Source organism: Nelumbo nucifera, chromosome 1, assembly GCF_055504915.1.
Source record: "Nelumbo nucifera cultivar China Antique chromosome 1, China Antique-T2T, whole genome shotgun sequence".
Classification (NCBI taxonomy): domain Eukaryota; kingdom Viridiplantae; phylum Streptophyta; class Magnoliopsida; order Proteales; family Nelumbonaceae; genus Nelumbo; species Nelumbo nucifera.
The window spans coordinates 120,600,517-120,744,695 of record NC_142649.1 but is presented as its reverse complement, the minus strand read 5'-3'; the positions used below and the strand labels follow the sequence as shown (position 1 = coordinate 120,744,695).

At 41.5% G+C, this 144,179-nt stretch overlaps 1 protein-coding gene and 4 pseudogenes across 2 annotated transcripts; 2 read left to right on the top strand and 3 right to left on the bottom strand.

Annotated features, from left to right (window-relative positions):
- Positions 1-115: 115 nt before the first annotated feature.
- Positions 116-3,299, bottom strand: LOC109114215 (adenylate isopentenyltransferase 5, chloroplastic pseudogene; annotated as a pseudogene).
- Positions 3,300-25,316: 22,017 nt separating this feature from the next.
- LOC104590534 (cinnamyl alcohol dehydrogenase 1) lies at positions 25,317-27,381 on the top strand. The gene is made up of 5 exons (XM_010249244.3): positions 25,317-25,549; positions 25,714-25,827; positions 25,949-26,176; positions 26,306-26,745; positions 26,843-27,381. Exons 1-5 carry the CDS (start codon positions 25,461-25,463, stop codon positions 27,043-27,045), a joined length of 1,074 nt encoding a protein of 357 aa, XP_010247546.1. The 5' UTR covers positions 25,317-25,460; the 3' UTR covers positions 27,046-27,381.
- A 28,236-nt stretch (positions 27,382-55,617) lies between these two features.
- Positions 55,618-57,987, bottom strand: LOC104590538 (putative aspartyl protease At4g16563; annotated as a pseudogene).
- A 62-nt stretch (positions 57,988-58,049) lies between these two features.
- LOC104588148 (CBS domain-containing protein CBSX5-like) lies at positions 58,050-128,626 on the top strand (annotated as a pseudogene). The gene is made up of 5 exons (XR_016080051.1): positions 58,050-58,384; positions 65,123-65,129; positions 116,822-117,445; positions 121,082-121,256; positions 128,302-128,626. The product of XR_016080051.1 is annotated as a CBS domain-containing protein CBSX5-like (transcript).
- LOC148803753 (protein FAR1-RELATED SEQUENCE 5-like) lies at positions 104,185-106,349 on the bottom strand (annotated as a pseudogene).
- Positions 128,627-144,179: the final 15,553 nt, after the last annotated feature.

Sequence of the window (144,179 nt, the reverse complement as noted above, 5' to 3'; positions counted from 1 at the left end):
AACTACAGAGGGCCTAAATAATAGAGCTGAACCTTAGGATAGCAAGGTTTTATATTGTCAATGTTGGGCTTCCTTTTTTTTTCTAAATTCAAATTAATGCACCGGATGTGTTAAACGTCAAATGCCCTAGGTTGCAGATTGCAGCCCAATTATGCTGCGTTTGGTAGAGGTGTAAAATCGAATCGGGGTAAACTTTGCACCTCGGTTCGATTTTACAGGCATTTGGTGAACATGTAATTTTACATTGAAAATCACTTCGATAATCGATGTAATAAATACATCGAATATTTATTACATCGCTCGCTCGCTCGCTCTCTCTCTCTCTTCTCCTCTCTTCTTCTTCTCCTCTCTCTCTCGCTCGCTCTCTCTCTCTCTCTCATCTCCTTCTCTCTTCCTCCGACGAGAACAAAGAAGCGGCAACATCAATGGTTGCTGGAGCAAGAAACGATTTGGCGGGGCAAGGTTCACCGTCGATGAGAACAGAGAACAGAGAATATAGAGGCGGTGACAACAATGGTTGCTGGGGCAAGAACCGATCTACCGGGGCAAGGTTCACCGCCAATGAAAACAGAGAGGTAGCGACAGCAATAGTTATCTATTCATCATCTTCCTCCGACAAAAACAAAGAGGCGGCGACGAGAACAACAGTGGTTGCCTTCCTCATGACTGCCGCTTTGATGGTTGTCGCAGCGGCGGAGGCAGTGGGAGCGTGGTCTTCGGCTTTGTAGAAGAAATGCCTGACGATGTTGGTGCCTGGCCCTACCACCAGCTTCTCTCAGGCCTCCTCTACTTCCTTGTCGTGCTTCAAGAACACTTTGGTGGCGTCAAGGCAGTGCATTTTCCCCCGTAGCAGCTCCTTCAACCGATAAATTTTCTGCAACTGGCAACGGGCTAACGTGCAGGTGTTCTTGATCTCCTCGATCGCCTCCTTGAGGAGTATCGCCAGGGTTTCTTCATCCGCCGGTGCTGCAGCTTCTGTTCGGAGGAACCTATCCATTTCCGGCACCCTGATGGCCCACCTGATTCCCCGAGAATAGTCAACTTCCGGTTCAAAGAACCTCCTCACATCGCCCACCAACCTAGCCTCAACCATGCGGTCCACTCGCTTGGACACAAACAAGTGGAGCACAGGCAAGCACACGTCCACCCAGAGGAAGCAACAGTTGTACCTCGACCGGAACTCAAGATTGTCCACTGGTGCGATTGCAAGCTCCCATTATATTCTTGGATGGAGCTTCAACAGATGCGAACAAGAGCATCTCCTATTGCAACACCCGGTCACCAGTTTCTAGGTCTGATACGCCGCTCACCGCCGTACGCAGTGCTCTGTTTCTTGGCCGACTGGCAAGGACTACAATCTCTCAGTTGCAGTGGACTTTTACCTCAATGATTTACTAAACGAGAAGAGCGTTAAATGGGACAAACATCCGATTCCCATTTTACACTCTCATGAACCCATCGGTGTAATAATCCTCGGTGTAAATATAGGTTTACACCTCTAGCCTTAAGGAATTTCTCTTCAATCCAAATGTAAATGAAAGATTTTCGATTCCCCTTCAATTCCTCAAGGAAGATTATTTGTAAAGATGTTTTGAAACCTAAGTGAAACAAGAATTTGAGTTAGAAAGCACATCGGTAAGTTTATTCACCCAATTTCAGGTTTACTAACTTACAGTGAAAGGTGTATTTGAATTGATGGATCCCTCTGTGGAGTGGGAAACGAACGCATGTGAAAAACCCAAAGACTAGTCATTTTAGGTTGGCCAAAGGATGCACAGTTGTGCAAGATTTTTATTGGGATTATAAGAGATAAGGGCAAGTGGGTCTATGACAGATTTTTTAAAGAAAAAATAAATATTTTTTTTTTTAGTTCAAGTTTTGGGAGAGCCAAAGACCTACTTTATTATGTTTTTGACCCAATCTACCACTTAATAACGATATAAATAATGGTTCTAACAAAAAATTTGAGGGCCAAGGTCCCCCACTAATATATTTGGTTCCGCCCCTGTGCCTGAATCTCCCTCAATTTGGTACATGCATATTGCCACCACATAGGGATGCAAACGGATTGGATCACATCGATTCGAATTGGGATATATCTGAATCCATTAAGGATGTGGAATATATATACTATGATTAGATTGGATAGGTGTGATTTGATTTTCAATTGGATCCTATTATTCAATCTGAAAATCTCATAGGGATATCCAAATCCAACAAAATAGGATCGGAGAGGATCCGATCCATTTGCAGCCCTACCACCACTGCCTTGCAACTCTCCCATGAAATACGAACAATAGAAATAAATTCAAAACATCATGTGCAACTATTTTCGTATTTCTAACACTGATCTTGAGCAGGCTCTGATTCAGCAGTTGCTAAAATTTGAAATGGATCGGACTCCTAATGCTGTGTAAATTCTTCAAGTTGGGTTCCCAACTTTCACCCCTACTATGACCCCTCGTAGTCAAGTTGGTTGCAGCCTTACGACAAATACAAACATTATAAAACTATGATTTCAATTGACACCAACAGATGAAAAAACAGAATGCTAGCCTGCAATCGAGTTGGTAGCAAGATGGCTGGCAAGGAAGCTTCTGCCAAACTAATCCTTGTGTGTCTCAGTTTGATCATAGACTTGTCTATAGTCTTCAAAATCAAAATACCATCATCGCAACGTTGAATTTTGAAAGTGAGAACAGAGAAACGGCAAATGACAAATTGGTTTTGCATGGTCTTTGCTTTAGGTCGAGTCCTTTCACGAGAAGATATACCTCTGTTTGGAATAAGAGGTCCCTGGTTTAATGGTTTTTCTCTCAAGGCATTCTGATCAATTTCTCCTTTTCGTCTTTGGTATAATTCTGTTTAATGAGTTTTCTCTTTGAGCAATGCGCAAATATGAAGCTCCTCGATGGTTCCTGGATCCTTGCATGAATCAGAGATGACGATACGCACTGAACCATAACGACACAACTCCTACATGTGTTTGAACCGCCAATTAACTTTGGTCCGTAGTCAAATAACTCCATATTTATTTGACTATAAATACGAAACCATACAACCCACTTCCAATATCATAAGCCAGAGTGTATAAGCCTACGCACTTTAAAGTCTAAGCTATAAATCACTACACGGCATGGCCAGAGTGCTCCCATTGATCATGTGTTCCAACAATTGTTTCTTCTTCTCCTCTTGGCCACCTCTACATTCTTCTTTGCAACAGATGCTCGACCATTCAATACTTTGAAGTCGGGTGGCTTTGCCAGTCCATCCTGTGAGAGCTTCACAGACGGATCCATCAAGAATTCAGGCCCTAGCCCTGGTGAAGGCCACAAATTTGAAACTACGCACGTTCTTGGGGGGATTAAGAACTCCAGCCCTAGCTCCTATCACAGTCTTGGCAGTTTTAAGAACTCAGGCCCCAGTGGCCACGACTTCATCCTTGAAAATATTAAGGACGTACTCTGGCCCACAGGGGTGGAGCCAGGGGGTGGGGGAAGGGAGTCATGGCCCCCCTTATGTCTTCAAAATTCCCTTTAAATTTATTTTTCACTTGTAATTTAGCTCCTTTACTCATGTTTCCTAACTTTTAACCCGCCCCCTTATCCATATTTTCTAACTTTTGACTCCCTCAATAAAAAATCCTAGCTCTGCCACTGCTGGCCCAAGCCCTGGTGAAGGTCACAGCTTCACCAATATACAAACACTAGGAACGATTAAGATCTCTGGTCCTAGCCCTGGCGGAGGTGGTCACAAATTCATGGGTTCTCAAACCCTAGGAAACATCAAGGATTCCGGTCCAAGTCCTGGTGCAGGCCACAGTTTCACCAATTCTCAAACCCTCGGTGGCATCAAGAACTCCGGTCCAAGCCCTGGTGCAGGTCATGGTTTTAGCAATGATCAAACTCTTGCTGGAATTAAGGATTCTGGTCCCAGACGTGGTAAAGATCGTAGCTTCAGACAGACGTGGGAAAGAACGGAAGCGGGAAGCCGCGCCGAGCGAATTCTTAATTATCTCTCGCTCGGTTTGAATGTTTGAAGACAGACTCATCCTTAAAAATTAATATTAAAATACTACAGACGACACAAATATCGAAGCGGAAACAGAGGCCTGGTCAAAGAGAATAACAAGTTGGGAAATTTCGAATTGGTATTTTGCATGGTTGGCTCTTCTGTTGTGTTGAATGCCTGCCCCCACTCAGTAGGAATATTCTTTCATTACGTCTCTCTCTCTCCATCTGGGCTCTCCTCTTTTCTGCCAAAAACCTTCCAATTTGGACTCTATTCTCGCATTTCCCGAAGTTCAAGTATTTGATTCTTCTTTGATCAAATTAAAAAAGCAAGAAGCCCCTACGATGGTTCCTTAAATGAAGCAGAGGTGGCTATGACTCTACTCTCACCTCACGTTTTTTGAACAGAGGACTGCGCTCGGTGCTCTAGTCAAATTAATAACATACCTATATAAATGGGTACATGCATGCTCACACATCGAATTGAATATCCAACAAGCTTTCAAGTTACAGCCAAATATACTTGAAGAGCTAAGAGATCCTTAGTTAAAGTTTAAACACATCATGGCTAGAGCGCTCCAATTCTTTCCTCTCCTTCTGCTGCTGAGCTCTACCCTATTCTTTACAACAGAGGGTCGACCTTTTAATATGTTGATTAAATCAGTTAGTTTCACCACCGGTACTGATCAGTCCATCGAGGGATTCACAGACACATTGTCTCTGGGAGCCATCAAGAATTCTGGCCCTAGCCCTGGTACAGGTAACAAGTTCACCAACTCTCAAACTCTCGGTGGTATGAAGATCTCCAGTAGTAGTCCTAGCCCTGGTGTAGGTCATCGCAAATTCATCAACGTTCAAACCCTTGGAGGCATAAAGAACTCTGGTCCTAGCCCTGATGGTGGAGGTGGTCACAGCTTCACAAATGCCCAAACTCTGGGAGGAATTAAGAACTCTGGCCCTAGCCCTGGCACAGGTAACAGCTTCATTAATGCAAGGAGGAATTAATCCTAGCTCCGGTGAATCAAGGGAACAAGCATAGAAACCGAGACAGACGGTATATGTTACTGATCGTTCTATTTCTTATCAAATTTTATTATTTATTTATTTAGGGTTCGTTTGGTTCATGGGATAGAAGTCTAGAATTGGAATGGTTTGATATCTTATGAATCAAAAAGATGGAGGGAATAAGCAATAATAATTCCAATTCCGATTCTGACCACAAATCAAACTGACCCTTGAAATTTGATTAAGTTGTTTTATGATGAGTGGCTGTGTAATCAATTCAATAACGATACAAGTTATTTTTTTAATTGACATTTGTAATGTAGATCTCCACTATGATCCAGTTTGTTTAATTTGTCTTTAAATGTAGGCAATGAAGGTTCCATTCGACCATTTCTCACAGTTTACGACTTATTCCACCTCACATGCATACGTGTCTTGTGTGGGGAGGAAACGTGCATTTTCTTCCGAACCTAGGTGTAGTAAAACTGTGAAAGGTTCTGCATAAGAATCCAAACAAGTTTGTCAAAGGAGTATCAACAAAACGGGGTACTCCCCAACTAAACCTTGGCTGCTTTCAGCCTGTTTTATGACAGTCAAACTAGAAATAAAAAAAGAAACAATTAATCATACATGAAAGCAAGGAACCACCATTTTCTACTCCCACAATTCAGCTTTTCTTTTCTGCTTATCAAAAGAAAAAATCAAAAATATAAAATAAAATAAAATCATCTTTTAGAGAAATCGGAAAGATGGTGTTTGTGATTTTGATCTCTTCCTTTTTTCTGTTCTGTTTCTTTCCTTCCTTTTTTTTCGATGGTAATGCTTATGAACGAAGTTCAAGTTAACAAAGGACGACATAACCATATTGTATATGACTTCTGAGATTGTTGCCCAGCATTAGACTCATGTACGTAATGTAAATACGGCACCAAACATGCAGAACTGCAGGCTCTCTGTCCCTAACATACAGAGAAAATTTTGGCAGTCCACAGCAGGCTTTCTCCATGGAGCACGTTAGTTCATAGTGTTATAGCCTCAACGTTATTAATGAAACTGGGAGTTTATGTGGACTAATAATGTATCACCTAGGAAGTACGAAGAGTCTTCGAATGTAATAGACAATTAAATTTTTTCCTACTAAGGATGACCATGTAAAAGCCCATAACCAATCAACTGTAGCATTTCATCGAGAAAAAATGTTCTTTATGAGCTTTTTTATTATTATTATTTTTTTTTGAAGGTATGAGCATTTTTGAATTATAAAATTCAATCCTTAAACCATTAATACGTATCGTTTTGATGAGGACCCAATACATGAAAAGTGTATTAATGGCCAGTTTCATATCGTTCCATTTGTATCGGCCCGATACAATGTATGCATCGGCTACTACAATCGAATTTTATACTCTTCAAATTCAAATTTTAATTCCCTCCCTCTCTCTAAATTAAATCACTCTTAATTAATTAAGTCTTCTATACCACTTTTAATTAAGACTTAAACGCCATTAAAGGCAACATTCAATTTTGAATTTGAATTAAATGCAACATTTTTCAAATTCAAATTTTAGTTCGCTCCCTCTCTCAATTAAATCACTCTTAATTAAGTCTTAAACGCCATTAAAGGCAACATTCAATTTTGAACTTGTATTAAATGTAACATTTAAGGCTAGAATTGTATTTAAGGCAATATTTAAATTCGAATTTGACTTTAACATGCTATTAAAATAGCTCATTTTTTGAGGCAAAAGTAAAGTATATTTTATTCAATCAAGAAACCTGTATTTTTTTTTTTGAAGGTTTCAATCATGTTTCACTCATTCAAGAGATTGGTACAAATAGATACCAACCAGGCCAAAAAACTGTAAGCACACCGAAGAACTGTTAACTGCAAGTTGTCTTCCAAAGAAAGCCGGACGTCCATCCACAACGCCAGAGAACAGAACATCCATTCACGACGCCGGAAAATGCCAGAAAACTTAACTGCCATCCAGAAAGCCGAAGAACTGAAACTATCACACAGGACGTCGGAGCACTATTACAGCCATCTAGGATGCCAGAGAAACACAGAAACAGAGAGAGAACTATTGTCGGAGCACTATCTCGGCCATCTAGCATTATCTCGGTCAACTATAATGTCAGAATGCCTGCAGAAAGAAAACAAACAAAGAAAAACATAGAAGATTAGAGAAACAGAGAAAGAAAGGAGTGATCCTCGAGAGATCTAGAGAGAGAGAGAGGGAGGAAATATAAGAGAGGGGAAACAAAGAGCTCGAGAGAGATGGGTGAAGAACTGAAACAATGGGAGAAGGGTGAAGAACTAAAACAATGGAACGAAAGAATCAAGAGAGAGAGGTCTAGAGAGAGAGAGAGAGAGGAGTGAGAAGAAAATCAAGAGAATGACTAGAGAGATAGTATTATGATTCGAACCCAAGTTATTAACTTATATTACCATAAATTAACCACTACACTTCTCTCATCTTAATGGATGTTTGTCATAAATGCTAAAATTGATTATTAAAATTTATAAATTAATAAATATTAACACAAATTATACTTATTTTCTATAATTTAAGGTATATATAATTATATATACATATTTACTTTTTCCATTATTTTTTCAATGTTTAGCAATTATGTCTGAATAATTCACACTTCATATAACTATTAGTATAGTTTTCTATGTTTAAATAACTTATTTATAGTCATATAAAACTTATATTTATTCTCACTAATATATTTGTTTAGGATTGAATTGAGTTTTCTATTTTATCCATGTTTATCTTAATTTTTCGTTGTATCCATACATATCCAAAGCTTATTTTGATATGTCCTTAAAATTACATTTCTATACACCTTGTGTTGCCCATACTTTAGACCTTGGTTATAAGACTCTCATATAAAGTGGGATATAAGGCTGATATGACCAGAGAATGAATGGATGTAGAGTGTCAATTCAAAGCTTTCCCTATCTAATGGATGGTTAAGGTTAGTCACACAATGGAAAGGGTGAAAGGAATGTCTAGCAAGCTTCCTTATTTGCCTACTTGAGATCGATGATGGATCTAGGATCTTTGATCAGTGGGGGAAGGTGCTATCATAACATCAACTTAGTTAGAATATTTGAGTAATTAAAATAAAAACTTGAGATTAAAATATTTTAAGAAAAATAGATACATCATACATCTCACAAACAGGTCGTCTTTTCTCTTAGATTTTTCTAATGGTCTCAAGCATATAGGGATCTAAAAACTAAAAGGAAAGGAAAGAAAACATCATTCCTAACACAACAATAATTAAGTATGATTTTGCATAAAAACTAGGGATTGTAATTTGTAAAACACCAAAAGAGAGATCTCCTCAAGTGTGTTTCATCCTTCTGGAATGCTAGAGTGAACAATGATATTAGGGAAGGACTCCACCTCGTTCATCTCCTTGATTCTCCTCCACTGTCCAACAACCTGTTCCAAGTGTCTAATCCTCCAACCTTAAACTTGAAAAGACAATAAACGGTTTGAAATACCCATTTAGTTTTTTTATTAGGGATAATGCTTGTCAATTGTCACATTGGAAAAATAATGAGGGTGTAAGAGTCACTTTTCTTCTCATTATTTCAATTTTAGATTTTAAATAGGTCATGGGACATGGATGTCATTATTTAATCCCTCTTTCATTATCAAATAGAAATAAATAAATAAATAAGTTGATTCCCTATTATTTATTTGAGTGGGGGCAATTGTGAAAAAATAAATTTTTATTATTATATAAATTTTTGGGTAAAAGACTTAAACATACCCTGGATTTTTATTAATTGACTTAAAGGTACTTTGAATTTTCCAAATAGACTTAAATATATCTTATGGGCTAACCCCACTAGACTTAAAATACCCTTTTATCTCTGAAGCCTCACATTCACATGTGAACTTATTTAAAATTCTGGAAATCCTAATTTGCCCTTCTATGCCTTTTAACACATGAGATGCAAATTTGGCATTGACATCTCTTCTTTTCTAATGGCTAGAGTGATGTTGGGTTATGCTTCTAGTCTTAGGCTATATTTGGCATTTCTTATTTTAAGGACTTATTTCTTTTATGTAGCTAAAAACTCAATGTTGATAGGGGCATTTTAACATAAAAAAGGAGATAAGTTCTTAAAATAAAGAATGTCAACTGAGAGGGCAATACAATACGTTTCTGTTAGTATTTTCTTCCTCTTCAACTTAGAACAAAGAATCTGTATCAATAAGTATTGCTTCCATTAATTCTTTGATTATCAAAATCAAATTCTTTTCTGGAAAGTAATAGTAACAATTTCCTTTTTAATTAATTTAATGCTCCAAACTAAAGTAGGGAAGAAAGTAGGGAACGGGGAGTTATGGCAGGGATAGACCGTAGAAGCATTTAACTTCACTTCTGTTTAGGTTTAATTAGCATTTATTCTTGAAGCGAAAAAGAAAAATTAGTATTAATGTATTCATGTACTTTTTGAAATTTTGAAATACCAGGTATGTTTAAATCTATTTAACAAATTCAGAGTACTTTTAAGTCAATTTAAAAACTCAGAAACGTTTAAGTCTTTTACCCAAAATTTTCAAATCTCAGTGGCAACAATCAACAACATATATATAGATTTCACCTATGCTTGAGATTATTAGCGCTAATTAAAAATTTTAAATCTCATGTCATACCATCGGAGATTTCAACGAGTACTGATACAACCATTATCCAATGTCCCAACTATGTGGGTTCTTGGGTGAAGTGAACTAAATATGTTTTTTTTTTTTTGTTTAAAACTAAATAAAAAAAAAAAGGTTTTGGGCCAACCCAAAATTTTGTCATCCCATCAAGCAAGGGCCTCTATTTTCAATGTTTTAAAAACTGGCCTGGAATTGAAACTACTTCCGGCTTCCGGATCAGCAGTTCGACCATCTAGTTTGAATAATTGGATCATTGTAATTTAAAATATAATTAAAATAAAAAGCAACCAAAATCACTGTTTGAGTTGAAAATTCAACTACTCGGATCAATGGGCCATCACCCAGTCAACAGTTTTTGTTAAAAGATTGGTTCAGAGGTGAAATGGATCCGGTTGCCTAGATGGTTTCCAGGCCAAATGGTCCAACCGGTTGCCTATTTCAATTAGTATTGTGCATGAAATATTTTATGTGAGCCAAGTATGCGAACTTGGACACGTAACCCATCACCAATGAACATGTTCCTATACATGGGATGGGACGTGTAAAACTACAAGCTTGTGAGTTTAGCAGTTACGTAATTGGGCCAAGCCCATATCCAAGCCGATGCCTCTTGGGCTTGGGCCATTTAAGTCGTCCGGTTGTAAAATTTTAAATGACCAGCATAGACCCAAACACCTTCCCTCTACCTCCTATCATCGATCGGCGCTACATTAATCCCCGACGAAGCAAGCCGCCGTGAAGCTCTGCATTAACCTCTTCTTATAGCTGAACACTTCACATAACAATGCGGCCGCTTCCTAGAAAGGAAAGAATGACAGAGAGCAGGAAATGGATCACTTTATCTCCCTTTTCTCCCACCAACACCACAACTTCTCAAATGGATTCTCCATTGCTTCCTTCACCTCCCAAGAAGCCTTGTGCAAAAGCTCTTCCTCCTAAGAGGCTAGATAGGTTCCTCTCTCCTCCCACCGTCACCGCTTTTTTCTTTCCATTCCCCTCGTAAGAATGTTTCTTCTGTAATGTTCGGTTTAACAACTGTGGTTTTGATTTTGGGATTACTCTGATAAATACCCGATTAAACTGCGGGACTTTTATGTTAGTGTGTTATTTAAATTCGACTTTATACTTTTAATTTCTGTTTTTTTAAGTACTTTCAGATGTGTGACGATTAGGGGTTTTCATGTCTTGACTTAGGCAGGTTCAACTCGTCAAACAGAGAACTGTTGCTACATGAGTTCCCATGATTCCATGAATTATGAAATCCGACTCTGCACCCTCCTAAACTAGGACCTTTAGTCTGTTGCCTGGGTGACGTTAGCTTCACTGATAAAATGTCGAGGTGAATTACACATGCATGTATAGAAATAGAGGTGGGTGGTTGTGATATGATATGCATCACCTCTATCACGCCAAGAGGCTTTCATGTGAAATAGTGGCAAATACATGAACACAAGTAGGTTTGAACGATCCTTGAAGGAGAGGTGTGGTTCAGATTTGAATACGCTGTTTAAGTCTTGGTGACAATAAGTATGCTTTGTTTACCATATCTTGACTATTGTTTGGAGAGTTGGAGGAAACATTACCTTGGAACCTAAGGCTATATATGTTTGAAATTTTGAATAGATTGAAAAATGTATTAGCCAATCTATGCCTTATTCATGCATTGAACAAGGACAAATTTGGTGGCTCTAGTTGTAGGCATTAAAATTTTCATGGGCTTCTAAATGGGCCCTACCCCCATAAACTCAAATTTATTTATGGGCTTTACTACGGGTCCTTCTATTTAGACCATACCCCATACTCTCAAGTATATGCATGGGCCTTAACATTTGGGCTTTGCTGTTGCAAATCGATTAGCATAATGGAATGGTCCATGTGGGACCCACTATAAAGTCAAGTTAAAATTCAAATTCAAATGTGAATTACAAATCTTATTGGTTTATGAAAATAATCCAACTACAACCCATCTCAAGTCTTAAATATGGAAATCTAGTCAATAATTAAAGAGAGAATAATTGATTAAAAATCATTCTTTCTATGGTAAATTACTAACCCCCTTCATAAAAAGTAACTATAGTCAATCAAATCTCTAGCTAATGATTGAAGAAAAAATAATGGAGGATAAATGATTCTCTCCATGAATGACAATAATTACAACCTTCCACTCTCTAAAATGGGTAAGAAGAACTAATAAAATCCTTAAACAAGGAGACTATGGTGGCATTTGATAGCGCTTTTAAGGGGTCTGAATCTGAAAATATTACTTTTCAAACTCCAAAAGCGTTTTGTTATACATCTTAAAATTGATCTGATCGCAGGCCATCACTGAACGCACTCAAACGCGTTTCAGATGTGTTTGAAAGTCTTAAATGTCCGTCATAATATTGAAATGAACATCCCTTTTTAAATCCATTTTTTTTTTCATTCGACTCCTAACCATCAATGACGCAGGGACAAGACTTGAAGGGCGTTCTCTCTCCCTCCCTCCCTCTTTCTCGCGTTCTCTCTCTCCTGTCTTCCCGTTGGCTGCCACTGTCGTTGTTTTTAGTCGGCCGGCGGCAGTCCTCTTCGATTTCTCAGCAGCAGCGTTCTTAGTCAGAAGTCCTGTTCGATTTCTCTCTCCCTCTCTCCTTTCTCACGTTCTCTCTCCCCTGTCTTCCAATCGGCCACCACTATCGCTGTTCTCAGTCGGTCGATGGCGGTCTTATTCGATTTCTCAGCAGCGGCGTTCTCAGTCAGCAGTCCTATTCAATTTCCCTCTCCCTCCTTCCCTCCCTCTCTCTCTCTCCCCCGTCTTCCTGTCAGCCGTCGTTGTTGTTGTTCTCAGTCGGCAACGCTTGTTTGAAGGAAACCCTCGATCCAAGCAGTAATGAAAATTTGAAACCCAGCTCCAACAACGGTTCTCAGTTGACAACGTCTATTTGAAGGAAACCCTCGAGCCAAGCAATAATGAAGATCTGAAACCCAGCTCCAACAACGGTTCTCAGTCGACAACGTCTATTTGAAGGAAACCCTCAAGCCAAGCAGTAATGAAGATTTGAAACCCAACTCCAACAATAGCAACTCGCTCTTTTCTAGCGGGGAATCATATAACACCGAGGAGTTGACGGAGATTTGAACAGCTCGGGTTCTGAGTCTAGCTCAGTGGTTGTGTTTGTGGAGTTCATGAGAGGGAGAAGGAAACAGTAAGGAAGGTTTCGAGAGAAGTTGAATTATAACTTATAAATTTATTTATAATAATTATCAAATTATAAATTTATTTTTAATTTATAAATTTATTAAATATTAATGTTTTTATTTTTTATAATTTTTCTTTGTATTAATTATTAATTATTTTATTTTTTTATAAAATTTTAAATATTTTAATAGTTTTAATTTAATAATTTAATATTTATTAATTATTTTGTTCATTATTTCATGGCCTTTATTACCATTTTCATTATTATGTTAACTCTTAACAATTTATTTTCAATATAAATTTACATGTATTTTTTAATTTTATTCTTATTTTAATAAATTATTTTTTATTTTTTATAATTTACTCATATTTTTAATATTATTTTGAATTTAATAAATTATTTAAATGAAATAATGAAAATTGAACTCAAAATTACCACATAGTCTATTTTAGGGGTAAAATAGTAATATAGGGAATTTTAGATGTTGAAAGGTTGATCCAACACAAACAACTTTATCTATTTAGAGCCTTTAAAAAGTAAAAAAGCATATGTGGCTCTTTTCATATTTCAGACATTTTTATTATCTTTTTAGCTTTTCAAATTTTGGGTGGCATTTGATTGCACTTTTCAGACGTCTAAGGTTTGAAAAACGTTGCTTTCCAGACCTCAAACCCGTTTGGTATCTCTTCTTAAGACTGAATTCAATTTTGTTTTCAGATCTAAAAACCATAGCGCGGGCTGGCTCTTAACGCGCTCAAACACGTTTTAGAGCTGGTGCATAGTTGAAATTACCCTTCAAATCTTTTCAAAATAACACGCTTTACCCCTGTGTAACCCCAACCCAAAAAACCTAGGTCATTCGTGTTTTCGCTTTTAGGGACGAGAAGGAATAATGTCACTCGTATTTTCGCTCTCTTGTGAATCCATTCGACCTCTCTCTCTCTCTCTCCCATCTTCATACCACTACCACTACAACTCTCAGCAGCGGCGATTCTCTCTCTCTCTCTCTCCCATCTTCATACCACTACCATTGCAACTCTCAGCAGCGGTGATTCTCTCTCTCTCTCTCTGTCTCTCTCTCTCTCCCTCCTGTCTTCTCGCCACCACCACTACAACTTGCAACGGCGGTGGTTAAGTATTAATAATTATTATTAATTATAAACTATTTTTACTAATTATTAATTATTAAGTATCTTAATATTTGTTATTAAACATTAATTATTTTTTATTAGTGATTAATTATTTTTAGCAATTATTAATTATTTTATTATTTTTGTTCATGTTATTTCAATATTATTAATAATTAAATAATTAATTATTAATTATTAATTATTATTGATGATTTTAGTTTTTATTACATTTTAATATTTTTTATTAGTGGTTAATTATTTTTATTAATTTTTACTGTATTATTTATAATTATTAATTATTTTTAGTAATTATTATCAATTACTATTTATTTTATTATTTTTATTCGTGTTATTTCAATATTAGTGATTTTTAACAATGCGCATATTTTTGTATCTTATGTAATCTCCTCAGTTCAAGCCCATAGTTCATAAATTTTACTTCATCTAGAGAGACATCATACTCAATAGAATGTAGCACCTCTGTCTCTTTGTCAGGTTGAGATAAACCTCCTTTTGGGTTGATTAAGATTAATACGGATGGTGGGTGGCATCAATCTGAGATGTAATCTTGTTGGAAGTTGAATGCATATGCCTTTAGGCCTAAAAGAAAGTCTTTCAGTTCTTTATTTTGAGTTAGTTACAACTAATAATCCTATAATATGCAAGTGTATCCCACAAGTACAAGTCATGAGTGCACACATGGACTTCAGCCAAGGTAGATTCATCGGCTTTTGCCTCTTCCATTTGAATTTGCCTTTCTATTTTCATTGCAACTGCGTTATTCTTATTTAGTTAAATTAATAAGAATTATTAGTATTTCATTGGTACAAATCCTTCCATTTTCCATTATTTGCTGGTCATCAACTTGAAAGCAACAGTATAGACGTATCTTTCAGAACAAGAGGATTTCAGATGAAGTAGTTATAGAAAAAGTTTTTAATTTTATCCATCTTAGGGATTGGGTGGGCATATATAATAACTGTTATTTTCGGTGAGAGCGAAGCGAACTAACCTGCTCTAAATGTGCGTTAATTAAGCTCCCCAGATCATTGTAGGAATTAGCTTCGTTTGACTAATCTAATTGAAATATCAATAAGTAACTATGTGATGTATACACTATACGTTGGATCTGCATTGCATTGTCAGACTCGAATTGGGCCGAACGGTCGGACCATCAGAGTGGGAGTTCACTGCCCGCTTTTTGAAAATGTTGTCTTTGGCAAACATAACTTCAATTTGAATACATACATATAGCTTTTTTTTTAACATAAAAAATGCTTTAAAAGATCATCTGAACCGGTTCTTTGTTGAATTTTTAATTGATCGAGTTAAAATGCTCAGACGACAAATCCAGTCCAGGCGATCAGGCCGACCATACCGATTTGGTTGTGGATGCTTAACACTTAAAGTAGTCTTTTCAAGCATTCAGTGGTCGTGACCAATGTATATGGTAGCTGGTACAGTGGTAGGTGGCAGATTCTGGGACATATAATAATAATAATAATAATAATAATAATAATAAATTTGGTGAGGGTGGAGTAGGTAGTTTAATTTAAGGGTTCGACTATGATTTTCCCTTAATTTAATCAGGTTTAGTGACTACGGCGGCGTTCGGTAACATCGTACACATGGTTTTGAAACCGGACAGTATTAGACGGTCGGATCAATTGACCCGAGAACTGGTTAACTAACAGGATTCGTTTCACCCAAAAATTACTTTTGGGCCAAAAACCGTTGATTTGATCAGCCATTCGCTGACTCAGACAGTTGAACTGTCTCTGGACAATGGTTTTGGCTGTTTTTTATCTTTAAATTAGAACGGGCTTTGACCCAAAACCGGTTGGCCAGAATAGTCCTATGTTCACTCCAGTTTTTAAAACCTTGGTAGTAGATACTCATTCCAGCCCGTTCTGGAATGGAACACATAAGATAGCGTTCTTCTAATTTTATGGCACATTTCAAAAGGAGTCATGACTGATTTTAAAACACAAAACAATGTTTTAAAAAACAATCTGGAACCGGAACCGTTCTGACTATCGATTTCTGAGTTGATGGTTCAACTGTCCAGTTGGAATGAATAGTCCATTCTGACAAAAAATAAAAAGCAATAATTAAAATAAAAAAATGGCTAAAAACCATTGAATAGATCAAACAATCAGCAGTTCAATCGCCCAAATCAATGGGTCATTGACCAATTCAACGGTTTTTGGCCAATGGCCGAGGTTGTAGTGAAATGAAACTGATTGCCTTAACGATTCTCGAGTCAAACAGCCCAACCGTCTGGATTAATAGTGGCTCGAAAACATTATGCCATTCCAACCACACCATTGTTCGTTGTTATTAATATTATTATTATTATTATTATTATTATTACTTTTGTGTGTGTGTTTTGGAACGAGCCACACCCATGCTCATATTATGGTTTGAGGTATCACATGTTACTTCTCTAAAAAATTCCTTGTTCTGGCCTAGAGGACAGAAAGATCTGGGCCGGTATTAGCAATATAGCATGATCCAATAACTGAAGCCTGAATTGATATTAGTATTCGCATTATTAAAATAAAGATTAATTATTTTAAATATAGCATTTCTTGCTTATAATAGTTATCAGTTTCCATTATTTTAATTTTCGTTGATAAATTTCGTGCATTGCAAGGGTCCTTGCTAGTAAAACATAAACTAATAAATAGATAAATGGTAGTAAAAAAGAAAACCCATGCTACACTATATGTTTTATTATATATAAGGCATATCCGGGTCCAATTTGACCCAAAGATCTAGTCAGATGTCACATATGGTGATTCAAATTTGAATCCATTAAGTTTGACTTTAAGTTAAACAATAAAACATAAAACAACAAATTTCTTAATCAGTATTTATTAAGTTTGACTTTAAGTGAAATTGAAATATTTTTAATTAACATTTGAAGGAAACCAAATTTCTTAACTTTTATTAACTATTATAAGATAAATCTATCTTTAATTTTTACTAAGCTTTATTAATAATTATTATAATATTTTAAAAATAGTATTGGAATCGAAAACGGAATTGGAATCAGAATTGTGATTAGAATTACCTATTCCTAACGCCTGTTTGATTCAGTTGAGAACTGGAATTGGATTTTGATTGTTGTTGTTTGGTTCATTTGGAGTTGCTATTTTATTATCACTTCAATACTTTATTATTTTATTACGTTTTATTTTCTTATTGGTTTATTAATATTTTGTTAATTTATACTATCATTACTTTAATTATATTATATCAATATTAACTTTATTACTTAACTATTATTATTATATTATTAATAATATTATTACTTTACATTGTATAAATAAAATATTTATACATTATTATATTTAAAAATTCAAATATTAGTTTCTTGTTATTAATTTATTAATATTTTATTATAATACTATTATTTTATTACTATTTTACTAATATTTTGTTAATATTTTATTAATATTTTTGTCATGAGTCTCTTTAAAGCTCTTGAATGGGATTTCCATTCTCTAGGAGGGCCTAAAATATCCAAACCCCCCCCCCCCCCCCTCTTGTTAATAACATATTGCATTATTAACTCATTCTTAAATTACATTCCCTAGGGGGCCTAATAAACTATCCAACATCTCTCTCTCTCTTTAATAATATAAAATTTTCTCTCTTTAATAATATAATATTTCTTTCTCTTTAACTCATTCTTAAATAATATAATATTTCTCTTTCTCTTTTTCTCCCATTAACACAACATTAATTCTTTCTCTTTAATAATACAATATTTCTCTCTCTCTCTCTCTCATTAACACACTTAATTCTCTCTCTCTTTAATAATATAATATTTCTTTTTCTCTCTCTCTTTCTTTGATAATATAATATATTGATAATAGTGTAAAGTTTTATTGGTGACATGATAATAACGTCTAGTTTATCGATGACAATAATTACTTTTTATATTTTTAAAACAAAAAAAGGAAAAATATAAAAAATATAAAAATAGACAAATAGCTTCTCTCAAAAGAGAGATATGTTGACATGGACCATCCAATTTTATTATATATATAAATAAATAGATAGATTAATTAATTAATTAATTAATGAAAATGAATATAATTTCTTTTTGAGTTATCTTTTTTGAGATCAATCAAATGGTGTACATTATGAGCTTATGGCTAAAAGCCAATTGATATGGGCGCAGTTGGCAAAAGCAAGGATTCATATTCTCTGTGTATAATATGCCAAGTATTATGATTGAATTTGAATTTGTACGGTTCTATTCTCAAATCATGACACACACCTTCAGCTTTATAGTTAATTTCTACCTCCCTTAGTCCAGGATTTGGGCATGCAGTTATGAGGGAGGTAATGATGTAAGGACCTCAAGCGTTCCGCTATTAAGAAGAAACGTGAAATATAACCCAAAGATGAAAAAAATAATAATAAAAAAGATAAGAGTATTTTTATCTGTATACAGTTGGCTGCGTTGTTTTGGCTCCCTGGCATCAATGATCAATGAGCACGCGTTTTCACCGAATAAGCCACAAGAACCTTACTATTTTCATCAAGTTTTGGCTGGGAAATTGAGACAATCAAAATTTCGTGAGGAAAAATGGAAGAGGACCTGCATAGAACAAAGAAGAGCTTTGTTTTCGGGCTTCGGCAATTGGACGTAAAAAGGTGTCGGCGATAGCTCTTTTAGGGCATTAAGCCCTTGGACTGGAGGTGCATTCCAACAGAGAAATCATTTGAATTCGATTGTATTAACATTTGAAATTTAGATTAACATTGAAAAATCAAGTGAAATAGTTTGATACCGACACCATATAAGGGTATTTTAGAAATTTTTAAAAATATATAAGCTACGTGATGTCACATGTGAATGGAGGTAGCATTTGATTGTACTTTTCATGTCTTAATCTGAAAACGTTGCTTTTTAAATGTCACCAAGCGTTTGGTATGCCCTCTTATTAGAGATCTGAAATTTCTAAGAGATAGAGCGGCTGCTTAATGGGTCAGACGTAATTTAGAGGTATGTAAAAGACATAAATGCCCTTAAAAAAATTTTAATATTATGTATTTTGTCCTTCGTGTAAGTCAAATCGAACCTCACTGCAAGTCTGCAACCTAACGAAGCTCCACCGCCGAATTGAACCTCGCAAGTCTGCAACTTGCTCCACCACCACCACCGCTGCAAAGCGGTAGTTCCTTCTCTCTTGCTCTCACGCTCTCTCTCTCTCCCCTACCTTCTCATCACCGCTACTACAAGTTGCAACGGCGACAATTCCTTCTCTCTCTCTCTCTCCCCTACCTTCCCATCACCGCCGCTACAACTTGCAGCAGCGATGATTCCTTCTCTCTCTCTCCTCCTTGTCTTCCCGTCTCCGCCACCATTTTAACAGTTCCTTATCTCTCTTACTTGCTCTCACTCTCTCTCACTCTCTCTCTCTCTCTCTGCCCTGCCTTCCCATCACCGTCACTGCAACAGTAGCAGTGGTTCCTTTTTTTTTTTCTCTCTCTCTCTCTCCCCTGTCTTCCTGTCATTGTCGTTGCAATTGCAGTGGGCAGTTCCTTGTCTCTCTCTTGCTCTCTCTCTCTCTCTCTCTCTCTCTCTCTCTCTCTCCCTCCTATCTTCTCACCACAGCCATTGCAATTTGCAACATCGGTTCGGTGAGTAGTAATAATAATATTATAAATTATAAATTATTTTTATTAATAATTAATTATTAATTATTTTTTATTAATAATTAATTATTAATTATTAATAATTATTTTTTATTAAACATTAATAATAAATAATTATTTTTATTAACTATAAATTTTTAATTATTTCATTAATTTTTAAAAATTATTTTAATTTTTATTTGTGTAAATTATTAATTATTTCAATATTTTTATAGTCATTAATTATTTTTTTTATTTTAATCATTTTGTTTAATAATTAGTAATTTTTAATTATTAATTTATTATTTTTTATTTGTATTGTTTCAATATTATTTTGAGGTTGAAAATTATTTTATGAGATAATGCAAATTAAATCCAACATTTCCAAATAGTATGTTGTAGGGTAAAATAGTAAAATCAGTGAATTTCATATGGTAAAGTGTTGATTGAACACAAACAAATTTATGGATTCAGAGCCTCTAAAAAGTAGAAAAGCATCTATGTCTCTTTTCAGATTTCAAACACTTTTAATATCTTTTTAACTTTTCAGATTTCAGATTTATAGCAAGGAAGGTTTTAGACAATTGTTAAAAAATTAAGGATACTTTAAGATAATACGTAAATAATAAGGGTAGAGTTAGTCAATTTCCTAAACCATAGGGGTACTTTAAGAAATTTGTCCTATACTTTTTGAACAAATTTGGATGTGATTGGTGTCCCCACATTTCACTGTAGTGGGTCTCAATCTCATCATGTACAGATAGGGGTGTCAATTGGCCGGTTTTGGGTTGGATCCAATCTGATCTAAACCTTATCAAATCGGATTTGGATGGTCCATATAATTATTGGATTGGGCCAATCTAAAATAAATTGATCCATATTCTTATTGGTCTGAACTGGACCTAAACCAAAATTTCAATAATCCAATCATGAGGCCAAGCTTTGTCCAATTTGAAACCGGTCAAAACTGAAGCCGACATAAAATCACTTTAATGAAATTACTTTTATGAAAACACTTTTATAAAAGTAATTTTATGAAAAGTACTTTTACAAAAGCACTTTTACAAAAATACTTTTACGAAAGCACTTTCACGAAAGTGCTTTTATGAAAGCACTTTTACAGAATCAGTTTTATAAAAGCACTTTTACGAAACACTTTAATAAAAGTACTTTTACACGAAAGCACTTTTATGGAAGTACTTTTATAAAAGCATTTTTACGAAAGCACTTTTATGAAAGTACTTTTATAAAAACACTTACAAAAGCACTTTTATGAAAGTACTTTTATAAAAACACTTTTACAAAATCACTTTTATGAAAGAACTTTTATCAAAGTACTATTATAAAAGCACTTATACAAGTACTTTTACACGAAAGCACTTTTATGGAAGTACTTTTATAAAAGCATTTTTACGAAATCACTTTTATGAAAGTACTTTTATAAAAACACTTTTACAAAAGCACTTTTATGAAAGTACTTTTATAAAAACACTTTTACAAAATCACTTTTATGAAAGAACTTTTATCAAAGTACTATTATAAAAGCACTTACACAAGTACTTTTACACGAAAGCACTTTTATGGAAGTACTTTTATAAAAGCATTTTTACGAAAGCACTTTTATGAAAGTACTTTTATAAAAACACTTTTATGAAAGTACTTTTATAAAAACACTTTTACAAAAGCACTTTTATGAAAGTACTTTTATAAAAACACTTTTATGAAAGAACTTTTATCAAAGTACTATTATAAAAGTACTTATACAAAAGTACTTCTATAAAAGTATTTTTACGAAAGCATTTTTACAAAAGCACTTCTACGAAAGTACTCAAGTACTTTTGTAAAAGCACATACAAAAGTACTTTTACAAAAGCACTTATACAAATGTACTTTCATAAAAGTACTTTTACGAAAGCATTTTTACAAAAGCACTTCTACGAAAGTACTTTCATTAAAGTACTTTTACAAAAACACTTTTATGAAAGCACTTTTAATTTTCAGATTTCTTCATTTTAATATATATTTATAATTTTTATATGTTCTGTATTTTTATATATAATTTTTGATATTTCGTTCGATTTGGTGTGGATCCAATCCACTCCATTTACATTTTAATGGATTGGATTGGATTGGACTTAGTTTGTATTAGATTTGGACTAGATTGGGTCTAGTCCATTTGTAAGTGGACTCACATTGGACTGGATCGGGTTGGACCAAACCCAGTCCGATTGACACCTCTAAGTACATACATAAATAATTAAGGGATTATCAGAAAAAAAGAATAAAAATAATTAGAAAATATTTTAACGTTTGGGTCATCTCTCTTTACCTGGAATTAGTAAAAATCTGAGTTGGCACGAACCACCACTTGGGTAAGGTGTTTTTTTTTTTTTTTTGATACAATACTTGTTTAGGGTGTTTTTTTTTTTTTTTATACATTACTTGTGTAAGGTCTTTTTTATGAAAAGCGTTTTATCTCTCTCTATTTGACAAGGTGTATACCAAATATGCTTTATAGTAAAAAATGTTAAGATACATAGGGAAAAGTCAATAAATCTTAAAATTAATAAAAAAAATTAAATCCAAGTCTCAAATGATTATAATTTAGATATATACTCAAAAAATACAATTTTTATTGGTTTATGTGGGGTGTAAACCATCAAATAAATACTCAAGGAAACATTTAGAGAAATAGTTAAAGTAATTAAGAATATCTTGAACTGGACTGTAGATGTGGACGCTCTTTTGGTCAATGCCTTTATTAGGTAGGCAATTAGCAGTTCAGCACATCGTCTTGTACGAATTTAATATCAAAATTGTAACAACTAATATAATTCGTGGTGGTTGAATACAAATTTGTAGTAGGTAACGATTATAGTAATCAAGTATAGAACGTGACACTTTTTTTATAGAAAAAGCAAGTACACATTGATGCAAAACACAATTCGTGGTGTATATATAAGGTGGATCAATGGCGGGCCATATAGATACTGTAATTCATGACAGCCCACAACCTATCACGGCCCACGGACCTCTAATTTAAAGGACAAACCGTTCAATAAGCCTATATATTTGCAAAGATTTTTATTTTTTTTTCTTCTTTTGCCCTAAAACATTTTTTATTGGTGATAGTATGCGGCGTTGGGCCCCTACGTTCATTGATACACAAAATGTAATGCCTTCCTTTTTCACAACTTAATCTATAACTCCTGGATATAAGGAGTTTTATTTCTAAAGCTCAGTTTGAAAAGATTATAAATATAAATATGTACAATAAAAAAGTGGCATGACCTTGACATCCATCATAAAAAAGGCAGAAGTATGTACTTTAAGATGGTGCAAAATTATTTTTTAGTATGAAGGATGCCTTACAACCAATTCGATCAACCGACGGATTGGCCTAAATATATAATGAATTTTATATATGTTGCTAATTAAATACAAATTTGCCAACTTGGATACATTAGTGAATACATCATTGTTCCATATACATGAGGCCCAACTAACGTATTTATTTTTTATTTGATATAGCAGCAACTACAAGTCTACAAGGCGTTCATATAAAGTTTATTATTAACAACTGGTAGTATGGGATGCTTATGTGAGGTATCCCACATAGGTGAATGGGATGTTGTTGTGGGGTATATATGTGCTTGGGTTCTCTTCCTCTAACAACTAGTTTTTAGGGGTGAATTCTCCTAAAGCACGTAACATAATCATAACAAAATGATAGAGTTTTACATTTTCTCTTTTTGTCAACGATAGGAATTTCTATTTTCAAGTATGCCGCCTTGAATTCATTATATTCCTATTTTGGATTTTTTCCCATATTATGTGTTTGATTTTCTATTCATACGTGGTAATATGGTTTGCCACTAAGTGTTCCTTTTAACATATCTATGTTTAAAACACCAACTCTGAAATTAAGATTTTTGGGTCCATTTGGTTTGCAGTTAAAATTAGAATGGTCTATTCTCATAGTTTGTTTGATTCAGACAGGAATATGAATAGAAATTAAAATCAGTAGAAATGAGATTTCATTCACAAAAACGGAGCAGGGAATGGTCATTCCCTTAAATGGGGGAATGGTCACTCCCTTAAATGGGGGAATGTCATTCTAACAGGAATGAGAATGAGGTTCTGATTCCATTCAATCAAACAATTGGAATCGGAATAGCCCATTCCAATTCCAATTCCAGACCTATTCCCACGAACCAAACAAGGCCTAAAAATATGTCAACAATATTGTTGTTAAGCACTTTACAACTTGTAAGATAGAAGTTGGTTGAATGCAAAACAAGAATTTAGTCCAATGTGACAAAACACCACCCTGAAAGATAAATGACGAGATAGGTCCTTAAATTCAGGATAAACAAGTTGATTAGGCAACAAAATTGATGAAAAACTAAGCATACATGCATATATAATATATATATATATATATATATATATATATCTTTTAACATTAGTAACACAAAAAAAGTCAATACCTACCTTACATCACTACTCTCCAAAACCATCATAAAGTGACTGCTCCAAACAGGTTCCAACATGATTTGTATCCACACATGTCATGCATGAGGCTATGTTTTGTTGTAATGTAAATAAATTTGCATTGATGCAAAACCATGGTAGTGCAAATGATTTGAGTGTAAATTTTGACCTATTTTTGTTTCAAATTTTAGATTATTTTGTTTGATTGGAGTACAAATGAAGTAAATTAAGACATGAAGCAAAATAAAGTAAAGTCCAAAATAAAATTAAACAAAAATTTGCATTTTTTTTGCATTTGTACTAGTACAAATAAATTTGCACTACAACCAAACATAGCCTAATGGATTCCAATTTTTTTTTTTGTTGGAACATATTGAGACGTGTTTTTTGTTTGGAGGAGATTCAGGTTCACATCATCCCTGGTCCAGCTAGAAAGACTAGATTTATAAGTGAATACACATTACCCTAGTATTCATAGGGATGGCAATTTTTCCTATTTCCCCGATCCCTATGGGGCCTCAAATAGAGCGGGGATGGGATGAATTTCTTCTGTGGAGATGGGATTGGCAAAATTTTCATCCCCATTGGCGAAAACAGATCGGGGACAAGGAAAGCATTCCCCGCCCTACGGGGATCCAATCCCCACCCCATGGGATCCCACTAATATACATGTATATATATATGCATATGTTTATATATATATATACTTATATATTAATATTTTTAAAAATATGTTTAAATCTTTCTTAATAAGATTATAAAATTTAATTATTTTATTAAATTACAGGAATGGGATCCCCGGGATGGGGAACCTTGTTACCGTCAGCGGGGACGGGGAAGGCTTATAACTTTTGGTTTTCCTGTCTTTCCCTACCTTTTTTTCTTTCAAACCAAACACTGACTGATTGTCCCAAATGTCAGCGGTTTGGTGGTTCTGATCATTCAATTTTAGCTGACTTTTGGGGAGTAGGTGGTAACCGACTGATGTGGGTCAAGTGCTGCAATCACCGTTACTGGTAGCGGGACCACTCGACCATACTTGGCACTTTAGCAGTACACAAGTTGGAGCCTGGAGGACGCAGAGTTCGCATGACGCATCACATTTACCTACCGTTGCGTATAAATCCGCTTTACGTACGTTCAGTCTCTACTCTTCATTCGACATCCTTATAAATTAGGGGATTCCTCCGGCTCGTCTCCCCGTCCTGCATCCTTCCGAGTTCCGAATCTCCAATAAACAGGAGCGGTAGAACTCGAAACCTTTTCCCTCCCTCTCTCTCTCTCATCACAAAAATGGGTAGTCTGGAAAAGGAGAGAACTACGGTGGGTTGGGCAGCAAGAGACCCAACAGGGTTCCTATCGCCTTACACTTACGGTCTAAGGTAGAGCTTTCTTAATTTTGACAAAACCCTCCAAACCCTGCTTTGAAGTTCCATTGATAAATATATTCTATTTTAATTTTCCTTCACAACCCAGTCTGCTCTTTTGTCTGCTAAAGCTTCTTCTTCTTTATCTATGTTTATTCTGTGGTGGTGAAAACAAACAGAAACACAGGTCCGGAGGATGTGTTCATCAAGGTGCTATGTTGTGGCATATGTCATACCGATCTCCACCAACTCAAGAATGACCTCGGAATGTCCAACTACCCCATGGTTCCTGGGTATGTATGTAATTATATATTACTCCGACCGTCCCATTGCTTGTCTTTTGTTTCTCTAAATTGTGTTTTGTTTGTATGTTTCGATTATTCTGTTCTGTAAATAACTGAATTAACTTTGAAGGCATGAAGTCGTGGGTGAAGTGGTGGAGGTTGGGTCTGGTGTGACCAAGCTCAAAGCCGGTGATCGCGTCGGAGTTGGCGTCATAGTTGGGTGTTGCAGAGAGTGCTCTCCTTGTAAATCGAACATCGAGCAGTACTGTAACAAGAGGATTTGGTCCTATAATGATGTCCACCCCGATGGTAAACCCACCCAAGGAGGGTTCGCTGGCGCCATGGTCGTTGATCAAAAGTAAAAGAAACAGAATCTAGAATCGCTTTACTGTTCTCTTTCTTTCCTCCTTTTCAGTTTTTAGTTCCACCCCATAATGGAAGGTTGATAATTTCTTTTAACCCTGCTGCTTTGGGGTGTTCATGCTAGATTCGTGGTGAAAATACCAGATGGATTGGCACCAGAACAAGCGGCCCCGCTACTATGCGCTGGGTTGACAGTGTATAGCCCGTTGAGCCATTTTGGATTCAAGAAGAGTGGGCTGAGAGGAGGAATTCTGGGTCTCGGGGGGGTTGGACACATGGGTGTGAAGATTGCCAAGGCGATGGGTCACCATGTCACTGTGATTAGCTCCTCCGACAAGAAGAGAGAGGAAGCGTTGGAGCATCTGGGTGCCGATGCCTACCTCGTAAGCTCTGATGCTGAAGCGATGCAAAAGGCCGCTGATAGCCTTGACTACATCATCAACACTGTCCCTGTTTTTCATCCTCTCGAACCTTACCTCTCTCTCTTGAAGGTTGATGGAAAGTTGATCTTGCTCGGCGTCATTGCAAATCCTCTGCAATTCGTTACTCCCGTGGTGATACTAGGTGGGCCTACCTATCTTCTATACTCTCTACTTCATCAGCTTTCTTAATTTTACTGAAAATGTTAAAATGAAATTCGTGTATTGTATGTACCTTGAAGGGAGGAAGACGATCGCGGGGAGCTTCATAGGCAGCATGCAAGAAACAGAAGAGATGCTCGAATTCTGCAAGGAGAAGGGGCTGACTTCGCAGATCGAAGTGGTGAAGATGGATTATGTAAATACAGCCTTGGAAAGGTTGGAAAAAAACGATGTGAGATACAGGTTCGTGGTGGATGTGGCCGGGAGCAAGCTTGATCAGTAACGATACTACAGTCAACAATTGCCAGTGTTATTGCTTCTTTTACATCACTTCGTCCTCACGCATTCTTCTTCTTCTTCTTAATGCTGATTTTTATTGTGAAGTTGTGGTTCTCTCTCTCTCTCGCTAGTGTTTGAGATTTTTTCTGGAGATTCTGAATAATATCATGTAATAAGAATGTGTTATGTAGTGACAGTTAGCCAGGGGATTTGTACTTTTTCTTTTTTCTTAACGATGGAATTATGGAATCAGGAAATAAAGGTTTTCCAGGGGATTTGTACTCACAAATAATGTGAAATGTTAGTTCTGTGAATCCCCATCGCCGTGGGCCCCATAGCATAACCTGGGTGTTGATCGGCCACATGTTGGGTCTCCTTATAATATCCTCGGAAACATGGCAATCAATCCCATTAAATCCATACATGGACGTTGGAAAATCAGAATTCTCATACATACATATTCCTATGTAGATTTTATATAGAACAAGTTAAGCGGTTCACTATCCCCAGGTTCATTTCATTTATGATTGTTGATGTGGATGAAGGGTGGCCTCCATTAACTTGGGCAGCCAAAGTTTTTCTCACCACCCTGCATACTCGGCAAAATGATTTAAATTGAGTTGAACGTGATCAACAATCTAGTCATGACTAGAATGTGGATAAGATTATTGTGGGTGGCAGATATTTGACGTAGGCGTACATGGCAGGCATGGGATTTTGACATGTGGCATTGTTGGGATGGCATCTTGGGTCATCCGCTGCTAACAAATTCTAGGCAAGCTCAAGTATAAATAAGTGGCGTTAGGGAAAGTTATCTTGTCTTTTATATAGGGGTGAGCATAATTTGGTTAAGAAAATTTCGATTTTGGTTTTTTTAGTTCGGTTTTTTGGTTTTTGGTTAAATTGGTTCGGCTATTTCAGTTTTCGGTTTCGGTTTTTTGAATTAGAATTTCGGTTAACCAAATTAACTAAACTTTTTATTATTATATATAATATATAATATATAAAATGTAATATGTAATATATAATATATAATATACTGAAATTCGATTTCATAATATATAATATATATAATAAAATATATATTATTAAAATTCAGTTTTAATCAAAATAACCAAAAACTAGACCTGGCAAAAAGTTGACCCAACCCGCGAACCCGACCCGAAAAATAGGGGTAGGTCTCATATTTAGCAACCCGAATGTGAAAATGACCCGACCCGACCCGAAAAACTGGGTTGGGTTGGGTTGGGTCATGGGTCAACCCATTGACCCGACTGTCAAGTCTAATTGGGATTATTTATGCATGCTAGAAGTTTCCACTCTTTAATTTTTTCTATTTAGTATGTACTTTTTATTGTTTACTCTTTAAATTGTTAAATGTTCAAGTTTTTATTTTATATTTGGAATTTTAAGGTTAATTCTTTTAATTTTGACATTTTTCATGTAATTTTTCTTTATTTTTTTAAATTTCAATTATTTTTTAGGATGACCCGAATTGACCCATGGGTCAACCCTAACTCGAACATTTAGGGTTAGGATCTAGCATTTGACAACCCAACCCAAAATCGACCCGAAATACCTTAACCCAACCCGAACCCGACCCACCCAACCCGATTGCCAGGTCTACCAAAAACCGAACCCAAAATTTTGGTTTCGGATATTTGGATTTTTCTAAATTTCGGTTTTGGTTTTTATATTTTTAATTCGGTTTTTAAAATTTCAGTTTATTTGGTTCAGTTTTTAATCCAATAAACTGAATGCTCACCCCTAGTCTTTTCTACTCTCAAGCTCTCTAGCATCCTGGTGACCTTGTCTGAGCTATCTCTCTCAAGCTTTGTCCGACCCCTTGCTACACACTTACTAACATGACCGTCGGAGTCTCTGCCTCTAAGATAAAACCCAGGGCCTCTGACGTGCTTCTTCCTTCACAGATTGGACTTACAGGCCCTTGACTTATCAACCCTCGAACTCAATTAGCCCTTGTCTACGGAAGCATAATTACATTGTTGCCCTCGGCCCAACCTTGGCAGCAACAATTGGCACCGTTTGTGAGAACAACTACTAAGGCTTCCCCTAAGTAAAGACTTGCTTCAAAAAACTACCAAGCTTCCAACACAATGGCTGATAACCAAGATTACACTCAAAATGCTCAGAACCTAGTCACCATAGACCAATTCAAGATGGTCCTCGACCGACTCGACAATATTACTCAAAGACTAGACGAGGTGGGGCGCTCATCAGGAGGCCACCCATAGGGTAGCCACCCCACTGGGAGCTAGCAGCTAGGGGCATCACAGTGGACGCTCTTCCCAAGCTCCACTGATCCAATGCCCCATTGGACCTAAAAGAGTCGACCCCTCAATGTCCAATAGCAGTAGCCGACATGCTAGCGAGCCGTTGAAGACCTCTTGCCTCCCCAGCCGATAGGGGGTGATCTAGTCAGATCCCGTGACAATTTTCGGGACTACGACCGCTACTATCAAGTGGAGAGCCCTCAGAACGAAGGCAGGCGCTTTGACAACTACAGTCTTCCTCTAAGGGCTGGAGGCCAACACCATGCCTCTCCCTCTCATGTGTCAGATCTCCGTGAACTCCTCAATGATCAACGGGCCCAAAGGAACCAGGACATGCCCGCGTCAAAGTACTCTGGGAACCGGTCTGACCCGTTCCGCATTCGAGAGGACAAAGATGAGTTCCAAGCCCCCATTGACAAGAATTGGCGACCTACAAGTGCAAATCGGCATCATGCAAGATGAACTTCGACAAGTCAAGGAGGGCCGAGGTGATGCCTCCACCAGTTAGAACCCCTCGTCCAATAGAATGGATGCCTTCACCAACAACATCACCTCGGAGCCTCTCCCACCTCACTTCAAAAACCCCACATTGGAAATGTATGATGGAACCACTGACCTAGACGACCACCTGGATAGCTTCCGAGCGCTCATGCTCCTATATAGATATTCTAACACCGTGACGTGCCAAGCTTTCCAGGTGACCTTCAAGGGGGCAGCCCGCCAATGGTTCTTGGGACTCACTCCTCGCTCCATCATCTCGTGGGAACAGTTCACCAATCTTTTCCTCTCCCACTTCATCAATAGCCGGCGGTGCTAGAAGACCGTCATCTCCCTCATGTCCATCCAATAGAAGCATGGTGAGAGTCTATGGTAGCTCGAGGTCCGATACCTCGACCCCTTGGCTTCAATGCATGCAGCAATCAACGACCTCCAGCTTGAACCCCTCAAGTGATCCATCGCCAAGACACTGTCCAAAAACAAGGCAGAATTTTTGAAGAAGGCACAAAAGTACATCACCACCAAGGAGGCCTCGACCGGCAAGCGTCTGGAGAGCAAGGCCGATCCCAACCGTGGGAGTTTAGAGAAGAAGAGGAAGTAGAGACATCCACGACAACAATAACAACAACAAAGATGGCAACAAGAAGCCACCAGCCTTAATCTACAGCAAATATACGCCACTTAACTCTACTCGAACGCAAATCCTCATGCAAGTAGGGAAAGAGGAGTACATGAAGTGGCCGAAAAAAATGAAGAGGAATCCCAAGAGGGGTAATCCAAAGAAGTATTGCAAGTGCCACCGCAGCACTGGCCATGACACTAAGGATTGCTACGACTTGAAAAAATGAAACCAAGTCTCTCATCATCCGTGGTCACTTGAAAGAATATGTGGGGGGCCACACCGGTGCCTTGTCCTCACATCAGCAACAACAACATAATAGCAACATGGCCGGGGTCATTGATGTCATAATGGGGGGCATAAGCTCAGGTGGAGCCACAACCTCAGCCCGAAAGGCCTACACCAAGCAACTCAACATCCAGGGGCCGGCCCCAAGAAGCCAAAGAAATACGAGGGCATCACCTTTTTGGATGACGATCTGAAGGGGGTCTCGGTGCCCTATGATGACGCATTGGTGGTGTCGATGACCATTACCAACTTCATGGTGAAGAGGATCCACATCGATAGTGGGTCATTAGCCAACATCCTCTTTCATGATACTTTGGGAAAGATGAAACTGACCCCAGAGCGGTTGCAGCCGACCGACGTGCCACTCGTCGACTTCTCCTAAAATTTCATCAAACTGGAGGGAAGAATCACCCTACCAATAACGGTAGGAGTAAAGCCTCGGCAATTAGCGAGGATGGCCGAGATCTTGGTCGTGAAGATAAGCTCCCCCTACAATGCCATCATCCGTAGGCTGACCCTTCATGCACTCAAGGTGGCCATTTCTTCCTACCACCTCACCCTAAAGTTTCCCATTGAGCACGGCGTCAAAGTTGTTCAAGGGGATTGACAAACAGCCAGACAATGCTATGTGGCAGCGCTAATAGGCAAAAATAAAGAAGCTTTGTCGTTGGAGGGGCTCGACCTTAGGAACGAACCAGCAAGCTGAGGACCTTGTTTCATTACCCCTAGACAAGGACGAGCCTGAGAATACAGTGCGCGTCAGGTCTAACCTTCCTCCAAACACCATTTCTGAACTGGTAAGCTTCCTTAAAGCTAATGCTGACGTCTCTGCTTGGTCTTCCACTGACATGCCCGGAATTGACCCTTTGGTCATTACTCAAGGCAGAGTGTGGACCCAAGTTGTAGGCCAGTTCAGCAGAAAAAGAGGAACTTTGCACTGGAGCATTGGAAAGCCATCGAAGAGGAGGTTGATAAGCTACTTGACGTTGGCTTCATTCGAGAGGTACATTACCCTAACTGGTTGTCCAATGTGGTCATGGTTAAGAAGGCTAATGGGAAATGGCAGATCTATATTGATTTCACAGACCTCAATTGAGCCTGCCTCAAAGTTAGCTTTCCTTTGCCGAGGATTGACCACCTCGTCAACACCACCACAGAGTACGAGCTATTAAGCTTCACAGATGCCTTATCTAGATACAACCAGATTAAGATGCATGCCAAGGACAAGGAGAAGAACTCATTCATCACTAAGCATGGAACCTACTGCTATAAAGTCATGTCCTTCAACTTGAATAATGCCGAAGCCACCTATCAACGGCTTGTGAACAAAGTTTTCTAGCACTAGATGGGAAGAAACGTCGAAGCCTATGTGGATGACATGGTTGTGAAGAGTGTAAAGGCACTAGATGGGAAGAAATGTCGAAGCCTTTGTTACGCTGAGGAAGTACGACATGAGGCTTAACCCCAGCAAGTGTGCTTTTGGCGTCACCTCGATAAAATTCTTGGGCTTTATCATCACACAGTGGGGTATTGAGGCCAACCCGGACTATACTTGACATGGCACCACCTCGGTCGATCAAAGAAACTTAGAGGCTTACCGGCTGAGTGGCTGCCCTCAACCGATTCATGTCGAAGTTGGCCAACCGTTGCCTACCCTTCTTCTGAGCCACCAAGAAACTGAAGGCATTCAAGTGGACCAAAGAATGCCAACAAGCCTTCGACAAACTAAACTCTTACCTCACCTCACCCCCTCTGCTCACTCGGCCGCTTCTATAAACACTTTGTTCCTATACCTCTCGGTTGGGGACGATACCGTCAACTCTATTCCAGTGAGAGAAAAAGGAGTGCAAAGGCCTATCTACTATGTTAGCAAGGTCCTCTGCGACACCGAGACCAGGTACCCTGAAGTGGAGAAGTTGGCTTTCACCTTGGTGGTCTCGGTTAGAAAACTCAAACCCTATTTTCAAGACTACAACACCACAGTCTTGACCAGCCAACCCCTCAAGTCGGTACTTTCCAAGCTCAAGACCTCAGGTCGGCTAACCAAATGGGTTATTGAGCTATATGAGTTTAACTTAAAGTACTAGATGAGGCCTATAATCAAAGTGCAAGTCCTGGCGGATTTCTTGGTGGAGTGCACCTTCAGTAGATCCCTCAACTAGGCTCCCATAAAAGATGAGGGACCTCAGCCGATCTGGAAACTATTCATGGATGGGTCTTTCAATGCAAAGGGAAGTGGAGCAGGCCTCATACTCGTTACCTTGGAAGACAATGAGGTGGAGTATGCATTGTGATTTGACTTCTCGGCCTCGAACAATGAAGCTGGAGTATGAGGCCCTACTTATCAGATTGCAACTTGCTAAAGACCTCGGCGCCCAACACATTGAAGTCTTTAGTGACTCTCAACTGGTGGTGAACCAAGTAAATGGCGAGTACGAGACCAGAGAACCCAACATATCTACGTACTTGGCCAAGGTACGAGAGCTAGCCCACCACTTTCAATGCTTTGCCATGCTGCAAGTCCCACGAGCTGAGAACATGAGGGCCAACACCTTATCCAAGTTGGCAAGTACTTCAGGTCTAGCCCTCAGCCACACTGTCCGTTATGAGAAGCTAGCATGACCCAGCATAGAAGAAGCTCATGTACTCCCTATGCAAGCCGAGCCCTATTGGATGGATCCCATCGTCAACTACCTACAACATGAACAACTCCCCTCTGATAGAAATGAAGCAAGGCGAGTCTGACAACAAGCAGCCCAATACCTTGCCCTACCCCAATGCCTTTGTTAGGAGGAGGGTGAGTACGTGCTCTAGGAGATACATGAAGGCATTTGTAGCAACCACCTCGGAGGTAGAGCCTTGGCCCAAAAAGTAGTAAGGCAAGGGTATTTTTGGCCGCCATATAAAAGGATGCAATTGAGCTAGTGCAAAAGTATGACCGATGCTAGAGACACTCCAACATCTCCCAATGGCCATCCACAACTCTATCAGCTCTCAATAGTCTATGGCCCTTCGCCAAAGGAGAATGGATCTCCTCGGCCATTTCCCTCAATTCACTGGGAATAGGAAATACCTTGTTTTCGCAATTGATTACTTCACTAAGTGGATTGAAGCCGATCCCTTGGCCATCATCACAGCCAAGATGATTCAAGATTTCTTTTGGAAGAACATCATTTGCCACTTCGGCATCCCCCACATGCTCGTCGCTGACAACGACAAGCAATTCGATGATGCCAGGTTTAGAGAATGGTGTGCCAGCCTCGGCATCAAGCAGAGCAGTACACCTTGGTGGGCTTCCCCTAAACCAACGGGCTATTGAGGTCACCAACAGGACTATCTTGGACAGGATGAAGACAAGACTAAATAGAGCCAGAGGCCTCTGGGCTGATGAACTATACAGTGTCCTATGGGCCTATCGGACAACACCTCGGACCGCCATGGGTGAGACCCCGTTTAACTTGACTTATGGCACCAAGATTGTCATTCCAGCAAAGATTGTCTAGGCGACACTTCAGACTGAGGCATACAATGAAGCTGAGAATGATGAAGAACTTAGAAATAATTTGGACCTATTGGAAGGCGTCTGAGAGCAGGCTCAACTCAGGGTTGTGGCCTATTAGTAGAGGGTATCCCACTACTACAACTCTCGAGTGAAACAACGACATTACAAGGAAGGCGACCTTGTCCTAAAAAAGGTCATGGTGCCTAAGCCTGGTGTTGGAAAGCTCGGCCCCAACTGGGAAGGTCCCTACAGAATCAAGAAGGTCATTGTCCCTGACACCTTTTGGCTAGAAAACTTGAATGGAAGATTGGTTCCTCATACTTGAAACTCTAAGAACCTCCTAATGTACTACCAATGAGATGTAATTTCTTAAAGGCTTATCAATGAAAAGTGCAAAGTTCCTCCCCCCCTTAACTTCAGCTTTAGTGTTAATGTTTTGACTTCACTCAGCGCCCAGGACCCCTCAACCGTGTGACTAGCTAAAGCACACAACCTTTACAAAGTATATGCATTTGAACTAGACGACAGCCAAGGCACACGACTCTCAGTGAGTCATACGCCTACCTACCCTTTTAGCTAAGGTAGAGAATCTCGCGCTCTTGCCAAGGTGAGTCCACCTCGCATGGGTTGGAGTCCGCACCCCGCACTGAGGTATCCACCTCGGCAGGGTGAGACTCTACGGCCTACCTTGAGGTGCCCACCTCGGCCCCAATAGACTCTCCGCTCTCATAAAAAAGGCTACCCAAACTAATACTAGATATATTGAACTAAGTCGAAGAAGACAACAGGAAACGAAAACAAGGAGAGATAAACTCACCAAGAAGACCGGAGGAAGCGAAAAGACATCGGGTGCAAAGGCAACTAACACCAAATCGGATGAACTGGAGCACGACCTCAACAAACTCGAGCACACAATATGTGGCAAAAAAATGGGTCCCTCTGGCTCATATTTATAGCCATCGTGATTGGAGCTCAACGGTCGAGATCTATGCAATCCGACGGCTCCCATGAAAACCAGTTGCACGCTACCCGAGGTCGAAATCGGTTAAGTGCGTGTTTTGATGTCCGCGGAGAGGTCTGACCGAAGAGTCATCTCCCGAACCGCCTGGAAGTCGTGCCAAACCCACCTGGGCTTACCATGAACTCCCCGCACCAGGTCGGGACCCCTAGCATGGGGAGTGGGGGGCAAAGGCCCATTAAGGTTATGTACTCAAAAAACCTTCCAAATTGCTACCCAGTTGGGCTTCCTTGTATGGCGTGGGACCCAAGCATTGATCTACACAACAGCCACATGGGTTCAGCCCAGCCTTTGTTACAAGGCTTAGCCGAATGCACTGCTGAAGACAGTGTACCCCCTGAAACCCATCAAATGAGCTCTATGGGCCCAACACTTACACTAAGTGGTCCCTGGGCCAAGCCACCTTGTAACACCCAGGGACTGTGGGCAGATGCAAGATTAGCCCATCAGGCATTATCCTCAATGGTCTTACACTTAACCTCTCAGCCCATAATGATCATACACTGCCCGACAAGAGAGGACCTCTCCCTCGGCTGCAAGGAATAGTGTTGCACTCTCCACTTATATGGATCCCGGGAATTAAAACCTTCTTGCAAACAATTTAGAAACCATACATATATACTTTTATATCTTATATAAAATATATTTTGCAAAACAAATCTCAACGGTTGAAATCGGCTGCCGGCAGTCTTGGTTTCCATTAGTGAGAGTGCATCCCCGATCATTACCTTTGTCCGACAAAGGGGCTGATCCTGTCACTATGATCACCCACTCAGATGAATTCTCGGACTGTCCCAACATACCCAGGTTTTGACCCCCACTAAGGATCTCACTGATTGGTACATCAAAGATAGCCCAATCCGACACCTAGTGCGATATCATAATCGAGTCTAGGGGTCGGGTGTAACTTTCTAGTTTTGCCCATCAATCTCCAAGGTCTAGGGCAATACTGGAAATCTAGTCCAGTTCAAAGATTCAATTAATCCTACACTGTATGTGCCTAGGGTCTCACCCTGGCAGCTGAGACAGGCCACCCCAACTGACTTGGTGGCACCACAGTGTCAGCCTTGTCAGGATAGGTCTCCCCAGACCGACCCACTAGCTGTGAACATTGTAAACTAACACGAGTCTCATTAAGTGTCCAGTTTAAGGGGTATTACACAGAAACATACCAAGGGAACATGAATCAAATATGTATCTTTATTCATTTACAATAAACTCACAAAGTACATCATTCTGATTGAAGCTAAGGGCATACAAAACTGTCTAACAGCTCCCACTTGCACTTAGGTCCAATCAGGTACTAGCCGGAGTCCCATGCTTTCCACCGGTTTCTCAAACACTTTTTGTGATAGTGGCTTTGTCAATGGGTCTGCTACATTTTCCGTTGACGCTACCTTCTGAATCAGGACGTCCCCTCTACCAACAATCTCCCGCAGTACGTGGTACTTCCTCTCGATGTGTTTCGACTTCGAGTGGGCTCGTGGCTCCTTAGCCTGAGCAATGGCTCCATTGTTGTCACACAACAATGGGATCGGTGATGTGCTGGATGGAACAACTCCCAACTCGTGAACGAACTTCTTCATCCACACAGCTTCTTTGGCAGCCTCACTTACGGCAATGTATTCGGCCTCGGTCGTGGAGTCTACAGTGGACCCCTGTTTGCTACTTTTCCAGCAAACAACATACGATCCTATCGTGAAAACATATCCAGATGTAGACTTTTTATCATCTGAGTCTGACTGGAAATTGGCATCTGTAAACCCCTGGATCTGTAGTGAGCTACCGTTGAGCACCAAACAAAACTCTTTTGTCCTTCGAAGGTACTTAAGTATGTTTTTCACAGCAGTCCAATGCTCCTGCCCTGGGTTGGCCTGAAATCTGCTTACTACACTCACTGCCTAAACAATGTCAGGACGAGTGCACAGCATGGCATACATGATGCTCCCTACGGCAGAGGCATAGGGAATGTCTTTCTTGCCATCAATCTCCTCAGAAGTCTTGGGAGACATCTTCTTGGAGAGAGTGACTCCGTGCCTGAAAGGAACATTTCCTTTCTTGGAGTTTTCCATGCTGTATCTTTTGACTATTTTGTCAATATAAGAAGATTGGGATAATCCAATTATCCGCTTCGATCTATCTCTATAGAGTCAAAGACCCAGTATATAGGAGGCTTCTCCAAGATCTTTCATGGAGAATTGCTGCGAAAGCCATACTTTCACCGTAGTTAACATTCCTACATCATTCCCAATGAGTAGAATGTCATCTACATATAGAACCAAGAAGGTAACCTTATCTCCACTGAACTTCCTGTAGACACAGGGTTCATCCACATTCTGCTCGAAGTCAAACGATTTGACAGCAGAGTCAAAACGGATGTTCCAACTTCTAGAAACTTGCTTAAGTCCATAAATGGATCTATTAAGTTTACATACCATGTTTTCCTGATCTGCAGCAATGAAGCCTTGCGGCTGCTGCATATAGATATCTTCAGTAAGATCTCCATTCAGGAATGCAGTTTTGACATCCATCTGCCAAATCTCATAATCATGGTATGCTGCTACAGCTAGTAGGATCCTAATGGATTTAAGCATGGCCACAGGCGAAAAGGTTTCCTCATAATCGATGCCTTCTTTCTGAGTGTACCCTTTTGCCACAAGACGAGCCTTGAAGGTCTCAATCCTACAATCGGGGCCCTTCTTCCTCTTGTAAATCCATTTGCAACCGATTGCTTTTACCCCGGAGGGTGGATCTACTAGAGTCCAAACTCCATTGGCCTCCATTGAGTCCATCTCTGCTCTCATGGCCTCCACCCACTTCTGGGAATCTATGTCCAACATAGCTTCCGCGTAAGTCACGGGATCCTCTTCACTAGTCAAGGTTTCCACCAGGTAATTATCCTAATCATAACCATAACGGACTGGTGGCCTGGATGCCCGAGTGGATTTTCTAAGTTGGTCACTACCTGGAACTTGTGGGACATCTCCCACTGCTCCTGAGTTCTCCTCATTAAGAACAACTTCCTAACGATGGGTGTCCAGGATATAGTCGTTTTCCAAGAATTGCGCATTTCGACTGTAGAACACTTTCTGTTCACTTGGGTCATAGAAAAGGTAACCTACAGAGCCTTTTGGGTAGCCTACAAATAGGCAACGGCTGGCCTTAGATTCCAACTTGTCTGCACTCATTCTTTTAACGTGTGCAGGACAACCCCAAATCTTCAAATGTCTGACACTTGGTTTCTTTCCGGTCCAAAGTTCATATGGAGTATTCGGAACCGATTTGGTTGGAACCCGATTCAGCACGTAAATCGCAGTCTCTAATGCGTAACCCCAAAAGGATGTGGGTAACTCTGAGTGTATGAGAAGCGACCAGACCATATCTAATAAGGTCCTATTCCTCCTCTCTGAAACACCGTTAAGTTGTGGTGTAGCAGGAGGAGCTAATTGTGATACTATCCCATTTTGCCTCAAGTAGTCCCTGAATTCGTCAGAGAGATACTCGCCACCTCGATCTGATCGAAGGGCTTTAATTTCTCTCCTAACTGTTTCTCGATCTCTTGTCTAAACTCTTTGAACTTTTCAAAGGATTCAGACTTGTGTCTCATTAGGTACACGTAACCATATCGTGAAAAATCATCTGTGAAGGTGATGAAATACACGTGTTGATTTCGTGTCCTAACACTCAGGGGACCACATACATCAGTATGTATTAGGTCAAGTGTGCCTGTACATCTTTTAGGCTTACCGTAAAATGGCCGTTTCGTCATTTTGCCTTGTAGGCAAGGCTCATAGGTGGGAAGATCTTCTACAGCTAGAAAATCCAAAGGACCATCCTTTACCAACATTGTGATTCGGTCAACATCGATGTGGCCAAGTCGGTAATGCCACAGACACGTGGGATTAACTGTATCACAGCCTCTCTTCTTGGGGATTTCAGCTGACGTAGTTTCGGTTATGTTAGTTTCTTGAGAAGGATGTAGAACATAGAGACCGTTCTCCAGTTCCCCGTCTGCGATGAATCTGTTGTTTCTTTTAATAGTAATCGTATTACTAAAGAAGACAGAATAACCATCTACACACAGTTTTGAGACAGAAATCAAATTTCTTCTTAAATTTTGTACATAAAGACAATCTTTCAGTACAATTATTCCATCTCTAAAATATAATTCCACGGTTCCTATGGCCGCGGCTGCAACAATTGCAGTAGTCCCCAAGTAGAGTGTGACTTCTCCTTCACTCAGCCTTATCCATCCTATGGACGCCCAAAGATTGCGGAATAAGGGGCGAATTTCAAAAATTTATCTCTCCCTTCAACTGGGAATCGTATTCCCTATTTAGAAAATCACATTTTCAAGGATCAATCTTGAACCATAAACTGAACCAGATCTGAACCAAAAGGAGTGGGAGAGGATTATACCTGATACGGAGAAATACTATCTCCCAATGGAGGTGTTCACACCCAAGGAAGGATCCAAAATCTGCTCCCACAGAAGATGGCGCAGTGAAGGATGGAGCAGAATCAACAACGTTCTTCAAAAGAACTTGACCCTTCGCAAGAATCAACTGGACGGCTTGTGAGTACAACTCCAACCAATCTTTCCCCAAAAGATTGAGATCAAAATCAAATCTTGATTGCTCCCAAGAACTGGAGATCGAACTGAAGGAATGGCAATGGCAGGAAGGTGGCGGCAGGAGAGAATTCGCAGTATGCACGAAATCTCTCAATCTCTCTTTCTTTAAGAGAAGAAATGCTGTTGATTATTTTTTTTTTAAAAGGCTACCGCCCCCTTCCCCTTTTATAATCTCAAAGGGATCAGCTCCTAATCAGATTAGGAGTTGCTAATCCAAATCATATTTGGGTTAGAAGTCCCTTAGTGATAAGGGATAATCCTTATCTTATCTGCAGATCAGATTAGCTATCTCCTAATGTAATTAGGAGGTTTCCATATCTAAATGTCATTTAGATCTTGGACTCTCTGAGTGGATAGGGTCTAAGCCCAATCCTTTTAGCTGACCCACTTCAGAATTCGCCCCCTTTAAATGACTGATCAAATCAGCCCAGTTCAAAATGGGCCTAAGGCCCATTTAAGGTTATGTACTCAAAAAGCCTTCCAAACTGCTGCCCAGTTGGGCTTCCTTGTATGGCGTGGGACCCAAGCATTGATCTACACATCAGCCACATGGGTTCAGCCCAGCCTTTGTTACAAGGCTTGGCCGAATGCACTGTTGAAGACAGTGTACCCCCTGAAACCCATCAAATGGGCTCTATGGGCCCAATACTTACACTAAGTGGTCCCTGGGCCAAGCCACCTTGTAACACCCAGGGACTGTGGGCAGATGCAAGATTTGCCCATCAGGTGTTATCCTCAATGGTCTTACACTTAACCTCTTAGCCCGTAATGATCATACACTGCCCGACAAGAGAGGACCTCTCCCTCGGCTGCAAGGAATAGTGTTGCACTCTCCACTCATATGGATCCCGGGAATTAAAACCTTCTTGTAAACATTTTAGAAACCATAATATATATACTTTTATATCTTATATAAAATTTATTTTGCAAAACAAATCTCAACGGTTGAAATCGGCTGCCGGCAGTCTTGGTTTCCATCAGTGAGAGTGCATCCCCGATCATTACCTTTGTCCGACAAAGGGGCTGATCCTGTCACTATGATCACCCACTCAGATGAATTCTCAGACTGTCCCAACATACCCAGGTTTTGACCCCCGCTAAGGATCTCACTGATTGGTACATCAAAGATAGCCCAATCCGACACCTAGTGCGGTATCATAATTGAGTCTAGGGGTCGGGTGTAACTTTCCAGTTTTGCCCATTAATCTCCAAGGTCCAGGGCAATACTGGAAATCTGGTCCAGTTCAAAGATTCAATTAATCCTACACTATATGTGCCTAGGGTCTCACCCTGGCAGCTGAGACAGGCCACCCCAACTGACTTGGTGGCACCACAGTGTCAGCCTTGTCAGGATAGGTCTCCCCAAACCGACCCACTGGCTGTGAACATTCTAAACTAACACGAGTCTCATTAAGTGTCCAGTTTAAGGGGTATTACACAGAAACATACCAAGGGAACATGAATCAAATATGTATCTTTATTCATTTACAATAAACTCATAAAGTACATCATTCTGATTGAAGCTAAGGGCATACAAAACTGTCTAACAAGAGCACCTCAACACCAGAGCACCTCGGTACCCACACACGCCGAGGTGTCACATAACCGAACCTAGAAGGGCACCAGTTATCTCCGAGCCTCCTAGGATCACATTGCGTAACCGTAGGCCTTATATTCTCCCCGTCCAAATTGGAGGGAAACAATAAACCTCATTAATTGACACATTACTCTCCTGCCAAAGCGAAACGGATCCTAACGTCACGGGCCGAAGGTTCTGGGAACGTTTCGAGAGACCTACAACATCTTAGCTATATAAGGGCATCACCCCCCAAGACTCAGGTACGCGCGGTTATTTGCTCACTAGCACTCAAGTATTCAGCTCGCATCCATAATACAGTACGAACTTAAGAATTGGATCGACCTTGCCGGGTTATCCACCCCGGGTTCTCTGATCCTTTATCTTGCAACTTGGTCCAACTCGCCATGCGACTAGGGTCCAGGAAATCTTCTAGCTAGGAGCTTCCAGATCGCGCACTATCATAATTATTCCTCTTTTTTGGGATAGAAATATGAATTCTTCTTTTACTTATTTGTTAGATAAGTTTCAATCCAAATTAAATGGGTGGAAAGCTGTCAATTTATCTCAGGTAGGTAAGCTAGTTATTTTGAAATCAGCTCTTCAATCCATTCCTAATCATGTCATGTTTGTTGTGGCTCTTCCAAACGGTCTGAATGAAAAACTTGTTAGAGTTCTAAGGAAATTTTGGTGGTCTTTTGGGAAGAATACTAAGGGTTTTAGTTGGACAAATTGGAATCAAATTTGCTCTCCTAGATCCTATGGTGGTTAAATATGTTCAATTTCACTGTATTTTTCCTCATAAATTGAAATCTAATTGTTCAAGAATTTGGAAAAATATTTATAGATCCATCTTTCTTCTTAAACCTAATCTGGTGTTTAAGGTTTCGTTGAATTCTGCTGAGAATATTTAGAATGTGCTTTGAATTCAAGTAGATAATCATTTTATCTTGGTTTTCAAAACTGGACCAGACTGGATGGTCGGACCAGAAAACCGGGAACTGGTTCCATTTTCCCCCAAACCTGCATTTTTCCACCAAAACCGTTGATTTTGGTCAGCAAACCGCTGAACCAGCTGGTTAATTGTTCGAACCGTTTGAATGATTTGGACTGTTTTTCAATTTTTTAATTTTTTTTCAAAACGGGCTGACCATTCGGGTCGAACGGTCAGACCGTTCAAACCAATAACCAGTTCGATCACCGGTTCGGTTTTAAAAACCATGCATTTTATAGCTAGCTCCTTTGGCCCTGTGGCTCGGCAAACTAGGAATATCTCATTTAATGAGTTTTTGGATTCCATAGGAAATTGGAATTTGGAAGCAGTATGTCAGTCTCTTAGGGATAATTGGGTGTCTTATGTTTTGAATGTGCATATATTTAGGGATATCCAGGTTGATAGGTTTAGTTGGAGGTTAGCAAAGAATGGTTCTCTGACCGTTAAGAATGCTTATATATCAATCTGGAGGAGGAGGGAATTTCAATGATCCTCGGAGAAAGAAAGGTTAATTAGAGAGGTTTGGAAACTGAAGGTTGGTCCTAGGTATAAGTTGTGTTTATGGAGGGTGATTAGAAATTTTGTTCCGGTTGCCGCTTTCACTCTTGAACGAGGATTTAATGTTTCCAGTTGTTGTGTATTTTGTGGAAATATGGAAGAGAGAGCTATGCATTTGTTGGCAAGAGCTCGGTAGTTTAATTGTTCTTGGAATGTGAAAACTGATTTTTTTGCTAATACGTACTGAACCTACTGCTGATATTATTATTGAAAATTTAGTGAAGGTTTTATCTCGGGTTTGTCCTACACTTAATTCGCTACGATAGTATCGTAGCAAAAGTGGTTTATCTACGCTTTTATTTTGGAATTTGGACCCATGAATAACGATACGATCCTTGTGTCAACCAATGTTATTCAATAGCATTTCTGCGTTTGGCTACTACTACAATATGTATGCAGCAGAAAATTTCACGCTATACATATATGCTTGTGGTTGCAAAAGAATGTAGTTTTCAATTTAATGCAATCTTAATCTCGTTGGATGGGTTTGAACTTGCATGGTATGTACAGGAAGCTTAAGAACAGCCAAAACTGCCAAAATATATTTCCTCTGATCCTCTCATCGTCGACTACATTTTTTCAGGGTAAAAAGCTCTCATGGAAATGGATCTATCAAGTCCAGATCATGGTATTCTTAAGCCCAAGCCCAGGCCCATTAGTCCGCAGCTTCAGAGAACCTAAACAAAGCAAATTGGCAATGTGCAGGAGGAGAGGAAGCCTTATTAGAAAGTAGAGCTCTGGCCTAGTACCCTAGTACGTGCCTGCAGGCGCCATGCTATGTGCCAAAGCTTCATCATATATACTGACAAGACAACGAGAAAAATAGTTGAAGTAAATTTTAAAATAAACAGCAAAATCTTTTTACTCTGTTATAAATTGGCAAATATAGAGGAGACATTTCAAGAACATCTCATAGTTGTAGCAATCATATTTCTTTTAAGATTTTCTCCATGCCTTCAATATCTTCAATGGCGAGAAAGGATCAGGTTTCTTTTCTCTTAGTAGTTCGTTTATATACTCTTTCTTATCTTATCAGTTTTATATAATCTTGTGTGAAATGGGTTTTTAGTTAATTTCCTGTGCTGGAATTTAACTACTTTTGGTTAAATTTCTAGCAAATTCTATGAAGTATGAAATCGGCCGGGTTTTGTATTATCAAAATCATAGTTCTTTTGGTACATGAAATGGATTTCAATATGCTTTCTAGACTGGGCACTTGCTTACTGCATGTTTCACGATTCAGGAATTCAAGAAATGTTGAACAGTTTTGTTAATGAGACATCAATTTTCTGATGATGATTTTGATCTGCTTCGTTACACAAGGAATTTGGAAGTTGACATTCGTGTAATGGTTTTTTGGTTTCTATTTACTGGGTACTTAATTCAAGTACAAGGCAGCTAGACTGGCACTTTAAATGGTCTACCATGATACATAATTTCTCGTCTTTTGTTTATGAAGCCCTTGAAAAGGAAAAAAAAAAGTCAATTAGTAATTAGAGTGAAAATCCTTCGAAATTGGCTGTTATAGGAGATCTCTAAATTCTCCTTTTATTCTATGCATTAGTCTCAGTTTTGGAGAAGGGAAAAATTTTTAGTAGACACTTACTCATTTAGCTTTTCAAGGAATGAAAAGGCCTAATGGGGAGGTGGGACATATTTGTCTTCTTAGAAAGAAATAGTTGCAATTCAGAAATCTAATCATTAAATAAAGGTGATGTTTGACATCGATGTCATTTTCTAAGAAAACAATACCACGTAGGCGCCACATCAGAGAAAGAGGTGCTTCAAACAATGCCATCTTGTTTGGTACCGTTTGTACAAAAAAAAAAAAAAACGTTTCTCCAAACTATGCCTTGGAAATCAGGAAAGTGTGGTCTAGAGCAATGCCAAATTCAATGTTTATTGAGAAAATGGCACATTGCTTCCAGTGCAATGATATAGCATCATCTTGGACATTGGATAATATAGATCAATGTTGAAAACATTGCTACCAGCACTGGTACCAAACAAAATCAGTGTTGTTTTCTCAGAAAACACCTGTGTTCCAAACAAAAAAATAAGTACCATTTTCTCAACAACGATGCTAGCACCGTTTTTATTAGAAAATGATGCAATGTTCCCAGCACCAATGCCAAGCACCTACTAAACCATCAAAAGGTCCAACTACCGTGTGGAAAAGTAAAGTTTTCACACGAGAAGGGAGAAACCTCTCACTACATGGGAGGTTAGGTGATAAAGTGGGACACCTACAAATATGGGGTTGTGTAGTTCACAGTTAGTTTAGTATTATAACACTAAATTATTTTTATATTAATAAGTTAAACATTTTAACTAATATTATCTAATTTATTTTCTATCAAATTCACTATTTCATACATAAAAAATGATAAAAATTATATATTTCATAAAATAATCATTTATGGATCTGAATCCGTTCTAGACAGGTAAGAACAAAAACCAACCCAATTATTAATCAAGACAAAATCATGGAACTAGAACTGTTATAATTATGTTCAATCAATTTATCTCCATCGGGTAGACCCAACCCATTGATTCAACACTAGTTTTTTTATAATAAATTTTTATTTATATGATAATATATTAAATTGAATAAAATAAATAAATGAATAAATGAAAGTTTATTGGGATGGGACTGGTATAGGCTATCTTGAACTAGACCCAACACATTGATAGCCCATATTGGGCTCAAGGGGAGAGAATAATTTGTTAGTATATTATTTCTAAATAAATAAATAATTTAGTAAAATAAATAAGTGTTTATTAAAATCTCTCTCTCAATGTGAAATCTCCTTTATTTTATTGATTTATTTTTTTTTTAAGTAAATAATCTATTTACTTTGATTAAGTAAATATATGTTCAAATAATAATAATAATAATAATAATAATAATAATAATAATAATAATAATAATAATAATAATAATAATAATAATAATAATAATAATAATAATAATGATGATGATGATGATAAATTAATAAATAAAAGTTGAGATAGAGAATAGGAGGAGAGAGAGAGTTAGGGGAGAGAGAAGAGAGATGACATTTTATTTTATAGGATGGCATAATCATAAATAATTATATGTGCCATTCCTATAATTTTCAAATGTAATAGAGTCAATTACATATGGAGGTTTGTCCTATATGTCATTATGTGGCACTCATGTAATTTTCGAATATTATAGAGGCAATTACATAGTGAGGTAAAGAAGATACATTTGTCTTATATTTGTCACTTATATAATTTTTGAATATCATATAGTTAATTATATAGGGAGGTTTCTCTTATATGTGGCATTCTTGTAATTTTTGAATACCATAAAGGCAATTATAGAGGTAAAGAGAAAGAACCGTGAGAGAATAGAAAATATATATATATATATATATATATATATATATATAGAGAGAGAGAGAGAGAGAGAGAGAGAGAGAGAGAGAGAAAGAGAGAGAGAGAGAAAGGTAAAGGAGAGAAGGGAAGGAGAAACACGCATCAAAATTTTAGATAATACCTGTTAAGCTATTAGCATACCATGTGTCAACTTCTAAATGCTATTCGTACACCTTTCCCAATGCTTTAAGTATATACTTATAGATATGAAATGAAATGAATTGTTGCAAACCAGCTTCAGTCAAGGCAAAGCCGGTTCGAGCACCCTCTATTGCCTTGCATTAAGAATATCTCCATACTTTTGTTCTTTATTTCATGGGGAGATATTCCCAATGCAAGGGTGAAAAAGGCTGTTAGAATGGTGTGGAACAGCTTTGCCCTGATAGAAGCCGATCTCAATTAATTGTCTTTTCAATTTTCACACACTAGCATTGACAACTATAAACTACATTTTAAAAGTTAAGCTTTTCATTTGAATACTTTAGCATATAGAAAGTACAAGTTACAACAAAGGTGGATGGAAATAAAGACACATTAGGAAACTCATGGATCCATTTTTTCATAAGCTTGTCTGATCGAGTGATATTTTAAATTTTTGGCAAATTAGTCCATTTGTTTGAAGGCACATATAGCTTGAAAATACATGAACAATAAGCATAATAATAATAATAATAATAATAATAATAATAATAATAATAATAATAATAATAATAATAATAACAATAACAATAATAATAAAAATAATAATAATAATAATAATAATAATAATAATAATAATAACAACAACAACAACAACAACAACAACAACAACAACAACAACAACAACAATAATAAATACTTCTAGAAAAATGCAATCACAAATCAAGAAAAATATAAACATTTAACTAATTATTCATACAAAAATCAAGAAAAAGTCTATAACCCACATATTTCAGCATATTTTTTGCATGATTTTCAATAAAAAGCAATAAAAAAATCCTACTTATGCATTGGAACCATCACATGGACAATGCAAAAAAAAAAAAACCAAGCACAAATTATTCAGATTTCACATATGAAAATTTGAAAAAATCGAATCAAACAAATATTCATCCAAAAAAACCCAAAAATAACATCAAACATGGAGGGGAGGAGTTTGGGCGAACTAACATTTGTTCGCTGGCAGTTGGACGAGGGGTTGTCACTGTTAAACTTGCCCCAAAACAGATCCATGAACACAAAGAAGAGAGGAGTTTCAAGCATTAAAAAAACTCACAAAAGTGGTTAAAATCAAAGAAAAACTACCCAAAAATACAAAATAGCATCGCACCGTCAATTGTCACTGGTGGACTTGCAAGTGAGTGTGTTGCCCCTACGTTTGTTATGTTCAAATGGGAGGAGAGGGAAGAAAACCCTCGCACAGGAGTAAAACTAGGATTAAAAAATAACTAGGGACTATATTGTCCATTATACTCGAAAAAACACTTTTCCAAGAAGTGTTAAAAAAGAAGCAACTCTCATGTCACTTTTTTTATAAGTACTTTTTTACCAAACAGATGTATTACTTATTTTACCACTTAATATATGATCTCAACACTTATTTATTCTAAATAAAATCAAGGGAAAATTCTCGATAGATACCCTGTACTTTAGGCCGAGTGCCAATTTAGTACCTGAACATATTGCAATAATCTAGTACCCGAACTTTCATTTTGCGACGATTTAGTACCCGACTTTAACTCACCGCCAATTAGAAGACAAAAAGACCTAATTACCCATCAACTATTTCGAGTTATGAAAACGACCCCAACTATTATTTCTCTACAAGTGGGAACCGTTGTTCACACTTGCAATTACTTGAGATTCCGAAAGCTAGCTCCTCATGCCGGTGATGTCAAGCGAATGCACCACCGGAAAAGTTCAAATCGACGCTCGAACGCGATGCCAGAAAAGTTGAAATCGGAGAATCCAGGGTCGTTGCTAGAGAAGACAACTCTTGTTGCCGTATTGTCGCGTCCCCTTTTTTACTCAACCGTTGCCGGAGAAGACGACTTGTTGCCGACGCTGGAAGAGATAACCAGGGTATGTTATTTTGCTATTGTTTTCTATCATTTTCTATGCTTCTCGGCCATCTCTTCTTTCTTTTCCTTACCATTTGTAGAAGATGAACTGCTCTTTTTTCGCTTTGCTCTTCTACTTCCCCCCATCTCTACTTGTTCACGTCCTACTTTTGCTTCTGATATACAACAGTTCCAACATTTTCTGCAAGTGAGTGTGTTGCCCCTACGTTTGTTGTGTTCAAATGGGAGGAGAGGGAAGAAAACCCTCGTACAGGAGTAAAACTAGGATTAAAAAAAAACTAGGGACTATATTGTCCATTATACTCGAAAAAACACTTTTCCAAGAAGTGTTGAAAAAGAAGCAACTCTCATGTCACTTTTTTTATAAGTACTTTTTTACCAAATAGATGTATTACTTATTTTACCACTTAATATATGATCTCAACACTTAAATATTCTAAATAAAATCAAGGGTAAATTCTCGATAGATACCTTGTACTTTAGGCCGAGTGCCAATTTAGTACCTGAACTTAATGCAATAATCTAGTACCCGAACTTTCGTTTTGCGACGATTTAGTACCCGACTTTAACTCACCGCCAATTAGAAGACAAAAAGACCTAATTACCCATCAACTATTTCGAGCAATGCATGGATTCCTAGTCGAAATTATGAAAATGACCCCAACTATAATTTCTCTACAAGTGGGAACCGTTGTTCACACTTGCAATTACTTGAGATTCCGAAAACTAGCTCCTCATGCCGGTGATGTCAAGCGAATGCACCACCGGAAAAGTTCAAATCGACGCTCGAATGCGACGCCGAAAAAGTTGAAATCGGAGAATGCAGTGCCGTTGCCAGAGAAGACAACTCTCGTTGCCGTATTGTTGCGTCCCCTTTTTTACTCAACCGTTGCTGGAGAACACGACTTGTTGCCGACGCTGGAAGAGATAACCAGGGTATGTTATTTTGCTATTGTTTTCTATCATTTTCTTTGCTTCTCGACCATCTCTTCTTTCTTTTCCTTACCATTTGCAGAAGATGAACTGCTCTCTTTTCGCTTTGCTCTTCTACTTCCCCCCATCTCTACTCGTTCACGTCCTACTTTTGCTTCTGACAAACAACAGTTCCAACATTTATTGCAAGTGAGTGTGTTGCCCCTACATTTGTTGTGTTCGAATGGGAGAGGGAAGAAAACCCTCGCACAGGAGTAAAACTAGGATTAAAAAATAACTAGGGACTATATTATCCATTATACCCGAAAAAACACTTTTCCAAGAAGTGTTGAAAAAGAAGCAACTCTCATGTCACTTTTTTTATAAGTACTTTTTTACCAAACAGATGTATTACTTATTTTACCACTTAATATATGATCTCAACACCTATTTATTCTAAATAAAATCAAGGGAAAATTCTCGATAGATACCCTGTACTTTAGGCCGAGTGCCAATTTAGTACTTGAACTTAATGCAATAATCTAGTACCCGAATTTTCGTTTTGCGACGATTTAGTACCCGACTTTAACTCACCGCCAATTAGAAGACAAAAATACCTAATTACCCATCAACTATATCGAGCAATGCATGGATTCCTAGTCGAAATTATGAAAATGACCCCAACTATAATTTCTCTACAAGTGGGAACCGTTGTTCACACTTGCAATTACTTGAGATTCCGAAAGCTAGCTCCTCATGCCGGTGATGTCAAGCGAATGCACCACCGGAAATGTTCAAATCGACGCTCGAACGCGACGCCAGAAAAGTTGAAATCGGAGAATCTAGTGCCGTTGCCAGAGAAGACAACTCTTGTTGCCGTATTGTTGCGTCCCCTTTTTTACGCAACCGTTGCCGGAGAAGATGACTTGTTGCCGACATTGGAAGAGATAACCAGGGTATGTTATTTTGCTATTGTTTTCTATCATTTTCTTTGCTTCTCGGCCATCTCTTCTTTCTTTTCCTTACCATTTGCAGAAGATGAACTGCTCTCTTTTCGCTTTGCTCTTCTACTTCCCCCCATTTCTACTCGTTCACGTCCTACTTTTTCTTCTGACATACAACAATTCCAACATTTTTTGCAAGTGAGTGTGTTGCCCCTACGCTTGTTGTGTTCGAATGGGAGGAGAGGGAAGAAAACCCTCGCACAGGAGTAAAACTAGTATTAAAAAATAACTAGGGACTATATTATCCATTATACCCGAAAAAACACTTTTCCAAGAAGTGTTGAAAAAGAAGCAACTCTCATGTCACTTTTTTTATAAGTACTTTTTTACCAAACAGATGTATTACTTATTTTACCACTTAATATATGATCTCAACACCTATTTATTCTAAATAAAATCAAGGGAAAATTCTCGATAGATACCCTGTACTTTAGGCCGAGTGCCAATTTAGTACTTGAACTTAATGCAATAATCTAGTACCCAAATTTTCGTTTTGCGACGATTTAGTACCCGACTTTAACTCACCGCCAATTAGAAGACAAAAAGACCTAATTACCCATCAACTATTTCAAGCAATGCATGGATTCCTAGTCGAAATTATGAAAATGACCCCAACTATAATTTCTCTACAAGTGGGAACCGTTGTTCACACTTGCAATTACTTGAGATTCCGAAAGCTAGCTCCTCATGCCGGTGATGTCAAGCAAATGCACCACTGGAAATGTTCAAATCGACGCTCGAACGCGACGCCGGAAAAGTTGAAATCGGAGAATCCAGTGCCGTTGCCAGAGAAGACAACTCTTGTTGTCGTATTGTTGCGTCCCCTTTTTTACTCAACCGTTGCCGGAGAAGTTGACTTGTAGCCGACATTGGAAGAGATAACCAGGGTATGTTATTTTGCTATTGTTTTCTATCATTTTCTTTGCTTCTCGGCCATCTCTTCTTTCTTTTCCTTACCATTTGCAGAAGATGAACTGCTCTCTTTTCGCTTTGCTCTTCTACTTCCCCCCATCTCTACTCGTTCACGTCCTACTTTTTCTTCTGACATACAACAATTCCAACATTTTTTGCAAGTGAGTGTGTTGCCCCTACGTTTGTTGTGTTCGAATGGGAGGAGAGGGAAGAAAACCCTCGCATAGGAGTAAAACTAGTATTAAAAAATAACTAGGGACTATATTATCCATTATACCCGAAAAAACACTTTTCCAAGAAGTGTTGAAAAAGAAGCAACTCTCATGTCACTTTTTTTATAAGTACTTTTTTACCAAACAGATGTATTACTTATTTTACCACTTAATATATGATCTCAACACTTATTTATTCTAAATAAAATCAAGAGAAAATTCTCGATAGATACCCTGTACTTTAGGCCGTGTGCCAATTTAGTACTTGAACTTAATGCAATAATCTAGTACCCGAACTTTCATTTTGCGACAATTTAGTACCCGACTTTAACTCACCGCCAATTAGAAGACAAAAAGACCTAATTACCCATCAACTATTTCGAGCAATGCATGGATTCCTAGTCGAAATTATGAAAATGACCCCAACTATAATTTCTCTACAAGTGGGAACCGTTGTTCACACTTGCAATTACTTGAGATTCCGAAAGCTAGCTCCTCATGCCGGTGATGTCAAGCGAATGCACCACCGGAAAAGTTCAAATCGACGCTCGAACACGACGCCGGAAAAGTTGAAATCGGAGAATCCAGTGCCGTTGCCAGAGAAGACAACTCTTGTTGCCGTATTGTTGCGTCCCCTTTTTTACTCAACCGTTGCCGGAGAAGATGACTTGTTGCTGACATTGGAAGAGATAACCAGGGTATGTTCTTTTGCTATTGTTTTTATCATTTTCTTTGCTTCTCGGCCATCTCTTCTTTCTTTTCCTTACCATTTGTAGAAGATGAACTGCTCTTTTTTCGCTTTGCTCTTCTACTTCCCCCCATCTCTACTCGTTCACGTCCTACTTTTGCTTCTGACATACAACAGTTCCAACATTTTTTGCAAGTGAGTGTGTTGCCCCTACGTTTGTTGTGTTCGAATGGGAGGAGAGGGAAGAAAACCCTCGCATAGGAGTAAAACTAGGATTAAAAAATAACTAGGGACTATATTATCCATTATACCCGAAAAAACACTTTTCCAAGAAGTGTTGAAAAAGAAGCAACTCTCATGTCACTTTTTTTATAAGTACTTTTTTACCAAACAGATGTATTACTTATTTTACCACTTAATATATGATCTCAACACCTATTTACTCTAAATAAAATCAAGGGAAAATTCTCGATAGATACCCTGTACTTTAGGCCGAGTGCCAATTTAGTACTTGAACTTAATGCAATAATCTAGTACCCGAATTTTCGTTTTGCGACGATTTAGTACCCGACTTTAACTCACCGCCAATTAGAAGACAAAAAGACCTAATTACCCATCAACTATTTCGAGCAATGCATGGATTCCTAGTCGAAATTATGAAAATGACCCCAACTATAATTTCTCTACAAGTGGGAACCGTTGTTCACACTTGCAATTACTTGAGATTCCGAAAGCTAGCTCCTCATGCCGGTGATGTCAAGCGAATGCACCACCGGAAAAGTTCAAATCGACGCTCGAACGCGACACCGGAAAAGTTGAAATCGGAGAATCCAGTGCCGTTGCCAGAGAAGACAACTCTTGTTGTCGTATTGTTGCGTCCCCTTTTTTACTCAGCCGTTGCCGGAGAAGATGACTTGTTGCCGACATTGGAAGAGATAACCAGGGTATGTTATTTTGCTATTGTTTTCTATCATTTTCTTTGCTTCTCGGCCATCTCTTCTTTCTTTTCCTTACCATTTGCAGAAGATGAACTGCTCTCTTTTCGCTTTGCTCTTCTACTTCCCCCCATCTCTACTCGTTCACGTCCTACTTTTTCTTCTGACATACAACAATTCCAACATTTTTTGCAAGTGAGTGTGTTGCCCCTACGTTTGTTGTGTTCGAATGGGAGGAGAGGGAAGAAAACCCTCGCACAGGAGTAAAACTAGGATTAAAAAATAACTAGGGACTATATTATCCATTATACCCGAAAAAACACTTTTCCAAGAAGTGTTGAAAAAGAAGCAACTCTCATGTCACTTTTTTTATAAGTACTTTTTTACCAAACAGATGTATTACTTATTTTACCACTTAATATATGATCTCAACACTTATTTATTCTAAATAAAATCAAGGGAAAATTCTCGATAGATACCCTGTACTTTAGGCCGAGTGCCAATTTAGTACCTGAACATATTGCAATAATCTAGTACCCGAACTTTCATTTTGCGACGATTTAGTACCCGACTTTAACTCACCGCCAATTAGAAGACAAAAAGACCTAATTACCCATCAACTATTTCGAGTTATGAAAACGACCCCTACTATTATTTATCTACAAGTGGGAACCGTTGTTCACACTTGCAATTACTTGAGATTCCGAAAGCTAGCTCCTCATGCCGGTGATGTCAAGCGAATGCACCACCGGAAAAGTTCAAATCGACGCTCGAACGCGACGCTGAAAAAGTTGAAATCGGATAATCCAGTGCCGTTGCCAGAGAAGACAACTCTTGTTGCCGTATTGTTGCATCCCCTTTTTTACTCAACCGTTGCCGGAGAAGACGACTTGTTGCCGACGCTGGAAGAGATAACCAGGGTATGTTATTTTGCTATTGTTTTCTATCATTTTCTTTGCTTCTCGGCCATGTCTTCTTTCTTTTCCTTATCATTTGCAGAAGATGAACTGCTCTCTTTTCGCTTTACTCTTCTACTTCCCCCCATCTCTACTCGTTCACGTCCTACTTTTGCTTCTGACATACAACAGTTCCAACATTTTCTGTGTTCAAGTCCATTTTCAAGCAGAAATCACCCCCCCCCCCGAATCCCATAGTTTTTGCCTAGAAAATGCAGTTGGAGTTACAACACGAAAATGGTCTTCCTCTTCGTCTTCGTTATCGTCCTCCATCATGGAAGAAATCCCACCTTCTATAATCAAGACCCATTTGCTGCTACTGCAAGAACCTAAGTCTTCTTCGGTCCTTTCATTTAACTCTTTTCCAATGGATGCATCACTTGTCGTGGTTTTTAAGTCATAAAAAGGACGAATTGATGGACGGTGGTTCTAGCCCACAGAGGCCGAAGTTGGAATGCCGGAACGCCATGAAGAACATTGACTACGATGCCTTCTCCCCTTTGTCTTTGTCACCACCTAGTGATCTCTCCCCTTCTCTCCGCGCTACTCGCTCCCTCGATATCTTTTCTATCACCAACAAGACTAGCTTCCGAATTGAAGGCACCGATGAGGTCAACCAAATTTGCCAGAGTTTGGGACTTTCCGACCTGGAGGACTTCACAATTCCGACCATCTCATGGAAGGCCAGGAAGGCCCGATCTTCGTCTGATATCTTCCCGAGGCCGCGATTGACTCATCTAGTCGATGATGGAGATGATAAACATGAGGAATCGGTTGAAGCAAAAGAAGAGGGGGAAGATGGCTCACGCATTGGCTTGTCACATAGAGAGAGAATTACAGATGAAGATATAAACCAGTTATTGGAAGATCAAGGGTTTCCTTTGGTTTCTCCTCGTGGAGTAGAGGAAGAAGATGGGAAGGCAGTTTGTCGACTAGGTTTTCAGATAAGTTTAGAGTTAGTGATGGAGCTACGGAGCGACCGATAGGGGATCATTCTGCTTCCCCTCCTCTATTCAATGACGGAAATTCACTTGCTCTGGGATCTTTTGGTGCTGGCATCAAAGGCGTTGACGGAGGTGGAGGAATTAAGGGGGTTCGACCGCTAGTGCTCGCTCCATCGCCGGCAGTGTTGCTGAAGGTTGAGGATCGTTGTCAGTCATTCCTTTAACCCAGATTGAAGAGAAAGGGAAATAGGGTAAAAAGAAAGGGGAAGGGTAAAATGGTCCAAATATTATCATTAAGGTTATTTTTGGTATTGTAAAATTATTTAAACCACACCTGATCTCACATGATGGTCTTTATTGATGGTGAATTAACGCCACTATTTAAAAGTTCGGGTACTAAATTGGCACTCTACCTAAATTAGAAGATAACTATTAGGTATTTTCCCTTAAATCAAACTGGGCGTAAATAACCAATTCTAGAAATTAGTTAAAAGGTAAATTCTGATTTTATTTTAGGGTAAATTACAAAAACCCCCAGTACTATGGGGTTTATGACAAACCTCCCCTATACTTTGTTTTGGGACAAATACACCCTGTAGTATGACCTTGACCCCTAGCCTTCCATCCAAAAAGGCTATTGCAATATTTTTATTCCCATAATACCCTTGTAATAACTATTCCAAGGAGAAAATTACTGTTAATCTTCCCCAACCTCACAATTCACGAACAGCAACAGCGTCCGTAATCCCCTCTACCTCATATTAGAATCCAATGTCACAATTCTTAATAGTTACAATGCCTGTATCAGATTCGTTCAGATAAAATAAAATGACGTAACGTAACGTAACGTAACTTATCGGGATCCAACCATAGCCGACACCATCTGAAACTCAGCAAATCTGTTCTCGAAACCCTAATCTATCGTTCTCCAAATCGTACTCAAATGTAGAAATTCTGATGTTGCTAGTTCCCTAATATGATCGATGGTCCACCCGATACATCCGTATCGGGGATAACGCCGTTCGTCACGATGGTCAAGCAAACCACACCGTCGGCACTGAAGATGGAGTAGTAATTCGGCAACGGTAGAGCCATCTTCGCACCTCCCTTGAAGTGGAAGACCAGCTCCGGCAACGACAATGTCTTCTCGTCCGATACGTTGAAACAGGGGCGCAACCCGGTAATGGTTTCCACATCTAAAGCTCTACTGTAATGCGATACTTGGTTCTCGAATTCATGTGCAACCAGGTCAAACACCCGCTTCTCCATGAACGTGAACGTCGAGCCGGAATCTATTATTGCTCCTTCATTGCCATCTAAACCCATGGCAAGGTAGTGGTACGGGATTTTGACGGGTTTGCTGCCGACGGTGATTTTTCTAAGGCAAATGTAGTAGTAGACAGAGAATGCGTGTCTCCCGGTGGCTGGGTTTTTCAGAAATGGGGTGTAGCTGAGGCCCTTGATGTTATGGTCGTCGTAATATGATCCACCGTACAGATTAAGCGAGGTGCTTTCGGTGGTGTCGACGAAACGGTGAGAGACGAGACAGTAAGAGAATCTCTTTAGACCAAGCTGGGAAGGTAACGAGGGTGACCCACGGCCGAAGCCGGCGATTCCGGAGAGTTGTGGGAGGAGAAAAGTGAACATCCGACGACAAAATTGGTACCTTTATCTCAGGAAAATCGAGTGCTTCAAACAGGAGAAGCCCGACCGTTGAACCGGCATCGTAGGCAATAGGGTAAGGCGAACAGATCTGTGTGCAGTTACTCGAATTGGGGTCACAGTCCATGCATCCAGATCGAGTGTCTGGGTCGTGAATCCAACCACATTTCGGGTTTCTACAGCCTACAATCTTCGCCGAAGAGGATGCTTTAGGGATGAAAATTGGGTCAGTTGTGAGGTTCTGGTTACCGGTGGAAGGAGAACCTCTTGTGCCTCTCACTCCCCTCTATGCGACTAATGTTCCAATCTATTGTCTCTCTTTGGAGTTTATTTGATGGAAGCTAGAGTGAATCTTCTCCAAGTTGTTCCAAAAAACTGAGTAAAAATCCCAACTTTTTTCATTGTTTCATGACAGACCAAACAAACAAACAAACAGGTCGCGATTCGATGAATTCAAATGAGTTGCACCACCGAAAATGCAAAAAGAAAGTCTAGAAGATGGGTGTTACCTCTTAGTAATCCTGCACAGATGGGGCTGAAGTTACCGTAGATTAAAGTCTTCAGGGGAGTTCCCGACACTGTTAAGGGGAAGAAGAGAGAAATGTGAAGGAATTTGAGGTAGAGGGGATTACCGCCAAAGTTGTTGTTCGTGTCGTGAGGTCGGAGAAGATGAATAGTATTTTGGACAGAAGACTAACGGAAGGGAGTTTTTGTCTCACAGCCATATACAGGGAGGGTCTTTGTCACAGACCCCATAGTATAGGGGGGTCTTTGTAATTTACCCTTTATTTTATTTTAAATAAAATCAAGGGAAATTTCCCAATAGGTACCTATACTTTAGGCCGAGTGACAATTTAGTACTCAAACTTTCATTTTGCGACAAATTAGTGCCCAAAACTTTCATTTTGTGACCTCATATGCAATTTAAAACTCTTAAAATGTCAAAATTATTTCATCATCTTCTTTCTCAAGAAAATGAAGATCAAGTTCCGGTAACCCAAATCTCTTGATGAAGGTGAAGCCTCCATCCACCACCAACCAGACATTCTTCGCCGCACTAAAGAATGCTTGCAGCAATGGCTAAGTGCGCAGGTGGCTCCCTGTTGAACCGAATGGTAAGGCGGGTCCCGCAGCTCTCTAAACCGCATTATCTTGCGAACAGGGTCTCCCCGCTAATCCAGTTCCCGGTAATACCCCACACCTTAGGTAATACGATGCCACCCTCTAGGTTCCCACCACCATCGCCGAGTCTTGTCGTTTCGAGGGTCTGTGTCATTCTACATCCATCTTAGGGTTTGTTTCTGTAGGGCTTCTGTCCAGAGTTTCTTCTTCTCTTGCATGGCAGTTAGCTTGTTGGCTCACGAGGTATCCGACCTCTGTCTTGGAAAGCCGGCACTGAGGTTGCTCTCCATTTCCGCCACCATCAGCGATGCGTTGTTGATGCTCAAGGGATCGGGTGACAACTTTCTCAGTGTTTGGAGCTGTGATCACTCCTCAAATGCGAAAGTCGACGAGGATTGTTGATGTATCGAGAAGCTTTGCATGGTTGATGTGATTTGCTATTTCTATAAAGAGGAGAACCTCGCTTCCCTTTCCTTTGCGCTTAAATCTCCGATCTTTGTTCTTCTCACGAAGCCAACAGGAATAGTGAGGCATATAGAGTGTCATTCAAGGTTCGCATTTGGAAGCAAATCCAAGCTTCATTCTGTTTTCTTAATAATTTAATTTTACAATTTTTCCTTTGTTTACTTTGATTGTTTTCACCCTTTGAATTCTACATTGATTAATGAAAATTTTTCTTTTTTTTTTCCGTTTTAGGTTAAGTTATTTCATACTCTTAACAGATTTTCCCTTTTAATTTAGGTGGTGTTCGGAACTGTTTATATCTCGTGGACGGGACCGTTCACGCCCACACCCCAAAATACTGTAAACAGTAAAATATTGTGGTTTGGTCCCTTCCACGATAGACTTTTGATCCTATGCTTCACAAATATTTCTGAAACCCTCGTCTATTTCACATTACCATTGAGCTTCTTCACCGCCCGCCCACCCTGCCCGCTGAAGCTTCTCCGCCGCTGCAACTCTCCACCGGTAAGTATTTCTCCGCTCACCATTTATTTGTTTCTCTATTTCTATTGATAAACAATAACAGATCGAAAACAAAATACTGATGATAATAATAATAAGAAGAAGAACAATGGGTTTGGTGTTTAGAGTACTATTTACATAAAAAAAGAAAGTGGGTTTGGTGTTTAGAGTACTATTTACAGAAAAGGAAGAACACTGTACTATTTTCGAACAGTGGTTGAACTATTGGGGAGAAGACGAAGTGGTTGAACTAATGGTTTCTCTTTGGTGTTTAAAGTACTATTTACAGAGGACTGTGCTCAAAGTACTATTTTACTATTTACAGAGTACTATTGACTGTACTCACTTTTATTCCTTCCCTTATTGTTTTGCTTGTCGTTAGTATCAAGTAAACTTGGTTCGGATGGTTCGGATGTAGTAAGCACTTTAGGTGAGCACAGTAAGTAAGCACCTAATAGCGTGTTGACATCTGGCCCAGATAAAGCGCCTTGCATCCAAACTCCAAATGTTTTATTCTTTCGTTAGTTATTATTTATTATTTTAATATTTGTGTCAGAAATAAAAAATCAAAAACCAAAAAGGAAAGCCTGTCCCATTAATGCGTCCGTCTCTCCGTCTCCAACCTTTTATTTATTATTTAATATTTGTGTCAAAAATAAAAAACAAAAAACCGAAAAGGAAAGCCTGTCCTATTAATGCGCCGGTCTCTCCATTTCCAACCTTCTGCCATTTAGGGTTCTTCCACACCTCTGGACCTTCAGCACCATTGCAACTGGTTGGTTGGGGCAACAGTTCTTTAAGCCCTCACCAGTGATTTCATCTCAAGAAATCCATTCATCCAACCTATGCACCTTTAACAGTTGCAACTAGTTGGTTGGGGCAGCAGTTCTTGAAGCCCTCACCTGCGATTTCGTCTCAAGAAACCCATCCATCAAATCTCAGGTGACTATAGTCTATCATCGCTATATATGCTTTACGGTTTCAATTTATCTCCCACTTTCATTTCTTTAGGGATTTGCATAAACAACATGGATTTCAAACAAAATGCAAATTCCTGATTTTCTGCAATGGTTTTGTTGGATTTTTGTGGGATTTTATCTCTGTAACCATAAGTTCAAACCATGATATATTGATTGGAAATGCGGATTATGTTACTAATCATTCGCGGTATGGATCGACCATCCCCATCTTGTTGCAAAGGTACTGGTGGGAGATCATCTATGACGTATGTTCTTTACCACTTTTTTTTTCTTTTAGTTGAAACTTAGAGATTTAATCCCTTTTAATTTGGTTGGAAGAGTCCTATAAAGATGGTTTGCTCTGTTTGATCACTGTTAATGCATTTGGACTTGTTTAGACATTAGACTACAAGGGTAAGTTTCAAAAAGAATAAACATTCATTTACCTATCAAAAAAGAAACTTTCATTTTGGTCCATTTGCATTTTTGTTGTTTAAGTTGAAATATTTATTCAATTTGGAAAGCGGCATTGTTGCAATTGTATTTGGAGCTATTGGGTTTCTTGGGCGTTATGTTGCTCAACAACTTGCTAAGATTGGATTTAGCATATTTATTAACTAGTTTGGTCTGGGATCATCTACAATGGTCTTCATCACAATGATGGAGGGTGATTTGGCCCGACCTCGCAGTACGGGTACACATGGGGTTGACCATGCTCAAACAGTGACTCAGCATGACAGTGCAACGGACGTGACCACAACTCGGAGGGAAGGTCCCACCGAGTTCAGCTCAGCAACTGGGTGGATGAACCACTCGTCGGAAGCTGCCTCACTCACACCTCCTCTCCGGGGTTAAGGCACTTCGGGGTTCCAGAGTTCGGGGCACCCTGACCTCTCCTGAGGCCCGAGCTCCTCCCAATGGACCTCGGGCCACTCCCAGATAGGAACACGACGATCCATCCCTAGAAACCCCGAGGCATGGACACCTCGGGTCATCCAGCTCGGCATAACTTGCTACGGGCAACACGTCACTCAAGAGACAGCCCGGCTCAAGGTAATTCACGAAAGGGTAGCTTGGCGTACCGCAGGAAGGCTTCTTGCTCGACCGTCGTGCCCGAAAAATCTGGGGACAGTAGACATGTCCCTCGTCAGAAATCATTGCGGCTGTCACCTTCAGAAAGGTGTCTCGTACCTGACAGGCACGTACCCTACAATGATGGCCCCGTGCGTGCCACCTCAGCCTTGCCAGTAACGGCTGCGGCAGACTGACAGTGGCGATTATACTTGCCCTATCAAAAGCAGAGGGCCTGAAGCAACGGAATTTAGTTATAAGGGGCTTATTCTCAAGGAACAAGGTATCTTCTAATTACTTGTGCAATCTTCACTCTTAGCCTTCGTTTTCCCTTCGCTTCTTGCACAAAGTACTGACTTAATCATCGGAGTGTTCCCGTTGGGCAAACCCTCGAGAGAACTTCTTCCTCCCTCTCGTCCCAGGTACCTCTCAGGAGCCACACGAGTGCCAACTAGGAGTGATCGGATCGCGCTACATCATTTGGTGCTGTCTGTGGGAAATGCTTCAAAAGGCCTTTCTCTCTAAACTTTCACAGCTCTCTTCTTCCTTGGAAAAAATCTAGCACTCATGGCTTCCTCTTGCAACGTTGGACGAAGCGCGGAAATGGATAACTCCAGGGAACAACCCCAGCTTCCTACGGTCTGCATCGGACAGTTCACCGTCCCCCTCTCGGCAGACGGAATCCCCAGCTTGAATGTGCCTCTCACAGTGGTACCTATCATCGCCCCACTCCCTGCTATAGTCGGAACGACGTTCACCAAACCTTCGGTCGTGCCCCCAGCGGCCAGCCCGAACCAACTGGAGGACTTGATGCAATGCATGCGGGCCACGGAGGCCCAAATGCAATAGTTCCAACAACTTCAGCTCTATCAACAACACGTACTGCACCAGGTCTCCCAGTATTAGTATCAGCAACAGTTTCCCCAGCTGCCTCAACCTCAGCTTCAGCAGCCATAGTTCCCGCCCTGGCACCCAGCCTCGCAGCAAGCTAAGTCTCGCCGCCAAGACGAGTGCCCCTCTGGCCAAGGAGAGGCCCCTCAAAACCTCCCAAAAAACCAAGCCTCCCCCCGTGGCAGACGAGAGAGACCGGCTACCCCGGTCTCGCCACGGGCAGACAGGTCGGGAGGACCCCAGCTTGCCAGGTCTATATCACGTCGGCAGTCGAAGCTTGAAACCTCATTCTTTGAGAACCGGTTTGAGATCCTGGCAATAGACTCCAAACAGGACCCCTCTATCCGCAGCCATCACCAGCAGACCAGGCTACTTCATGCACAAACCATTCCAGACAGCGCAGAGGTGAGCAACACAAACGCCGAGCCCACCAAGAAGCAGAGACGCCACCGCCGAGCTCGTCGATCTATTACCTGCGATTTGCTCGTGCTCGGGGGCAAAGAAGAGGTAAGCTCGGTTGAAGTCAAAGCTCCCCTCCTCTCAGTTCCATCCCCCCTGTCTTCCGAACTCCTGGCAATCCCAATGCCCAAAGACTCCAAGCTCCCCCCTCTTGACAAGTATGACGGGTCGTTTCACACAAATGACCACGTAGATGCCTTTCAGCCACAAATGCACCTGGCGAGAGCCAGTGAGTCGTGCATGTGTGTGGCCTTCTCCACTACTTTTAGGGGAGCAGCCCGCATGTGGTACCGGAACTTGGCACCTGGGTCGAAAAGAAGTTGGGCGTAGTTTGCACAAGCCTTCACGTCCCACTTCGTCACCAGCAAACGGTGCCCGCGAACTGAAGAAAGCCTCCTCAGCATAGTGCAAAGAGAGGGAGAGTCCATCCGGGGCTATATCAAGCGGTTCAACGATGCTTGTATGCAGATACCGCGCTTCGACCCTGCCGTATGCCTTGCAGCAGCCAAGAATGGCGTGACACACAAAAAGTTCAAATGACACATGGTCGTCAACCAGCTCGTGACCATAACCGAGTTTCTGAAGCTTGCGGACAAGTTCATAGCCACCGAAGAGGAGATCAACCAAAAGGGTGAGGGCGCACCCAAAAAAAGTAAGAGAGAAGGAGAGCCTTCCAGTCAAGGGGACATCTGAAAGAAAAAGGATACAGTTCGGGGGGCAAAGCCGGGTCAATTGTTCCGAGCTCCTGCAGCGGACCAAGCTGGTTACACCCCACTGAACGCAAAGCAGGCCAAAATACTGATGGTGATCAAGGACGCCCCGTATGTCAAAAGGCCACCCCGTCTATGGGGGAATCCCAATGAAAGAAATAAGATTATATATTGCAGTTTTCACAAAGATCACGGTCACAGTACTGAGAGTTGTAAAAACCTCCGCGACGAGATAGAGGAGCTCATCCGTCGCAGATATTTAAGAAACTTTGTACAAAATAATAATAACAATAGTAATAGAGCAGGTCGGCAAGGGGAGCACGGTAAGGATGCTCCCAAGTCCAGCAGCAGGCCGATCGAACAACCACATTGATGGAGGGTGATTTGGCCCGACCTCGCAATACGGGTACACGTGGGGGTGACCTTGCTCAAACAGTGACTCAGCATGACAGTGCAACGAACGTGACCACAACTCGGAGGGAAGGTCCCACCGAGTTCAGCTCGGCAATTGGGCGGATGAACCACTCGCCGGAAGCCGCCTCACTCGCACCTCCTCTCCGGGGTTAAGGCACTTCGGGGTTCCCAGAGTTCGGGGTGCCCTGACCTCTCCTGAGGCCCGAGCTCCTCCCAATGGACCTCGGGCCACTCCCAGATAGGAACACGATGATCCATCTCTTGAAACCCCGAGGCATGGACTCTTCGGGTCATCCAGCTCGGCATAACTTGCTTTGGACAACACGTCACTCAAGAGACAGCCCGGTGTTAGACAGTTTTGTATGCCCTTAGCTTCAATCATTTTGATGTACTTTTGTTATTTAGTGGAAATAAATAAAGTGCATGTTTGATTCATGTTGTTTGGTTTAATTCTGTGTAAAACCCTAAAACTGGACATTTGTAGAGACTCATGTTAGTTTTAAATGTTCACAGCCGTTGGATAAGTCTGGGGAGATTTATCCTGCCAAGGCTGATACTGGTGTGCCACCAAGTGTTGGGATGGCCTGTCTCAGCCATCAGGGTAAGACCCAAGGCACATACAGCATGGGATTACTTGAATCCTTGAACCGGACCAGATTTCCAGTCTTGCCCTGGACCTTGGAGATAGATTGGCAAAACTGGAAAGTTACACCTGACCCCTAGACTCGATTATGACACTTCACTAGGTGCTGGATCAGGCTGCCTTTGATATGCCAATCAGTGAGATCCATAGTGGGGATCAAAACCTGGGTATGTTGGGGCAGTTTGAGAATTCATCTGAGTGGGTGGTCATAGTGACAGAATCAGCCACTTTGTCGGACAAAGGGTAATGATCGGGAATGCACTCTCTCTGATGGAAACCAAACTGCCGGCAGTTGATTTCAATCGTTGGAATTTTGTTTTTGCAAAATTAATATATTTACATATATATGTACGGTTTCAAAATGTTTGCAAATGGTTTTAATTCCCGGGATCCATGTGAGAGGAGAGTGCGGCACTGTTCCTTGCAGCCGAGGGAGAGGTCCTCTCTTGTCGGGCAGTGCTTGATCATTAAGGGCTGAGAGGTTAAGTGTAAGACCATTTAGGATAATACCTGATGGGCTAATCTTGCACCTGCCCACAGTCCCTGGGTTTTTAGAAGATGGCTTGGCCCAGGGACCACTTAATGTAAGTGTTGGGCCCATAGGGTTCATACGATGGACTCAAGGGGTTCATTGACATTTTCAGTGAATTTGGCTGGGCCTTGTATTAAAGGCTGGGCCGAACCCATGTGGCTGGTGTGTAGATCAATGCTTGGGTCCCACGCCATACAAAGAAGCCCAACTGGGCAGCAGATTGGAAACTAATTAAACACTGAATACTTAATGGGCCAAAAGCCCATTTCGAAGTGGGCTGATATGATCACCCATCAATGGGGCGAATTTGAGATTGAAGTTAGCAAAAAGGATTGGGCTCTTAGCCTTATCCACTCTTAGAGACCAAATTCAAATCAGATTTGAATCTGGTAACCTCCTGATAAGATCAGGAGTAAGCTAACTCTATCTGGGAAAGGGATTAAGATTATCCCCTATCCAAATACTGATTTGGATTGGGATAACTCCTAATTAGGAGATTTCTTAATCAAGAAGAAAAGAGAGGAGATTTTCGAATGAACCAAGACAGGGAAATCAGATTTCGATCCAAGAGGTTCTGGTAAGCAAGAAAGGTTCCTGCGAATTGAGATTAGATCTCATTCTCTCCAGAAAAGAAAACAGTTCAGCCTTTTCGTTTCTGGAAATCTCCTCCTGCCGCCGCCATCTGCATTGTTGCAAGATTTGATCTTTGCAGAAAAGAAAGTCAAGAAACCAGTTCTTGACATCAGTCTTGCAAGAAAGACTGAAAGAATTCAGTGTTTAGTACATCCAGGGGATTCTTGTGAAGGATCCAGTGTGTAGGACGCACCCTGCTGGTTCTGTTCCATCCACAGCTGTGTCATCTTCAGCAGGGACAGATCTTGGAGCATTCTTTGGGCGTGAACACCAACTTTGGGAGATACTGCTTCTCCGGATCAGGTATAATCCTCCCATTTATCTTTTGGTACAGATCTGGTTTGATTAGGGTTCAAGTAGATCCTTGAATATTGTATTCTAAATTCAGGGAATATGATTCCCAGTTGGGAGAAGGTAGGAAATTTTTGAAATTCGCCCCACCCATTCCGCAACCTTTATGGCGTCCATCAGATGGATCCTACCATTCTTTCACCCGGCACAGAGTAATTCAAGAACCACTCGCCAGAAGCCGCCTCACTCGCACCTCCTCTCCGGGGTTAAGGCACTTCGGGGTTCCCAGAGTTCGGGGTGCCCTGACCTCTCCTGAGGCCCGAGCTCCTCCCAATGGACCTCGGGCCACTCCCAGATAAGAACACGATGATCCATCTCTAGAAATCCCGAGGCATGGACTCTTCGGGTCATCCAGCTCGGCATAACTTGCTTTGGACAACACGTCACTCAAGAGACAGCCCGGCACAGAGTAATTCACGAAAGAGTAGCTTGGCGTACCGCAGGAAGGCTTCTTGCTCGACCGCCGTGCCCAAAAAATTTGGGGACAGCAGACATGTCCCTCGTCAGAAAGCACTGCAGCTGTCACCTTCAGAAAGGTGTCTCGTACCTGACAGGCACGTACCCTACAATGATGGCCCCGTGCGTGCCACCTCAGCCTTGCCAGTAACGGCTGTGGCAGACTGACAGTGAAGATTATACTTGCCCTATCAGAAGCAGAGGGCCTGAAGCAACGGAATTTAGTTATAAGGGGCTTATTCTCAAGGAACAAGGTATCTTCTAATTACTTGCGCAATCTTCACTCTTAGCCTTCGTTTTCCCTTCGCTTCTTGCACAAAGTACTGACTTAATCATCGGAGTGTTCCCGTTGGGCAAACCCCCGAGAGAACTTCTTCCTCCCTCTCGTCCCAGGTACCTCTCAGGAGCCACACGAGTGCCAGCTAGGAGTGATCGGATTGCGCTACATCATTTGGCGCCGTCTGTGGGAAATGCTTCAAAAGGCCTTTCTCTCTAAACTTTCATAGCTCTCTTCTTCCTTGGAAAAAATCTAGCACTCATGGCTTCCTCTAGCAACGTTGGACGAAGCGCGTAAATGGATAACTCCAGGGAACAACCCCAGCTTCCTACGGTCTACATCGGACAGTTCACTGTCCCCCTCTCGGCAGACGGAATCCCCAGCTTGAATGTTCCTCTCACAGTGGTACCTATCATCGCCCCACTCCCTGCTACAGACGGAACAATGTTCACCGAACCTTCGGTCGTGCCCCCAGCGACCAGCCCGAACCAACTGGACTTGATGCAGTGCATGCGGGCCATGGAGGCCCAAATGCAACAGTTCTAACAACTTCAGCTCTATCAACAACACGTACTGCACCAGGTCTCCCAGTATCAGTATCAGCAACAATTTCCCCAGCTGCCTCAACCTCAGCTTCAGCAGCCATAGTTCCCGCCCCGGCACCCAACCTCGCAGCAAGCTAAGTCTCGCCGCCAGGACGAGCGCCCCTCTGGCCAAGGAGAGGCCCCTCGAAACCTCCCAAAAATCCAGGCCTCCCCCCGTGGCAAACGAGAGAGACCGGCTACCCCGGTCTCGCCACGGGCAGACAGGTCGGGAAGACCCCAGCTTGCCAGGTCTATATCACCTCGGCAGTCGAAGCTTGAAACCTCGTTCTTTGAGAACCGGTTTGAGATCCTGGCAACAGACTCCAAACAGGACCCCTCTATCCGCAGCCATCACCAGCAGACCGGGCTACTTCATGACCATTCCAGACAGCGCAGAGGTGAGCAACACGAACGCCGAGCCCACCAAGAAGCAGAGACGCCACCGCCGAGGTCGTCGATCTATTACCTGCGATTTGCTCGTGCTCGGGGGCAAAGAAGAGGTAAGCTCGGTTGAAGTCAAAGCTCCCCTCCTCTCAGTTCCATCCCCCCTGTCTTCCGAACTCCTGGCAATCCCAATGCCCAAAGACTCCAAGCTCCCCCCTCTTGACAAGTATGACGGGTCGTTTCACACAAATGACCACGTAGATGCCTTTCAGTCACAGATGCACCTGGCGAGAGCCAGCGAGTCGTGCATGTGTGTGGCCTTCTCCACTACTTTTAGGGGAGCAGCCCGCATGTGGTACCGGAACTTGGCACCTAGGTCGAAAAGAAGTTGGGCGTAGTTTGCACAAGAGGAGCTAATTGTGATACTATCCCATTGTCCTTTAAGTAGTCCCTGAATTCGTCAGAGAGATATTCGCCACCTCGATCGGATCGAAGGGCTTTAATTTCTCTCCCTAACTGTTTCTCGACCTCTTGTCTAAACTTTTTGAACTTTTCAAAGGATTCAGACTTGTGTCTCATTAGGTACACGTAACCATATCGTGAAAAATCATCTGTGAAGGTGATGAAATACACGTGTTGATTTCGTGTCCTAACACTCAGGGGACCACATACATCAGTATGTATTAGGTCAAGTGTGCCTGTACATCTTTCAGGCTTACCGTTAAATGGCCGTTTCGTCATCTTGCCTTGTAGGCAAGGCTCACAGGTGGGAAGATCTTCTACAGCTAGAAAATCCAAAGGACCATCCTTTACTAACCTTGTGATTCGGTCAACACCGATGTGGCCAAGTCGGTAATGCCACAAACACGGGGGATTAACTGTATCACGGGCTCTCTTCTTGGGGTTTTCAACCGACGTAGTTTCGGTTATGTTAGTTTCTAGAGAAGGACGTAGAACATAGAGACCGTTCTCCAGTTCCCCGTATGCGATGAATCTGTTATTTATTTTAATAGTAATCGTATTACTAAAGAAGACAGAATAACCATCTACACACAGTTTTGAGACAGAAATCAAATTTCTTCTTAAATTTTGTACGTAAAGACAATCTTTCAGTACAATTATTCCTTCTCTAAAATATAATTCCACAGTTCCTATGGCCGCGGCTGCAACAGTTGCAGTAGTCCCTAAGTAGAGTGTGACTTCTCCTTCACTCAGCCTTCTGCTTACCTTGAACCCCTGCAGTGAGTTACATGCATGGGTTGAAGCCCCGGAGTCAATACACCATGACGCAGAAGCTACCCACAAATTGGTTTCTATAACACAAGTTTCGAAATTACCTTTCTTGGATTCCAGGTAGGCAGGACAATTCCTTTTCCAGTGGCCGGTCTTCTTGCAAAAATGACAGGCATCTGATGCCTTGTCCTTCCTCTGTTTCTTGGGTTTGGCAGCCTTTTTCTGGGGCTTTCTCTTCGCCTTCCTTTTCTTGCCCGATTTGCCAGTTTCAACAAGCATGGCAATGGGCTCATCCTTTTTAATAAATTATTCGGCCCTCTGCAACATATTGCTAAGTTCCTGCAAGCTGACGTTCAGCTTGTTCATGTTGTAGTTCATGATGAATGGATTAAAGGATGGAGGCAGAGAGTTGAGAATAGCATCGATCTGAGTTACCAGATCCAGCCCAGATCCAGGAGCCTCTAGTTCGTTGATATAGCCCATCATCCGAAGACAATGGTCGTGAACTTGTTGGCCCTTGGACATCTGTGCAGTCATGAACTGTTTCAAAACCTTCTGCCGAGTAGAACGATTCTGCTCTTCGTACATTGTCCTAAGACTGTCCAATACGTCTTTAGCAAGTTCGATCTGATCGAACTGCCTCTGAATTGGATTTTCCAAGGAGGCAATGATATAGCAGCGGGCAAAGGAGTTTTTCTCCTCCCATTCTTGGTATTCTCTTCTTCGGGCCTCAGAAGCCCTATCTCCCGGACGCTCCGGGCCAGGATTCTTTGCCACTTTGTCAAGTTTTTCAGAAGCAAGGACCAGCATAAGGATCCTATACCAGTCAGCATATTTTGGGCCCTTCAACTTGTTGTCATCAAGTAGCTTTGCAAATGATCCGTTTGCCATTTTCTGATAAAAAAGCAAACATCAGTCCATGACCTAATTTGATTCATGTTCATTTCATAGATATGGATTTTAATCTACGATCCATTTCCATTTATTCATCTCTGAGATTTCCCTCCTTTCTCAGTGACGGAGACTACGGGTTGTCTCTGGAAATGTGGGAAATCACATAGGGTGCATGAAGCCAACTGTTTCAGCTGCATAACCCCACCACCTTTCTGTGAAGGATCATATCCACTCATCATATGAGTTTTCCCTTTGGCCTCTATCAGACAAGGTTCAGAGCCGTTTTCAGGTAAACCTTTCTGTCTAGTGAGTGCTTACCCATCATATTCGTGAACGCCAAGGTACCGTGAGAGAGTTCCCATTTTCTGGTGAAGCCCCTCCCACATCGGTCTATGACGCCCCTATCATCTTATGAAACACTTAGACAAGCCCAACAGCAAATGGATAGCCCATTTTCTGGTGCGTTTCCTCATTACTGAAGGACCCATTTTCGTGCTAATGATGGAAGGCCTTTAGAGAGTTCATCATATGAATCTCCCTATCACATGCACTCATATTATCTGGAGGGAACAGATAATTACGCCCTAGTTTTATTTTTAGGTCAAACCAAAGTGGCTCCCACTGACTTTCATAAAGCCAAATTTTGGTGGGCCTAAATCGGCTAGGGTTCCGCATGAGACCTCATGATGAGGTGTGGGGCCCACCACTGAGGGAGGTCATCCAATGACCAAAATGGACACCATGGCAATGATGTGCATTCAGCCATGGTGTGCGAAAGAGCCACTGTCGATTGAGCATGGGCCAAGTACTTATGGCCCATGTACGTAGCACATCACACATCCATACATCACATGCAGGGATAAATTGATCCAATCAATTAATTATCTGTAAAGCCCATTTGAAGCCCATTTTAAATCCATAATATTAACCATTAACACTATCTAGGTATATGGGCCAAACGGTTCAACCCATATAGCTTTAAGGGTTAAGTGGGCTTTTAGCAGTTTTAACTGTTTAAAACTGGGCCTTTACAGGTTGGGCCGAATTAACCATTCAATTAAATATCAATCCTTAGGCCCATTAGTGGGAAAATTAGGGCTGATTTTCAGCCTTGATTAAACCCTAGATTCGGTCCAAACAATTTGAACCAATCTTGGTTCGAATGGGTCTAGGGTTTGATTTTTAATTAAATCTTTAATTCAAGAAAATAATCTGAAATTAATTACTGATAAAAGAAAAGCAACAATCAGTAAATCAGGGCTGTTCGCACAATCCATCCTGCAAAACAAAGGTTAGATCACAGAATGCAGTTTCACAAACTGCAAATCGCAGATGGCGATTCTCCCATCTGCGAAATCTTCTTCTCTGCGAAATCTCCCTTTCTGCGCCGCCATCTTCGATCCATAAATAGAAATCCTATTTCTATTAATAATTACAACAGATCGAATACCTATACATTGAGTCTAGAAAATAAAAAAAATTATTTACAGACCAAATGTGATAAATAAATCAAGAAACTGCAAATCTTGCAGGTTCCCTGCGCAAACCAAGATTTCGATCTCCTCTTGTACGAACAGCCCATAAATCAAGAAAATCATAAAGAACAATTCTAAATAATAATCAGATTTATAAAATTAATTTCAGATTATTCGCCCATTAATTTTGGGAACAAAATTTCCCAAAACCCATATCTGCGCAAATCGGGTAGAACACCTTCTGCCCATTTGCGCAGGTTCAGATCTGAAACAAATTGGTTCAAGATTTGAACCATGGCTCTGATACCACTGAAGGGATTAGAGATCCATCCTATGGACGCCCAAAGATTGCGGAATAAGGGGCGAATTTCAAAAATTTTATCTCTCCCTTCAACTGGGAATCGTATTCCCTATTTAGAAAATCATATTTTCAATGATCAATCTTGAACCATAAACTGAACCAGATCTGAACCAAAAGGAGTGGGAGAGGATTATACCTGATACGGAGAAATACTATCTCCCAATGGAGGTGTTCACACCCAAGGAAGGATCCAAAATCTGCTCCCACTGAAGATGGCGCAGTGAAGGATGGAGCAGAATCAACAACGTTCTTCAAAAGAACTTGACCCTTCGCAAGAATCAACTGGACGGCTTGTGAGTACAACTCCAACCAATCTTTCCCCAAAAGATTGAGATCAAAATCAAATCTTGATTGCTCCCAAGAACTGGAGATCGAACTGAAGGAATGGCAATGGCAGGAAGGTGGCGGCAGGAGAGAATTCGCAGTATGCACGAAATCTCTTAATCTCTCTTTCTTTAAGAGAAGAAATGCTGTTGATTATTTTTTTTTTAAAAGGCTGCCGCCCCCTTCCCCTTTTATAATCTCAAAGGGATCAGCTCCTAATCAGATTAGGAGTTGCTAATCCAAATCATATTTGGGTTAGAAGTCCCTTAGTGATAAGGGATAATCCTTATCTTATCTGCAAATCAGATCAGCTGTCTCCTAATCTCATTAGGAGGTTTCCAGATCTAAATCTTATTTAGATCTTGGACTCTCTGAGTGGATAGGGTCTAAGCCCAATCCTTTTTGCTGACCCACTTCAGAATTCGCCCCCTTTAAATGACTGATCAAATCAGCCCAGTTCGAAATGGGCTTAAGGCCCATTAAGGTTATGTACTCAAAAAACCTTCCAAATTGCTACCCAGTTGGGCTTCCTTGTATGGCGTGGGACCCAAGCATTGATCTACACAACAGCCACATGGGTTCAGCCCAGCCTTTGTTACAAGGCTTAGCCGAATGCACTGCTGAAGACAGTGTACCCCCTGAAACCCATCAAATGAGCTCTATGGGCCCAACACTTACACTAAGTGGTCCCTGGGCCAAGCCACCTTGTAACACCCAGGGACTGTGGGCAGATGCAAGATTAGCCCATCAGGCATTATCCTCAATGGTCTTACACTTAACCTCTCAGCCCATAATGATCATACACTGCCCGACAAGAGAGGACCTCTCCCTCGGCTGCAAGGAACAGTGTTGCACTCTCCACTTATATGGATCCCGGGAATTAAAACCTTCTTGCAAACAATTTAGAAACCATACATATATACTTTTATATCTTATATAAAATATATTTTGCAAAACAAATCTCAACGGTTGAAATCGGCTGCCGGCAGTCTTGGTTTCCATCAGTGAAAGTGCATCCCCGATCATTACCTTTGTCCGACAAAGGGGCTGATCCTGTCACTATGATCACCCACTCAGATGAATTCTCGGACTGTCCCAACATACCTAGGTTTTGACCCCCGCTAAGGATCTCACTGATTGATACATCAAAGACAGCCCAATCCGACACCTAGTGTAGTATCATAATCGAGTCTAGGGGTCGGGTGTAACTTTCCAGTTTTTGCCCATCAATCTCCAAGGTCCAGGGCAATACTGGAAATCTGGTCCAGTTCAAAGATTCAATTAATCCTACACTGTATGTGCCTAGGGTCTCACCCTGGCAGCTGAGACAGGCCACCCCAACCGACTTGGTGGCACCACAGTGTCAGCCTTGTCAGGATAGGTCTCCCCAGACCGACCCACTGGCTGTGAACATTCTAAACTAACACGAGTCTCATTAAGTGTCCAGTTTAAGGGTATTACACAGAAACATACCAAGGGAACATGAATCAAATATGTATCTTTATTCATTTACAATAAACTCATAAAGTACATCATTCTGATTGAAGCTAAGGGCATACAAAACTGTCTAACACACGTCCCACTTCGTCACCATCAAACGGTGCCCGCGAACTGAAGAAAGCCTCCTCAGCATAGTGCAAAGAGAGGGAGAGTCCATCTGGGGCTATATCAAGCGGTTCAACGATGCTTGTATGCAGATACCGTGCCTCGACCCTGCCGTATGCTTTGCAGCAACCAAGAAAGGCGTGACACACAAAAAGTTCAAATGACACATGGTCGTCAACCAGCCCGCGACCATAACTGAGTTTCTGAAGCTTGCGGACAAGTTCATAGCCACCGAAGAGGAGATCAACCAAAAGGGTGAGGGCGCGCCCGAAAAAAGAAAGAGAGAAGGAGAACCTTCCAGTCAAGGGGACATCCGAAAGAAAAAGGATACAGTTCAGGGGGCAAAGCCGGGTCAATTGTTCCGAGCTCCTGCAGCGGACCAAGCTGGTTACACCCCACTGAACGCAAAGCAGGCCGAAATACTGATGGTCATCAAGGACGCCCCTTACGTCAAATGACCACCCCGTCTAAGGGGGAATCCCAAAGAAAGAAATAAGATTTTGTAATGCAGTTTTCACAAAGATCACGGTCACAGTACCGAGAGTTGTAAAAACCTCCGCGACGAGATAGAGGAGCTCATCCGTCGTAGATATTTAAGAAACTTTGTACAAAATAATAATAACAATAGTAATAGAGCAGGTCAACAAGGGGAGCACGGTAAGGATGCTCCCAAGTCCAGCAGCAGGCCGGCCGAACAACCGCAGAGGTAGCCTCTAGAGGAGAGGCCAATTCGGGGGACCATCCACATGATAGTGGGAGGTTCGATCGTTGCGGGTTGCACTTCAGCAGCAGCTCGGACGTCAATTCGTGAGGCCACCCGGGAAAAGAAGAACCCTCCAAAGCGGCCGAAGATGGGAGACCCAATTTTCTTCACAGAAGACGATGCGCGAGGGGTCCACTATCCCGATGATGATGCGCTTGTAATAAAGCTAAGAATCAACGACTTCGAGGTCAGGCGCGTACTCGTTGACTCAGGCAGCTCAGCCGACATCCTTTTCAAAGCTGCGTTTGACCAGCTTCAGTTGCAGAGAAGCGACCTGAAGCCTACAGACACTCCTTTGGTGAGCTTTAGCGGAGAAGAAATCCGTCCCCTTGGGAAAATAACAGTACCTGTAGAAGTCGGCACATGACCTTGTGTGGTCAGTTTCAAACACGACTTCCTGGTGGTCGCGACCCCCTCTCCCTACAATGCCATAATAGGTCGACCAATCACCCATGTCATACGGGCGGTGGTCTCCACTTACCATTTGGCTATGAAGTTTCCAACAGACTTCGGTGTGGGGGTAGCGCGGGGCGACCAGCTCGAGTCCCGCAAGTGCTATGTTGCCGCCCTGAAGGGGAAAACCAAGGTGGCCGACAACCTCGAACTGGAGCGGCCCACGGAGCAAGGCGAAGAGCAAGCCACGTCCACAGAAGAAACAGTCGTGGTCCCGACCTCAGTAGCAGACCCAGCTCGAATGCTTCAAATCAGCGCTTCTGTCCAGGAGACCCTACGATCCGAACTAGTAAGCTTCTTACTTCAAAATATAGATATTTTTGCATGGTCCACAACAGAGATGCCCGGTATAGACCCCGAACTCATAACTCACAAGCTGAGTACTGATCCTGCAATTAGGCCCGTTAGACAGAAGAAACGCAACCTAGCCCTGTAGCGGTGGAAAGCAGTCGACGAGGAGGTCGAAAAGCTCCTCACAGCTGACTTCATAAGAGAAGTCCACTACCCGATCTGGGTAGCTAACCCCATCTTGGTAAAGAAGGCCAACGGAAAGTGGCGCATGTGCATCGACTACACCGACCTGAACCGGGCTTGCCCAAAAGACTACTTCCCGCTCCCCAGAATCGACCGCTTGGTGGACGTGACCTCAGGGCATGAGTTGCTAAGTTTCTTGGATGCTTATTCGGGCTATAACCAAATTAAGATGGACCCGGCGGACGAAGAAAAGACTGCCTTCATCACGGAATTCGGCCTGTACTGTTACAAGGTCATGCCCTTCGGGTTGAAAAATGTAGGGGCAACCTTTCAAAGGCTTGTAAATAAATTGTTTGCGCCGATAATTGGCAGAAAAGTAGAATGCTATGTAGACGACATGGTCGTTAAAACTCAATTCTCACATGAATTAATACAAGATTTGCATTCTGTTTTTGAAATTCTCGTAAGTTTAATATGAGACTGAACCTAAACAAATGTGTATTTGGTGTGACCTCGGGCAAGTTCCTAGGATACATCATTAATCGGCACGGCATTGAAGCCAACCCGGATAAGATTAAGGCCATTTTAGATATGAGACCACCCCGGAAGTTGAAGGAGGTTCAGAGGTTGAATGGCCGCATAGCCGCCCTGAGCCACTTCATGTTCAAATCGGCGAACCGTTGTCTGCCATTCTTTAAGGCAATTAAGAGCAAAGGGTTCGAATGGACCCAAGACTGCCAGCTCGCGTTCGACGAGCTCAAGAAATACCTTGTTAGTGTGCCAACCTTAACCCGACCTGAGGAGGGCAAGGTTTTAGAACTGTACCTCACGGCGAGCGACGAAGTGGTCAGTTCGGTGATAATAAAGGAAGTAGATTGGGTTCAACGACCCATCTATTATGTTAGCAAAATATTTTAGGGTGCAAAGACGAGATACCCGGAGATAGAAAAGCTAGCATACGCACTGGTAATTGCAGCTCGGAAGCTCCGCCCGTACTTCCAAGCTCATACTATTATCGTCCTCACCGACAAACCTCTGAGGTAAGTATTACTTAACCCCGAGGCCTCTGGTCGGTTGACGAAGTGGGCTGTTGAGCTCAGCGAGTATGACCTCCAGTACAAGCCGCGAACTGCCATCAAGGCCCAAGCCTTAACAGATTTCATAGCCGAATGCACATTCAGCTTCGAAGTCCCCTAGCCGGTTGAGCACAAGGCTCCCAGCTCGAGTGAGCCTGAAGCTCTCAGGCCAATCGAGTCTTTACCCCGTGAGGTAGCAGCCAGTGTGGCATCTCTCCTAGCTCGGCCAACCGCGAGTTGGGATAAGGAGCCCTGGATCCTTTACGTAGATGGCTCCTCTAACCAATAGGGCAGCAGAGCCGGAATAGTTCTACGCGGCCCAAGCGGCACGAAACTGGAGTACGCACTATGCTTCGAGTTCGCAGCGTCTAACAATGAAGCAGAGTATGAGGCGTTGATAGCCAGACTAGCCCTAGCCAGAGAAGTAAAAGCAAAGCACATTGTTATCTGCAGCGACTCCCAACTTGTGGTCAACCAGGTCACCGACGAGTACGAAGCTCGCGAGCCAACCATGATTGCCTACTTGACCAAAGTTAGGGAGGCCGTGCTCAACTTCCAGTCACACTTCATCAGGCATATACCAAGGTCAGAGAACGCTGAGGCCGACGCCCTGTCCAGACTAGCCAGCGCCAACGACATCACCATGAGGACTTGCTCCGGCCTAGCATTCTCGGGGGGGCAGAAGAGGTTGCTCCCGTCGTTCAAGCAGAGCCGAGCTGGGTTGACCCACTCGCGAGCTTCCTGCTACACGGGACCCTCCCTGCAGATCACAATGCAGCCAGAAGGGTGCAGTGCCATGCAGCCAAATACGTCATGATAGACGAACGACTATATAGGAGATCCTACACGCTTCCCTATCTGCGTTGCCTACGACCTACCGAAGTTGAGCTCGTACTCCGTGACACTCATGAGGGATTATGCGGCGGACACTTGGGGGGCAGGGCCCTCGCCCAGAAACTACTTCGACAGGGGTATTATTGGCCAACAATGAAAGCAGACGCTATTGAGTTCGTCAGAAAATGTGACTAATGTCAGAGACATGCCAATATTCACCATCAACCCACTACCGACCTCGAGTATCTCACCAGCCCATGGCCCTTTGCACAATGGGGCATCGATCTACTCGGGCCATTCCCGCCAGCAACGGGTGGAAGGAAGTTATTAGTAGTGGTAGTGGACTACTTTGCCAAGTGGGTAGAGGTCGAACCCCTTGTAACGATCACAACCCGAAATGTCCAAAACTTCTTTTGGAAGAACATCGTGTGCCGCTTTGTATTACCTTAGGTATTGATTTCTGACAACAGCAAGCAGTTCGAGGATATCAAGTTCCAAGACTGGTGCCAGGACATGGGAATCCGACAGAATTTTACTTCAGTCACACACCCTCAAGCAAATGGTCAGGCCGAAGTCACGAATAGAGCCATCCTCCGTGGACTAAAGGCACGACTGGACCGAGCTAAAGGACTATGGGCAGAGGAACTACCCAATGTTCTATGGGCCTACCGGACAACGGAGAAGACTGCCATAGGAGAAACACCCTTCAATCTCACCTACGACACCGAAGCAGTGATTCCCGCAGAGATCGAAGTACCCACGCTACGATTACAAGCATACAGAGATCATACAAATGAAAATGGGCTACGTACCAACCTCGATCTACTCGACGAAGTAAGGGACCTCGCGTACATCAGGACAGCAGCCTACTAGCAGAGAGTAGCTCGGTACTATAACGCCAGGGTCAAGAAGCGGAATCTCCGCATTGGTGACCTGGTCCTTCGTAAAGTTATGGTTCCTGAGCCCAGCGCTGGCAAGCTCGGGTCCAACCGGGAAGGTCCCTATCGAGTGAAGCGAGTGCTCGGGGAAGGAACTTATGAGCTCAAGACCCTCGAAGGGAAACAAGTACCTCGAGCATGGAATATTGTCAAGCTAAGACGATACTATCTGTAAGAATTGAGTAAGCCACGAGCCACTCTCAAAGCCTAAGGGTCAAAATACCGAGCTAATATGATCTCGGCACAACAGGACCCAGTCGCCTCTGTGGCATGGACAGACTCCGAAAGTGAGCCACGAGCCACTCCTCCAGCCTAAGGGCTGAAATGGCAAGCCAATGAAGGAACCTTGGTAGTATACAAAGTTAAGTTGCCCCATCAGCACGAACTAAGTACTTGCAGCACCTGAGGTGCAGGCGGCTCGGGCACAAACCTTACGACAAATAGCCTACCCTGGCATGCGAAGAGTTAAACCCGTAAGGACAACTAACAGCAGGCTACCTCGGGTGCAGACTGGTCGGGCATGCGCCCTACTATATCCCTCACCCCGGCATACACGAGGCTACCCCTACTAAACAGTTCGGGGCCACGATGGCCGATTAAGGAACACCCACTTCGGAAGTTCAATACAGTAGGCTAACAGCTCGGAGCGAATGACCACTCCGACAAGATAAAATACATGAACTCTTGGCAAAAAGAAAGAAAAAATCTCTTCATTACAAGAAGTTTGGCACACAAATTTCATTAAGAACGTCTTGATTACAAGGGAGGTTAAGTTTACAAATACAGGGAGCAAACTACTTCGGAAGCTCGTTGCCTCTGTTAGGGACCTCCTCGGGGGCAGTAACTGGGCCAGCATCCTCTGCTTCATCTTCGACGCCCTCGTCTTCAGAATCTGGATCATCTTTTGACTAATGCACGATGTCGTCAGTGATTCGTGAAGTGGTGATGGCGCTTGTATCTAGGTCGGGGTAGAGCTGACTGATCAGCCATCGACTAAGCTTGAAGGCCTTACGGTAGGCCTCCTTCATCACGTCGTCAAACTTTGAAGAGTTGATGTAGTCAATGACGGCCTGAGTCTTGGCCTCCTCGAGAGCACCCTCGAAGATTGCAATATTCTCTCTTATGTCTTCCTGAAGGTACCCCACTTCATGTTCCAGTTTATCCTTCGCCTCCTTGAGGCCTTGCACTTCAAGCTTCAAGGCATCCCGCTCAGCCTTGAGGCTGTCCACCTCGAGCCCTAAGGCCTCCTGACCGACCTTGAGGTCGTTCACCTCGGCCCTTAGCTTGTCTTTGTCTTGGGCCAGCTCCCCCTTCTCTGCCATTAACAACTCGATGAAGCTCTTCTGAGCCGAGGCGTCACTCTCTAGGCGCTGGACCAGACAACGAGTTGCCCTCAACTCAGTATGTGCTGCGCGAGATGACTTCTCAAACTCTAAAGCCCGCCTTAGGTGCCGATCTGATTGAAGGGTCAAGGCGCGAATGGCGGTGTTCACTTGCAAAAGGGAAACCGATCAAGAGGGAAATCAAAAAAAAAAGGGAGGGGAGAGAGAAGAAAGACTCACCACCATAGTATGAGTGGCAGCTCGGGCGCCGAGCTGACCAGTAGTGAGTTCGGCCCACTCGCTGACCTCCCCCGGGAATGCAGCCAGCTTGCTCTTATTCAGGCTACACTGGGGGTTCATAACAGTTTGACTCCCCTGGCCCTCTGAGCTGGATGCCGTCATCTCCACGTCGTGAGTGGAACTCTTAGAGGCCTCGGCGGCCACCTCGGCAGGACGAGCCCCGACAGTAGCCTCTGCAGCACGAGCCTCGGCAGCGCTCTTAGTAGCAGGCTCAGTAGGCTTCGCAGCAGGTTTGGTGTGTTAGACAGTTTTGTATGCCCTTAGCTTCAATTAGAATGATGTACTTTATGAGTTTATTGTAAATGAATAAAGATACAAATATGATTCATGTCCCCTTGGTATGTTTCTATGTAATACCCTTAAACTGGACACTTAGTGAGACTCGTGTTAGTTTAGAATGTTCACAGCCAGTGGGTCGGTCTGGGGAGACCTATCCTGACAAGGCTGACACTGTAGTGCCACCAATTCGGTTGGGGTGGCCTGTCTCAGCTGCCAGGGTGAGACCCTAGGCATATACAGTGTAGGATTAATTGAATCTTTGAACTGGACCAGATTTCCAGTATTGCCCTGGACCTTGGAGATTGATGGGCAAAACTGGAAAGTTACACCCAACCCGTAGACTCGATTATGATACTGAACTAGGTGCCGGATTGGGCTATCTTTGATATACCAATCAGTGAGATCCTTAGCGGGGGTCAAAACCTAGGTATGTTGGGACAGTCCGAGAATTCATCTGAGTGGGTGATCATAGTGACAGGATCAACCCCTTTGTCGGACAAAGGTAATGATCGGGGATGCACTCTCACTGATGGAAACCAAGACTGCCGGCAGCTGATTTCAACCGTTGAGATTTGTTTTGCAAATGTATTTTATATAGGATATAAAAGTATACATATATTATGGTTTCTAAAATGTTTGCAAGAAGGTTTTAATTCCCGGGATCCATATGAGTGGAGAGTGCAACACTGTTCCTTGCAGCCGAGGGAGAGGTCCTTTCTTGTCGGGCAGTGTATGATCATTATGGGCTGAGAGGTTAAGTGTAAGACCATTGAGGATAATACCTGATGGGCTAATCTTGCATCTGCCCATAGTCCCTGGGTGTTACAAGGTGGGTTGGCCCAGGGACCTCGTAGGGTAAGTGTTGGGCCCGTAGAGCCCATTTGATGGGTTTCAGGGGGTGCACTATCTTTAACAGTGTATTCGGCCAGGCCTTGTAACAAAGGCTGGGCCGAACCCATGTGGCTGATGTGTAGATCAATGCTTGGGTCCCACGCCATACAAGGAAGCCCAACTGGGCAGCAGTTAAGAGGGTTAAGTGAGCACATAAGCTTAATGGGCCTAAAGCCCATTTCGAACTGGGCTGTTTATTTAGTTAATAAAGGGGCGAAATCTGAAGTGGATCAGCTAATAGGATTGGGGTTAGACCCTATCCACTTAGAGAGTCCAAGATTTAAATAAGATTTAGATCTGGAAACCTCCTAATCAGATTAGGAGATGGCTGATCTGATCTCCAGATAAGATAAGGATTATCCCTTATCACTTAAAGGGACTTCTAACCCAAATGTGATTTGGATTAGCAACTCCTGATCTGATTAGGAGTTGATCCCTTTAAGATTATAAAAGAAGAAGGGGGCGGCAGCCTTTAGAGACACAATACACACAGATCATCAGGTTTTCTTTAGTGCTGAAATCAAGAAGAGAGAATTCTGCTCTCTGCAAATACTCTCTTGCCGCCTTCCTGTTCTTGCCGCCCTGTTTGCCCGTTCGATCTCCACTTGTGGGAGAAGTCAAGATTGGATCTTGACATCAGTCCTTTGAGAAATGATTGAAAGGAAGCCGTGCTCACGTACCATCTTGCTAATTCTTGTGAAGGACAGAGTTCTTGGAGAAGAACACTGCTGATTCTGCTCCACCTGCACTGCGCCATCTTCAGTGGGAGCAGTCTTTGGATCCTTCCTTGGGCGTGAACACCTTCGTTGGGAGATATTACTTCTCCGTATCAGGTATAATCCTTGCCACTCCTTTTTGGTTCAGATCTGGTTCAGTTTATGATTCAAGATTGATCCTTGAAAATATGATTTTCTAAATAGGGAATACGATTCCCAGTTGAAGGGAGAGAAAAATTTTTGAAATTCGCCCCTTATTCCGCAATTTTTGGGCATCCATAGGATGGATCTCTCATCCCTTCAGTGGTATCAGAGCCATGGTTCAAATCTTGAACGATCTAGTTTCATATCTGAACCTGCGCAAATGGGCAGAAGGTGTTCTACCCGATTTGCGCAGATATGGGTTTTGGGAAATTTTGTTCCCAAAATTAATGGGCGAATAATCTGAAATTAATTTTATATAAATCTGATTATTATTTAGAATTGTTCTTTATGATTTTCTTGATTTATGGGCTGTTCGTACAAGAGGAGATCGAAATCTTGGTTTGCGCAGGGAACCTGCAAGATTTGCAGTTTCTTGATTTATTTATCACATTTGGTCTGTAAATAATTTTTTTTTTTATTTTCTAGACTCAATGTATAGGTATTCGATCTGTTGTAATTATTAATAGAAATAGGATTTCTATTTATTTTAATTATGGATCGAAGATGGCGGCGCAGAAAGGGAGATTTCGCAGAGAAGAAGATTTCGCAGATGGGAGAATCGCCATCTGTGATTTGCAGTTTGTGAAACTGCATTCTGTGATCTAACCTCTGTTTTGCAGGATGGATTGTGCGAACAGCCCTGATTTGCTAATTGTTGTTTTTCTTTTATCAGTAATTAATTTTAGATTATTTTCTTGAATTAAAGATTTAATTGAAGATCAAACCCTAGACCCATTCGAACGAAGATTGGTTCAAACTATTTGGACCGAATCTAGGGTTTAATCAAGGGTGAAAGTCAGCCCTAATTTTCCCACTAATGGGCCTAAGGATTGATATTTAATTAAATGGTTAATTCAGCCCAACCTGTAAAGGCCCAGTTTTAAACAGTTAAAACTGCTAAAAGCCCACTTAACCCTTAAAGCTATATGGGTTGAACCATTCGGCCCATATACCTGAATAATATTAATGGTTAATATTATGGATTTAAAATGGGCTTCAAATGGGCTTTACAGATAATTAATTGATTGGATCAATTTATCCCTGCATGTGATGTATGGATGTGTGATGTGCTACGTACATCGGCCATAAGTACTTGGCCCATGCTCAATCGACAGTGGCTCTTTCGCACACCAAGGCTGAATGCACATCATTGCCATGGTGTCCCTTTTGGTCATTGGATGACCTCCCTCAGTGGTGGGCCCCACACCTCATCATGAGGTCTCGTGCGGAACCCTAGCCGATTTAGGCCCACCAAAATCTGGCTTTATGAAAGTCAGTGGGAGCCACTTTGGTTTGACCTAAAGATAGAACTAGGGCGTAATTATCTGTTCCCTCCAAATGATATGAGTGCATGTGATAGGGAGATTCATATGATGAACTCTCTAAAGGCCTTCCATCATTAGCACGAGGATGGGTCCTTCAGTAATGAGGAAACGCACCAGAAAATGGGCTATCCATTTGCTGTTGGGCTTGTCTAAGTGTTTCATAAGATGATAGGGGCGTCATAGACCGATGTGGGAGAGGCTTCACCAAAAAATGGGAACTCTCTCATGGTACCTTGGCGTTCACGAATATGATGGGTAAGCACTCACTGGACAGAAAGGTTTACCTGAAAACGGCTCTGAACCTTATCTGACAGAAGCCAAAGGGAAAACTCATATGATGAGTGGATATGATCCTTCACAGAAAGGTGGTGGGGTTATGCAGCTGAAACAGTTGGCTTCATGCACCCTATGTGATTTCCCACATTTCTAGAGACAACCCGTAGTCTCCGTCACTGAGAAAGGAGGGAAATCTTAGAGATGAATAAATGGAAATGGATCGTAGATTAAAATCCATATCTATGAAATGAACATGAATCAAATTAGGTCGTGGACTGATGTTTGCTCTTTTATCAGAAAATGGCAAACGGATCATTTGCAAAGCTACTTGATGACAACAAGTTGAAGGGCCCAGACTATGCTGCCTGGTACAGGAACCTTATGTTAGTCTTAACCTCTGAGAAATTGGACAAGGTAGCCAAGAATCCTGCCCCGGATCGTCCGGGGGATAGGGCTTCTGAGGCCCGAAGAAGAGAATACCAAGAATGGGAGGAGAAAAACTCCCTTGCCCGCTGCTATATCATTGCCTCCTTAAACAATCCAATTCAAAGGCAGTTCGATCAGATCGAACTTGCTAAGGACGTATTGGACAGTCTTAGGACAATGTACGAAGAGCAGAATCGTTCTATAAGGCAGAAGGTCTTGAAACAGTTCATGGCCGCGCAGATGACCAAGGGCCAACAAGTTCACGACCATTGTCTCCGGATGATGGGCTATATCAACGAACTAGAGGCTCTTGGATCCGGGCTGGATCTGGTAACTCAGATCGATGCTATTCTCGACTCTCTGCCTCCATCCTTTAATCCATTCATCATGAACTACAACATGAACAAGCTGAACGTCAATTTGCAGGAACTCAGCAATATGTTGCAGAGGGCCGAAGAATTGATTAAAAAGGATGAGCCCATTGCCATGCTTGTTGAAACTGGCAAATCGGGCAAGAAAAGAAAGGCGAAGAGAAAGCCCCAGAAAAAGACTGCCAAATCCAAGAAACAGAGGAAGGACAAGGCATCAGATGCCTGTCATTTTTGCAAGAAGACCAGCCACTGGAAAAGGAATTGTCCTGCCTACTTGGAATCCAAGAAAGGTAATTTCGAAACTTGTGTTATAGAAACCAATTTGTTGGTAGCTTCTGCGTCCTGGTGTATTGACTCCGAGGCTTCAACTCATGTGTCTAACTCACTGCAGGGGTTCAAGGTAAGCAGAAGGCTGAGTGAAGGAGAAGTAACACTCTACTTGGGGACTACTGCAACTGTTGCAGCCGTGGCCATAGGAACCGTGGAATTATGTTTTAGAGAAGGAATAATTGTACTGAAAAATTGTCTTTATGTACAAAATTTAAGAAGAAATTTGATTTCTGTCTCAAAACTGTGTGCAGATGGTTATTCTGTCTTCTTTAGTAATACGATTACTATTAAAAAAAATAACAGATTCATCGCATACGGGGAACTGGAGAACGGTCTCTATGTTCTACATCCTTCTCTATAAACTAATATAACCGAAACTACGTCAGCTGAAATCCCCAAGAAGAGAGCCCGTGATAGAATTAATCCCACGTGTCTGTGGCATTACCGACTTAGCCACATCGGTGTTGATCGAATCACAAGGTTGGTAAAGGATGGTCCTTTGGATTTTCTAGCTGTAGAAGATCTTCCCACTTATGAGCCTTGCCTACAAGGCAAGATGACGAAACGACCATTTAACGGTAAGCCTGAAAGATGTACAGGCACACTTGACCTAATACATACTGATGTATGTGGTCCCCTGAGTGTTAGGACACGAAATCAACACATGTATTTCATCACCTTCACAGATGATTTTTCACGATATGGTTACGTGTACCTAATGAGACACAAGTCTGAATCCTTTCAAAAGTTCAAAGAGTTTAGACAAGAGGTCGAGAAACAGTTAGGGAGAGAAATTAAAGCCCTTCGATCAGATCGAAGTGGCGAGTATCTCTCTGACGAATTCAGGGACTACTTAAGGCAAAATGGGATAGTATCACAATTGACTCCTCCTGCCACACCACAACTTAACGATGTTTCAGAGAGGAGGAATAGGACCTTATTAGATATGGTCCGGTCGCTTCTCATACACTCAGAGTTACCCACATCCTTTTGGGGTTACGCATTAGAGACTGCGATTTACGTGCTGAATCGGGTTCCAACCAAATCGGTTCCGAATACTCCATATGAACTTTGGACCAGAAAGAAACCAAGTGTCAGACACTTGAAGATTTGGGGTTGTCCAGCACACGTTAAAGGAACGAGTGCAGACAAGTTGGAATCTAAGACCAGTCGTTGCCTATTTGTAGGCTACCCAAAAGGCTCTGTAGGTTACCTTTTCTATGACCCAAGTGAGCAGAAAGTGTTCTGCAATCGAAATGCACAATTCTTGGAAACTGACTATATCCTGGACACCCATCGTTAGGAAGTTGTTCTTGATGAGGAGAACTCAGGAGCAGTGGGAGATGTCCCACAAGTTCCAGGTAGTGACCAACTTAGAAGATCCACTTGGGCATCCAGGCCACCATCCCGTTATGGTTATGACCAGGATAGTTACCTGGTGGAAACCTTGACTAGTGAGGAGGATCCCGTGACTTACGCGGAAGCTATGTTGGACATAGAATCCCAGAAGTGGGTGGAGGCCATGAGGGCAGAGATGGACTCAATGGAGACCAATGGAGTCTGGACTCTAGTAGATCCACCCTCCGGGGTAAAAGCAATCGGTTGCAAATGGATTTACAAGAGGAAGAAGGGCCCCGATGGCAGGATTGAGACCTTCAAGGCTCGTCTAGTGGCGAAAGGGTACACTCAGAAAGAGGGCATCGATTATGAGGAAACCTTTTCGCCTGTGGCCATGCTTAAATCCATTAGGATCCTGCTAGCTGTAGCAGCATACCATGATTATGAGATTTGGTAGATGGATGTCAAAACTGCATTCCTGAATGGAGATCTTACTGAAGATATCTATATGCAACAGCCGCAAGGCTTCATTGCTGCAGGTCAGAAAAACATGGTATGTAAACTTAATAGATCCATTTATGGACTTAAGCAAGCTTCTAGAAGTTGGAACATCCGTTTCGACTCTGCTGTCAAATCGTTTGACTTTGAGCAGAATCCGGATGAACCCTGTGTCTATAGGAAGTTCAGTGGAGATAAGGTTACCTTCTTGGTTCTATATGTAGATGACATTCTACTCATTGGGAATGATGTAGGAATGTTAACTACGGTGAAAGTATGGCTTTCACAGCAATTCTCTATGAAAGATCTTGGAGAAGCCTCCTATATACTAGGTCTTCGACTCTATAGAGATAGATCGAAGCGGATAATAGGATTATCCCAATTTGCTTACATTGATAAAATAGTCAAAAGATATAGCATGGAAAACTCCAAGAAAGGAAATGTTCCTTTCAGGCACGGAGTCTCTCTCTCCAAGAAGATGTCTCCCAAGACTTCTGAGGAGATTGATGGCATGAAAGACGTTCCCTATGCCTCTGCCGTAGGGAGCATCGTGTATGCCATGCTGTGCACTCGTCCTGACATAGCTCAGGCAGTGAGTGTAGTAAGCAGATTTCAGGCCAACACAGGGCAGGAGCATTGGACTGCTGTGAAAAACATACTTAAGTACCTTCAAAGGACAAAAGAGTTTTGTCTAGTATTCGACGGTAGCTCACTACAGATCCAAGGGTTTACAGATGCCGATTTCCAGTCAGACCCAGATGATAGAAAGTCTACATCTGGATATGGTTTCACGATAGGATCGTGTGCTGTTTCCTGAATGTCAGCAAACAGGGGTCCTAAGTAGCAAATTAATAGTCCACAACCCAAGCCGAAAGCATTGCCGTAAGTGAGGTTGCCTTATGAATGAAGGTGTTCATTCCTGAATTTGGAATTCAGCACATCACCCATTCTACCGTTGTATGACAATGCTGGACCTACGGGAGGATAGTGTAAAGAGGTAGCATCAGCGGAGAATGTGGTAGACCCATTGACTAAGCCACTATCACAGAAAGTGTTTGAGAAACACGTGGAAAGCATGGGACTCCGGCTAGTACCTGATTGGACCTAAGTGCAAGTGGGAGTTGTTAGACAATTTTGTATGCCCTTAGCTTCAATCAGAATGATGTACTTTATGAGTTTATTGTAAATGAATAAAGATACATATTTGATTCATGTCCCCTTGGTATGTTTCTATGTAATACCCTTAAACTGGACACTTAATGAGACTCGTGTTAGTTTAGAATGTTCACAGCCAGTGGGTCGGTCTGGGGAGACCTATCCTGACAAGGCTGACACTGTAGTGCCACCAATTCAGTTGGAGTGGCCTGTCTCAGCTGCCAGGGTGAGACCCTAGGCACATACAGTGTAGGATTAATTGAATCTTTGAACTGGACCAGATTTCCAGTATTGCCCTGGACCTTGGAGATTGATGGGCAAAACTGGAAAGTTACACCCGACCCCTAGACTCGATTATGATACTGCACTAGGTGTCGGATTGGGCTATCTTTGATGTACCAATCAGTAAGATCCTTAGCGGGGGTCAAAACCTGGGTATGTTGGGACAGTCCGAGAATTCATCTGAGTGGGTGATCATAGTGACAGGATCAGCCCCTTTGTCGGACAAAGGTAATGATCGGGGATGCACTCTCACTGATGGAAACCAAGACTGCCGGCAGCCGATTTCAACCGTTGAGATTTGTTTTGCAAATGTATTTTATATAGGATATAAAAGTATACATATATTATGGTTTCTAAAATGTTTGCAAGAAGGTTTTAATTCCCAGGATCCATATGAGTGGAGAGTGCAACACTGGTCCTTGCAGCCGAGGGAGAGGTCCTCTCTTGTCGGGCAGTGTATGATCATTATGGGCTGAGAGGTTAAGTGTAAGACCATTGAGGATAATACCTGATGGGCTAATCTTGCATCTGCCCATAGTCCCTGGGTGTTACAAGGTGGGTTGGCCCAGGGACCTCTTAGGGTAAGTGTTGGGCCCGTAGAGCCCATTTGATGGGTTTCAGGGGGTGCATTGTCTTTAACAGTGTATTTGACCAGGCCTTGTAACAAAGGCTGGGCCGAACCCATGTGGCTGATGTGTAGATCAATGCTTGGGTCCCATGCCATACAAGGAAGCCCAACTGGGCAGCAGTTAAGAGGGTTAAGTGAGCACATAAGCTTAATGGGCCTAAAGCCCATTTCGAACTGGGCTGTTTATTTAGTTAATAAAGGGGCGAAATCTGAAGTGGATCAGCTAATAGGATTGGGGTTAGACCCTATCCACTTAGAGAGTCCAAGATCTAAATAAGATTTAGATCTGGAAACCTCCTAATCAGATTAGGAGATGGCTGATCTGATCTCCAGATAAGATAAGGATTATCCCTTATCACTTAAAGGGACTTCTAACCCAAATGTGATTTGGATTAGCAACTCCTGATCTGATTAGGAGTTGATCCCTTTAAGATTATAAAAGAAGAAGGGGGCAACAGCCTTTAGAGACACAATACACACAGATCATCAGGTTTTCTTTAGTGCTAAAATCAAGAAGAGAGAATTCTGCTATCTGCAAATACTCTCTTGCCGCCTCCCTGTTCTTACCGCCCTGTTTGCCAGTTCGATCTCCACTTGTGGGAGAAGTCAAGATTGGATCTTGACATCAGTCCTTTGAGAAAGGATTGAAAGGAAGCCGTGCTCACGTACCATCTTGCTAATTCTTGCGAAGGACAGAGTTCTTGGAGAAGAACACTACTGATTCTGCTCCACCTACACTGCGCCATCTTCAGTGGGAGCAGTCTTTGGATCCTTCCTTGGGCGTGAACACCTTCGTTGGGAGATATTACTTCTCCGTATCAGGTATAATCCTTGCCACTCCTTTTTGGTTCAGATCTGGTTCAGTTTATGATTCAAGATTGATCCTTGAAAATATGATTTTCTAAATAGGGAATACGATTCCCAGTTGAAGGGAGAGAAAAATTTTTGAAATTCGCCCCTTATTCCGCAATCTTTGGGCGTCCATAGGATGGATCTCTCATCCCTTCAGGGTGGGCCTAACAGCAGACTCCGCTACCACCTCGGGCCCCTGAGGCACCACCTCTCCTTCCAAATCGATGACAGGCTTCGCTGCCACCTCGGGCCCCGGAGTCGAAGTCTGCGGAGGTTGGGGCTTGGCTGAAGCTCACGGGGACACAACGCCCGCCTTCTTGGTTATGCGTTTCTTTCTCTTCATCTGGCAGAAGAGCTTCTGGTTGTCTATTCTCTCCGCCTCCATGGGACCTACAACAAAACATGACATCAGCAACCCGAAGTAAACATATGAACAAAAAGACGAAGTGAAGGAGGACCTACCCGAGCTCAAGCTCGCTTGGACGAGCTTCTCCTCAGAAGTGAAGTCTTTATAATTCAACCCGAGCTGAGCCAGTTACTGGAGCACCTTCTTGGTCTTCCCGTCTAGGATGACACCGGGGTCTTGAACGGCTATCCTCCAATCGGTGGGGAAGGGCCATCCCGTACTGCTCTGAACTACGAAGTAGTCCCGCTTCCAAGCTAGGACTTTGCTCGGGAGCTTGTGCATGAGTTTGAAACCCGGGCGGGGGGACAGGTAGTAGGATCACCTGTGCCCGGGGAGAGCGCCCGAAGCGCTCTTCTTTATGGCCAAAATTGTGCTGAGAACATCTAAATCTATGGAGAGGGAACAGTCAAAACAAAGAGAGATGGACCCCACCACATTTCGTATGGAGTTCGGGTGGAGTTGGTCCAGGGTGATGTTAAAGTGTACCAACACCTCAACGATCAAAGGGTGAAGCGGAAGTCGGAGCCCGGCTATCAGTTGCTCCCTGAAGATCACGATCTCGTAAGGACCGTGCTCCCATGGGAAGTTGCCGGTGGGAAGGCTATATGAGTATTCCTTAGAGAGGCGGAACCTTTGTATGAGGTTTTGAAGCCTCTCCGAAGTCATTATAGAAGGGCCAAACTGATCTGCCTCCCAACCTCGGTGGGAGGTGGATGCCAGATGACCCAAAGCCACCCGTACTTCGGATGGCTGAGCAGTAGAGAAGCCACCCCGAGCTGAGGTACCCACCTCGGGCTCGTCGATAAGGCTGTCTACACTAGACGGCATAGCGAACTAAAGCGAAGAAACAAATTGAAAAGGGGAAGGAAGCTCGGGAGGACTCACCGAAAGAGACGCAACCGAACTGGGAGAACAGGACGAACTGGAAGACCTGAGCTAAGAGACCTCCGACGCAAGCTCAAACACTATCGATGAGAGCTTTGTGGCGAAGAAAATGGCCAAGGGTCCCCCTATTTATAGCCACAACTGCGGGTTCCTCGAGGCAAAAATGGTTGAGCGCATTTTTGACGTCCGCGAAGTCCGAATCGCGTGAGATCCGCGCGTAATCCAGACGAGACTCGAGTCTTTTTTTTTTGGTCAAACCGGGTGCTAAACCGGTCCAGCTGGACGAAGCGCGTGACAAAGTGGCATGAAGGCCAATGCCAAATCCACCCGGCGCGTCATGACCTCCCCACGCTAGGTCAACGCCACCAATGTAGGGAGTGGGGGGCAATTAATGGAGAGTGATTTGGCCCGACCTCGCAATACGGGTACACGTGGGGGTGACCTTGCTCAAACAGTGACTCAGCATGACAGTGCAACGGACGTGACCACAACTCGGAGGGAAGGTCCCACCGAGTTCAGCTCAGCAACTGGGCGGATGAACCACTCGCCGAAAGCCGCCTCACTCGCACCTCCTCTCCGGGGTTAAGGCACTTCGGGGTTCCCAGAGTTTGGGGTGCCCTGACCTCTCGTGAGGCCTGAGCTGTTAGACAGTTTTGTATGCCCTTAGCTTCAATCATTTTGATGTACTTTTGTTATTTAGTGGAAATAAATAAAGTGCATGTTTGATTCATGTTGTTTGGTTTAATTCTGTGTAAAACCCTAAAACTGGACATTTGTAGAGACTCATGTTAGTTTTAAAAGTTCACAGCCGTTGGATAAGTCTGGGGAGATTTATCCTGCCAAGGCTGATACTGGTGTGCCACCAAGTGTTGGGATGGCCTGTCTCAGCCATCAGGGTAAGACCCGAGGCACATACAGCATGGGATTACTTGAATCCTTGAACCGGACCAGATTTCCAGTCTTGCCCTGGACCTTAGAGATAGATGGGCAAAACTGGAAAGTTACACCTGACCCCTAGACTCGATTATGACACTTCACTAGGTGCTGGATCAGGCTGCCTTTGATATGCCAATCAGTGAGATCCTTAGTGGGGATCAAAACCTGGGTATGTTGGGGCAGTCTGAGAATTCATCTGAGTGGGTGGTCATAGTGACAGAATCGGCCACTTTGTCGGACAAAGGGTAATGATCGGGAATGCACTCTCTCTGATGGAAACCAAACTGCCGGCAGTTGATTTCAATCGTTGGAATTTTGTTTTTGCAAAATTAATATATTTACATATATATGTACGGTTTCAAAAATGTTTGCAAATGGTTTTAATTCCCGGGATCCATGTGAGAGGAGAGTGCGGCACTGTTCCTTGCAGCCGAGGGAGAGGTCCTCTCTTGTCGGGCAGTGCTTGATCATTAAGGGCTGAGAGGTTAAGTGTAAGACCATTTAGGATAATACCTGATGGGCTAATCCTGCACCTGCCCACAGTCCCTGGGTTTTTATAAGATGGCTTGGCCCAGGGACCACTTAATGTAAGTGTTGGGCCCATAGGGTTCATACGATGGACTCAAGGGGTTCATTGAGATTTTCAGTGAATTTGGCTAGGCCTTGTATTAAAGGCTGGGCCGAACCCATGTGGCTGGTGTGTAGATCAATGCTTGGGTCCCACGCCATACAAAGAAGCCCAACTGGGCAGCAGATTGGAAACTAATTAAACACTGAATGCTTAATGGGCCAAAAGCCCATTTCGAAGTGGGCTGATATGATCACCCATCAATGGGGCGAATTTGAGATTGAAGTTAGCAAAAAGGATTGGGCTCTTAGCCTTATCCACTCTTAGAGACCAAATTCAAATCAGATTTGAATCTGGTAACCTCCTGATAAGATCAGGAGTAAGCTAACTCTATCTGGGAAAGGGATTAAGATTATCCCCTATCCTAATACTGATTTGGATTGGGATAACTCCTAATTAGGAGGTTTCTTAATCAAGAAGAAAAGAGAGGAGATTTTCGAATGAACCATAGAGAGGGAAATCAGATTTCGATCCAAGAGGTTCTGGTAAGCAAGAAAGGTTCCTGCGAATTGAGATTAGATCTCACTCTCTCCAGAAAAGAAAACAGTTCAGCCTTTTCGTTTATGGAAATCTCCTCCTGCCGCCGCCATCTGCATTGTTGCAAGATTTGATCTTTGCAGAAAAGAAAGTCAAGAAACCAGTTCTTGACATCAGTCTTGCAAGAAAGACTGAAAGAATTCAGTGTTTAGTACATCCAGGGGATTCTTGTGAAGGATCCAGTGTGTAGGACGCACCCTGCTGGTTCTGTTCCATCCACAGCTGTGTCATCTTCAGCAGGGACAGATCTTGGAGCATTCTTTGGGCGTGAACACCAACTTTGGGAGATACTGCTTCTCCGGATCAGGTATAATCCTCCCATTTATCTTTTGGTACAGATCTGGTTTGATTAGGGTTCAAGTAGATCCTTGAATATTGTATTCTAAATTCAGGGAATATGATTCCCAGTTGGGAGAAGGTAGGAAATTTTTGAAATTCGCCCCACCCATTCCGCAACCTTTATGGCGTCCATTAGATGGATCCTACCATTCTTTCAGTGGTATCAGAGCCACAGGTTCGAATCTTGAACCAAAAGAAAATCAGATCTGACCCTGCGCAGATGGATAGAAGGTGTTCTTTCAAGATTTGCGCAGATTGTTTTCTTTTTTTTCTTCAAGAAACTGTTTCTTGTTAAGGGCGATTGATCTGAAATTAATTTCTATTAAATCCAAAATTTATTTGGAATTGTTCTTTATTTATTTTGATTTAATGGACTGTTAAAACCTGGAGATCGCAGTGCAGTTTTAGCGCAGATGGTCTGCGCACCCTTTTTCTTTTCTATTTATTTATTTCACTCAATTCGGTCTGTAAATAATTTTTTTTTTTATTTTTTAGACTGAATGTATAGGATTTGATCAAGAATGTAATTAATAGAAATAGGATTTCTGTTATTTTTCTTGATTAAAGAAGATGGAAGAAGATGGCGGCGCTGGAGATTTGCAGATGGAGAAATCGTTTTCTGCGATTTGCAGTTTATGAAACTGCAACCCTTGTGATTAACCTCTGTTTTGCAGGTGGTGCGAACAGTCCATAATTGTTTTGTGTTTGCTAGAAATCAAAACTATTAATTTCAGATCATTCAATAATTAATTCTTGAATTGAAAATCAGTTTTGGACCATTTCGAACTAGATTGGACCGAATCTGGGTTTCGAAAGGGGCTGTTCTCAGTCCAATTGTCTCACACTTTTGTTCCAAATCTGATGTTCAATTACAGGGATTAATTCGGCCCACCTGTAAAGCCCAGTTTTAAAGGGTTAAAACTGCAAAAGCCCATTATTGTGAGATAAGCTGATGGGCCGAACTGCTATCTGCGATTCAGCCCATACACCTAGTGGACATTAATCGTTAATGACTTGGTTTTTAAATGGGCCGTTGAATGGGCTTTACAGCAATTAATTGATTGGATCAATTCCTCCTTTACATGTGATGTTTGGATGTTTGATGTGCTGCGACCATGGGCCATAAGTACTTGGCCCGTGATGACTCGTTAGTGGCTCTTGCGCACACCATGGCTGAATGCACATCATTGCCATGGTGTCCCTGAAGGTCATTGGATGACCCCCCTCTTTGCCTGGTGGGCCCCACAACCCTGAAAAAGGGATGCGTACGGAACCCCTAGCCGATTAAGGCCCACCAGAAATCTGACTTTATGAAAGTCAGTGGGAGCCACTTTGGTTTGACCTAAATTAGAACTAGGCCGTAATTTTGTTCCCTCCAGCAAATATGAATGCAAGTGATAGGGAGATCCATATGATGGACTCTCTAAAGGCCTTCCGTCATTAGCACAGTGATGGGTCCATCAGTAATGAGGAAACGCACCATAAAATTGGGCTATCCATTTGTTGTTGGATCTGTTAGAGTGTTTCATAAGATGATAGGGGCGTCATAGACCGATGTGGGAGGGGCTTCACCAGAAAATGGGAACTCTCTCACGGTACCTTGGCGTAACCTGAATATGATGGGTGTGCACTCACTGACAGAAGGGTTTACCTGAAAACGGCTCTGAACCTTGTCTGACAGAGGCCAAAGGGAAACTCATTTGATGAGTGGATATGATCCGTCACAGAAAGGTGGTGGGGTTATGCAGCTGAAACAGTTGGCTTCACGCACCCCATGTGATTTCCCACATTTCCAGAGACATTTCGTCGTCTCTGTCACTGAGATAGGAGGGAAATCTCAGAGATGAACAAATGGGAATGGAACATAGATTAAAAGCCATATCTATGTAGGTAAACATGAATCAAACTAAGGTTGTGGACTAATGATTTTGCTGTTTTATCAGAAAATGGCAAACGGTCAATTTGCAAAGCTTCTAGACGATAACAAGCTTAAGGGCCCAAACTATGCCGACTGGTACAGAAATCTTATGCTGGTCCTAACTTCTGAAAAGTTAGACAAGGTAGTGAAAAATCCTGCCCCGGAACGTCCGGGTGATAGGGCTTCTGAGGCCCGTAGGAGGGACTACCAAGATTGGGAGGATAAGAACTCCCTAGCCCGCTGCTTTGTCATTGCCTCATTAGACAACTCAATACAGAGGCAGTTCGATCAGATCGAACTTGCCAAGGACATATTGGACAGTCTAAGGACAATGTATGAGGAGCAGAACCGTTCTACTCGACAGAAGGTCCTGAAATTGTTCATGACCGCGCAGATGACCAAAGGGCAGAAAGTTCATGACCATTGTCTTCGGATGATGGGATACATCAACGAACTTGAAGCTCTTGGATCCGGGCTAGATCTTGGCACGCAAGTGGATGCCATCCTAAATTCTTTGCCCTCTTCCTTCAATGCGTTCACTATGAACTACAATATGAATAAGCTGAATGTCAGCGTCCAGGAACTCAGCAATATGTTGCAGAGGGCCGAGGATTTACTCAAGAAGGATGAGCCTGTGGTTATGCTTGCTGAAGCTAACAAATCGGGCAAGAGAAAGAGAAAGGCAAAGAAGCCCCAGAAGAAGACTACCAAACCCAAGAAGCAGAAGAAGAACAAGGCATCTGATGTCTGTCACTTCTGCAAGCAGACCGGCCACTGGAAGAGGAACTGTCCTACCTACCTGGAATCTAAGAAAGGTAATATCGAAACTTGTGTCATAGAAACTAATATGTTAGTTACTTCTATGTCCTGGTGTGTTGACTCCGGGGCTTCAACTCATGCGTGTAACTCACTGCAGGGGTTCAAAGTTAGCAGAAGGCTGAGTGAAGGTGAAGTGACACTGTTCTTGGGAACAACTGCAAGTGTTGCAGCTGCGGCAATAGGAACCGTAGAATTAGTTTTTAAAGAAGGAGTCCTTGTACTTAAAGATTGTCTTTATGTACAGAACTTGAGAAGGAATTTAATTTCTGTTTCAAAATTGTGTGCTGATGGATATACTGTTTACTTTAGTAATATGATTACTGTTAAACGGAATAATAAATTCATCGCATGCGGGGAGCTAGAGAACGGTCTCTATGTTCTGCATCCTTCTTTGGAAACTAACTTAACCGAAACTACGTCGGTCGAAAATCCCAAGAAAAGGACTCGTGATACAGTAAATCTCACGTGCCTCTGGCATTACCGACTTGGCCACATCGGTATCGACCGAATCACAAGACTGGTAAAGGATGGTCCTTTGGATTTTCTAACCATAGAAAATCTTCCCACTTGTGAACCTTGCCTCCAAGGTAAGATGACTAAGCGGCCATTTGGCGGTAAGCCTGAAAGATGTGCAGGCACACTTGACCTAATACATACTGATGTATGTGGTCCCCTGAGTGTTAGGACACGGAATCAACACGTGTACTTCATCACCTTTACAGATGATTTTTCACGATATGGTTACGTGTACCTAATGAGACATAAGTCTGAATCATTTGAAAAGTTCAAAGAGTTCAGACAGGAAGTCGAGAAACAGTTAGGGAGAGAAATTAAGGCCCTTCGATCAGATTGAGGTGGCGAGTATCTCTCTGACGAATTCAGGGACTACTTAAAGGCCAATGGGATAGTGTCACAACTAGCTCCTCCTGCTACACCTCAACTCAACGGTGTTTCAGAGAGGAGAAATAGGACCTTATTAGACATGGTCCGGTCACTTCTCGTACGCTCAGAATTACCCACATCCTTTTGGGGATACGCATTAGAGACTGCTATCTACGTGCTGAATAGGGTTCCAACCAAATCAGTTCCGAAAACTCCATATGAGCTTTGGACCGGAAGGAAGCCAAGTGTGAGACACTTGAAGATTTGGGGTTGTCCTGCACACGTTAAAAGAACAAGTGCGGACAAGTTGGAATCTAAAACCAGCCGTTGCCTGTTTATAGGCTACCCAAAGGATTCGGTGGGTTATCTATTCTATGACCCAAGTGAGCAGAAAGTGTTCTGCAGTCGAAACGCCCGATTCTTAGAATTCGATTACATCCTGGACACCCATCGTCAGGAAATAGTTCTTGATGAGGAGAGCTCAGGAGCAGTGGGAGATGACCCACAAGTTCCAGGTAATGACCAACCTAGAAGGTCCACCCGGGTATCCAGACCACCAGTCCGATATGGTTATGACCAGGATAGTTACCTGGTGGAAGCCTTGACTAGTGAAGAGGATCCCGTGTCTTACGCGGAAGCTATGTTAGACATAGACTCCCAGAAGTGGGTGGAGGCCATGAGAGCCGAGATGGACTCAATGGAGACCAATGGAGTCTGGACTCTAGTGGATCCGCCCTCCGGGGTAAAAGCAATTGGTTGCAAATGGATCTACAAGAGGAAGAAGGGCCCCGATGGCAGGATTGAGACCTTTAAAGCTCGTTTGGTGGCGAAAGGGTATACTCAGAAAGAAGGCATCGACTATGAGGAAACCTTTTCACCGGTGGCCATGCTTAAATCCATTAGGATCCTGCTAGCTGTAGCAGCGTACCATGATTACGAGATTTGGCAAATGGATGTCAAAACAGCGTTCCTGAATGGAGATCTTAGTGAAGATATCTACATGCAGCAGACGCAAGGCTTCATTGCTGCTGGTCAGGAACACATGGTATGTAAACTTAATAGATCCATATATGGACTTAAGCAGGCTTCTAGGAGTTGGAACATCCATTTTGATTCTGCAGTCAAAACGTTTGACTTTGAGCAGAATCCGGATGAGCCCTGTGTTTACAGGAAATCCAGTGGGGATAAGATCACCTTTTTAGTCTTGTATGTGGACGATATCCTACTCATTGGGAATGATGTAGGAATGTTGACTTCGGTCAAGGTATGGCTATCACAGCAATTCTCCATGAAAGATCTCGGAGAAGCTTCATACATACTGGGTCTTCGACTCTATAGAGATAGATCGAAGCGGATAATTGGATTATCCCAGGCTGCTTACATTGACAAAATTGTCAAAAGATACAGCATGGAAAACTCCAAGAAAGGAAACGTTCCTTTCAGGCACGGAGTCACTCTCTCCAAGAAGATGTCTCCCAAGACTTCTGAGGAGATTGAGAGCATGAGAGACGTTCCCTATGCCTCAGCTGTGGGGAGCATCATGTATGCCATGTTGTGCACTCGCCCGGACATAGCTCAGGCGGTGAGTGTGGTAAGCAGATTCCAGGCAAACCCAGGACAGGAGCATTGGACTGCTGTGAAGAACATACTCAAATACCTTCGAAGGACGAAAGAGTTTTGTCTGGTATTCGATGGTAGTTCACTGCAAGTTCTAGGGTATACCGATGCCGATTTCCAGTCGGATCCAGATGATGGAAAGACTACATCTGGGTATGTTTTCACGATAGGATCGTGTGCTGTTTGCTGGAAAAGCAGCAAACAGGGGTCCACTGCAGACTCCACAACCGAGGCCGAGTACATTGCCGCAAGTGAAGCTGCCAAGGAAGCCGTGTGGATGAAGAAATTCATACACGAATTGGGAGCGATTCCATCCAGCACATCACCCATCCCGTTGTTGTGTGACAACAATGGAGCGATCGCCCAGGCTAAAGAGCCTCGGGCCCACTCGAAGTCAAAGCACATCGAGAGGAAGTACCATGTACTGCGGGAGATCGTTGGTAGAGGGGACGTCCTAATTCAAAAGGTAGCATCAGCGGATAATGTGGCAGACCCATTGACTAAGCCACTGACACAGAAGGTGTTTGAGAAACACGTGGAAAGTATGGGACTCCGGCTTGTACCAGATTGGACCTAAGTGCAAGTGGGAGCTGTTAGACAATTTTGTATGCCCTTAGCTTCAATCATTTTGATGTACTTTTGTTATTTAGTGGAAATAAATAAAGTGCATGTTTGATTCATGTTGTTTGGTTTAATTCTGTGTAAAACCCTAAAACTGGACATTTATAGAGACTCATGTTAGTTTTAAAAGTTCACAGCCGTTGGATAAGTCTGGGGAGATTTATCCTGCCAAGGCTGATACTGGTGTGCCACCAAGTGTTGGGATGGCCTGTCTCAGCCATCAGGGTAAGACCCGAGGCACATACAGCATGGGATTACTTGAATCCTTGAACCGGACCTGATTTCCAGTCTTGCCCTGGACCTTAGAGATAGATGGGCAAAACTGGAAAGTTACACCTGACCCCTAGACTCGATTATGACACTTCACTAGGTGCTGGATCAGGCTGCCTTTGATATGCCAATCAGTGAGATCCTTAGTGGGGATCAAAACCTGGGTATGTTGGGGCAGTCTGAGAATTCATCTGAGTGGGTGGTCATAGTGACAGAATCGGCCACTTTGTCGGACAAAGGGTAATGATCGGGAATGCACTCTCTCTGATGGAAACCAAACTGCCGGCAGTTGATTTCAATCGTTGGAATTTTGTTTTTGCAAAATTAATATATTTACATATATATGTACGGTTTCAAAAATGTTTGCAAATGGTTTTAATTCCCGGGATCCATGTGAGAGGAGAGTGCGGCACTGTTCCTTGCAGCCGAGGGAGAGGTCCTCTCTTGTCGGGCAGTGCTTGATCATTAAGGGCTGAGAGGTTAAGTGTAAGACCATTTAGGATAATACCTGATGGGCTAATCCTGCACCTGCCCACAGTCCCTGGGTTTTTATAAGATGGCTTGGCCCAGGGACCACTTAATGTAAGTGTTGGGCCCATAGGGTTCATACGATGGACTCAAGGGGTTCATTGAGATTTTCAGTGAATTTGGCTAGGCCTTGTATTAAAGGCTGAGCCGAACCCATGTGGCTGGTGTGTAGATCAATGCTTGGGTCCCACGCCATACAAAGAAGCCCAACTGGGCAGCAGATTGGAAACTAATTAAACACTGAATGCTTAATGGGCCAAAAGCCCATTTCGAAGTGGGCTGATATGATCACCCATCAATGGGGCGAATTTGAGATTGAAGTTAGCAAAAAGGATTGGGCTCTTAGCCTTATCCACTCTTAGAGACCAAATTCAAATCAGATTTGAATCTGGTAACCTCCTGATAAGATCAGGAGTAAGCTAACTCTATCTGGGAAAGGGATTAAGATTATCCCCTATCCTAATACTGATTTGGATTGGGATAACTCCTAATTAGGAGGTTTCTTAATCAAGAAGAAAAGAGAGGAGATTTTCGAATGAACCATAGAGAGGGAAATCAGATTTCGATCCAAGAGGTTCTGGTAAGCAAGAAAGGTTCCTGCGAATTGAGATTAGATCTCACTCTCTCCAGAAAAGAAAACAGTTCAGCCTTTTCGTTTATGGAAATCTCCTCCTGCCGCCGCCATCTGCATTGTTGCAAGATTTGATCTTTGCAGAAAAGAAAGTCAAGAAACCAGTTCTTGACACCAGTCTTGCAAGAAAGACTGAAAGAATTCAGTGTTTAGTACATCCAGGGGATTCTTGTGAAGGATCCAGTGTGTAGGACGCACCCTGCTGGTTCTGTTCCATCCACAGCTGTGTCATCTTCAGCAGGGACAGATCTTGGAGCATTCTTTGGGCGTGAACACCAACTTTGGGAGATACTGCTTCTCCGGATCAGGTATAATCCTCCCATTTATCTTTTGGTACAGATCTGGTTTGATTAGGGTTCAAGTAGATCCTTGAATATTGTATTCTAAATTCAGGGAATATGATTCCCAGTTGGGAGAAGGTAGGAAATTTTTGAAATTCGCCCCACCCATTCCGCAACCTTTATGGCGTCCATTAGATGGATCCTACCATTCTTCCAGCTCCTCCCAATGAACCTTGGGCCACTCCCAGATAGGAACACGACGATCCCTCTCTAGACACCCCGAGGCATGGACACCTCGGGTCAGCCAGCTCGGCATAACTTGCTACGGGCAGCACGTCACTCAAGAGACAGCCCGGCTCAGGGTAATTCGCAGAAGGGTAGCTCAGCGTACTGCAGGAAGGCTTCCTGCTCAACCGTCGTGCCCGACAAATCTGTGGACAGCAGACATGTCCCTCGTTAGAAAGCACCGCGCCTGTCACCTTCAGAAAGGTGTCTCATACCTGACAGGCGCGTACCCTACAATGACAGCCCCGTGTGTGCCACCTCAGCCTTGCCAGTAACGGTTGTGGCAGACTGACAATGGCGGTTATACCTACCCTGTCAGAAGCAGAGGGCCTGAAGCAACGGAATTCAGTTATAAGGGGCTTATTCTCAAGGAACAAGGTATCTTCTAATTACTTGTGCAATCTTCACTCTTAGCCTTCGCTTCTTGCACAAAGTACAAACTTAATCATCGGAGTGTTCCCACCGGGCAAACCCCCGGGCGAACTTCTTCTTCCCTCTCGTCCCAGGTACCTCTTAGGAGCCACGCAAGTGCCAATTAGGAGTGACCGGATCGCACTACATCAGTAACTAGTACAAATCTTTGTTCTTTGTAACTTTTTTCTATGTACAACATTTTTCCCTTGCAACTTCAATTTGTATTGTAAGATATAGGTGTACTTGGATTAGAATTGAGTTGGGATATCACTTGGTTAATCATTTAAAAGGGCTATGTTTGTTTCTTAGTTGTTGGTGCTGAACTAGTAGCTCTTGGAATCCATTTCCAAGAGCTAGTACTATCTGGTTAAATGCTCAAGTATAAAAAACTTCAAAACATGTCCATAGATAGAACAAAACAATTTAAACAATTGATTGAGATGACTAGTGAGAATGATTAGCCTAGATTATGGTTTCTGCAACTTTTTTTTTCTTTTAGAATCAACTTATTTCTTTGTGAACTTTATTTGTTACCAACAACATTAAGATGTTGGAAATTTGTCCTTGCAGTTTTTTCTTGAATTTATTTTCTTCTCTTAACTCTTATAGGAACATATTACAAGAACATGCAACACAAGGCTAGTAAAAAATCTCCTCAATATGCTTTTCATTTTCGTGCTAATTGCATTCTATCTCATACCTAATTTTTATGTTTTCTTTTGCCTTTTGTATCAGCAATAGAAGATGTAAATTTTGATTGGTGCATCCTATACAATTTTTGAGACATGTCTGAATTAGCATATGCATCAAGTGGATAGACAAATTTACTGCTTGGAAGATGGTTGGATGCAAAAAGCAAAGTTTTGGAGTAGTTCAAAGAACAAGTATCACTATAAGAGAATAGTAGTATGGAATGTTTTGAGAAGCAAGTTTCCCTCTTGGAGGATAGATTGAAATTAATAACATGTCAAATGCATTATACTTATTATAGTATTGTTATTTTATTGACGGTATGGTTAAAACAATAGACTTCAGCATGAGCATTATTAGTTATGTAAAGATATGGCTAAGTTATATTTGGAACATCAAATTATTTGAAGTTTTTTTACTTCTTGTTGTGTTCATATGAAATTTATGGCCGGGATTGGATTACCAAAAAAAAATTATGGGATTGCATTGCTAGATGTAATGGAAATTAGTAATTTGTCAATACCAAATGGGCAACTTGAACCCTAATTGTAACTCTTTTGACTCTTAAGTTTCATATTCTATGTCAATTTATTAGGCTATGTTTGATTTGCTAGAAAATAAAAGACGGACAAGTTAAAGTAGAGTTTTTAATAAATTTTGTGAAATTTCTTTAAAAATTTCCCTCAAATTTCGGTTCTTTCAAACTAAGCACAGCCTCAACGATAACTACTTGGAATGTAACAATCTTATTTTATATGGATATCTTATTTTAATATAAATACTAATAAATCATTGTCTCTTCACAACTATGGTTAGATTTCCAATTAATATAAATATTAATAAATCATCCCATTGTGAGAATGATGAAATCTCGTATTGCCCAACAAATAATATGTAGTTTTTGTTAATAATTTCTTTTATGAGAGTTAAGAACTACGGGTCCATTAGGATCATAATCATAATCGAAATCGAAATTGGTCTATTCCCCCACCTGAATTGAAATAAGCTAGTAGGGGATTCGTCTTCCCTAGGGAGGGGGGGAATGGGGGAATGTCATTCCACCAAGAATTGGAGTCAAATTCTAATTCTACCCAACCAAAATAAATCTCTCAAATTAAGTGTTACCTTTTGTTGCAAAAACAAAGAAAAACCCCATAAATTTTGCATATATAGTAGCAAGAAAAAGCTTCCCCAAACATACTAGGCTCATTGAAAGGCTATAAATTCCAAATTTCAAGCTTGAATTAGTATCGAATGAAAAGCCAAATACCCAATTCATATCCCAACTAAACAGAAGAAAAAACCAATAAAAATATGCTAAGCAAAAGATCCTTAAAGATAATTACTTGCTTGGTTACAATGATATTATTAACCAAAGAAACTATAAAATATGTGTTTAGCATGTATAGAAAAAAACTATATAAAAAAATTATAGCCATGCTTCCAAAAGAGAATTGCAAGGCTTTTGTACAATCATATGTAATCAAATTTCGTACAAAAGAATTGTCCAAGTATCTCTTGTATTCCTTTATCTCTTTACCCTTCAATTCCTGCACTCAAATACAACAAAAAGATCAGAGACTTAATTATTAAGGTTTAAAATTTAAATGACATAGATAACTTAGCTAGAGGAAACACCTTTTTCCACTTTTTACCTAGACTAGATATCATGAATTGATACGAGTTTTCACCTAGGGTATCATTCATTATTTTCCTCTACATCTTCTAAATTATTGCAAGCCATTGTTTGTTGGGATACTCCAATCCCAAATGATCCCTACAAAATGTATATATCATTCAAAGTATATTTAAGAATATATTCAAACTATAGTTCATTTGATATAGGAAATTACCTGACTCGTATAAGAGCCACTGGTACGGAATTCTCTAAAAGCAGTAGCAGATATCTATGCCTATATGAAGACAATTAAACAAATAGTAAAACCATAGAAAAGAAAGAAAAATTATTATTGTATTTTTTAAAACATGTATATTAGCTATTTACTTGCAACAACTGAGACATACTAGGATCATTAGCAAAGGAGTTCATGTGTCCATATGTGAAGATGTTTTGTGGCTAGGACAAATACATAAAAAATATAATAAACACTTAATTATAAAAATAGAATATGTTTAAGATATATAAATTATTCAAAATAATTACCTGAAGTAATAAAGGTACAGTATGAGCATGACCATTCTCCAAACCAATCTTGAATATGAAAAGCACATAAGAATAATTAAATAATCAAGAAAAAATAAGTTTATATGAATCATGAGAGAGTTGAGTTGTAACTTACATGAATGTGATGTGAAACAATGTTTTGTTGATTTCTCATTGTGACATTCTCATTATTTTTCTCGAACCCCGATTCCTATAGAATAGGAATTTTAATATAAAAATATTAATATATTATTTAAATAATTTTAATCAAAGACATACCTGTATTGATGAGAGAGGTTGATTAGATTGTTGTGCTCTTGTCCTTTTTGTCTTCTTTGGAGGCACATGTTTTTTGCTGCCTCCATCTCCATATTCCTGGATCAAAAAATTTAATCATAAAAGTATATTTAATTAAAAAAAATATATAGGTTGTTGGGTAGAACTTTTTTCGGTAATATGATTCTTTTTCCGCTTTGTTCTCCTTGCTTTGGCTTTTTCTAAAGCATTTTTTGGCCTCTAAGAAGAACGCACATTGGTCATCTTGTGTTTAATTCCTTTCACTATTGTTGAGGTCTTCTTCAGTGAAATTGACATTTTTGCCATCAATATCCCCACATATTTTATCAACATGTAAGGAAGGAGAGCTACTATTGATATTAATTTCAGTTTCCATGCCCTCTAGTGAAATAGATGGTTGGTCAAATGTTGTATGTTTCAAACATTCTATCACTTCTTTTAAAAACTTTTCTACAGTCTCCATAACAACCTTGTAAGCATTCTTAGAATGTGCAGCTCTATTTGCTATTTGGGAAAACAAGCAATTCATCTCTTTCTGATACATTGCTCTTTCTATGTTTTGATCAACACATGTAATAGAGTCATGAGATGTTTCAACAGTTGTCACCTTTGCATCAATAATCCATCTTTTAGTATATAGCATGGGGGAATCATTTTAATGCATCTACAATCAAGTACTTTCAATGCATGCCCACATAAGATCCCCATATATTCAATATTTTTACAACTACAATTGACCAAATCATCTACTGAGTCAAAAGTGACTGTGTGCCGACGACTTTTTCCAGATACACTAACAACATACTTAGTTGATGTTCCACATACAACATAATCTTCTTCAATACTACAATTGAGTTGTTGCATTACTTCATTGAAAAACAAAGAAAAAATAGGTGGAGTATATATACGAGAAAAATAATTCAATATATCCACACTTGTAGTCAAGGCTGGGATGCCTTGTGTTGCTGCAAATTCAGCTTTTAACTCTTCATATCGCCTATCAGCAACTACTCTCTCAAAATGCCAAAGGAGTCTTGATAAATCATGCTTAATTTTGTGATGTTTTTTAAGACAACTATTCACGCTTTCACTTCTCTGTGTGGTGCTAATACCAGTAGAAAATGTTTGTCGCCCAAATACTAAAGCCCATTTATGCCTTTTATCATATAACTTTTGCAACCAATCATTCTCTTGGAGGTTATACCTCTTAACCATCTTTTCCCATGCATCTTCAAATTCATCTATAATCATAAACACAATTGCTAAAATCCTTAGAAAATGTCTTAATTTTTTCAAATACACCACTAAGGTGTTTTGTAGCATTTTGAAACATATGCCAAACACATAATTGATGATTTATTTCTGGTAATACCAAATTGATTGCCTTTTCCATAGCTGCATCATCATCAGTTAGAATTGTCTTTGGTTGTTTTCCACCCATTGTTTTGATGAAAGTCTTAAATAGCCACTCAAATGTTTCTGCAGTTTCATCATACAACAATGCAACACCAAAAATTGTTGATTGCATATAATTGTTCACCCCCACAAACATTGCAAATGGTCAATTTTCATTGTTTGTTCTATACATTGTATCAAAACATATAACATCACCAAAATGACCATAGTCTACTATCATCTGACCATCTGCCCAAAATAAATTTGTGACTAATTCAACTTGATCCAATTGTATTGCATATACAAAAGAAGGATCTTTTGATTGCATGTCTTGAAAGTATTATAAAACACCACCTGCTTCTCCCTTCTCCATCTTCCTGTCCGGTATGAATGCAAATAATTCTTAAGATCCATAGAAGTGAATCCAACTTTTTCCCGTCCACCAGCCTCCTTGGCCATTAGTTCCATTGTTGCTTTGAGAGCTATTCCTGAATCATCAGCTCTTTTAATATGGGCTGCTTGTATCTCTGAAATACTTCTTTGTGATCTTAGCATGTGTGTCTTTTTCAGGGGTTGTAACAATATGATATGATTTTCATTAAAAGAAATCACATGATAGAAACCATCTTCTCGATGGCTTATCTTCATTTCCTCCATACACCCACGTCTTGTCTCCGCTTGGGGTCGTTTGGCAATGAATCCAAGTTTATCTTGGATATGCTTCCCCTCTCTAGAACAACAAAAATTTCTAAATCTTGCTTTACCAATCCAAGAGCATAGAATTCTATTGGCTTTTTGAACACTAAATCCTACCTTTCCAGCATACCTATTATAAAACTCATATGCTTCTTCTTCTATTTTAAACACCATGCCAATCTTCGGGGTCCACTCTTTAGGAACAAGGGAGCATTTTTCCTTGAACATTTTCTTTATACTTTCATCAAATATCTGTTGGCCTTCAATTTCATGCAATTTAGCAATACTATATTTTCTTTTAATTAGCTCAGTAGGACTTGATAATTCATCTACTTTGGTTGCACCATTTGCCTCTAATGGAGGGTGATTTGACCCGACCCCTTGAGACAATGACACGTGGACATGACTCAGCACAAGTAACAGCTTAGCATCACAGCCTGACTGCGACTAAGTAACGAGTCCGCAGGACAGCTCGCTACGTCATGGCTCGCTACGGGGGGAGCTCGCTACAGCGCGAGCTCGAGGACCCCCGGTGTACTAAAGGGGAATACTCCAAGACGAGTCTACCCCAGCTCGCTCCAATACTTAGGCAGAAAAACTGCTTCAAGGGCCACTTCAAGAGGAATCACCTCGCAATACCCTCAAGAGCTCGCTACAAGGTAGCTCACGACAAGATAGCTCGCTACAGGGCAGCTTGCTACTAAGCGACACGATGTTCTCAGGAAGCTTCTATCTGACAAGACCGTACCCGTCAGACTGCGCCACGTCTCCTGACTGACGGCGCAGTCCCTGCCAGCCCGACAAGTCTGCGCCCACGTCTCTTGACAGGTGGTGGCGTGTCTGTCCTTCCGGGATGTGTCACTCATCCGATTGGGTAGTACACTACAATGGTTACCTGCGCAGCCCTGGCAGATAAAGGCTGCGACAGAGGTCCAGTGGCGGTTACGCCCGATTTGACAAGAACGCTCGAATATCTGATATCTTATCTTGAATATCTCTAACTTTCTCTCGAACTAACTCAGTGATCTAGCGCGACCTACACTCTTAGCCTTCTTTACACTCTTTACAACTTTCTCCAACGTTCTAACTTAAGCATCGGAGTATTCCCACTGGGCAAGTCCCCCGGCAATCCTTCATCGCTCTCTTCTCAGGTACCGTCCGTCGCCAACGAGGAGTCAGTCAGTTGCTAGCTAGGAGTGCTCGGATTGCACAGCATCATTTGGCGTCGTCTGTGAGAAATGCTTCAAAAAAGCCTTCCTCTAAGTTTCTACATTTTCCTTTCGAGAACTTAGCATTCATGGCCTCCTCCAACAACGCCGGGCGTGGTGCCAACCAGAACGCTTCTGGAGAGCAATCCCAGCTTCCCACTGTCTGTATCGGACAGTTCACCGTTCCCCTCCGTGAACGCTCCACTCCCTTCCATGGTTGGAGTGGCCTTTGCTGAACCTTCGGTTGTAACCCCAGTGACCAACCATAATCAATTGGAAGACTTAGTGCAATGCATGCGAGCCATGCAAACTCAAATGCAACAGTTCCAGCAGTTCCAACTCTACCAGCAACAAGTGCTGCATCAAGTCTCTCAGTACCAGTATCAGTAGTAGTTCCCTTCCTTGCCTCAGGCCCAGCAGCCACTCCCTCCTAGGCACCCAGTCTCGAAGCAAACCAAGCCCTCCTGCCGGAGCGAACGACCTCGCCGGGGAGAAGCCTCTCAGGCCCAGGATCTCTCCAAGAGCCAAGCCTCTTCCCATGGCAGAAAGGAGAGGCCAGTCACCCCCGCCTTGCAGCCTATGGGCAGGTCGGGGGCCTCCCAACCAGTCAAGCCCGTATCGCCCCAGCACTCGCAGTTCGAGCTCCCGCTCGTAGAAAATTCGTTTGAGGTCCTAGCCGCAGACACCAGGCAGGGCCCTTCAGTCCAGAGCTACCACCAGTAGTCCGAGCCCATCGAGCTCGATAACACTGAAGCAAGCAGCACCAACACTGAGCTGGCAAAACAGCAACCAAGACGCCGGCGAACTCGCCGAACTACTACCCGTGTCTCGCCCGAGCTCAAAGGTAAATTGGAGGTGAGCTCAAGTGAAGTAAAAGCTACTCCTCTCCTCTCAGTTCCTTCCCCACTGTCTCTAGAACTTCTTGTTGTCCCCATGCCAAGAGACTTCAAGCTCCCTCCACTGGACAAATATGATGGATCCTTCGATCCGAATGATCATGTGGACGCCTTCCAGTCTCCGATGCACCTGGCAAGGGCCAGTGAATCCTGCATGTGTGTGGCCTTCTCCACCACCTTCAAAGGGGTAGCCCGCACATGGTACCGAAACCTCGCGCCCGGTTTGATAAGAAGTTGGGCGTAGTTCGTGCAAGTTTTCACCTCCCACTTTGTCACCAGCAAGAGGTGCCCTATGACTCAAGAAAGCCTCCTCGGCATAGTTCAAAAGGAAGGGGAGTCCATTCGGAGTTACATCAAACGATTTAATGACGCTTATCTACAAATACCCAATCTGGACCCCGTAGTTCGCCTCACTGCAGCCAAGTGAGGTATTACCCACAAAGAGTTCAAGTGGCACGTGGTCGTCAATCAGCCCAAGGGTGAGTTCCTCAAGCTCGCAGATCGGTTTATCAGGACGGAGGAAGAGATCAACCAGAAGGGTGAGCAGGCCCTCGAGAAAGGAAAAGGGAACCAGAGCCCTCAACTCAGGGCGACAACAAGAAGAAGAAGGGCCAAGCTCGGGGGGAAAAGCCGAATCATCCTTTCCGGGCTCCAGCAGCACAAAGGGACTACACGCCCCTCAACGCGAAGCGGGACGAGATCCTCATGGAGATCAAGGACGCCCCCGTATGTGAAGTGGCTGCCTCGGCTAAAGGCAGACCCCAATGTTAGAAATAAAAAAATGTATTGTAGTTTTCATAAAGATCACGGTCACAGCACCGAGAACTGTAAAAACCTCCACGACGAGATAGAGGAGCTCATCCGTCGCGGGTATCTAAGAAATTTTGTACAAAATAATAATAGTAATAATAAAGAAGGTCGACAGGGGGAGCAGAGTAGAGATGCTCCCGAGTCCAGTAGGCAGGCAAAACAGCCACAGAAGCAGCCCCTCGAAGAGAGACCAGTTCGGGGGACCATCCATGTGATAGTTGGAGGATCGATTGTAGCGGGCTGCACCTCAGCCGAAGCTCGGACATCAGCTCGCGAGGCTGCTCAGGAGGAACAGAACCCCCCGAAGCGGCCAAGGATGGAAGACCCAATCTTCTTCACAGAAGATGACGCGCGCGGGGTCCACTACCCCCATGATGACGCGCTCGTCATAAAGATGAAGATCAATGACTTTGAAGTTAGGCGCGTCCTCGTCGACTCAGGCAGCTCAGTAGACATCCTCTTCAAAGCAGCCTTCGACCAACTTCAGCTCCAAGAGAGCAACCTGAAGCCCGCAAACACTTCCCTGGTAGGCTTCAATGGAGAGGAAGTCAGACCCCTGGGAAGGATCACAGTACCTGTGGAAGTCGACACTTGGCCTAGCATAGTGAGGCTCAGCCACGATTTCTTAGTGGTCGCAATCCCCTCCCCGTACAACGCCATAGTGGGTCGGCCGATTACCCATGCCTTACGGGCTGTGGTGTCCACTTACTACTTGGCCATGAAGTTCCCCATGGACTTCGGAATCGGGATAGAACGAGGTGACCAGCTTGAGTCTCGCAAATGCTACATCGCCGCCCTTAAAGGGAAAGCCAAGGTGGCCGATGACCTCGAGCTGGAGCGACCTACGGAGCAGAGCGAGGAGCGAGCTGCGCCCACAGAAGAGACCGTCTCCATCCCAGCCTCGACGGAGGACCCAACCCAAACACTCCAGATCGGCGCTTCCATTGAGGAGCCTCTGCGATCTAAATTGGTACGCTTCTTATTTGAAAATTTAGATTTTTTTGCATGGTCTACGGCAGAAATGCCCGACATAGACCCTAGCATTATCACTCATAAGCTAAATATTGATCCTGTAGTTAGGCCCGTTAGACAGAAGAAATGCAACCTAGCCCTAGAGCGATGGAGGGCAATCGACGAGGAGGTCGGGAAGCTCCTTGCAATCGATTTTATCAGGGAAGTCCATTACCCGAGCTGGGTGGCCAACCCCATTCTGGTAAAAAAGGCTAACGGTAAATGGCGCATGTGCGTCGACTACACCAACCTGAACCGAGCTTGACCAAAGGACTGCTTCCCACTCCCCAGGATCAACCGTCTGGTGGACATGACCTCGGGGCACGAGTTGTTGAGCTTTCTAGGCGCCTACTCAGGCTACAACCAGATCAGGATAGACCCGACAAATGAAGAAAAGATTGCCTTCATAACCGAGCTTGGCCTGTACTGTACAAGGTCATGCCCTTTGAGCTAAAAAATGTCGGGGCAACCTTTCAAAGACTTGTAAATAAGTTGTTTGAGCCATTGATTGGCCAAAAAATAGTGTTATGAATATGACACGGTCGTCAAAACCCAGTTTTCATGCAACTTAATACAAGACTTGCATTTAGTTTTTGAAATTCTGCGTAGATTTAACATGAAGTTGAATCCGAATAAGTGTGCCTTTGGTGTCACCTCGGGTAAGTTCCTGGGGTACATCGTTAACCGGTGCGGCATTGATGCTAACCCGGACAAAGTAAAGGCCATCCTAGACAAGAGACCACCCCGAAAAGTGAAGGACGTTCAGAGGCTGAATGGCTGAATAGCTGCTCTGAGCCGTTTCATGTTCAAGTCGGCAGATCGCTGCCTACCTTTCTTTAAAGAAATTAAAAGCAAAGGGTTTGAATGGACCCAAGATTGTCAGCTCGCGTTTGACGAGCTCAAAAAGTACCTCGCTAGCATACCGGTTTAACTGGCCCGAGCAGGGTGACGTTTTAGAATTGTACCTCTTAGCAAGTGATGAAGTGGTCAGCTCGGTACTAATAAAAGAGGTAGATCGGGTCCAACGACCTATCTACTATGTTAGTAAAGTGTTGCAGGGAGCAAAGACAAGATATCCAGAGATAGAAAAGTTGGCCTACACACTGGTTATTGCAGCCCGAAAGCTCCGTCCGTACTTCCAAGCTCATATTGTTGTCGTCTTCACCAACAAAACTCTGAGGCAAGTTCTGCTCAAGCCCAAGGTCTTTGGTCGACTGACGAAGTGGGCCGTTGAGGTCAATGAGTACGACCTCCAATACAAGCTGTGAACTGCTATCAAGGCCCAAGCCTTAGTAGACTTTGTCACGGAATGCACTTTCAGCTCCGAAGTCCCCAGGCCGGTTGAGGATGAGGCCCCCAGTTCGGGCGAGCTCGAAGCTCCCAGGCCGGTTGAGTCTGAGCATCGTGAGGTAGCAGCTAGTGCGGCATCTCTCCTAGTAAGGCCAAGCGCGAACTGGGATGAGGAGCCCTGGATCCTTCGCGTAGATGGCTCCTTGAACCAGTAGGGCAGCGGAGCCAAAATCGTTCTGTACGGCCCAAGTGGCACAAAGTTGGAGTACGCACTACGCTTCGAGTTCACGGCACCCAACAATGAAGCAGAGTACGAAGCGTTGATAGCCGGGCTGGCTCTAACCAAAGAAGTTAAAGCCAAGCATATCGTCATCTGTAGCGATTCCCAACTTGTGGTCAATCAAGTCATAGGCGAATACGAAGCTCGCGAACCGAGTATGATAGCCTACTTAGCCAAAGTAAGAGAGGCTCTGCTCAACTTCCAGTCACACTTCATCAGACAAGTCCCGAGGTCGGAGAACGTTGAATCCGACGCCTTGTCCCGGTTAGCCAGCACCAGTGATAACACCATGAGAACCATGTACATAGAGAACCTGCCTTGGCCTAGCATTCTCGGGGGGGTAGAGAAGATCGCTAATATCGGTCAAGCAGAGCCGAGCTGGATTGACCCGCTTGCGAGCTTCCCACTACACGGGACCCTCCTTGCATATCGCAATGCTGCCAGAAGGGTAGAGCGTCAGGCGGCCAAATACGTCATGATAGACGAACGGTTGTACCAAAGATCCTACACGCTCCCCTACCTGTGCTGCTTGCAACCTTCCGAAGCCAAGCTCGTACTCCGCGACACTCATGAGGGCCTGTGCGGCGACACTCATGAGGGCCCTCGCCCAAAAAGCGCTACGACAGGGGTACTACTGGCCAACAATGAAAGCATATGCTATTGAGCTCATCAGAAAGTGTGACAATTGCTAGAAGCACGCCAATATCCACCATCAGCCCGCTGCTGACCTCAAGTATCTCACCAGCCCGTGGCCTTTCGCACAATGGGGCATCGATATACTCGAACCGTTTTCACCAGCGACAGGCCAGAGGAAGTTCCTAGTGGTAGCAGTGGATTATTTCACCAAGTGAGTAGAAGTTTAACCTCTCGTGGCGATTACAACTCGAAACATCCAGAACTTCTTTTGGAAGAACATAGTGTGCCGCTTTGGGTTACCTCGGGTACTGATTTTTGATAACGGTAAGCAGTTCAAGGACATTAAGTTTCAGAATTGGTGCCAAGACATGGGGATCTGACAGAATTTCCCTTCAGTCGCACACCCTCAAGCAAACGGTCAACCAGAAGTCACGAACAGAGCCATCCTCCATGGACTGAAGGCACGGCTAGACCGAGCTAAAAGACTATGGGCAGACGAGCTACCCAGTGTTCTATGGGCTTACCGAACACAGAGAAGACCGCCACAGGAGAGACCCCCTTCAACCTCACCTACGGCACCGAAGCAGTCATTCCAGCTGAGGTCGAGGTTCCCTCGCTATGACTGGAAGCATATGGCGACAAGGCAAACGAAGACGAGCTACGTACCAACCTCGACCTACTTGACGAAGTAAGGGACCTCGCATATATCAGGACCACAACCTACTAGCAAAGAGTAGCTCGGTACTATAACGCCAGGGTCAAGAAGCGGAACCTCCGCGTTGGCGACCTGGTCCTTCGTAAAGTTATGGTACCTGAGCCCGGCGTTGGCAAGCTCTGACCGAATTGGGAAGGACCCTACCGAATAAAACGGGTGCTCGGGGAAGGAACATACAAGCTCGAAACCCTTGAAGGGAAACAAGTACCTCAGGCATGGAATATTGTCAAATTAAGGCAGTATTACCTGTAGCTACTAAGTAGACCACCAGCCACTCTTAGAGCCTAAGGGCCAAAAATGCCGAGCTAACAAAGACCTCGGCGCGATAAGACCCAGTCGCCTCTTTGGCATGGGCGAACTATTGAGTAGACCATGAGTCACTCTCAGAGCCTAAGGGCCAAAATGACGGCTGCACGACCACCGGAGCTAAGAGCCGCTTTGGCACGTTTCTCGGTGTTCGAAAAGTCAGAAATCCCCTGACTTCCGTGCGCATATTTAATGCAAGCAATCAATCAAGTTTGAACTTCAGTCAAATCCACCCGTCACACTTCATGAACTCCTCACGCTAAGGTAACACTCTTAGCCCGAGGAGTGGAGGGCAATTGATGGAGGGTGATTTGACCCGACCCCTTGAGATAGTGACACGTGGACATGACTCAACACATGTAACAACTCAGCATCACAGCCTGACCGCGACTAAGTAACGAGTCTGCAGGACAGCTCGCTACGTCATCGCTCGCTACAAGGGGAGCTCGCTACAGCGTGAGCTCGAGGACCCCCGGTGTACTACAGGGGAATACTCCAAGATGAGTTTACCTCAGCTCGCGAGCTAGGATAACCAGCTCCCTCTAATACTTAGGCAGAAAAACTGCCTCAAGGGCCACTTCAAGAGGAATCACCTCACAATACCCTCAGGAGCTCGCTACAAGGTAGCTCGCGACAAGATAGCTTGCTATAGGGCAACTCGCTACTAAGTGATGCGATGTTTTCAGGAAGCTTCTATCTGACAAGACCGTACCCGTCAGACTGCGCCACGTCTCCTGACTGACGACGCAGTCCCTGCCAGCCTAACAAGTCTGCGCCCACGCTTCTTGACAGGTGGTGGCGTGTATGTCCTTCCGGGATGTGTCACTCATCCGATTGGGTAGTACACTACAACGGTTACCTGCGCAGCCCTAGCAGATAACGGCTACGACAGAGGTCCAGTGGCGGTTCGCCCGATTTGACAAGAACGCTCATATATAAGAGCCCCCTAGTTGAAGGAAAGGGCTCTCTCGAATATCTAATATCTTATCTTGAATATCTCAAACTTTCTCTCGAACTAACTCAGTGATCTAGCACGACCTACACTCTTAGCCTTCTTTACACTCTTTACTACTTTCTCCAGCGTTCTAACTTAGTGATCTACCACGACCCACCAGGCAAGTCCCTCGGGAATCCTTCACCGCTTTCTTCTCAAGTACCGTTCGTCGCCAACGAGGAGCCAGTCAGCTGCCAGCTAGGATGCTCGGATTGCGCAGCATCAGCATCAATATCAGTAATGTCAATATCTTGACATTTGCCCCCACCTAAATAAAAAATCAGCCTATGCTTGGAGTGAGGACCAACCTCCATATTCCTTTTGACTATTCTGTTAAACAAGACAAAAATATTTTACCTACTTATTAAACACATAAAAATGGAAAGAAAGCATCAATTTAACAAAAAGAAAGTAAATTATAATAATAAGAAACAATATGTAATATAGGCTACTATGGGAATGTTTTTTCTTGAACATTTTGTTTGAAAATTATAAATTCAAGTACATGGTTTAATAAGTTTGATATAAAGTAAAAATTGGTTTTATCTTTATGTCAGATACGTTGAGGTAAAGGTGTAAAACAGGCTGTGCTGGGCCGACACGACACTAGGGGCATAAACGGATCGAATTCGAATCGTATTAGACAACATCCGAATTCAAATTCGATTCGATATCTGACAGATATTGAAAATTAATATTCGAATTCAAAACCGATTAAATATTCGAATATTCAATTCGAATTTAATTAATTAATTATTTTAGATAATTAATGAATATATAAAATAAATATTTTATTGATATAAAGTATATAAATATATAAATTATTTATATAACTTAATTATTATATATGTTATATAAAATATTTTATATATTATATATAAGAATTAAATAATTGGTCGAATTCAGATATTTATCGAATCAAATAAGGTCATATCCGAATTCGAATCTGATTAATTATTCAGTAAGAATACGAATTCGATCGATTAGATATTCGAATTATCCGAATTCGATTCGATTCTAGTCGGGCCGCGGGCTGGGCCGTGCCGGCATGCAGGTCGCGGAAGGCATGACTCGCTCGGTCGTGCCGGCATGCGGACCTAAAACCCCAGGCCCAGCACGACACGGGCCATCATGTCGGGCCTGGCACAACCCGCATGCCATCTTGTTGTGCCGTGCCAAGCCGGCCCAAACCCAACTTGATTTACATATCTACGTTGAGGAAGAATGGCAAATTAGAGAATTCAGTCAAAGCATAAGAAATATTCTCTAAAATTGTAACATGTAATGCTTTATTATATATTAATTCTCCAAAATTAGAGCATTCACCAAAAATAAAAAGCTTTTAAGTAAAGTACTAGTTTTTGCAGAAATTGTTTATTTTATGATACTAGCATAGATGAATTTTAATGGCTATTATATTTGTCTTATCGTTTTTGTTTATTGAGAAAGACATAAATTGTTAAAGTTCTGACAAAAAAAGACATAATTAATTTTGACAAAAAGACATGAATCAATTTTCTAGGAATATGCATAAATTATTCTGACAAACTGATAAGTTAATACAAGTGTTTCTACTTACAAATTTATGATAATCTTGTAGTTCTCTTGCCCTTTTGCACCCTAAAAAGCAACGCCCATAGCAGAAGTTCAGAACTCGCAAATGAGGAATACGAATATAAGATGGCTAGAGATCAGATGAATAGGTTTCTTGAGATTGGATGAATGGGTTTCTTGAGATGAAATCGCAGGTGAGGGCTTCAAGAACTGCTGCCCCAACCAATCAGTTGCAACTGTTGAAGGTGTAGAGGTGGGAGAAGTTCAGAACCCGTGAATGAGGAATACGATGGCTAGAGATTGGATGAATGGGTTTGTTGAGGTTGGATGAATGGGTTTCTTGAGATGAAATCGCAGGTGAGGGCTTGAAGAACTCCTGCCCCAACCAACCAGTTGCAATGGCACTGAAAGTCTTGAGATGAAATCGTAGGTTAGGTGCTTACTTAATGTGCTCACCTAGCATGCTTACTACATCCGAACGAGGCTTTAAGCCTACACCATTTGTTTTGATCCTGCATTAAATCATTTTGATTTTTTTTTACTACAACACAAGAAGAAAATTTTTATTGAAGTTTACTGTCCAATGGGTTACTCACTCTTATGTACATATATAGATGCTTGCTGGTATTGTTTGCTTTGGGTTCTCTTTGGTGTTTAGTACTGTACGTTTAGAGAACTAAACTGGCCTCACTCTCAATCTTATTCATTCCCTTACTGCTTTGCTTGCTAGAAGTAGCAAGTAAACTTGGTAACAGCTCTAGGCATTAATACTCAAATCTTTTACTATTGTTTTATAAAAAAAATGATATTTTTTGGTTAATATTAATTCATTGATGCATTTTTTAAAATATTTATCATATAAAATGTAAAAATTACATATTTATGATTAATTATGTATATCATTCAAAAAAGTGTGGTACACCACAGAACGTCACTATGGGTGTGGATTGGTCCTATCCACACAGTTTGTTCACAGTTCAGACACCTGTGAACTGTGGTGTGGAATGGATTGGCCCCTGCCTCACAGGGTGTGATCCCACACCCACCAATTTCTTATCCACACTACAAAACACCCCTTAATCCATATTCGTCGGAGACTCTGTTTGATCTTATAATGCAAGGCGCCCAAAACGTGGTAGTTACAATACATAGCGGCATCAGTAGCAAGAAAAGCTCCTCCAAAAATCTTCATTTGGTCCCACTCTACACAATTACACAATGGACGTCAATTCTGTTGGCTCACCCAAGAGGATGTCATCCGGTTCCTCCTGAGCTCCATCAGCCTCTTTCCACCCATCCCGGCTCTGTCGATCGATTCTCTCGGCATCATCGGCACTGAAGTCCTAGCCATCGGATATCACGATCTGGACTATTCCACTGTGGATTTAATCTCCAGTTCCTTGTCTCATGAGGCCTCCGTCGCCGTCGTAGATGATGACATGAAATTAATCAGGGAGATCTCCCCATACACCCTGGCAAGCTGTGATGAAACGGTCGCAACCGCAATTACAACCCTCTTAGTGGGCGATTTAATGGCTTGCATCGACTACGGCGATCTGTCGGAAGCTCTAGTGTAGGTGGTGAAGGCAAAGTTGAAAGAGAGGAAGTTGGAAGGAATGTTGGAGTTGTTAGAGGAATTCTCCCCATCATCATCGTCATCGTGTTCGTCAGATGAAGAATCCTCTTCGTCGTCGCCAAGGGTGCCGTTGTGGTCGTGCAGGTATAGCCCACAGGGAAGTTATTCGGTGAAGATGGTTGGGAGAGCGAAGTAGTTAAACAAGTACTTAATTATGGAAGGTTGAGAGTTTACACTTGGACATTTTTGTCTTTTTGCATATTATTTAATGGCTGGTTAATGCCGGATTACTAGATTGTTGCAAAGTGAAAGTTCGGATGCTAACTCGGCCTAAACTACAGATTCCTATCGGGAATTTTCCCTAAAATCGAACATTGCCTCGATATCACCCTTTCTCCTTCTTCCTCTTCTCTTCTCACATCAAATTGGATGGTTCTTCTTTCGTATGGGAGCAGGATAAGAGTAGATCGATTGAAGAAGATGGCAGTCGGCCATATAGGTGAGAAAACCCTGCTTCCCGGCCAAATAGTTTTTTCTTTTCGTTTGTGATTTCGAACCAATTAGCGGGCTGTTAGATATTCCTTTATGGATTTTTCTCTGAAAACGGAAAACTACATTTTCTGGTTATTTGGTTGCCGTGGTTCAATGAGAAATTGATGGAGTTCTGACTTACACGTTAGACTCCTACTCTTTTTCTTGAACCATTGATAGTTGTTTCACTGGTATGATGAAGTACTGAGACTGCAGTATCTATTTATTTCCCTCATATTTGCCGCACAGGGGTTGATTGTTTATGCTGGAATATGTGTGCTGGACTATTTTGTTCTGCAGAATGCCTTCCTCAGTGGACACTTGTCGGAGGAAGTATATATACTACCCCCTCATGGTTTTGTTACTCATAGGATTGAAGATATAAGCTTAAGAAATCTGTCTATTTTGTCAACCAGTCTCATCGAACTTGGTTTTGATAGATTCAGTGGTGATGCTAAGAAGATGGAAAATGTTCGAAGTCACGTAAATCACATTTTCTTTATTTAGCATTAGAGGAAATTGCATTAACGCATTGAGTGTGTACATTGATGATATTGTGGTGATTGGGAATTAACCTTTTGAAATCAGAAAGTCAAGTAATTTTTGGCGGCTGAGATCAAAGAATTTTGAGGTGCCTTCAGGAGCTTCAGGGGATTTTTGTAGATAATATTGTTAGAGGGTGGGCGACAATAACTTTATCTTCAATTTCAAAATCAGCTTTTGTAGTAATTGGGTTCCTCCCAAGGAGTTACTAAATTAATTTTTTATGGATGGTCGATTGGATATTGTGGCCAACCAGGGTTTTTGAGGTGCCTTCAGGAGGCACGTGAGAGATGTCATTCCAGTTTATTTGTGTCCCTATAGATATGGGACCCTGTTGGGGCTCAGCTCCATTCTATAGTCCATGACTTAGGTTGGTTTATGCTATGGAGTTTGATCAAGTGGAGGTGAAAGGAGACTCTCAGACAAGTATTCCATTCAAGTGAATTACAAGACTGGCTAATTTCCTTGCAGATCTTTTGAACAAGTATGAGGTGAAAAGGAATCAGATATATTAGAGTGTTAACTACTTTCTGTGATTGTGTTGTTCTTGAGGTTTAGGATGTCTTTGATTTCTTGCTCCTTTTGGTGTTTGGTTTTCCTGTTCGTTGTTTTGTTTCTTGTGATTCTTGGTGCTCTCTCTCTCTCTCTTTTTGAGGCTGTGCAAGTCCTTCAGTCTACAGCCGTTTCCTCTTTTTCACTCATCTAATAAAACCTTGGTTACACTTCCAAGAAAAAAAATATAGAGTCACAGACTCTATTGGCCAATAGATAATGTCATGAATCTTGAATATGGCTTTGAACTTAAGCCAAAGTGAATTATTTTGGCCAAAATGATATGGTTTCAGTTGGGACCTAAGAAAAACATCATTGGACAAATAAAACTACATGGTTTTGGTTGCATATGTACCAGGGTTGGTTTTGGTTCCCAGTGGGATGAAATAGTCAGACACTACTAGTTTTGTTCAGTTTCCCTGTCTTCTGTCTTTTTTGTCAAGTATGTACACAGGTTTATATGAAGAAGATTCTTTCGTTCTCTTCCTTGCATCCCTTTTACAGTTGTGATTAATAAAATCTACCTTCAAAGAAAAAAAAAAAAAAGAAACAGCACAAGAGAGCAATAATAAAATCTATTTTTCCCAGAAAGTCCATTCCTATATAGGAATGAAATGGAGAGGACTAAAATTCCTGTTTTGGTTGTGTGCATGTATGCGTGTGTGTTTGAGAGAGTGAGGTGGCAAAGGAAACACCGCCCAACCAAAATATCCTCAGTTTTGAAGGCATTTTGTTCATTTAATACTTGGATATAATAAATAATACTTCAAGGGATAAATACAAACTTCTTCTATTGTTTCTTCCTTTTTTGTCTTCCACTTCTTTTTGTACTGAAAAAAGTTTGACAACAATTCTTATTTATCCCTCTTAGAATAATGTTTTCAGTTACAGATATAAAACTAAGACAGGTAACAAGCCACTTATAGTTTAAGGGTTGGGTATAATATACAAAATAGTCAGGACACACTTTCAAATGGTTCTACCTAAGAAATCCCTATGCAAAAAATCAACAGGAACAAATTCTTTTTGAACATATGATTAGGAGTTGTTTTGTAGAACTTTGGTTGCTTGTATAAACAATTATTAAAACATTATGTATTTCTTTCTTTCTAAAAAAATATCCTACTAGATGAATTTATTCTGCTTCTATGTGTAACATGTGTGACATTTTCACAACCATTATGTAAGCTGTGTGTCTTTATTTCTGTAAGGGTTTGGCTTTTGGAGATAATAATACTTTATGATTATGGATACTATCTATGTATGTATAAGTTGGATCTTCTTATTATCAAGCATACATTGTAGAATATATCATTGATTATATTTCTTATTTTAAATAATTATGTTGGTTATATTAGCAGTTGCTAGTGTGCACACTTATTCTATAATTTTGTAAAGTTTCAAACTCAATTTCAAATGTTTCCCTAATTTGTCCACAACTTCTGTAGTTTTGCAATGTTTACAATGAACTCCCTTAAATTTCCACAAATTAATACCACTTCCATGGGACTAAATCACATTGCAATTGAAGTTTAATCCCTTGGTTTTCAACAAGATGGACTTGGGGCTGTTTGGGACTAAGAAACAGTGTATCTGAACAACCATCCACATACACACTATCATAAGAAGATTATGGGGCTGTTTGGCAAGCCTTTCTAGGTATATCTTTCAACAGCCCAGTAGACAAGAAGATGTGCTGAGCTTTTGGGGTCTTGTCTTTAAAGATCAAGACCATTTGGCATCATGGTCTACCATGCTGTTAAAAACATCTGGGAAGGCTCTTTTCAGCATGGAAAGACCAAAAGCTTCATTTGAAGCTTCTTGATTTTCATCTTTTCCAGTATTTCCATGCAGACATCTTCACGTCTTTTGGCCTACATATACCAAACAGAAAAGACCATTTTTTGGTCGTTTGAGCTTTCTGCAGACAAAAAGACATGCCAAAAGGACGCACCAAACACCACTTATATGTCCAGGATTCATCTGTAACCTTAGTGCTTTCTGTAAGTAATAGGAAATAAAAATGTTAGACTTTGTTACTTGTAGGAAAGAATCATTGAATATATCTGGATAGTAGCTTCTATATGATGTCATTAACCTTTTAAGTATGTAGTTTTGGTAACATGAATCTACTTTCACTTTGTTTTGTTGTAGTCAGGAATTGGAGACAGTAACCTTTATAGACATCACATGGTTCTGTGGCGTACATTACATCACTTGTAAATCTGTGTATGAGTCGAGTGAGATAAAGGGAAGCTGCAAAAAATCTGCTCATAGATGAATCTTTGGAATAAAACTAGGCCTGCAAATGGATCTGATCAAATCAGATGTAAGGTAAATCCAACTTTGGTTTGTTTATATTCGAATTCGAATCTGAATTGCAATCAGATATTGAACAGCATTAACAAAATTAAACTAGAACTTATCAAAATATTATATTATTAATAAAATGAATTAAAAATGTTTTTGATATTATCATGAACAAAATATATTGAAAATAAATTTCATAAAACCTGAACCGATAATTCTAGTAAAAGTACAACATTCAAACTAACTTTACTAATAGATGGAATGTAAATGTTAAGTTTATATAAGCATATACATTTAAATCTAGTCGAATTGGAATATATCAGATCGAATAGGGGTGGATCCATATTCAATCCAATTGGAATTCTGTTTGGTTCAGCTGTCTATCTTTTGAGATCAGTGTCTCTCTATCATTTTTTGCTTTACACCTCTTTTGTATGTTCTGTGAGTACTTACAGTCATATACTCTTGTAATGTACCAAGGTTCCCTCACCCTCCATTATAGTAATACATATACTTCTTGGTCATTTATCAAAAAAAAAAAAATCCAATTAGAAGCTCTATCCTATATGCTTTGCAAGACTTCTAGACCTTGGCACTGGAGAATCAGACCTCTTTTAACTTATTTTTTGTGAAGTTAGGTTTCAAACAATGTTATCCTCTTAGGCATGACTTTATTATGTTTTTGTCCTATTGATCACTACTTCTGTAGGAAATGTGATGTAAGGACCCATTCCTAATCACTTACTCAAAAATCTATTCATAATCATTATTCTTGTTGTGCACCTTAATCTCCTTTTCATGCTACTGTTTAACTTCTGTAAATTATGCCTTTGTAATTGTTCAAGGCTTCAAGCCCATTGGTTAGGGCTTACATTAAAGTTAATATAGTGAATCAAATGTGTGCCTTATCTCCTTTTCATTATACTTATTCCATCTCTACCTTGCTTTCAGATTTCTCAATCACTTAATTCCAAGGATCTGATCCACTTATTCATGTTGTGATTGTAACTGCATGCTACCATTTTAGCAGTGCATCCCTGCATGATTTGTAGTAACATGACCAGATATGGATCGTGCATTTTGTACTGCGATCTTATTAGTAAAGAAGTGAAGATGTCAGTTGCAGCCACAAGTTCAAAATTGTGCCCCCAAAAAAACCTCTTCTGTTCATTGATACATCTATGGCAGTTCTATGTTGTAATGGAGAAGCCTTGACCAGGTGTTGCAGATGTCATTGATGCATTGATCAGGCAAAGTTCCATATAATGATGCTTACTGGTGAACATGATACAAGTACATCGAGAGTTGCAAACACCATGGGTATTGATAAAATCTATGGCAGTTTAAAGTCTGAGGATAAGTTCAATTAAGTGAAAAGCATCTCAAGAGATACTTGGAAGCAATCTTGGAGTGCATCTTAGGAAGGGCGATTCACCGGGTAAAATTTTTGGACATTTTCTCATCATATTCCCATGATGATATTAGAAGAAATTGGAGGGAGGTGGCTTTATCCTCTTCAAGGAAGAGTAAAGCACAGAAAGATTGGGAACCGCCTGAAGACAATTACATAAAATTAAATTTTGATGGGAGTAGTTCAGGCAACCCAGGACCTTCGGGCATGGGAGGAGTTTTTTTAGAGATAAGGAAGGTTATATACTACTATACAAGCTTTGTTTTTTGGCCCTGAAGATATAGGAGACTCTACAAAGGCTGAACTAATGTCTTTTTTTTTTTTTTTTGTGGGCTACAAAAAGCAAAAGAGTTGAATTTGAAAAGTGATGATAGGGTGGCTAAAAGATGAGAAAACAGCAGTATGGAGCTATAGAGATGTGTTAAAGCAAATTATATGGTTGATCAGGAATATGGTGATTAGATTTCAATGGGTACCCACGTTGGCAAATGGCTTGACTGACTCTTTGGCCAAGCAAGGGGTAAATAGGGGACAACTGTTCTGGTCTCAGTTGTAAGTTTTTTCTTCTTCTTTGGGTGAGATAGTATTACCTCTCCACAGGGAGCTTTTTATGTACATATTTTCCTGTTTATATTAATAAAATTCTACCTCGTTATCCATAAAAAAAAAGAACCATCTCAAGAGATACAGGTGGTTTCTAATTCATCATCTTGGTATATTCTAAATTAAATCCATTTCCTAGAATTTCACTTTTTATTGTTTAATATGTGAAACTATCTTGACATTAATAATGCTTTGTAATATTGACATTGAAAGCAATTGAACTGGTTGGTGATGTTGAAATATATTTTATTTTGCTAGGTCTGCCTTCAGTACCTAAAGGGCCCTACCTTGGTATGTTGCATAAGTGCCAAGTATTCAGATATCAAAAGGTGTCTGGCACATCAACCTTCAAAAATATGATACAGGGCTATTCTGTTCAATAATATTTACTTAAATAAATGATTTAAAAATAAAGCAAGCAAGTTGAAGTTTTGACTCCCTATAGGATGTGTTCTTTCTAGAGATGTCTTACTTAAGTGCCTCAATTTTTCCTTTTTTCTGAACTTCATGGAGATGCTGCTAGAAGTTTCCTGCTGAGTACCAAGTCCTTGGGTAGACCCTCCCTTTAATTTTGATGTTGTCCCAGTAAAATTGGATTGAAGCACCATTGAGGATGTAATGACTAGACGTCCGTTCTTGTCTGTTGAGTCGGTTTATCTTATGAAATGTGAAAGGTGGCTACTACAAAGCAGAAGCTTGGGTCTGGGGAGCAGGACCTGTAATTGGTCATGTGCGACTTCTGATCTGTCTTAGATCTGGATGATCAGGACCCACAATTCAACAATTCCCACTTTGAAGATTGATTATCTGAGCCAATGATCAGCTTAAAATACTATAAAATATGCAAGGTTTTGAAGAAAATAGTTGGACGATGTTAAAAGGACATATTTGTTTCTTTGGAATCTCTGATTTTGATGTAGGTCATGACGTATGTCTTGATCTTCTTAATAATCTGTCATGTTGTAAGTTATGAGGAAACCAGACCACCACAATTAGTGGTCCTTTGTGCCCCAACCCAAGCCACTCCCTTGAGACAATATATATTCTCTGAACAACCTTAGCCATTTACATGAGCAACCTCTTCATTTGCCATTTTTCCAAAATGTGTAACCATAACAATCATGTTGTACTCAGTCCAGACATGAACTAGACCATTTTTAAAGCACAAGTGCACAACTGTCCAAAGTTTTATTTATTTATTTTTCCCTTCATGCCTTCCACAATCTGGTTGAACCTCTGTGTATAATAAAATCATCTCTTAAGTTATAACAAGGGGAGTAAAGGGTACCATACCCACCATTGTTGGTCATCATCTGTCAAAAGACATTGATAAATACGAATTTGCATATGTTGGCAGTGAACCCATAGATCCCTTGTGTATAGATTTCGTATTCAAGAAAAATTCAGTTAATTTCCAGATCATGTCATTTTTCAGTGTAATGTATTTTCTTTTCAATATAATTTCATGAAGATAAAGGAGGAAATGTAATGAGAAATGGCAAGAAGTAAGCAAAGATTCTTCCTTCTGGGAAATCATATTATTGTAACAGATTGTCCAAGTTGTTGAACATAACGTCATTGTCAGGTAATCAGTAACCTCCAAAGGATGAGTCTTTAGGTATCTGAGCTCCACATAAGTGAATTTTCTTCTACCAAGTAGGGCCTTGGGGAAAAGACTTAAAAATTTGCTTCTTTCAAATAAAGACCACAGCTCTACTTTATCTAGTTGATTGCTTATGAAAATTATAATCATAGTTACCTTATTTTCAAGTTAGTTCATACAAGTTTGTAAAAATGAATGTGTTGCTGACTAATAGGCAATTTTGGAGAAAGAAATACTGATAAAAACTTCAAAAAATTTGACAGATAAGAAATAAAACCCTAAAAGTTTATGTATCTAGGATCTCTCCTTGATTTTTCGAATAACATTGGTATTAACTCTTAAGCAATTAAAAACCAAATATTAATAAAAGAAAACTGCTATTTCCTGCAATACCCACTTGTAATTTCTCAATCATATAATGCTTCATACTTCAATGTGGTACTCTAAACAAACTGTTGGATGTTGTACAGTACAAATTTGAAACAACAAAATGAACAAAGTTATAGGGGGCAAAAAAGAGAAGCTTGACACTAATGAACCCAATTCATCTAACGAACATGAAATGTGTATTATGAACCTGAATCCAAACCAAGTGAACCACAAATGAAGTAACTATGGTTATAATTATCCATGCCATCCTTAAAAGGACTTTAAATTCTGGTTGGTTTTGTAATAAGCATATTTATAATCAAATTCAATGCTTTCAAAGGAGGGGAAGCCTCTAGTTTTTCCACCTGCCTACCACAGGTATTCCATTCCTTCTTCAATCCTCCCATTTATATCATGCATTCTGCTGGAGAATGCTTCCCCTTTAAAGCTCTTATTGTTCTCTCTTTTTGGAATCTCAATACAAAATGCAGAAGATTTCCTTAGAAATCTTTGTTGCTTCACTTCCCAAAGATGGATAGAAAATCTCCAAACCTTCCATGATGGCATTCTGAGCTAGAAATCCCAGAGGCCCATACAACCAACCATAAATCCATAACATGATTGCCAAGAAAGTAATCCACAGAGAACCCCCAGCTTCCCTTGCACCTGCAGAGACATCTACAAATTCTGGATAGTTTCTTGTAGGTTTTTGCATGCAATTTTCTTTTTAGAACAAACACTGAACCACATAATGGATATCTTAAGAATTCTGTTACAAAATTCAACCTTTTCCAGCTGAAATAGGATAAATCTCATAATGTGTGGCAGATGTACACTTGTAGTTTGTGGCCCTTATTTTGTATGTTGTTTGTATTCTTTTATTCAGAGGAGCTCCTTTCCTTGCTTATATCCAATCACACATTAATTAGGCTTCAAGTTCAACCTGGGTATGCCTTGTCCCCAATTCTGGGTTCAGCATCATAGAAGCTGTTCTGACATGTCACTTAATTCACATCCCTTCATCCTCTTAGAACCTTCCACCTGCAAAAGATTCCTTCTCATTAGTGCAGTCATTGACTCATTGGTAAGATGTGTGATTGGATGTCTCTTTCCCTATTGGGTTACCCTTAGGCTCACACAGACATCCTTTTTCCAATTTTATCCTTCATAGTTTCTCCCAACCATTTTAACATTTTTGTTGTGGCTACCCTCAAACCAGTTCTTTGATTTTCCAATGTTTTCTCAATTTTGATGGATAGAGGATTTTGTCATGTATTGTCTGGTTTCTTTTTTTGATTTACTGAGGGGGTGGGGTAATGAATAGGGATGGCAATTTTTGCAGGAATTTTAGGGTAGCAAACCCCTCCCGACCCTAACAGGACCCGTTTATCAAAGCCCTATAGGGTTTGGGTTTTGACCTTAGGGTACCCGGTACCCAAATGGCCAAACCCAAATTATACTTAACGTGGGTACCCACTCCCAATACCTGATTATAAACACATCTATCTATATATAAATAAATAATATATAGTAAGAAGGGTTAAGGGAGGATGCAAAACCTTGCCCTCGTACCATTATAGGCTCTTTAGCACTGGTCTACTTGGTTAAAACATGGCTTGGTTGGTGCTGGACCAACAAAAAAAATTTAACAAGGTTCATAAAAGAAGGGGGAAGGTTTTAGCATCATCGTTTGAAGAGTTTGGGGAGGTGGTTTCACAGGCTCTCAGCAGTCCAGACCATCAGGTGGAAGAAGAAAACGAATCAGCTGTCAGTTCTGAAGTGAGATTGGCTGATAGCAGTCTTGAGAAGCAGGAGGGATCTAGTAGAGTCCCTATCAAGAAAATTCTTGAGAGAGAAGTTGAGATTGATAAAAGTCTTGGATTATTTTTTTGGGGTGGGGAGGAGTTTTCTAAGAAGGCTTTTGAGGTGCTCGAGAGAAAGAGGATGGAAGAGAAGCTGAAGGATTGGGAGCTGAATGCTGTGGTGGAATTGCTGCATTTATTATATAGCACACAGGTGGAGATTGGGAGCTCGGATAGAAGACTGGCAGTGGGAGAAATCAGGAATATTCTCTGGGAACTTTCTTGACAATGCACTTGTTGGTTTCAGAAGAGCATTCAGTCCCTGTCAAAATCATTTGGTGCAAGAGAATACCCAAAGAAGTGGCTTTTTTCTCATTTGGACTGCATACTTGAACAGAATCCTCACTAGAGACTGTGTACTGTGTGCTGTGTGCAGGGCACTTGGAATCAGTAAACCATCTAATGCTACGTTGCAGTTTTTCTTGCAAAATATGGTCTATAATATGGAACCTGTTTGAAGGAAAGAGCTGTTGACCAAGGACAGAAGGTAGAGTTTGTAAAGGGTTGGAGGGTTGAAGGGCTGAGAAAAGTGGAAATTTGGCTTAGAATTTGATCCTTGCTGTGGCTTTCTGGTGTTCGTGGCAGGAGAGAAATGCAAGAATGTTCAAGAACAAATGCAGCTGTGCCAATACAGTTGTTCAGGTGTTGGGGAAGATGTTTTAATGGTTAGCTACACATAAGCTGTTTACAAATATAGGTTTTAATTCCTTTTCTGTACATGGAAATCTTTTTGTAATTCGGAGCTTGGGGGTTAGTGCTGCAGGGGTACTTTTTTGTATAGCCTGAGTACTTCTTGTTGTAAATGTTCCTTTATTTTCTATCTATCAATATAATACAATATTTTACCTTCTCTCAAAATAATAAAATAAAATGAGGGAGGGTGGCCTAAGATGGTTTGGGCACATGAAAGACCAACCACAGCACCAGTAAGAAAGTGATCTTTTACAGGTTGAAGGGGCTAAAAGAGGGGCAGGCAAAAAAGTCATGGGTTGAAATAGTGAAAAATGATTTTAACTACTTTTCTTTAACAATGAGTAATTGGATATGTCATTGAATAGAACAGAATGGCAGCACAGCTGATCCCATATAGGTAGGACAAGGCCTAGACGACGATGATGATATGATAATTACTCAGTTACCATTACCTCTGTTGCTACTCCCACGTTTTGGGGAGAAGCTGACACGATCATGACTGCTCTCTTTGGTTAAAATGCAGGTTCTTTTGCATGAAGGTGGTATCCTTCTCATTTCCTCGGTTTAATGCGTGCCCTAATTCACCCTACATGGTCCTGGAGGCAGGATATTCAACAAATGCTTGATGGATTAAAATCTGCCGTGTCTGGTGTCCTAGAAAGAATTCCCACCTCAAGCACCATACGATTGCACCCTTGTAATTTGGATTTGTTATAGGCTGTAATTACAAGTTTATCCATTCCTGTTGAGCTTAGTTTGGATAAGAAATAAAATATCAAAGAAAAAAGCGTCATTTAATGTATTTTCCAGAAGTAATTTTTATATTTTGCACAAAGAAGTTGATAAAAGGTCCATTTTTATAGTTTATTTCCCTCCTAGTTCAAGGTTACGGTAAACAAACTTGATTTTATTAAGGCAGTTCAACTACAGAAAGCAGTAATTGTATTAAGATTGAAAGTAGAAAAACCCCAGCATTCCAGAAAATTTGGAATGAGAACAGTATAACAGCCGAAGGCAGCAGTCAGTTTCTTTGCTGAGAGTTTCTTCTGACCTCCCTTCTTTTAAAACCAGTCTTGACATTGACGTTTTCCAAATGGATGATGGCCTCACCCAACCTTCTTCCATACAGTCGATTGTTTGTAAGCTCCAATTTCAAGTCACCATATATTCTCTGATCAAGATAGAAGACCAATACCCGTATCCAGGTTGTCATAGTACATATTATCAAATTTTGAATGGGGTCAATGGGTCCAAGGGCAGAACCAAGCTTGGATTGTAACTTCTTCAGCACATGCTCCTCAGTTGTAACACGAGGTGCTGTCGTTGCATGGATATGCACCAACCGTGTTGGTTCAGGATGGATAAGCAACTGGATAAACCTATGGTATGAGATGCACAAAAGTGATCAAAAGGATAGAGACAGAGAATGCTGTGGAAAAGCTCCTAGTTCATGCCTGTAAGATCTTTTTTTTTTTTTTTGAATTTCTTATCTTTTAGCAAGCCAACTGCAGATAGTTGGGACAAGACTTAGGCTACGTTTGGTATTTGCCGTTTTAAGGACTTGTCAACTTTTTAAGGAAAGGTAATTCATAGTCTTAAAACAAATTTCTTCTTTAAATGCATTAGGTATGGAGCCTATATAGATAGCCAGTTCCAGATTTCCTCAACCACCATATTGATTACCCCAACTTCAGAAGATGTTTTCTTTGATGGAGCACTTCTCCCAGAACACCACCCAAACAAAAAATTATACTTTTGATGGTGCTGCGGTTTCCCATATATAGCATTGGAAAATGCTGCTTGGGTTCACCAATTAGACCCAAGTAAAATGTCTTTACTAAAAACTCCCCTGAGGCCCTGACCGTGCCCATTTTCAAACCCTTGAATCTTGGGCATGTAGATTCAGCTGTAACAAAGCCAGGAGTTCAGACACTAGCTCTGACTTCCAGTCATTAAGGACTTTTCAACTTTTCCCGGTTAGAGAAAAGGAGAAAAGTTTGGTTGGGGACGTTTGATGGGCATTCCTTCCTTTCTTCTTATATGGATGAAAAAGGAGGTTTTGTCTGATAAGTTCAATGCTCTTTTTGCATTTCTCCTTATCTGGACCTGTGTTTTTATGACTTTTTTCTTAAACTACCTTTTTTTTAAATGACAACCTATGCCCCTTGCATTACTTGATTTGAGAGAAACCCTTGATAGAGAATACTCTATTAATAACATTTCGTAACTGCTGAGAACAGAAGCCTGCACGGCTCATGAGTCTTGTAGGAGAGGCTTCTTGGAATCAAATGGTTTTTATTTTATTTATATATATATATATATATATATATATATTTTATTTTTGGCATGCCTTGGGATAACTTCTTTCTTCTTCAATTCCAGTTCAGTTAGCTAATTTTGTTCTTTTTGTTTTTATTTTTTATTTTTTTAGTTTTCTTATTTTCTATTTTGCTGGTGTCTCTTTGTCCTGTTGATTGCTGTGTTAGGTAGGTTGTTGATTTGTTTCTATGTGCTTTCATATCTGCTGGTTCGATGATTTTTTTTTTCCACCATTAAAAAAAGAACAAAATAAGTCTTTATTTGACTAGCAAGTTCTGCCTTCTACGTGTATTCATAAATTATGGCTGCGTTTGGATGCGGTTTAAATACAAAAATACATCGATGTAAAAGAAAAATGGCCAGACATGTCAGTGCAAAAGATGACTGGTCAATGTTTAGTTTTACACTGTTATGCGTTTGGAAGATCAGTGTAAATCATGAGAGAAAATAGAGAATGGGGTTGCACGGAATCGGAAATGATGGAGTTGGAAGAGAGAATAGAAAATGGAAAGAGAGAGAGGGGGGTCGCACGGAGTCGGGAATGATGACGGAAAGAAGCACGACGGTGGTGGAGGGTGGTGGCAAAAGAAACTGGACGGTGAAGTAAAAACTCAGTGGTGAGAGAGAGAGAGAGAGGAAGAAAGAGCCGTTTCTTCTATTGAGTTTTACATTAAAAAAAATCGGTGTTTTATACATTGATAATCGAAGTAAAAAGGTTTCCACAATCGAGTTTACACCGATCTTCTGTGTACTTTTACACCTCATGCAAATGACCGCAAAACTGGACCGGAGTGTAAAAATACAGCAAACCGAGATTTACACCACATCCAAACGCAGCCTATATGAAGTTTCTGACAAGTCTCAAGGAATCCAATTAAATTTATATCAAAGCTCTGCTCGCAACTTCCATCATGTCTCCTCCCCCTCTTTTCCTATAATCCCTTTTGCATTTTGAACCTGTATTATTTTTCTTCTGTCTTGTATTTGATTTTCATTTTGAAAATCCTTTGATTCATGTTGTATATATCTTGATTACCAAGTCGGTGCCTCTTCTATTGTCAAATGCCTGACACTCCTTATTAGAAATAATGTGGATTGGACAATGATGTTCACGCTTCACCAAACACCCTTATCGGATTTTTAAGGGAACATTTTATACTGAACTTTCAGAAGTTCAATAATTTACCTTAACTGATTGCCAAACAGTCTTAGTTGGGTTTATACTTTTCAGCATTTCAGTTCAACTTGAGAGATCATTTAGAGTACCAGTGGGAATTTTTGATTTATTACGATTCACAAGTTGAAGGGTCTAGCAGAGATAATAAAGGAAAGTCGAAAGACTGGAAAAAGGACATGAGTTCAAGCAGTGACAAATGATGTAGGGACCCATAAATTAACAATGGATATGGCATTGATCGGCAGAAGAGGATTCATGTGGCTGTCTCCATAAAGTTGTCATCGTTTGGAGTGCCTGCAGTGAATAGAAGTCAGTGTTTATCTATTTCAATAGAATAAATATTTTTTGCTAGCGGGATGCCTTCATTTGGCCTAAATAGGCGTAAAAATTAGAGAAGAATGGTGAAGGAGCTAAACTGAGAGTTACCATTATTTCTTGGCAGGAAAACCTTGAAGAAGACCCTTTTGATCAACTCAACGAATGCAAGGCCTCTGGGACCTGGATTGGGCAGTTCAGTCTTTTCAGGTGGTAGGTATCCGACCCTATCTATAAGCACTGTCCAACAAAACGGAGGCATCAAATCACTTGCAAATACAATGAAGATAAAACCAACACTGCCACTACCTCTAGGCTCTAGCATAAAACCATAGAAAGAAGGAAATAATAATGTAGGCTCGAAAGGGTTAGATATATCACTCCGTCTCCAATAAGTTAATCATAGTATGAAGGCATGAATTCGCAAACGGCAAGGATGGGTCAAGGGAAGATGCAAACCCTATAAGCCCTTATATCTATACTATATTATAAAGCGATTAAGGCACACATCAGCATCCCTTTCCTTCTCCTATTCCCCCTTCTTTCATCTCTCTTCAAGCGTCTCTCCTTTCTCCCTTACCCCTACTTTGCTCTCTCATTCACTCTCTCTCTTTCCTCCCTTTCTTCAATTTAGTCTTCCTATTAAGCCACATGGCAAAGCTCTGTCTACCACAAACCCAATTCATATTAAAGTGGCAAATTCTCTCTCTCCCTCTCCCTCTCTCTCTCTCATATTTATCATCCCCAACTACTTCCTTAGCCCACGTTATTATCCTCTTCTTGCTCATTGCAACTATCTAACACCAATCTTCAAAGACAATCTTCTTTTGATAACTATTCCATTTTTCTAGGAACGAAGGCATGCTGAATCTGGAATATTTGGTTTTCAATAAATGGATAGGTGTTCCATCAATAACTCAATTAATTATATTATAATTTTAATTGAACATAATATAATAATTAAATTATAAAATCAGTTTATTTAATTAAAATTTCACTATGAAACTAATATTCAAAATTAACTTGCTTCTTGATAAAATTAATAAAAAATGATAAAATAATACAAGTTAGTAATTTTTTAGTTTTAATGCTTATTTTCAATAAATTGTAACCAAAGAATAATTAAAATGAAAAAATAATAAAAAGTAAAAATTACAATTAAGTACAAAAAATACTAATAGTTAAAACAAAAATGAATAATTATAATAAAATTTGTTTCTCTTAACAAACATTAAAGCTAATAATTTTAAATTAAGTAGAATTTCAAAATATAATTAATAAAATATAAAAAATAAAATTAATGGAATAACCCTATGAATCAATAAACCTTAATTAAATAAGGTTAATTAATTAGTTATTAGTTTCTTAATTACATTAATTAACTTAACAAATTTAGTTTACTTAAAAAATGATTATATAATTAAAAAGATTAACTAAATAATAAGATAATTATATAATTAGTTAACTAATTATAACTTAATTATTAAAGCCTATTTAATTAGTTAACCAATTAATTAAAACATAATAAATTAGTTAACTAATTAAGTTAATAATGTAATAAAAAATATAGATAATAATAATATAAATTAGTTAACTAATTAAGTTAATAATGTAATAAAAAATATAGATAATAATAATATAAATTAGTACAAATTATTTTAATATAATTTTATTTATAAAGTTTTATTTAAAAATAAAGTTAATACAAATTAATACATTTTATTAAGAAAACAACAAAAAAGTAAGAAGATTTTAGTAAAACCAATTTAATAAAAAAATAAAAAATAACTAATACAATTAGGATAGTCACAATGCTACTTCTTGGGGTGCAACTTGGGTGAGTTGTGTTGGGTTGAGGGCCAACCCGAGCCCAACCCTAAGTCTCAAACCTTGAGCTTAGGCATGGCCAAACTCAAGGCTAAGCTTGAGTGTACCAACCCAAGCCTAACTTGAGATTAACCCAAATCTTGGGTTGGGCTTGGGCTTGGGCGTGAGTAGCCCAATTTTTAGGTAGAATAGATTGATGGCATGCAAATATGCATATAATAAAATGTTGGGTGGGCTCAAATTGGATCAGGTAGGGTCAAGGGACCCAAAGCCTCAATTCAAGCCCAAGTTGAGTTTAGGTTAGGCTTAAATTTTTTTTACCAAGATTAGCTTAAAGTTCGAAAACTCAAGCCCTTGGTTGAGTTGGGTAGAGCTTGGGTTGGGCTCACCTAAGTTGCACCCTTATCTTCTTTTGCTTTAAATTCTTTTAACTAGGGGTGTTCACATTAAATGTCAAACCGACCAAACTAGTCTAACCCAACCCAAGTTGGTTGGTTTTCAAAACCACTTATCGATTTCGGTTTGTATGAGAAAATAAACCAATCCTATATGTATTATTAATTAGTCCCTACCCTATATGCTAAATGTTGATATATTTTATTTGTGTTTTGTTTGAACTTTGAAAAGAATTTGGTTATTTATGATAAAAACTAAAAATGCAAAAGTCAAAACCAATACAAATATAATATAATGGTACAATTTTGCATAAAAAACTAATCGATTTAAATATATATTTTGGTTTTGCATTAAAAACTAAAAAAATAATAAACTTAAACATAATTAAGTAAAATGACCCTTCATATTTGAGTCGATTTTACTTCAGGTCGGTCAGTTTTGGTTTAGTCAATAAGTAAACTGACTAAGTTAAATCAGTTGAAGAAAATGACTCAAACTGACCCAACCCAACCCGTAAACACCCCTACTTTTAAGAAAGACCGTGTGTTCCTACTAGTGTGTGTGTAATAGCTATCTTTTCAGCGGCAGGAAAACGTGCATTATGCTGACACTGAGCGACCAAAACTTGTCCGCCTTAAAAAACAGATCATAAGAAAAATCATATTTGCTACTCTCCTTATACCAATCTCATGGTACATCGCAGCTGTGCATTGGAAACATCTTCAGCTGAATGATAATATTATATGATATTATTATAGGAGATGTTTTCAATGACTGTGCGGTCGGTCTGAGATGCATTTGTGAGGAACAAATCCTGATTCATAAGCTCTGCCATTTGCCATTTCCCAACCACCAATTCCCGTTCATCTCTAAAAGTTCAAGTGTACGCAATTGACCTCAATGCAGGAGGTTTGTACTTTGTATTGTAAATCTAATTCATTGATAATTGCAACCACATTCAAGTTCACAAGTGAATTAATTTTCTCAGTTCAGGTGTGGAAAAAGTTGAATGATAATGATCCAAATATCCGTCAAAATTCAGATATTAAGGAAAAATTTGTAATTTTAGTTTGGCATATTTGGAAAAATAGAAATGAGAAAACTTTCAAAAATAAAATCTTACCTCTGGCATATTTGGGAGATTAAATCAGCTTCTAAGGAAAATAAGAAAAAGGAAAAGAGTTGGATTCCGGTAAGATGGATGAGTTCATGTTTACATGCTATTAAAATAAATTTTGATGCATTGTGTGTAAAATGGTCACTGCTCTATAGGTTGTGTTGCAAGAAATCACTTGGGAAATATTCTTGACATAAAAGCCTACAAAATCGGATTTACCACTGTTAACTTAGCTGAAGCTTGGGCTGTTTGGGAGGCCCATAATATAGCAACCAATTTCAAAAACATGTACATCGTTATTGAAGGTGATTCGGAGCTTGTCATCGACTACCTCAACGATAAAACCAAACTGCTGTGGAGATTAAAGCATATCATTGAAGACTGTAGGACCATGAGATATAGATTGGAACATGGTTTTTAAAAATGAAACCGGTGATCAAACCGGTCAGGGGTCCGGTTACCGGTTTGAATGGTCCGCTCGTTCGACCTGAATGGCCGGCCCGTTCTGACAAAAAAATAAAATAATTTAAAAAATTGGAAAACGGTCAAAACCATTTGAACGGTTAACCAGCCGGTTCAGCGGTTTGCTGATCAAAATCAACGGTTTTGGGGGAAAAAGCAGTTTTGAAGGAAAATAGAACCAGTCAAGTGACCGGTTCCCAGTTTTTCCAGTACGACCGTCCGGTTCGGTCCGGTCCAGTTTTGAAAACAGTAGTTTAGAAGGAAAAGTTCAGTATCAGCATGTTTTTAGAGAAGCAAATGAATGGGCTAATTCCAAAACCTTTAACGTTAATTTCTTTCTTAGATTTTTGGGGACGTGCTACCCCAGAGATGTGTAGCCCCTCCGTTATTATCTAGTTTTAACAAAATAAAATCATTAATAATTGGCAAGTAGAATTATTAGTTTATACATTGTAATACTGTTTAACACTAAGACATGACTAGCCCTAATCGCTAGCAAAGTTGTAAGCCGTCTTGTTACGGCAAAACTAGTCTTTTAGGCTGTGATTGGTTGCAATGCAAATAAATTTGTATTGATGCAAAATTATGGCAATACAAATGATTTGAGTGTAAATTCTGACCTATTTTTGTTTTATTGCAATATAAGTGAAATAAATTAAGACATGAAACAAAATGAAAAAATAAAATTGATGGTGCACGATCTGGTTATTCCTAGCTGGAGGGTGATTCGGACTCTGATTGGGCAGTGAACTGGATCGATCTGTAAAACAGTGGATCATAGAACCCGGTGTAGCTAACCCGTTGAGGTCGCTTCGATGCTTAAGTTAGTACTTATGCTGTGAATGCGATTTGAATGCTTGAAAACTTGAGTGCTAGTGAGTAGAGTAATCACGCGTACCTTTGCCTTGAGATTTCAAGTCTTTATATATTGGAGTAGTCGCGGGCCTTACGAAAGATTTTCGGGATCCCCAAGCTGTGGAGATAAGGTTGGTTCCGTTTTGGAAGGAGAGCAGTATGTTGATAAGGTTTATCGCCTATCTCCGATTCAGGCGGAACCGAGATGAGTTCTTATCGTGGTCTCGGGAAATTTGGGATCTGTTGGCTCATTGTGACCTCAAGAGATTCAGGATTTGTTGGGGAGGCCTTTGGAGTCGGTTACGTAGCGTTTTGGCTCATTAGCTTCGAGCTGGGACTTCGACTCTTTAGTCCCGAACTGGATTGGGTGTCGAGGTGCCACTACACCGAGGTGGGTTTTGGGCCAAGGTGGCTGAATACCCTAACTCCGAATGTTGTGAACTGGGCTTTCCTGGCTGAGTTGTCATCCTTCGATCAGATTGCGCCTACGTGTCCCCTTCTTACTAGGTCGTGCCAAAATCACCCTTCATCAATTGCCCCCACTCCTCGTGCCAGGGGTCCCAACTCGATGCAAAGAGTTCATGAAGAGTCTAGGTGGATTTGGTGCGAGGTCTAGTCAATTTGGAGGGAGAACCATTGGTCGGGCCTATTCAACCATCTGGCTCAACCACGAAATGACCCAGGTCGCGTTTCGGGCACACGCGGACGTCACACCATTTATAGATTTTGCGGATGCCAAAGAGCGCACTCAACCGATTTCATCCTCGGACAGCGTGCAGTCGGTTTTCATGGGAGCCGTCGGATCGTACAGGTCTCAGCCGTTGATCACCGGATGCGGTGGACTATAAATAGGGGGCTGAAGGGCCCATTACCTTCGCCATAAATCTTGTTATTGAGCTCTCCTGAGGTCGTGTCGGAGTCTTTCAACTCGCCACTCTTTCCTTTGTGTCCGAGGTCTTGCCGTCCTTTTGGTGAGTTCGTCTTCTTTCATTAGTTGTTCATTTTTCCTGTCCAGTATGTCTAGCGCTAGCATAGATAGGTTACTTAGCGATTCTAGTGAGCCCGAGGGTGCCGAGGTGTAGTCCTCAGCTCCCGCCAGTGAGGTCAGCTCTTCGCTAGAGAGATCCTCTCTACACCTCTTAGGGGAAACACCTTTACCCGAAGTCGGGCCATGTCGGCCTGAGGAACCTAAACCTTGGGTAGAGCGATCGACCTCCGGAGAGGGGGTCCCAACTTCTTCTCGGGGTCGGAATCCGGATGACTTTGGCCCTTCCACGATGACCTCAGACAAATTATTGTCCTTGGTAGCCCGTTACCGTCTTCCCGACACCCTTACCTTCAGTATTCCTTTGGGTCAACACCCTTGGGTCCACGGTCACCACAAGCTCGCAATCTTTGAGGAGCAACTCATAGCTAGGTTGCGCTTCCCGCTCCACCCTTTCATCATAAAAATTATTAACTTCTTCGACATTACAATTGACCAGTTACACCCGAACTCCATTCGAACCATTGTTGGCACGATCTCTCTGTTCCACGAGTATAACCGACCTCTTTCCCTAGACACCTTTAGTTCGATCTGCTCCATCAAGAAGAACTCAGCTTGCCTGTGCGGGGACACCCGGCAGAGTTACTACATTTCTCCTCGCCCTGGGTTCAAATTTCTATTCGGTAACCCGAACAAAGTACCGTCCTGGAAGAGGAGGTACTTCTTTGTTTGGAACCCTGAGGGATGGCCATTCCCGACTCACTGGCGAGTGGCCATTAAGGACCCCGGAGTGAGCCTGGATGCTAAGACTAGGTCGGTCATTAATTCCTAGAGGGACCTTGGCCTTGAAATGAAAGATTTCTTGGCTGAGGAGAAGCTTGTATGAGCTAGGCTGAGTCCTCCTGGTAGACCTCCACCTCGGCACACACATCGCTTTTCCTTTTTTATTTTTGCATTTACTTTAGTTCGTGACTAACTTTTTACTTTTTCTCTTGTAGAAGCTATGACAGGTATTGATGAAGCAAACCTTCTATGGAGTGTTCAGAAGGGAAAGAAGACGAAGGCTTCGAAGAGGTCCTGTAGGGAGGAGGTCAGTCCTTCGGTTCCTGCCCAACCCGAGTTCGCTGCACCAGAGCCGATCTCGGCCGAGCTCCCAGAGGAGGAGGTTCGCCCCCAGCCTCCAGTTGTTGACCTGGATGAGGACCAAGATGATGGGGCCCCGCCTCATAAGCCCGAGGGTACTTTGGTGCCCGAGCCTCAGTCCCCGAAGGAGAGCATAATGACCCCACGGCTCGGGCTCCTCAAGAGCAAGGATGCCGTGTTTCCTGCGGAGGTCGCAGAATGGGTTGACATGCCAACGAATAAGCTCGGAGGAAGAGCAGCTAGTTACTACAAGGTGGTGAGTAACCTGCCCATTTGTTTTATTTTCTTACTCTTCTATTAATAGTACTTACGCCTGCTTTCTATTTTCTAGGTGAACTCCGCTATTCATTCACTCGTCTACCAGTCCAAGATCCGTTTGAAGCGAGCCTAGGAGGCTGAAGACAATGCTCAAAAGCTTTACCGTGAGCTAGATTTAGCTCGGGGTGAGGTTCTTCGAGCCAAGAAGGGAGCTCGGAGCCAGGAGGAGCTGATCCTTGTACTGACGGAGGAGAAGAAGAAACTCAAGGGGGAGAAGGAGGCTCTCTTGTGGGAGAACGAGAACCTCAAGGTGATGATCAAGGAGCGCATCGAGATCTTTGACATCGCCATCCACGAGGCGCAAGTTCAAGAGAGAGATCGCGCCATCGAGGATTTCAAGGAGTCCCCAGAGTTTCCCGAACTCCAGGTCGAGTATGGATCTAGCTCGTACTGGCCAGGTTTCAAACTTTGCAAGTGGATGATGAGGCGGAAGTTTCTCGAGCTCGACTTCGGATCTGTTTCCATGTCGGCCGTCACTCCCGAGATGGCGAAGGAGGCAAACAAGGAACCCGACTCCTCCGAAGGGGATAGCAACTATGAAATTCTTGAGGCGATGCTGTCAGGGGAGGCGACCAGGACTTGTCTATCTATGCCAAAGAGGCGACCAAGACTTGTCTATTTAGGGTTTGATCTTTAATTCAAGAAAATAATCTTAAATTAAATACTGATAAAAGAAAATCAAGAATCAGTCAAACAGGGCTGTTCGCACAACCCATCCTACAAAACAGAGATTAGATCACAGTTTGCAGTTTCATAAACTGCAAATCGCAGATTGTAATTCTCCCATTTGCAAAATCTCCTTCTCTGCGAAATCTCCTTTTCTGCGCCGCCATCTTCGATCCAAAATTAAAATAAATAGAAATCATAATTTCTATTAATAATTACATCAGATCGAATACCTATACATTCAGTCTAAAAAGAAAAAAAAAATTATTTTACAGACCAAATGTAACAAAATAATCCATAATCTGCAAAAACGTAGGTTCCCTGCGCATATCAAGATTTCGATCTCCTCTTGTACGAACAACCCATAAATCAAGAAAATCATAAAGAATAGTTCTAAATAATAATCAGATTTATATGAAATTAATTTCAGATTATTCGCCCACAATTTTGGGAGCAAATTTCCCAAAACCCATATCTGCGCAAATTGGGTATAACACCTTCTACCCATTTGCACAGGTTCAGATCTGAAACAAATTGGTTCAAGATTTGAACCATGATTCTGATACCACTGAAGGGATGAGAGATCCATCGTATGGACGCCCAAATCTTGCGGAATAAGGGGCGAATTTCAAAAATTTTTCTCTCCCTTCAACTAGGAATCGTATTCCCTATTTAGAAAATCATATTTTCAAGGATCAATCTTGTTCCATAAACTGAACCAGATCTGAACCAAAAGGAGTAGGAAAGGATTATACTTGATACGAAGAAATAATATCTCCCAACAAAGGTGTTCACGCCCAAGGAAAGATCCAAAGACTGCTCCCACTGAAGATGGCGCAGTGTAGGATGGAGCAGAATCAGCAGTGTTCTTCTCCAAAAACTCTGTCCTTCGCAAGAATTAGCAGGATGGCACGTGAGCACAGCTTCCTATCAATTCTTTCTCAAAGAACTGGTGTCAAGATCGAATCTTGACTTCTCCCACAACTGGAGATCGAACTGGCAAACAGGGCGGTAAGAACAGGGAGGCAGCAAAAAGAATTATGCAGGGTTGCTTAATTCTTTCTTCTGTGTATTTCAGCACTAAAGAGGATGTGTGTATCTCCTTCCAAAGGCTGCCGCCCCTTCTTTCTTTTGTAAACCTAAAAGATCAGCTCCTAATCCAATTAGGAGCTGCTTATCCAAATCATATTTGGATCATCCCTCTCTTTAGGTGATAAGGATAAACCCTTATCTTATCTGCAGATTAAATTAGCTTTCTCCTAATCTTATTAGGAGGTTTCTAGATCTGAATCACATTCAGATCTGGACTCTCTGAGTGGATAGGGTCAAGACCCTATCCTATCTGCTAATCCATCTCAGAATTCGCCCCATAATTAACTAAGTAAATAACCCTGTTCGAAATGGGCTTTAGGCCCATTAAGCTTATGTGCTCACTTCACCTTCCTAACTGCTGCCCAGTTGGGCTTCCTTGTATGGCATAAGACCCAAGCATTGATCTACACATCAACCACATGGGTTCGGCCCAGCCGTTGTTTCAAGGCCTGGCCGAATACACTATTATGGACAGTGCACCCCCTGAAACCCATCAAATGGGTTCTATGGGCCAAACACTTACCCTAAGTGGTCCCTGGGCCAAACCACCTTTTAACACCCAGGGACTGTGGGAAGATGCAAGATTAGCCCATCAGGTATTACCCTCAATGGTCTTACACATAACCTCTCCCCCCCCCCCCCGAAAATGCTGGGCCGAGGTAGGTCCTCTCTGTACATAGTTCGCATGGTGTTGCTACTCGTGCTTGCAAGTCGTGACAAGGTGTCGGCCTCTACGTTCTCGGACCTCGGAATTTGTCTGATGAAGTAGGAACGAAGCTGCGCAAGATCTCTCTGACTTTGACCAAGTAAACTGCCATAGTGGGGTCACGGGCTTCGTACTCACTAGTGACTTGGTTAACCACTAGTTGTGAGTCGTTGCATACAATGAGGTGCTTTGCTTTCGTTTCCCTTGATAAGGTTAACCCGTCGACCAATGCTTCGTATTCTGCCTCGTTGTTTCATGCCTCAAATCCGAATCGGAGAGCATATTCCTACTTCACCTTGCTTGGACTGTACAATATCAGTCCTACACCGCTTCCCTGCTAGTTGGATGAGTCGTCAACGTGGAGGATCCAGGGCTCCTTGTCCCAGGTCAGTTTTGTTCTGACTGGGACTGGTCCCGCACTAGTTGAAGCTCCCATCGTGTGATCGAACTCGGTCAGCTCGGGGGTCGTTGTGTTGAACGTGCATTCTGCTACAAACTCGGCCAAGACTTGAGCTTTGATTGCTGGCCGAGGCTCATACCGGACATCGTATTCGCTCAGCTCGATAGACCACTTCATTAATCTCCCAAACACCTCAGGCTTGAGCAAAATCTGCCTCAAGGGTTTGTTGGTGAGAATGACGATAGTGTGGGCCTGGAAGTACAGGCGAAGTTTTCGGGCTGCTGTGATTAGTACGTATGCTAATTTCTAGATATCTAGTTTCTGCATCCAGCAAAATTTTGCTAACATAGTAGATGGGTCGTTGGACCCGATCTACTTCTTTGATCAGTACTGGACTAACCACATCATCGCTCACAGAGAGGTATAGCTTTAACACATCCCCTTCTTCGAGTCGAGTTAAAACTGGGGTGGTACCTAAGTATCTTTTCAGCTCGTCAAAGGCGAGCTGGCATTCTTCAGTCCATTCGAAGTCCTTACTCTTTTTTATGGCTTTGAAAAAGGGTAGGCACCGATCTGCCGACTTGGACATGAAGCGGCTTAGGGCGGCTATCCGACCAGTCAGGCTCTGAACCTCTTTTATTTTCCAGGGTGGTCTCATATCTAGAATGGCTTTTATTTTGTCTAGGTTGGCCTCGATGCCACGTCGGTTGACTATATAGCCTAGAAATTTACCCGAAGTGACTCCGAAGACGAACTTATTTGGATTTAACTTCATGTTATGTCTTCGTAAAATTTGAAAAACATTCTTTAAATCATTCAACAAAAAATCTGAAAATTGGGTCTTCACGACCATGTCATCAACATAACATTCTACTTTATTGCCAATTAACGGCTCAAAAATCTTATTTACAAGGCACTAGAAGGTTGCCCCAACATTTTTTTAATCCGAAGGGCATGGCCTTGTAATAGTATAACCCGAGTTCAATTATGAAGACAATCTTCTCTTCGTCAGTAGGATCCAACCTAATCTGGTTGAAACCAGAATAGGCGTCCAAGAAGCTCAACAACTAATGCCCTCAGGTCGCGTCCACTAGGCAGTCGATCTTGGGTAGTGGGAAGCAATCTTTTGGGCAGGCTCTGTTCATGTCGGTGTAATTGACGTGCATGCGCCACTTTCCATTGGCTTTTTTCACTAGAACCGGGTTAGCCACCCAGCTCGGGTAATGGACTTCCCTGATAAAGTTTGCCACGAGATGCTTCCCAACCTCTTCATCGACTACCTTCCAACGTTCTGGGGCGAGGTTGCGCTTCTTCTGCCTTACTGGCCTGACTAAAGGGTCGGTATTCAGTTTGTGAGTTATAATTTTTGAATCAATTCCGGGCATTTCGGTCGCGGACCAAGCAAAAACATCTAAGTTTTCAAGTAAGAAACTTACTAACTGGGAGCAAAGTGGTTCATTGATCGAGGCACCGATCTGGAGAGTCTTGGCTGGTTCGTCAGCAGAAACCGGTATGTGGATCGTCTCCTCTGTTGGGGAAGCTCGCTCATCGGTATACTCCGCTAGTCGCTCGAGCTCGACATCCTCTACTAGCTTTGCTTTTCCTTTTAGAGCATCCACGTAGCACTTGCGCGATTCGAGTGGTCACCTCGCACGACTCTCACTCCGTAATCAGTTGGGAACTTCATTGCCAGATAGTAAGTGGATACTATCGCACGTAGGGGGAGGGAGTCGTGACTACCAGGAACGTGTGCTCAAATTGCACGATGTTTGGCCATGTGTCGGCTTCCATGGGTACTGTGATTCGACCAAGAGGTCTAACCTCCATGCCACTAAACCCTACCAAAGGAGTATCTGCCAGTCTCAGGTCGCTCTGCTGTAACTGTAATTTATTGAAGGATTCCTTGAAGAGTATATCTGTTGAGCTACCTAAGTCTACCAAGATGCGCTTTACCTCAAAGTCGTTGTTTTGTAGGTTCACCACTAGGGCATCGTCGTGAGGGTACTGGATTTTGCGTGCATCATCCTCAATGAAGTATATCGGTTCTTCAAGCCGAGGTCGCTTTGGCAAGTTTTCCTCTTCGTTCTCTAACTCGCGCACCGAGGTCCTCCTGGCTGTTGATGTACACCCGGCGATGATGGACCCGCCGGTGATCATGTTAATTACCCCGCGGATCGGTCTTTCCTCTGGCAACTGTCGTTGTGGTTCCTCATTCTACCTATTGGTCTCAGGGGCATTCCTCCTCTGGTCCCCCTGTCGATTTGCCTGACGATCTGTTTGTCCCCTCTCTTCTCATAAGATGAAGTTCTTCAGGTATCCACATCGGATAATTTCCTCGATTTTGTCACGAAGATTCCTGTAATTCTTTGTGTTGTGCCTGTGATCTCGATGAAAATGGCAGTAAACGTTTAGGTTTTTTGTTGTTGGGTCTCCCCTTAGCCTGGAAGGCCATTTGACGAAGGAGGAGTCCTTAATGGCCATTAGAATCTCTCCTCTCTTAGCATTCAAAGGCATGTATCTCGCTCTCCCCACAGGTGGGGTCCTAGAGCGCCGACCTGATGTGCGAGTTCACAACGGGGACCGGCTTCTGGAGTTGTTTCTTCCCCTGCTCAGGGACTTTCTT

Excerpts from the sequence above, each read along its gene's own strand:
- LOC104590534 (XM_010249244.3), top strand. The coding sequence starts at position 25,461 with ATGGGTAGTCTGGAAAAGGAGAGAACTACGGTGGGTTGGGCAGCAAGA. Across the intron at positions 25,550-25,713 it reads CCTTACACTTACGGTCTAAG|AAACACAGGTCCGGAGGATG; the intron begins GTAGAGCTTTCT and ends GAAAACAAACAG. Across the intron at positions 25,828-25,948 it reads AACTACCCCATGGTTCCTGG|GCATGAAGTCGTGGGTGAAG; the intron begins GTATGTATGTAA and ends TTAACTTTGAAG.